Genomic DNA, 102,911 nt, shown 5'->3' with positions numbered 1-102,911 from the left:
AGAGATGCCCTCTCAAAAAAAAAAAAAAAAAGAGCTCCGCCCAGGGCTCTAGGCACAACAGGGTGGCACGGCTGCAAGGCTGCAGGAGAGCAGAGGACAGAGACCCAGAGGATGGCTGTGTGGGATGACTGTGCAGAGAGGCCCAGAGGACAGCTGTGTGGGTGGAGAGGCCCAGAGGAAGAGACTGGCTTGCTGCTTGCAGACTCGCTCTGAGTGAATGGGATTTTAGTGACTGACCTGGAAATAAAGTTGGGTATAACCCTTTCACCCCGAGAACATTTTGCTTTCATTTTCTTTGGTCACACTGAATCCATAGCAAACTTGCTCAGGGCTGAAACCCATTGGCAAGACATTATGACTCAGAATTACTAACTCCCACCCCTAGGATCCTGGATAACCCTGTGGGATCAGAAATGTGCAATAGTTTGGGTGCCTGAGATGGAATAAACCTTTGGTTTCCTTCATAGATAGTTTGGTGTATTTGAAATATCCATCCTGTAGCCCAGATGATAGCCTTAGCTCTGCCCTTGGCCTTGTTTATATACAACTTAGCCCTTTGTTTCCTGGGAGAAATAGGTTTCTTATTTTTTTTCACTTTGCTTTCAGAGTTCCCAATGCTTCATTACAAAACCCTCTATTCTTCCTTTGCCTTCTACTTTATTCTTTCTTTGCTGTTCCTAGCACCTAGTTCTCTTGTTTTTCCTAGTTATTTCCAACAGGAATGATTCACGTGTCACACAAATTAGAACTGAATATTTTGTGGCTGCTAAAAAGACATTCAGCAGTTAATCCATTGGTATATTTCCCCAGGACAATATGTGGTCTACAGGCATTCTCTTGGTGTGTGTGTGTGTGTGTGTGTGTGTGTGTGCAGGTCTGTGGGTCAAACAGTGAAAACCAGAGGTTGGAAGCCACAAGACCAACAGGAACAGATTTGTGGTTGTGGTTGAGAAGCAGCAGAAGATGAGAGGAGAAAGCCCCGTTAGTTTGGCTAGTTGGAAAGTATGAAGTTTAGTGTAAATTTCTACGAAGTCAAAGTCAGGGTTTAAAGAATGTGATGATTTGCTATCCCTTGGTGGAAAAACTCACTGTTTAAGTAAGAGCTAACAGTTAGTAAGCATTTGTTGTGCCAGGCACTAGGAGCTTTATATAAATGCATCTCACTCAATCTTGACACTTCCTTGAATAGCGCCTTTATTAACCCCTATTCTGCACAACTAGGAAGCAGAGAAGCTGAGAATTAAACTTGTCTATGTGTCTCTAGAGTCTGAGTACTTGACCATCACATGCTAATGGCACAAAACTCATGTTCAGGAGTTACTCTCAGAGCAGTGGGGACAGGATGGCATTTAGTCTATCATCCCTTTTCCTTAAATCTCATGATTGGGAGAAGGCAAGTGGGGTTAGCACTGCAGTCAGGTCCAGGCATATATTGCTGGCTAGCAAACTATTCTAAAACTTTCCATTTTATAGTATCTCATTCTCTTGTGGTTCAGGAATGTAAGCAGGGCACAGCTGGGCACTTGAACTCCTAGTAGCTTTGACTTAGATCACTCCATGGCATTCAGCTGGTGTGTGGGCTGGTCTAAAGGCTCCAAGATGTCTTCAACTGCATGTCTACTACCTGGCAGGGATTTCTGGAAGGTGGCTTTCAGTTGAGACTGTGGTGGTCTCAGAGTGGTTGGACTTCTTATATGGCTGCTTGGGGCTCCCAGAGACAGCATCCAAAGACACAGAAATCAGGAGCCTCCATCCTCTTAAATCCTGGCCCCAGAGTTTGCAGAGCATCACTTCTATAGCATTCTCAGGCTTATTGAAAGAATAGTTCACTCTCACTAACTCTAGTCTATGCATCCACTTATTGTCCACCTCCAGGTTCCTGCCCCCTTCTCCCCTGATCATCCAAAACTTCCTCCCTGAAGTTACCAAGAACCTCTTCACCAAATTCAAAGATTTTTCTCCCCTTCACTTTACATAACTTCTCTGAAACAGCTGACTTTGGCAATCCTTTCTTTATTAAAAGTCTCTTCTCAGTTATTCACAATAGCTTCTCTTCCTCTACCTTGCTTTTGAGTGTTGGTGGACCTCAAGGCTCAGTTTTTTGGGCTCTTGCCTTATCCTCTGCCAGTGGTTCTCTACCAGTGGTGATTATGCTTGTGACACTGGGCCATGTCCAGAGACAGCGTTGGTCATCACAGCTGAAGTGCTACTGGCATCTAGCATGCAGAAGCCAGAGGTGTCGCTAAACATCCTGCAGTCACGGTACACCCCTCAGTACAAAGAACTATCCAGTCCTAAATGCCAATAGTGTTGAGATTCTGAAACTTCCCCTTCTTGGGGATCTATCTCTACAAAGGGGCTCCTTCTTGGTGAATAGCACAGTGTAATGGAAGGGTAAGGGCTTTACAGTCAATGGACTAACTCTCCTAAAGTGGAGATCCAAAGATTTGTTTTGTGGCATTGTCTTGATGACCATATCAGATAATCTATATAAAATACCAACTACACAGTAGATTCTTAAATGTTAACCCTTCCCTTCAAATCATGTGATATAGCTCATGTCCCCCTCAAATCTGGGCTTAGTTCACCATTTACTACTCAGGAAGTATCTGCTACATAATAAGAGTTGAATAAATAATTGCAGGAGGAAATATGAATAAACTCATCTTACCTCTTTAAGAGGTTGGGGGTCATGAGGGCTCTCTAGCCATAGGTGGTTTTCTTCATTCTGTCCTCATTGGACCTAAGATTTAGAGGTGAGTTTCATAACTCTAAATCTTTGCATTGTAACTCAGCCCCACCAGCATAATAACCAGTGAGGTTTTATGAGGCTGGGTCATTGGCTTGGCAGGCAAACCTCCAATTAGAGAGCGGCTGACTGCCCATAACATCAGGCAGTAAACATGGACAGCCTTGTTCTCTTGTGGTTACAGGAAAAGCAGTAGATGAGAAGAATAAATTCAGAGTCCTACATGTTATCCCTTGGTTCCTAGTATGGATACTAACTGTGAAAGGAAAGCTTTACATATTTGGGGGTGTCTCTCCCTCCACTCTTTTGGTGCCTATGAAAAAGGCATCAACCTAACCTTTTTCTGAAATTCAAAGAAAGAATCTTGTGGTAGACAATCTTTTGGCATTTTATACAATACAATGCAAACCATTAACATTTAACATCTGTCTTTATGCCCCTGTCCCTCTCTCTGATTCTCTCTCCATGGTCATCATGTAAGCCTTCAGAAACACAAAGTTCATCATGCTTCATCCCCTAATTCCTATTAAATCTAGAATAAAAACAAAATTTATGCCATTTAATTTTGGCATAAAACCCCCCATGTAGTTAGGCGTCTTTTTTCTTTTTCTTCCTTCAGACTTCAACTCACTTCCCTGACTATGGCAAAGCCCTCTCACAGAGCTATGTATCTCTCCTCACAGTGCTTGGCAAAGATATACAGTCGTCCGTTTATTAGTGTCCTTCTTTGATTAGCATCAGTCTCTCTCTCAACTCTTTGCTCTATGAACAGCAGGAACTGTGTGCTTTCTAGCTTTACATCATATCCCTGGAACCTGACACATAACTGGTGCTCAGTAGATGCTTCTTAAATAAATTAATAATTAAGCAGAATAGATGATATCATTAGCAGACATCACTTTCCACTTCAGCCTAGCATCTAACCAAAACCCACTTTTGTTAAAATCTGTAACTACTACTTCTAAACTAAAGATGTGAGATAGAAATACAAGTTCATTGAAGAAGAAGATGATGATAGATAACATATAGGTAATACTAATATATAATTAAATAGTAGAATAATTTTACCCAACCTTAGTGTTTATTGAGTGTTTACTCTTTGCCAGGTATTATGCCAGTACCTGGAGAAAAATCATATGGAGCAAAATCAGACATGGTGCCTTTCATGCATTCTCACTCATTAGGTCAATTAATTAGGTACAATTATTTTCCTATCTTATAAATGAGGAGTTGTAGAGGTTAAGTACATTATTTATGATCATATAATAATAAATTGTTGATAGGGCATTTATTTGAATCCAGGGGTGACTCCAAAGTTGTTAACTATTAAGTTACATAATTTTGGAAGAAAAAAGATCAAGTTAGACTAGTGTATCAACCTAGAGGGTAATATCTATTGGCAAATGCTGCAGATACTCATGGATCCACCAGCATCACTATATGCCAGACACTGTTAGGTGCTGAATGTACATTTTCTCTAATCTTCAAAGCAATTCTACTGGAAGGTATTATTATCCTCACCATACAGGGGAGGCAACAAAGGCCCAGGGAGGAGGAAGAAGCTGGGAGGAGGGCAAAGGCAGGTGGGACACCTGAAAACTTTCCAGCTCCTATAGTCTCTACAATACAACTTTTAAATTGTATAATAAAGACAGGAAACCCTTTGATTCAGACTCAATAAACCCAGAATTTGTAAAATTGAGACACTGAATCATAGACTTTTACAATTGACAAAACCTGAGAGATCATCTAGTCTAAGCCCTTAGTGGGGCTTTTGAGTGAGCTAAACATTAAATAAATCTTAGGGAGCTCACAACTTTAATGTTATCCATATAATGTTATGATTTACAGGCCAATCACAACTTGCCATTTTAAAAGACCTACTCAATTTAAATGAATTAGTTACCAGTTGATCAGTTTATAACTACATTTGTATATAAGGAAAGTGTATATCTTCATAAATATTTTGCATTTGTGATAGTTCATGTAAAAGGACACTAATGGGGTTCTTCTTAGTGGAGGAATGAGATTTTAATTATTCCTAGAAGTCTCAGGAACTGAGGCACATGGCATATTACAGATTAGTAAAGCACATTCCCAAAATGAAATGAAAGTCCTCCTCCTTCCTTCCCTCCCTCCATCCCTTTCTCTCTCTCTCTCTCTCTCTCTCTCTCTCTCTCTCTCTCTCTCTCTCTCTCTCTCTCTCTCTCTCTCTCTCTCTCTCCTCTTTATTTCCCTTGCCACTGATGAATTCTCTTGTCTTGGACAAGTAAGGATAGATCATATTTTAAAGCTTTTATCCTCTGGTCATTCATAGGATCTAGAATGCTTCTGGCTCCCCAGGCCATTCAAAAGGAATAACTTTGGGTAGAAAAGATGACATTATTGGTGAAGTTGAAGGCTCACCTGAATTTACTTTAATGGGGAACTCCTACTCTCCAGAGGGAAATGTCTGCAAAGATATCACTGGGAGCTCAGAGGAAAATATTATGTTCTAACCTTTTAAAAATTAATCCAACTATTAGCAGGGATCCCAACTGTATTTCATTCAAGCCATAATCTGAAAGGTATGATTCAACCGAGACAAATGTAGTGTCACAGGCAAATGTCATGCCATAGATTTACCTACCAACAGGACATTGGCATGGTTCAGGTCAGAGGTTAATTAAAGACATCGAAAGGTCACTCTGTGATTAGGTGAAAGCAGAGTTTTAATAGGGCATTAGTCCGACCCACACTGACAGAAGATTTATGCCAGCCACAATGACACGCCACGAATCCTGCTGATAACGAGAGCCTCAATATTGGATTGAACAGAATGATGAATGGAGCACATATCTCCTCACACTTCTCATTAGAAGCTCTTTCACTCCTGGTGGCACTTAGCAGCATTTATTTACTGGGGTTTGAAGGTGTGGGACAGCAGAACAGTCTATCTAATACTTTTAAATGTAGACCTGTGATATAAAAATGAAACAAGAGATAAGATTAGGTCTTTGAATAATTGCTCAGCTTTTCTTCCAAGATTCTATTCACTAGTACTAACATTATTTTTCCCCCCTCATGATCTTCTAGTGTGTGAGTAGTTCAAGAAAATTAATTGTCTGAGGCAGAAGGTCAGAGGGAAAAAAATTACTGATAAGCATTAAACATGCTATAAAATAACAGCTTGCCACATTTTGCCTTCCACAGCCCTCAGTGTGTGAACAAAACATAATATAAAGAAAAGGATATACACATTTCCCCCATACTATATTTAGGATTGCTTAAATGCTGTTCTTATTTAGATTCAGTGAGGTAAAGGATCTAGAAAGAAAGCCAAATAAATGAAAAATAAATAAAAATAAAACAACTTATAATATTGCTCAGCTGAAAGCAAAATGTAAAAGAAACTAAAGCTGTGATGAATAACGTTTACTTTTCCACAAAACTCGTCTTCAATGTGTTATATATTTATCAAACCACTAGAGTGTAAATTCCACAAATAAGTCCTTTCATCTCTCAACAGGTAGACATCAGGAAAATTGTAACTACAGACAATTGTTAGTATTATGAAAAGGCTACTTGCTATAGATTCACACATATCTGCTGCTGCAATTTCACAATAGAAAAATCAGACTCTCTCTAATTGGGCCACCAACCAGGCCAGAGCAGGGGAAGATCACATCACATCTAACTCCAAGTCAGTCTTCACATTTATACAGAAACAAACATGAGTCAGCCCGAAAGGAAGTGGTGGAGCTGGAGACCCTCTACTGGAGAGTTCTGACAGTGTCTCCTTTCCTTTTTCAAGGCAGTTATATTCATGGACAGACAACAAATTGTAGGTAGGCTTACCCAAACCAGTAATTCAGCTCAGCACATACAACTACTTGGAGCCATGAGAATGCAGATATGTGTGTGTCATCCATGACACAACACTGGGCCCCCGTCCTGGCACTGAGCAATTAAACAAGCACTTTGAGTGACTAATTTCATCCTCTTTGAGTGTATAAAAATTGCTAATAATGTGGAGTTCTTTGCTGGCTTTTGAAAAGAGGCTATTTTCATCACTTTTAGCTTAGGATTTCCATTTGCCCTGACAAGTGTTAGCCAGAGAAGTGTTCTGAATAGGTCATATGAACATACAAAGAGCTTCTCCCCGCCCCCCAGTCTGATCCATCAGAAGCTCATTTATGTAAACAACCTCCAGTACCAAAACAGGTCTGGGACCATAGGTCTCAGACAGGCCATACATTCCACCAAGTGTCCATTATGAAGATCAGCATGATGGCCATCAGAGAACTGTATTGACCAGTTTTTCTCCAGCCCACATTCTGTCTGCAAGTACTCACAGAGCCCTTCAGTAGAGTGTGTATGTGTGTGTGTATGTGTATGCATGCATACGTATGTGTGTGCTTTGCAAGTGTGTGGTGTAGTATAACCAGTACAAAGTAGATGGGGAAAGTATTAAGGTCATGTAATTTGCATATAGAAAGTGTAATGTTTTCCAGGCTGCTAGGAAGAAATATATGACTGCTGCTTTGAGGTTCATTTTACTTTGGGAGAAAATTCATTGATGTAAATAGCCTGTGCCCACTTCCCACCATAAATACTAGACTGATGGGGTATGAAAACAGCATGATTGTTTACTCTCTCCTTTGGTTGCCAGAAACTTACCTTATGGAGAATTTGGGTAAACTGTGTTCTTTCAAAACAAAATCAGTTTAAAAAATCCATCAATTAGCTAATGTTTATTGATATTTCTGAACTACTTGGTACAAAGGATTCAAAAATAGTATAAATCATAGACCCTGCCTTCAGTGGGCTTAAAAACTAATTGTGAAGACATACAAACATCAAAATATGAGTCCCAACATGAAACAAGGCTGCATCCAATAAATAGGAAATAAATGGTATAGACCCGAATTTGACAAATTTTTCTGTAAAGGACAAATAATAATTATATTAAACTTGCATGTTGTATGGTCTCTGGCTCAACTACTCAGTTCTGCTCTTATAGAGAGAAAGCAGCTGTAGACAGTACATATATGAATGAGCATGGCTGGTTTCAATAAAATTACATTTACAAAAACAGATGGCAGGCTGTATTTGGACAGAGGACTATGCTTTACCAACCTCTGGTGTAGACATTAAGTGGTGTGGGTATGCAGAGAAATGAGGGAGTGTTACAGTGGGTGGAAAGGGGAGTCTTCATGCAGTAGTAGGAGATTGAACAATAGGTAGGAATTAGGAAGGAATTGATATTCTTGGTGGGAGCACAGTGTAACAAAAGCTATGTGTAATATGAAGGCTCTGGATGGGGTTGCATGGCAGTAAAAATAGAAAAAAAACAGGCTTCTCCATGAAAGCATCCCAAGAGGAAATGACATTTCCCCTTCTGACAAGAAACTGTGGAGGGATTAAATCCACAAATTAGGTTCTGAGACGCATGTTCCTAAAACCATGGAGCCCCATCTAGGCACATTTGCCCATTCACCAGACTATTTTTCTAGCCTGTCTCTTTCTGCAGGATTGGTATTTCAGGCCCCAGGATACAGAGATATCAGCCCACAGGAAGAACAACATCTGTTGTGTGCATATTTGGAAGAGCTTCTTTGCGATGCTTTCTCTGTGTTGTCAAGAACTGCATGCCAGTCCATATGGCTGAGGTAGTTCTGAATGTTTGTGTCTCTGATGACAGGAGCTTCAAGTTTAAACTGAACCCTAAATCAAAAGGGTGGCATTTAAAAAATATATTAATTGTAATACCAGTGTGGCCAGATGATTACAGAAAAAGAAGGTTCTGTGGTGAAAACTCTGCTTCCTCCTGGAAAATTGAAGGACATGAGAAGGGCTGTTGCAAAGAAATCTGTTTAACTTGTATAACCATAAAGTTCCCAAACATTTAACCACAGAACCTTTTACCATCAATCTATGAATATTTCATGGACCCCATTTTGGAAATCAGTGCTGTAGGGAAACAGATGTGGAAATTAATATTGCTAACGGTTACTAGTTGTCACTTCAAGATAACATGAAAGACAAGTGTGGGGGATGAGAGATTTACAAACTCAAAAGACTTGAGGGATGTTAAGTATAGGGTGGAACTGAGCCTTCTTATTTAGTGTAGCTATTTAAAATTTACCCATCACAACCTACCCCCAGTATTGCAATTTCAGGGGAACAGGAGTATTAAAATACTGAGGCAGGATAGCATAAAATGGGGAGCAGGGTATTTAAACTATGTTCTTTTTCCTTCTTCTTGTTGATGTTAAACTTCTGGCTCTATTCCCTTTTTCCATGTCCTTCTGGAGCCTTTGTTTGACTGAAAGCATGACAATGATTGTCATCCTGAGCTATTCTTGGCTGGCAGAACTGAGCTTAGAGGGAAAACAAATGTATGATTAGCAAGTATATAAACATCCCCATCCAGGCCTAACTCCTCTCCTCTTTGAGGGGAGAAAGAACTGTGCAGAGGAGCGAAGCAACCAAGAACTCCGTTGCAGTATCTGGAGACTTCACTGGGAAATTCTGTGAGATGTGCTGCAAACAAGTCAGACATTACAATCTAATTAAACATGATCCTATGTTGAAGGGGCTCTAGTTAGCATTTCATCGCATTCTTTTTTCTCCTGTGTGCTTCTGGGACATACTAATTTTTATACACCACACTGCTATCTAGTTCTGTCAGTTCATCCATTTAGTAAGTATTTATTAAGGACCTACGATATTACAAGGACTAGCAAATCAATGAAGAACACGACACAACCCCTGCCTTTGAGAGGTTGATAGTCAAGATGTGAAGACACAGAGCTAATAAATGCAGTCAAGTGTTATAGATGCTATGCTAGTTATCTGCATAGGGATAGCGGAATTTAAGGGAAGCAGTTGTCAGTTCTGCTTGAAATGCCAGAAAAAGTTTCATGCAGGTAATGGCCTTAGAATCGAATCTTGAAAAATGAGCAAGTTACCAGACAAATAGTCATTGGCACCCTCCAGTAATATTTCACTGGCAAATTCCATGTGCATTCAGGTGATTAGCAAATCTCTAAACCCATCCCAGCTCTATACCACCTCACAGTTGAGAATATAGAATCATCAGGGATCTTCAAAGTAGAGTGTATGAACCCAGGGTGGAGAATGTTTAAAATGTTCCACTAGAGTAGGAAAAGAACATACTAGATCTTTAAAAATGTCATTTCATCCTTTTGAAATTTCTATTTTTGAGTTTTTTAAATGAATACCATTATACATGTTTATAATAAATAAACAAATATACATATACTGGAAGTGCATGGCACAATTTTTTAAAATTAAGGGGTATATCAAAAAGCTTTGCAGACCTTTGTTAATTATCTATGAAATGATTACAAATATCTTAGGTTTGTCTTCTGTGTTTATTAGACTATTTCTTAGACTTTTCTTAGACATGAATTATTTTTTCTTTTAGTAGTAGTAATACCCTATTTTACTGTTTGCAATAGTAACTCAGTTAACTTTTGTAAGAACCCTAATGGGATTGAGTAGCAGTCTCGGTTTGTGGTTGAAAAGCTGAGGAGCACAGAAGTTTAGTAATTTTTTCCAGATTAGAAGTAGCACAACCAGGGTTGGAATTAGGTGGAGTCTGACTTAAATACCAATGTGTTAAACAATTAACAACTGCCTTTTCAAAGTCAATGAAAATAAATTACTAATGTGCTTTCTTTATTTTGTTGGGGATGTTAGAAAATAAAGTATTCATAGCTTTTCACGCTGTCATTTTTCCATGAAACTGTGTATGCCTGTGAACAAAAGTGAACTCTATGCTTATTAGATTCATTCCTAAAACTTTTATAATTGCATTTGATTTTTAAAAATATATCTCTTCTTTAATCTAGAATGAATTATACATCTCTGATAATTTATCATGAATAGAAAACATTCATTTAGTGCTTACTATATATCAGATACTGAAAAAAAAATCTTTCCACATAACAGCAAAGCCTCCAGTTAAGTTACTACTCAGTGTAATAGCTAGTAAGTGATGAAGCCAAACTTGTAATCTGGGCAGCCCGACTTTGGTTTTGGAACCCATACAGTTAACCATTAGGCTATATTCCCACCCCATAAAAGGGTATAAAGTTGAACAAGAATGTTCACTGCAGTGTTGTTTGGATGCAACTGGAAACAACCTAAATGTCCATCAATAATGTTCATCATTGTATTACATTCTCTGTGGTACATTCAGGTGGAATGGAATACTACACATACTATGTAGCCAATAAAAATGCTAATCTGCATTGGTTTCCTATGGCTGCCATAACAAATTACCACAAATCTAGTGGCTCAAAACAATAGGAATTTATTCTCTGTTCTGGAGGTCTAAGGTCCAAAATCAAGGCACTGGCAGGATCAGACTCCCCCTGGAGGCTTAGGGGAGAATTCCTGCCTGCTCCAGCTTCCTGTATCTGCAAGTGCTCCCTGGTTTTTAGCAGCACCACTCCAATCTCAGGGCCCTTTCTTGTCTCTCGGTGTCCAAATCTCCCCCTCCTTTCCCTTATAAGGACACCAGTCTTTGGATTTAGGGCCTACCCTAAATCCAGTATGATTTCATCTTGAGACCTTTTAACTAATTAAAATTTCACCAAATCGGTCTACCCTAAATCCAGTATGATTTCATCTTGAGACTTTTTAACTAATTAAAATTTCACCAAATCCTATTTCCTAGTAAGGTCACATTCTGAGGTTCTGGATGGACATGAATTTTGGAGGCACTGCTCAACTCACTATACTAATGTAAACTTATATTAATTGATATGCAAAATGAGGTATTAAGTACAAAATCCATTAAAAGCTGTATGTGTAGAGAGAAATGATTTCATTTTTACAAGCAAGTGTATGTTAACATGCATATACACATATGCATAGAAAAATGATTAGAAGAGTATAGACCAAAATGTTCATATTGATTATCTCTGTGTAATAGGATTAGGGTGATTTTTGCTTTTCTCTTTATTATTTTTCATGGAGTCTGAATGTTATGCTGTTAAAAAAAATCAGAAAAATAATTTATAATCTTTTTTTGACAAATGTGTATTTGACTCAAAATTTTCCATACACGTTAATGACAGAGTATGAGACCCTATTGGGTTATACTTCTGATGCTTACAAAAAAATCACTTGGAGGAAATTTTTAGAGAAGATTTTGGTTTTTATTTGCAAAGAAAAACACTTCATCAGTGCTGCCCACATTCCTAACCTCAAGTCCTTTGTCACTGCCCCAACTCCCATCATGAACTACAAAAAGTCTCTAAAACCATTTTTTTTCCAAATTCAAACTATGCATGTGCCACATGCATTTTTATTTTCTTCTTTCTTTCTTGTTTTCTTTTTTAAAATTTATTTTTATTAAGGTATGATTGATATACACTCTTATAAAGGTTTCACATGATAAAACAATGTGGTTACTACATTCACCCATATTAAGTCCCCACCCGTACCCCAATGAGTCACTGTCCATCAGTGAAGCAAGATGCCACAGATCCACTATGTGCCTTCTCTGTGCTACACTGTTCTCCCCGTGATCCCCCACACCACGTGTACTAAACATAATACCCCTCAATCCCCTTATCCCTCCCTCCGCACCTGCCCTCCCATACCCCTCCCCTCCCTTGGGTAACCACTAGTTCATTCTTGGAGTCTCTGAGTTGGCTGCTATTTTGTTCCTTCAGTTTTGCTTCATTGTTATACTCCACAAATGAGGGAAATCATTTGACATTTGTCTTTCTCTCTGGCTTATTTCATTGAGCATAATACCCTCCAGCTCCATCCATTTTGTTGCAAATGGTAGGATTTGTTTCTTTCTTATGGCCCAATAGTATTCCATTGTGTATATGTACCACCTCTTCTTTATCCATTCATCTATTGATGGACACTTAGATTGCTCCCATATCTTGGCTATTGTAAAAAGTGCTGTGATAAACATATGGGTGCATATGTCTTTTTGAATCTTTGGGTTGTATTCTTTGGGTAAATTCCAAGGAGTGGGATTCCCGGGACAAATGGTATTTCTATTTTTAGTTTTTTGAGGAACCTCCATATTGCTTTCCACAATGGTTGAACTAGCTTACATTCCCACCAGCAGAGTAGGAGGGTTCCCCTTTCTCCGCATCCTTGCCAGCATTTGTTGTTCTTAGTCTTTTCAATACTGGCCATCCTTACTGGTGTGAGGTGATATCTCATTGTGGTTTTAATTTGCATTTCCCTGATGATTAGTGATGTGAAGCATCTTTTCATGTGTCTGTTGGCCATCTGAATTTCTTCTTTGGAGAATTGTCTCTTCAAATGCATTGCCCATTTGTTAATCGGGTTATTTGCTTTTTGGGTGTTGAGGCGTCTAAGTTCTTTATATATTTTGGATGTTAACCCCTTGTCGGATATGTCATTTACAAATACATTCTCCAATACTGTAGGATGCCTTTTTGTTCTGTTTATGGTGTCCTTTGCCATACAGAAACTTTTTAGTTTGATGTAGTCCCAGGAGTTCATTTTTGTCTTTGTTTCCCTTGCTCAAGGAGATGCGTTCAGAAAGAAGCTGCTCATGCTTATATTCAGGAGATATTTGCCTGTGTTGTCTTCTAAGAGTTTTATGGTTTCATGACTGACATTCAAGTCTTTAATCCATTTTGAGTTTACTTTTGTGTATGGAGTTAAACAATAATCCAGTTTCATTCTCTTCCATGTAGCTGTCCAGTTTTGCCAACACCAGCTGTTGAAGAGGCTGTCATTTCCCCATTGTATATCCATGACTCCTTTATCATAAATATTAATTGACCATATATGGTTGGTTTATATCAGCGCTCTCTAGTTTGTTCCATTGGTCTATGGGATTGTTCTTGTGTGAGTACCAAATTGTCTTGATTACTGTGGCTTTGTAGTAGAGCTTGAAGTTGGGGAGCATAATGCCCCCAGCTTTACTCTTCCTTCTCAGAATTTCTTTGGCTATTCAAGGTCTTTTGTGGTTCCATATGAATTTTAAAATGATTTTCTCTAGTTACTTGAATAATGCTATTGGTATTTATTAGGAATTGCATTGAATCTATAGATTGCTTTAGGCAGGATGGCCATTTTGACAATATTAATTCTTCCTATCCATAAGCATGGGATGTGTTTCCATTTATTGGTAGCTTCTTTAATTCCTCTTAAGAGTGTCTTGTAGTTTTCTGGGTATAGGTCTTTCACTTCCTTGGTTAGGTTTATTCCTAGGTATTTTTTTCTTTTTGATGCAACTGTGAATGGAATTGTTTTACTGATTTCTCTGTCTGCTAGTTCATTTGGCATTTCTGTGACAGAAATGTCACAGATTTCTGTGTATTACTTTTGTATCCTGCAATGTTGCTGAATTCAGATATTATATCTAGTAGTTTTGGAGTGGAGTCTTTGGGGTTTTTTATGTACAATACCATGTCATCTGCAAACAGGCACAGTTTAACTTCTTCCTTGCCAATCTGGATGCCTTGTATTTCTTTGTGTTGTCTGATTGCTGTGGCTAGAACCTCTAGTACTATGTTGAATAGAAATGGGTAAAGTGGACATCCTTGTCTTGTTCCTGATTTTAAAGGAAAAGCTTTCAGCTTCTCATTGTTAAGTATAATGTTGGCTGTGGGTTTGTCATATACAGACTTTATTATGGTGAGGTACTTGCTCTCTATACCCATTTTGTTGAGAGTTTTTATAATGAATGGATGTTGAATTTCATTGAATGCTTTTTCAGCATCTATAGAGATGATCATGTGGTTTTTGTCCTTCTTTTTGTTGATGTGGTGGATGATGTTGATGGATTTTCGAATGTTGTACCATCCTTGCATCTCTGGAATAAATCTTACTTGATCTTGATGAATGATCTTTTTGATGTATTTTTGAATTCGGTTTGCTACTATTTTGTTGAGTATTTTTGCATCTATGTTCATCAGGGATATTGGTCTGTAATTTTCTTTTTTTGTGGTGGCTTTGCCTGGTTTTGGTATTAGGGTGATGCTGGCCTCAAACAATGAGTTTGGAAGTATTCCCTCTTCTTCAACTCTTTGGAAAACTTTAAGGAGGATGGGTATTCAGTTTTCACTAAATGTTTGATAAAATTCAGCGGTGAAGCCATCTGGTCCAGGAGTTTAGTTCTTAGGTAGTTTTTTGATTGCCAGTTCAATTTCGTTGCTGGTAATTGGTCTGTTCAGATTGTCTGTTTCTTCCTTGGTCAGCCTTGGAAGGTTGTATTTTTCTAGAAAGTTGTCCATTTCTTCTAGGTTATCCAGTTTGTTAGCATATAATTTTTCATGGTATTCTCTAATAATTCTTTGTATTTCTGTGGTGTCCATAGTGATTTTTCCTTTCTCATTCCTGATTCTGTTTATGTGTGTAGACTCTCTTTTTTTCTTGATAAGTCTGGCTAGGGGTTTATCTATTTTGTTTATTTACTTGAAGAACCAGCTCTTGCTTTCATTGATTCTTTCTATTGTTTTATTCTTCTTGATTTTATTTATTAATGCTCTAATCTTTATTATGTACCTCCTTCTACTGACTTTGGGCCTCATTTGTTGTTCTTTTTCTAGTTTCATTAATTGTGAGTTTAGACTGCTTATATGGGACTGTTCTTTCCTGAGGTAGGCCTGTATTGCAATATACTTTCCTCTTAGCACAGCCTTGGCTGCATCCCACAGATTTGCGGTGTTGAATTATTGTTGTCATTTGTATCCATATATTGCTTGATCTCTGTTTTTACTTGGTCATTGATCCATTGGTTGTTTAGGAGCATGTTGTTAAGCCTCCATGTGTTTGTGGGATTTTTCATTTTCTTTACGCAATTTATTTCTAGTTTCATACCTTTGTGGTCTGAGAAACTGGTTGGTACAATTTCAATCTTTTTGAATTCACTGAGGCTCATTTTGTGGCCTAGTATATGATCTATTCTTGAAAATATTCCATGTGTACTTGAGAATAATGTGTATTCTGCTGCTTTTGGGTATAGAGTTCTGTAGATGTCTGTTAGGTTCATATGTTCAAATGTGCTGTTCAGTGCCTCTGTGTCCTTACTTATTTTCTGTCTGGTGGATCTGTCCTTCAGAGTGAGTGGAGTGTTGAAGTCTCCTAGAATGAATGCATTGCATTCTATTTCCCCTTTTAATTCAGTTAGTATTTGTTTCACACATGTAGATGCTCCTGAGTTGGGAGCATAGATATTTATAATTGTTATATCTTCTTGTTGGATTGACCCCTTTATCATTATGTAATGTCCTTCTTTGTCTCTCAGGACTTTCTTTGTTTTGAAGTCTATTTTGTCTGATACAAGTACTGCAACACCTGCTTTTTTCTCTCTATTAGTTGCATGAAATGTCTTTTTCCATTCCTTCACTTTTAGTCTTTGTATGTCTTTGGGTTTAAAGTGAGTCTCTTGTAGGCAGCATATAGATGGGTCTTGTTTTTTATCCATTCAGTGACTCCATGTCTTTTGATTGGTGCATTCAGTCCATTTACATTTAGGGTGATTATCAATAGGTATGTACTTATTGCCATTGCAGACTTTAGATTTGTGGTTACCAAAGGTCTAAACCCATTTTTTTACCTCCTAGTTATGGTCATACATCTTTTTTCCTACATAGGATCTTCAGATATTAGGCAAACTGTTTTAGAAATGTTTTACAGTGGGAATCAATATACCTTTAAATTTTCCAGTGCAAAATCTCATCTTCCAATATTGTGACTCAAGGAAGAGATAGTGTCACACTTCATTGTCTTCTCATATTGTGGTAACCTATCTCTGAATGCTAAGAAAACATGTGGTCATCTAAGAGGCTAATTTCCCTAAGTAAAGGTACCTTTTTAAAATAAACATTTAGTTCTCATAAATGTCTAATGTTTTACAAGAAATTGAATGTTTTTCCCATTATATACGTTTTTTATTTGCAGCAAATCTGCTGTTTTCCTTGCCATGCTAGTGGTTTGTATGTTATCATCAGCTACTTTGGTGAGATTGTTCCTCTACTTGCTATTTCTGCAGTCAGGGAATCCCTTGGGATGGTCACACTGTATTTTGTCATCACCTTTGTAATTTAGTCTCATGAAAAATAAATTGAGAATAATGTTGACAATATTAACAAATCCACATACTCACATTTACTGTGAGGTCCCTACCAGGCACATCTCTCTTAGGGCACAAACTGGGCTTTCTTCCTTCTTGTACCCCCATACCTAGTACCTTGGCCCATAATACTTGCTAGATGAGCTTGCTTAAAGGCTTTCAAGACTCTCAACCTCCTATCAGCCTCATGAGGCTGAAACTCAGAAGAGTCTTTCCCATCGGAGATGGGCAGGGACAGTGTCTGGCAGAGCTGGGGGAGAAGAGGGCTGGCAGATTCTTTTTACCCTATTTCTGAGTATGCAGATTGGTCTCTGGGATGCAAGGCATGCAGGTTCCTTGGACCTCAGCTCTGGGCACATTAGCTTCTAGGCTGTGACTTAGGGATGCAAGATGATAGCAACTGGGCACATTAGCTTCTAGGCTGTGACTTAGGGATGCAAGATGATGAGTAACAGGAGGAGGAGTTTCTCCAGTGAATATGAAAAGGATTAAAGACCAAGGATATGTTGCCACCACCCTATCCATCCCCCCTCAGTCTTCATCCAGCAAAGCACATGGGACAACCACTTCTCTTACTCCATGTCTCCAGTTCTTGCTGTGCATCCTCTCTAGATGAACACGCTGTGGGGCCCGTGGCACCAGCAAAACCAACACACGTACCCCTAGACAATGTCCAAGAACCCCACAAACCTCTGGGAGGACTGTTGTAATTGACTATATTCTTTGTGAAAGTGTGATGAGTCCAAATGGACTCAGCATTTCTGGAAAGCAGGCACAAACACTGGATCCCATTTGTTTTCCTGCAGAGACTAGGGAGTCCTGAGGAACTTTGGTTTACACAGTGGGAGCAGCTGCTGCTACACTAATAGGGGTAATTCCTTCAGCAGAGGTAGTAAGGCAGAATCTCAAGTGTAGAATTAGTGCTCTATTCTTCTCCCTGACCACATCAAATACTGAGAGTGCCAGAGCTAGCTGAATGTTCATTTTGTGATTACTGGCATGACTGAACTTGGTATTGTTTTTTAGCAACTGTCTCTCAGAGAAAGGAGTTAAAATTGGTCAACAAGGAGTCTGGAGTCATTGGGTGGCTTGTCCAGAACAGCCCTCAAGGTACTATCAAGAGTAGAACACACCTTCCTGCTAAAAGAATAAAAAAGAAAAGAAAGCAGCTGTGTCAGCTGGGATGCTGAATAACTGAATAACATTCTGCATAGTTACTGGAGCAGGAAAGAAATGTCTGTGCTGTTTGCATCATTTCTTGCTCAAAAGAAGAGAAGCAAAAAAAGTCTGATAAAGACAGATGTAAAGTTTCTGTTTCAAGACTCCCAGTTGACACTGATAGATTCCTGTTTAAAAAAATTTTATCCAAAAATTAAAATAGTATTTTTTGCTGAAACAGCAAAATTAGGAGGGGAGAAAAGTAGCCTCAGATTTGTCAGAAATATCAATCTTCAAAATCCACTATCCAAAGACCTTGCACATCAATACTTGACTTGAATTACAGAGCTGGGTTGTACCTTCATTTACATGGTATTTCCCCAAGTAGCTAGATAATATCAATATCTCGCATTTGTATGACAATCGTCTTCCCAGATGGCTTCATTAAATTGTATGCTTTATGAGACCCACTTTCTGAAATGTGGTCATCTCTGAATGAGAACGACACTCCTGGGTAACTGGGGGCAAGGGAAAAATCATGTTTTGCATTTATGCTGTCGTTCTATCAGTGATCATAAAAATCTTCAGTTAGCAAGCATTTCCTGAGCATCTGCATGGGCAGAGTCTGAGACGAAGCTCTATGTGTAACATATGAAAGATTAAAAGGTGTGGTCCCAACCCTCTGATACCTCAGACTTTGTGAAGAACAATTTTTTTTTCTTTTTCACAAATGTGAAAACTTGTGGTCAAGAAAATTTTAGAGACTTGGTGAAGGTTATATGCTATATTTGTTCCAGAAATGGGAGTCCTCATTTTTCAGATTTGTGTATGAGTGGTTTTGGAAATAATACCTAAAAATGTTTCAAATAATTCAAAGATGTATTTCAGTGGAAAGGTGAAGGCTTTGGGTTTAGTTAAAGAAAAGACCAGTCTCAAAAAGGAAAATGAAGAAAGGTCCTAAATTGTCATTATCGATTCATAAATATTACTAAATATTTAGGACTGTGGAAATTGTGGTGAGGGGACCAAAGAATGTCAGGGTCCCAACTCAGAAGACCCTGGATGACTGAGGAAGTAAACCACTTGTTACATGTTGTGATTTCAAGGAAACAGGAAACCTCACTTATCTCTTGAATAAAGATTTAATTTGTTGGCTTATCTCTCTAGCTTGTAAGATCACAAGTACCCCTGGTAGAAGTAATACATTAAATCATACCCAGCACACTGTTTGGTATACAACAATCAATCTATAAGGATTATTCATTGTGTGGAAAGCAGAAAGGAAAGCCTATGTAACTGGGAAAAACTTGTCTTCTTTATAGTCCCTCTAAGGGAATGCACTGATGTATTAGTGTACTGTATACTGGAGGTATGTGGATATAAGACTATTATATATCTAAAATACCTACAAGGCCATACATTGTAGTAGAAATCCCAACTCTTAACACAGATCTGCTTGGGATTTGGGGTGAGTCACTTCACTTACATGAACCTTAGATGCCCCATCTGTTAAACATGGGGATAGACTAGATGATCTCTGAGACAATTTTCTATTATTCTATTACTTGTTATTCTATTTAGATGAGAATATGGGGTCATTTGCCAAGAAGTAGGGAAGTGATTGTCCTGATGCTTACTTAGCTTTGTTTAGAGAGAAGTCAATATTAAAGTCTTCAGATCTAGTAACCCTTTCATAATGTACTACTAGAGAATTTTCACCACATTAGTCTACTGATCAGAATATACTAGATTTTGTACTGTCAACCTCAAAGGACGTCAGTCAACTTCAGATGCATTTTTTATAATGGATGTTCATCTCTGTGCTAGATTTCCATATTATTTTTCTGTCCTAAGCAGGGATCTTCTTCAGAGATGTTGAGCTTGTGGTTCTCACAGTTGGTAATAAAACTTTAAAGTTTTCCATTAAAAATCAAACTTATCTACAAAAGAGTTAAAATTTCAAAATCTTTTCTCACAAAATGAAGGTGCTAGATTATATATTAAAATTCCAAGTGCTGTAAAAATTCCAAGTGCTGTAAGAATTTAGACAGAAAAAGATCATAATGGCATAAGAATTCAGGAAAAGCTTCAAAGTAGAAATGGGGCTTGAAGTTTAGCTTTGAGGAAATTTAAGGCTGGATTTGTTGGAGAAGGGAGCTTTCCAGTTACAAGAGCATCTTACAATGAGCAGGACTTCCAAAATGCGGGTGTAAGGATCGCTCTGGCCCAGGACAATTTTTTCACTGATCCACAACTACTAAGAAAAGGAAAGACCTATGTAGTAAGTCCATCTGGAAACTAAATGTAAGCAATTTAAAAGACTATCCTTTACTTTGAGACTGTCCTTCCTCTTTTTTAGTGTCAAATATCATTTTATGAAACAATAATCATCATGGACAGTGGCTGTTCTTATTTTGTGAAGTAATGGTGTCAGCTCTGTCCTCCATATGGTGGTCTCTCTCTTTCCCTTTGAAATTTTACTGGCCAATGAAATCCAAGGATCTGGACACCACCATTAGGTGAATATTACTAATGTGTGGCCTTTACTGCATCCCTCACCCTTGCAAGCCCAGAGATCAAGGACAGCTTCCAAGCAAGGAAAAGGACCACTGGCATTTTAGGATTTTATTTCCCTGTCCCTGTGTTACTGTCATGGCAGTAAATGCTGATCAGGCTTAGCCAGGAAGTTGATAGACTTAAGCTTAATATGCTGGACCTGGGACATGTCCCAGGTCTTTCAACTGTATAGCACCATAGCAAACATCATTGGCCTTGTGGACTTTTACTTTATTTGAGAGCTGTGTGCCACATTTGGAGCAGAATAGCTGCCAGACTGTTTACCAAAGTCCCTGCTTTGTATTGATTAAATAAGGGAACACTTTCACAGTCCTTCCTCAATCTGTTGTTGGGAGAAATTCAGATGTTTGGATTTTTACTTTAGTACAGGCACGTGGAGTTCCTTTCTCAGAGGTCAATCTGAGGTATTTAAAGTGCTCCTTGACTCCTCACACAGGGTGGGACCTTCCCTCTAAACCACCATGTAAACACTCATTTTTCTCTGGAGGAAACCAGGGTGGGGATACAATGTTATTTTATAAGACTTAATGGTTTTCTGTCCCTAAAGTTGCCCTGTGTCTTCTGGCCCCTTACTAAAGAGTATAGCGATATTTAGATGGTGACTGTGAAAAGACATAATGGGTTTTTAAAATTTTAATGGGCAAATTTTACACATGCTTTTATTAGCTCACTATCGTCTTTGAGCTGATATGGGGAAATTAAAAGATTTTAGAAACACTCGCTCTGATTTCATCTTTTTCAACTCAGAGATGGAAGAAGCTCAGGTCCGGATTAGGCAGTGACCAATTCAAGGTTACCCAGCCCGGTTAGCTGAAGCACAAGGACTGGAAGTTGACCAAGTGTTCTCTCTCCTACCTCCCTCCAATACCCCACTGGAATCGAAATCACTGCAATAGCCACTACGAACTGCTTAACAAGAAATATGTGGTGGTGGTCCTTTAAGCCTGTGCCAGGACGGTTTTCTGTTTTCCCTTCATCAGCACGGGAAGGCAAGGACATCGCACTGTCTCTAAGATTTCATGCTGAGTCCTGGATTCCCTTGGTTTTATATTTCTGATTCTTCCCTTGGTTTCCTGTAGGGCTTTATGATTTAATTTAATTTCTTATGGCTGGCTTTGGTACCCAGAAGAGTGGTAATTTGTCCTTTGAATTATTCACCCAAGGGAGTTAGTGCTCTTAGAAAACAAGGGGAGAGAACCTATAAGCTTCGTCCCCCCAGAAGGATACATGACACACAATGATACCTCACTCACTTGTTCTTGCTCCACAGTGCCTTATCTCCTCTGTTCAGCCCTGGTTCCTATAATACCTTGTATTTCTACAGAGCTTTTCACATTAACAAATAAAGCAATTTACAGAGTATTTACACTGACTAGTAACTAATTATACACCTGCAAGCACTGCAGTCATTCTGGACAAGTGGCATTCCTCTGAATTCAATTCTCTGTATGAAGGGGTCTTGGAGTTATTTGTGGGGAGAGACTTGGGGCAACATTCTTGGCTCTGACATTCAATTGTTGAATGTAAGGGCAGTTTATATGATCTAAGATGCATCACCTCTGGTCTTTGTAGCTCAGGCATGAACTAGGGGTTGGAAGGGCTACAAAAGAAGAGGAAGAGGAGGTGACTATAACCCTAACAATTTTACAAAATTGCTGATAAAAGCCAAGCAAAAACATATGCAACAACTCACAAAGAACACACGGTGTTGGAAAATCACCTGCCGGCATGTTTGCTACAGATAAACAGATGCTGTTTTGTGCATAGCTGGAGTACGGAATTGAGAGATTGTTGCAGTTCTCAGTTCAAAGATAGTAAGGATCAGAGATGAGTAATATTTAGAGTGCCTACGATGTGCTAAAGTCTCTATATGTATTTGTCATTTAATGTGTCATCCCCATTTATCACATAAAATTTACTAAGTTTTAAACACATAAAATAATGTTCTCCAGATTACACAGGTAACTAGTAGGTTGAGAGCCAGAATTAAAACCCAGGTCTGTCTATCAACCATGTCATTATATCTTCCTCTCCCTGAGAAAGGGGTGACAAGCAGTAACCAGAGGCAATTATCTAGGGTGTTAATGTTGAAGTGTGTTATGTAGACAGAAGAAGGAAAGAAGTGGTGGCCTTCCATTTATAGAGATGCTGAGAAAAGGCATGACATTTTCAAGGTTTAATTTTGGCAGTGGATAGGAAGCAAGGAAAGAGCTCTTGATAAATTCAAATAGAAAGTGGACAGTCATGTTCAAAGATAAAACAGCAAGGTTATCCTGTAAGTATATTAGAAGGGAGGTGTATGCAAAATGTTAAGTCAGCAAAAAGGATTTGCACACTTAAACAGAGAAGGAAGAACAAGTAAAAGATGCCTTTAGTTCGTGGTATTTGGGTTCTGTTTGCTGGGCTCTGCTAAATTGGTGATGTTTCAAAAACTTGCCTGCAAATTTTCTGACACTCCTCTCATTGGTTGTATGGCAGAAGTGACACCATGTGACATAAAGGCTATGCAGCTGCTATGTGTTTGGATATGTGTCAATGGATAACTAGAACACCTGGTGAGGACATCGGAGTATTGCACAAGAACCCAGGAGAATCACCTGAGGGAAAGAACCCATTTGCTGAGGAGGAGCTTATATATACCCTTGGGGGACCAAAGTTGGATAGCCAGAGGGTTAGGGCCCAAGAGAAAAATCCAAGTATGAGAAGTACCAGGTCTAAGGAGGGAAACAGAAGTGAAAGATAAAAATAAGTCATAGCATCTGACTGGACGTGTGTCAGACTGTGGAGTATAAGCATTCGGACTAGTTATGAACAATACAAATTTAAGTGGTTCCAGACTGAGGAGGTGAGTCATGCAAGGCATTTCTTCATAGGTGACCCAGACGTGTGCCCAAAGTTTAAGGAAGCTGATACTTAACAATGTTATTAAGAGAGAAGAGGAAAGTAGAACTACTGAACTGCTTTAATTCCTATGTTTCTACAGCTGAAAGATTGTCAGAGAGGGAAGGGCAGCATTAACATTAGTTTTTAAAAATATGGTAAAAAGAAAACACTGTAAGAAAGCTGTTCCAAGCGCATCTCAATCTCATGAGCTAGAACTGGATGAGGTGCATTTCTTGGACTGAAAGAACTTTGGGATAAAATAGAGGAACTTCTATCGAGAGTTGTAGAAGACACTTGAGAATTAGGGAAAAGTGAAAATACACAAACGTCTTATTCTCAGAACAGAGGTGAATATCCTGTGAACACCAGGAGAAAGGTTTGACATATGGGAAATCTGTTAGAACAAATCATTAAGGAGATGATTTGCAGCCCTCAGCAAAGGGGTAAGCATAAGTTAGTAAAGCTGAAGTGGTTAGCCTGAATTTCTATATGAATTTACCAATCTCTGATTATATGACTCTGAATATGAGCTGGGTGTATAATAAGCAAAGAGTTTCCTGAAAAATTGACTTTTGTCAATCAAATGGCAGCCTCTGTGTGAGGTGCTATACTCCCCAAAATGGTTCCTGAAGACTTGGAATAAGATTCTGATGGCATGATGGCATGCTGATGACACAAATCATTATGTTGAATTGTGGAATTTGTATGAAAAAGATCTTAATAGGTAGTAATTATGAACATGGCTTAAGGAGAAGAAATTCTGGGAAATCGTACACCCTTTTGTATAAGCATCCACCCCTCATCCTCAATGGAAAACATGGAAAAATCCAAACACCATCCAATTCTACTCACAACTATGAAAGAACAGGATACAGAAAATGTGGCTCATGCACATGGAAAGGATTTAAGAATTGTTTAAATTTAACAACTCAGTACAATGTAATAGTGGGATATGTCTGCCAAAAATGCTGCTGTTGCATTAAAAGCAGCATCCAAAACAAGGGGTGTGATGATGCAACTTTGGTGTTTGTTCTGGAAGGAATCCAATGGAGGGGATATTAACAAACTGTAGCGGGTCCAGAAGAAAGGAATCATTATGGTAAGGGGATGGGGAGCCTGTCATATGGAAAATACCTAAAGAAACTGGGTATATTTAGCCAAGACAAGAATATGTGGGACGCATGGAGTGAGAGGGAGATTTAACACTTTAAAGGCTGTCACATGGAATGGACTCAATGGGTGGGAGTCATAAACAAGCTGAGTACAGTTGGGCCTTAGGAAAAGCTTTTGTACCTGGAGCAATGCAAAGGTAAAAGCAGTTTCCTCCAGAGGCAAAGAATTCCCAATCCTGGAGACATTCAACATTTGTCAAGGAGAGTATTAGTGATGAATGATGATACCCACAAAACAACGGCCTTTTATGACTACTTTATCACACTTACTCCTTATGACAAGAAGTACTTTAATTATGAAGTACTGGAGAATCAGAGAAGGCAAGTAACTTGCCCAAGAATACCCAGCTGGAAGTAAAGAGCAAAGACTGGAATGCAACTTCTCCTCATTTTAAACAGTGTACATGCTTTTACTCTACTTCAGGCTTCCTCAAATAAAACTGAACTCTAGGAGAGGACACCACATCAATCTTTAAAATTACAGAAGAGCAATGGGATCTACTGGAGTTGGAGTATCTAATAAACTCTGGGGGAATCTTAAACATCACCAACTCTCCAGGCCATCACTGAGCTACTCATATTACTTTCCAATTTGGAATGTCTTTCCTACTGATGGTTCTGTCATACTTCAGTATGAAAAATAATTTTATAAATCTGAGATATGAAAAGTCTAAGGTCTTCTAATTATTAAACATTAATTCCTAGTCCTTAAAGAAGCAATGTTTCTCAAATCCCAAAGGAATTAAATGTAAGATCATTTCAAATAATTTCTTTATTTCTATGGAAAATTCTTTTGATGGTTTCTGTTTTTGGCAAATCTGAGTTCCACAAGAAGTCTAAATTGAAGCCCTTGAGTTTCTATGACTGTGTTTTATTTTTATGTCTATTATATCACCCAGCCTTATATTTATTTATTTTGGGAAATTTTAAACTATTATTCATTTGTGTCCTCCATTTGTTATAAGATGAAACCCTCTGCTTTTGTGAATACAGATACATATATAATTGGCAAATCAGAAGAAATTCTTTCCTCCTTTTCTCAGTCTCATAAAAACAATATAGTATATACTTTTAGACAACTGTGAGTCTAGCTTAAGTTCAATTTGAGATTAGAATACACACATTGCCTTTGGGAAGAGAATGAAATGCTACATAAGCCCCTTGTGTGTGGATTCAATTCGAATGAAGGAGTGTCGCAGAGCTGAAACAACGGAGTGGTGAATTAACAAGAGATCTCTTATAGTACACCTTGTTACATTTTTGGACCTCAAATTGAATGGACCCTTGTAATAATTAAAAGCTAGTGTCTCCTCTCTATTCTTGGTCTCTATAGTTGCCTCTCTGACAAATAGTTTTTACAGTCTGTAATCTTTCCAGTTGTCTTCTCACCCTCATGTTTTATACCTCAGTGACTCTTGTCTTCGAGGTGTGTTTTGCATTTGCTTACTCACCCATGGTGACCTTGTTTGGGCTTTGTTTAGTTTATTTGTTGCCTGATGATACATACCTAGACTTCCAGGGACCATTTGATTTTATATACATCCAATTTATTGCCTTTAGTCATCAGTGCTTCTTAACAGACCACAAAAGCACCCAGAAGGGTTATACCAAGGCCACCACTAAAAAGTGATTGCCCTTCACTCTGCCCCTGCTCACTGCCCTCCCCTCCCCGCCCTCCACTTTGGCCATGTTTTTGCAAAGCCAGAACTGATCTTACTAATCACAGATTGAAGCAATGCAAGAATTCAGATTAGTTCACCTGCTTGTAACTAGATTGATTTATAAGTACTTCCATCATATCCTTTTTTTTTCTTAGTCTGTTTGAACATGCTATAGAGTTTGCCACCAATTAAAAAATAAAATCAGGCTAAGGTCAGTAATTGCAGAAACCATTTAATAAGTTTATATTCAAGAAGACAAGCATCCCTATTATGAAATAACCTCACATTTGTAACTACCACTGGATAGTAGGTGATCTCAGTGTATTTTCAGTATAGAGCTATGAAATGATAAATAACTTGCATTGAATATTCTGGGCATATTATCAAGGAAATATATAAAAGTTTAATCTATAAATATATCAAGAATGATCTAGTATAGATAGTCTCAGAGTCTAAGTTAATAGAGTAGAAGAAAATTTCTTTTTACGTGATCTACAAGAGTAAAAGCATGGTCCTTAGATCACAGTGAACTCTGTATCTAAAAAAGAGCCTGGCTTAGCAATCAGAAATTCTGATTTTTATTTTGACCCACCTACTAGTAAACCTCGGGCAAGTCCTTCCTCTCTGTGAGCCTTCCCTGTGTACCTCACAGCACTGAGAAAGGATGTTAAGATCCTGGACTTAAAAAAGAGAGAAAGCCTCCTTTCCTGCCATGGTTGCCCCTTTCACTTCCAGCCTTAGCAATGAAGCTGTGTGTCTGCCAGGAGTCCACTGTGTTGCCAGTTGTGTCCTTATAATTACATAATGTAATACAAAATTCATAAATTGATGAAACAAAACCATGAAAAGGGTTTCTTTATTTTTTCTATGACAAATAAGTTAAAAGCTGTGGATACTTGGTTAAGGTGAGTGTTACTAAAGAAACTTCCAGAGGTATTACATGTGGGCTAGATAGGTGTAACAGACTGGAAAAACATTTAGAAGTGTATAGTCCACAGGCATTTTGGACCCCATCAGTCTAAGAGCATTTAAAAAAAATTAAATACATGAAGTTTTGGATTTACTGAGGTGGAACAAATTTGAAATTTGGAGTGCAAATTTGCCTGAGGATCAGCTTGGATCTACAGATCCACACGTACTTAGTTTTTATGATTTTATTTCCCTCTGCTCTGCTCATTACCCCTGTGGGTGGGGAGTGGTGTTACTTAGTTACCTTCAAGTCAAACATGCTATCCTTTGGATGTCCTTCCTTTTAAATTTGAAGTCCACTTGTTTGAAAAGTCTGCCAAAAAATAATTTCAGTTATTTCCAATCAGCAAAATATGTCAGGGCAAGAGTGGCTTTCTTGCTCTGTTTACTACTTTTGTTACAGAAAATACTGGAAAACCTGGACTGGATCACTGATGGAAGAACCAAGCAGCACTCGAGGTCTTGGAGTGTTGAGGTTTTATTCTTACACCAGTGGGCTCAGAGGGGAGTAATCTCCCAAGGTCTGAGCCCTGAGAACAAGCAAGGGGAGCAATTTATATTATTTTGATATGTGGCATTTCAGCATGTGCAGCGCAAAAGAGGAGCCCGGAGGAGGAGGGGAGGAGGGAGCTGGGAGGGCTTTGCCAACTGGAAGAAAAAAGCAGTTTGCCACCTTGACAGCTGTGTTGAATATTTTCCTTATCACTTTAGGGTCCTACTTTCCCTTAAGTTTTGGCCTGGTAATCCCTCTTTATCTTCTCAGCTCTTCCATGATTCTTAAAATATATTCCAACAAATACTTTTGTTTGATTTCAGCAGGGGGGTTTTTCTTTATAACCTGGCCCACATCACATGCTAGAGACTTACTATAGGCCACCTACTTATGATTCTTGCTGAGAAACCAAACTGTCTTTTGAAATTGGCAGTTTCCTCTGGAAGAGGTTCCTGCCAGATCTTAAAGTTTAGAATGCCATAACTCAAACGTCTTCCTAAAGTAAAACTAAAACCACTGGGCTCCTTTGCACTACATAACTCTGTCTGTAACATAGTAAAAGAACTTATAAATTTTAGGTGGACAAATTGCTGGCAGGTAATGATTTCATTTTACCTTTATTTCCAGATTTTTTTTACCTGCCTGGTCAGCATTTTGAGAATGCAAAATTTATATTAATCATCTAACACAGTGCTTTCCAGTAAAATTTCACGTGATAATAAAGATGTTCTATAATCTTCACTGTCCACATGGGGCTATTGCACACTTGATATGTGGCTAGTGTAACTGAAAAACTGAATTTTTTATTTATTTTAATCAATTTAAATAGCTGCACTTGGCTGGTATCTGCTATACTGGACAGAGCAGGGCCTAAAACAAATTTATCATAGTTTAGGATAAATACTGGTGTGAAATTTGGTAACAGAAGTCTCATTGACATGAAATTGGTAGGCCTGAATGGGAGCTCTCAGACCCACCCCTCCTGATCAGTTGCAGACCCCACAGGAAGGAAGAGACAGACACCTTAAGCTCATGTTATTCTGATTACTTTACACCCAGAAGGAGGAATGAAGAGTTTCTGTGGCCCTCAGCAACATCTACAGCCCAGCCAATGAGACTGTTACAACTCAGTCAATGACCAAGCACTACACATGGAACTCCCACTTTCTTCCAATGGACTTTTTGCTTAGAACAGTACTCCAACTCTTCCCCCTTTCTTCTATAAATGAGCCTCCTCTTCTTTGTTCTCTCTCACTTACCTGTGGTTTTCCTGTGGCTTCTTCACCTGAGTTGTAATTTTCTGCAGTTCCTGAATATACCCATTATGCTAGAAAAATAAAATTAAAGAAAAATAGCTTATTTTTAAGGTAAGCATTGGGAATATAAGCAGGTTTCATAAGAATACTTTTGTGAACATGGTGCTCTCTCCAGAGGATATGTAATTCATAAAAACAAAACAGCACCGATTATCGATATAAAAGAAACAACAAATACACCAAAATATGAATTAACTCAACAAGTATTTATTGGGTTTATATGAAAGAGGCACCACACTAGGCCCTGAAAAGTGTGCCATATGCCTGATAATGCAGATGATGATTGATAGATCACAGTTTTATAAACAGTTTTCACTATAAAATACAGCTTCCTAACTTCAAATTCCCTAAGTATATTAGACAGGAAATGTTTATTTGACAATATGGAAACAATCAATTATTAGCTCTGTGAGATGCTCTGAAGGGGGAAAAAACCAAATGTTCTATGGGTAAATTGTGTCCTGGCATATTAATGGGTTTCAGAATTCCATAATGAATATGTTTGATTTTTTTATAAACCAATTCTTACCAAATACAAGCACAGAACCATGCTTTTTTTCACTCAGAAACTACCTGTTAATATTAGTTCAATGGAATACATTGTAGGAACTGGAGATTTATGCTAACAAATTTTACAAGGCATAAATAATAAAAAATACCAGATAGTTTTTTTGGAAATGGCTTTTGCAAATCTTTAGGGAGTATGAATATATTTTTGATAGTGCATAGTTTCTCTGGAGAACTTTAAAATGCTGTGATTTTAATCACAGGATAACCTTCAGATATTGATAGAAGCATGCTCTGGATCATGTTGACAAACACATTCTAACAGAGTATTGCTACATGAGTTCTCTTAAGAGAAGTTGTTTTACACTGATTCAAAAATAAAGGTAGATTTAAATTATCATTTGCTCCAAATGAAAGCCAAAATACATTCCCAGTGTAGAAATAAAGGTTTAACATGAGACATGGTGAGAGAATTGAGCAATCACATGGCACACAGTATTAAAAACATTTTATCTCAAAATAATCCATTCTGTAGCAATTATTTCAAAACATATTGAAATTTTTCAATTTCACAAAAATACTTTTCACATCACCAGTTTGAAGCTTACTTATTTATATGCTTTTGTTCATATTTATTTTTGCAAATGTTTTGGATTACAGATGTGTAAGAGCTTAAGTAATAATTTTCTATCTAGTTTTATGTTTGAACACTGTAATTTTGGTAGGTTTCAGTAATATGATCAAAATAACTGAAGTAAAAAATAGGGGTACATAAAAATTATGTGTGGAAAAACTGTTGTAGGATATTTCTATTACATTTCTGAATGCATTAAATAGCATTCTTAAATATTTAGCCAATATTTAAAATTGGCTTGCATTCCTTGGCTATGCATCATCTGTTAAATTTGCTGTGTGGCCAGGGAAAGTCTGGAAAGTATTAAAGACTCATCACAGATGATCATGAGTTGACTGTATTTAATATTACTGCAGATAAAAATAACTTTATTGAAATTTTCAAATATGGCAATGTTGGGTTTGGAGGATTTTTTTTCTCATGATCTCTATTGTCTTTTAAAAACTTTCATACACATGCAATGTATACTTTCAACTACTAATAATAAGTCAATGATTCCAGATCTTAATTTCTAGACCCAATTGCTTACCTCAATTCCAGATGCATGTTTCCTGTGCTTTTCTAGACATTTCTACCTGCATGCTCAACAAATACTTCAAGCTCATTCAACCCTAAATTCAGTTCTTGTATTCTTGCTCTAGATCAATGCTGTTATTTCAACTTTCTCAAACTCAAAACTCTGAAGTCATCTTCCACTTTCTTTTCCTCACCCTCTCATCAGTGTTCACCAATTCCTGCTGATTCTTTGTACCCTTGCCACTGACTTACACAATCTTTCAGCTGATGATTGCAATAGCTGCCTACCCAGAATTCCTGTTTCCAGTTACCTTCCATGCCAAGCTAGCTTGAAATAGGAAGAACATAACAGAGTTGTCAGTTGACTTGTTTCTGCTTACATGAGCTGGCCTAGCTTCATTTACTGAAACTTCTGCTTTTTACCAGGCCATGAACTTATTGAAAGCAATGGCTCTGTCTTGTTTACCTTCATGTCTCAGTGTTTAACAAAATTCTTAGCACACAACTGGCATGTGCTACATGTTGTCAAATGTTGACAAGGTACCAGTGAATGGCTAAGAGCACAGATTTTGGAATAAAGCATATCTAGGTTTCATTTCTGCCTTCTCTGACATTTACTTAGTTGCTAAGTGAACCTGGATAAGTTAACTTCAAGACAGTATTCTTACCATTGGCCACACATTAGGATTATGCAAGGAACTCATTAAAAAGGTCAAGATCCTCTCTTCAGCCCAGTTAAATCAGAATACATGGAGGGTGGGCTCAAATACAAGAAATTTTAATAGATCCCCAGGTGATCCTAATATTCAAGCAGAATTGAGACTGACTCCTCTTAATCTTTATTCCTCATCTACTAGAGTTATCATTTTAAAGGGGCCTTGAGCATGTGAAATGAAATGAAACTTAGCATAATGCCTGGCACATAGTAAGTACTCCATCATGAGGTCAATACATAAACTCCATTTTCAACCTTCTTCCTTCTCAGAGGGTGGTGTCCCCAGCTACTCTGCCCTCCTTCAAGATTTTCTAGCTTTGTTGCCTTCACACATGCTCTTCACCCTGCTCTTAGCTAATCCCTCTCAATCTTCAAATCACTGGTCACACATAGTCCCAGGTATTCCTCTTTATTCTCCATCACAGTATAGAGATGTTAATTTTCTTTGTAGCACTTGTCTCAATCTGAAATTATATATTAATTTAACTATCTACTCTGTGTTCCCTCAACTAGACCAAAGCTTCAGAAGAGGAGGTTGTCTTCTTTGCTTTCTCCTGAGGTCCAGGGCTAAGAGCCTTGGATGTGCTAGATGTTCAGGTGATAGTTGTTGACAGCACGAATAGAACTGATAATTAATGGATTACAGGATGTCCTGTAATCTCAAAAAGGCAAACTTCTGGATTTTCCATGTCTTTCAAATATATTTATTTTGCCATGTCAAAATACCACAACAAAAAACCAAAATAAAACCTGAAAAATTAGGATTGTCTTGGGTTCTAGCTACTAATTAGGAAAATAAATTACAATACATTTTTTTCCAGATGTTTTTAATTTAGATTAAGCTTCCAAATCCAAGGTTCTTAAAGGTTTACTGAAGGCTTGGTCATCAACACTTGGACAATAACTGTTAGTCTAACAATATCTCACTTCAACAAGGCAAGTAACTTTTATGTTTGTATTAGGTAAGTAAAGAGTTATTTTCTAGTTTACCTTTTGCCTCATTCAGTTGGGAGACCAAACATGTAAGGTTAATGGGAAAAACTTTTCTTTGAAGTCATAGATTTAGCAAATCATCAATATTTTTGCTTATGAGAAGGATTTTAGAAATAATCTAAATATTACGTCAACTTCAAAGTAACCCAAGTTATTCTGATTTCTCAAAGTTCTCAATCAATTTATATTCTGGTATCAATTAATTTGAGATTTTAATGTTTCTGTGACATAAACAAAAATTTAAATTCATGAGCTTGATGTTCATATCTCATATGTCTCACCATATATCCTTACACACTCCAGGCTCTACAAACTGTTTTATGTTTTCTTACTCTGAGCTGCCACCAGATGCACAGCTTAATCATACCTGCCTACTTATCTTCAATGCCTACTAAAAAGACTAAGACTACATCCTCTGTGATAACTGTCCTCAAACCTAATTATAAGAGGGCAATGGCTCTTTGTATTTCTCCTAAGGATTTTGTATTCTGCCTGGTACTGCAGGAGGAATGACTGCTTTGGATATAAAAACCCTACCAACTGGTGCCATATGGTTCTTGCTTTTTAAGATCTTATCCCTTCTCACAATCAATAAATATTTAAACTAAAATAAATGCCTCTCTAGGCTAAAATGTTCCATGAAGATTTTCTTAAAGGCAATTTCCAAGTGTCTGAAAAAGCTGGATCAGGGAGACATGAGATAGGTGAATAGTAGTCATGTTGCTTTACAGACAGCCTTAATGTCATGACATTTTGAAGTTACTGTCCCTTCTGCCTAGAAAAGAGTACCTCTTCTCTACTCTTTACTGTTTTCTTAATTCCACATCTGTTTGGTATAATCTTCCCAGATTTTTTTTTATCGATAATGTAAAAATCTACAGGAGAGAAACTTAAGAGCTATAGGAGACATTAGAGAAACAAGAAAGGTTATATAAAAACTTGTCAGGAAACATTTTTTTTGAAAATTAAATTTCTGTTTCAATTTTGGAAATAAATGCACTGATAAAAAGTCAGAAACACAAAAATCCATCTCATTGTAAACATTTAGTGAAGACCTAATACCCATTCTCCTTAAAGTTTTCCAAAGAGTTGAAGAAGAGGGAATACTCCCAAACTCATTCATTCTACAAAGCCAGCATCACTCTGATATCAAATCAGGCAAAAATACCACAAAAAAAAAGAAAATTACAAACCAATAACACTGATGAACATAGGTGCAAAAATACTCAACAAAATATTAGCAAACAAAATTCAAAATACATCAAAAAGATCATCCATCATGATCAAGCAGGATTTATTCCAGGGATGCAAGGATGGTACAACATTTGAAAATCCATCAACATCATCCACCACATCAACAAAAAGGACAAAAACCACATGACCATCTCCATAGATGCTGAAAAAGCATTCAACAAAATTCAACATCCATTCATGATAAAAACTCTCAACAAAATGGGTATAGAGGGCAAGTATGTCAACATAATAACAGCCATATATGACAAACCCACAGCCAACATTATACTTAGCAGTGAGAAGCTGAAAGCTTTTCCTTTAAGATTGGGAACAAGACAAGGATGCCCACTCTCCCCACTTTTATTCAACATAGTTCTGGAGGTTCTAGCCATTGCTATCAGACAACACAAAGAAATAAAAGGCATCCAGATTGGCAAGGAAGAAGTTAAACTGTCCCTGTTTGCAGATGACATGATATTGTACATAAAAAACCCTAAAGAATCCACTCGAAAACTACTAGATCTAATATCTGAATTCAGCAAAGTTGCAGGAATACACAGAAATTTGTGGTATTCCTATACACTAATGATGAACTAGCAGAAAGAAATCAGGAACACAATTGCATTCACAATTACATCAAAAAGAATAAAGTAGCTAGAAATAAACCTAACCAAGGAAGTGAAAGACCTACACTCAGAAAACTACAAGACACTCATGAGAGAAATTAAAGAAGATACGGATAAATGCAAACACATCCCATGCTCATGGATAGGAAGAATTAATATTGTCAAAATGGCCATCCTGCCTAAAGCAATCCCTATCAAAATACCAATGGTATTCTTCAATAAACTAGAGCAAATAGTTCTAAAATTCTTATGGAACCTAAAAATACCCCAAATAGCCAAAGCAATCCTCAGAAAGAAGAGTAAAGCTGGGGGGATTACACTCCCCAACTTCAAACTGTACTACAAAGCCACTAATCAAGACAATTTGGTCCTGGCAGAAGAACAGACCCACAGACCAATGGAACAGATGAAAGAGTCCAGATATAAACCCAACCATATATGGTCAATTAATATATCCTAAAGGAGACATGGATATTCAGTGGGGAAATAACAGCCTCTTCAACAACTAGTGCTGGCAAAACTGGACAGCTACATGCAAGGGAATGAAACTGGATTATTGTCTAACCCCATACACAAAAGTAAATTCAAAATGAATCAAAGACCTGAATGTAAGTCATGAAACCATAAAACTCTTAGCAGAAAATACAGGCAAAAATCTGTTGAATATAAACATGAGCAATTTTTTTCTGAACGCATCTCCTCGGGCAAGGGAAACACAATAAAAATGAACAAATGGGACTAGATCATGCTAAAAAGCTTCTGTACAGCAAAGGACACCATCAACATAACAAAAAGGCATCCTACACTATGGGAGAATGGGAGAATGTATTTGTAAATGACATCTGACAAGAGGTTAACATCCAAAATATATAAAGAACTCACATGCCTCAATACCCCAAAAGCAAATCACCCTATTCAAAAATGGGCAGAGGATATGAACAGACACTTATCCAAAGAAGAAATTCAGATGGCCAACAGGCACATGAAAAGATGCTCCACATCACTAATTATCAGGGAAATGCATATTAAAAGCACAATAGATATCACCTCATACCAGTTAGGATGGCCAACATAGAAAAGACTAGGAACAACAAATGCTGGCGAGAATGCAGAAAAAGGGGAACCCTCCTACACTGGTGGGAATGTAAACTTGTTCAACCATTGTGGAAAGCAGTATGGAGGTTCTTCAAAAAACTAAAAATAGAAATACCATTTGACCCAGGAATTCCACTTCTAGAAATTTACCCTAAGAAAACAGGATCCCAGTTTCAAAAAGACATATGCACCCCTATGTTTATCACAGCACTATTTACAATAGCCAAGAAATGGAAGCAACCTAAGTGTCTGGCAGTAGATGAATGGATAAAGAAGAGGTGGTACATATACACAATGGAATATTATTCAGCCATAAGAAGAAAACAAATCCTACCATTCACAACAACATGAATGGAGCTAGAGGGTATTATGCTGTGAAATAAGCCAGGCAGAGAAAGACAAGTACCAAATGATTTCACTCATCTGTGGAGCAAAAGAACAAAGCAAAAACTGAAGGAACAAAACAGCAGCAGACTCACAGAACCCAAGAATGAACTAATAGTTGCCAAAGGGAAAGGGACTGGGGAGGGTGTGTGGGAGGGGAGGGATAAGGGGAATAAGGAGCGTTACGATTAGCACAAATAACGTGGGATGGGGGGTACGGGGAAGGCAGTGTAGCGCAGAGAAGACAAGTAGTGATTCTATAGCATCTTACTATGCTGGTGGACAGTGACTGTAATGGGGTATGTGGTGGGGACTTGATAATGGGGGAATCTAGTAACCACAGTGTTGTTCATGTGATTGTACATTAATGATACCAAAAAAAAAGCAATGTTAATAATCTGATGAGGTCCATGAGGGAATTCAAAAACAATAAAAGCTCTTAGCAGAAAACAAAAAAATCCATCTCATCGTTTACCAGTTAGACGTTTTTTTGTAAAAAAAAAAAAAAAAGTAGTTTCACTGCCACTCCTCTACAAAGCTCTTAAGCAATTACTCTTGGCCTAAACTTAATATAAAATTCTTCTCAAGACCACTGTAACCTGACCACATTCATATTATAGAACTACCTCTGGACCAATAAGGGATTATTAGGCTCTTACTGTTTCTACTTTGCTGTAAACCTCTCAAGCTCTTCCTAAGAAAACAACTGTCTCCAAACTGTTAGTTGGTTAACTCGCGTAACGATTACTGAAGAAAAGTTCATAAAATGCTGTGGGATGGAGATCACAGAAATATAAATTACGCTCTCATAATTCAGTAAGGAAGGAAAAGGTAAAAAAGTAAGCAAAAGCAACTATGTTTTCTACCTTTATCTTGCATCTACCTACCACTTCAGCATTTTATTAAAAATAAAAATAATAATAAAGGGAGAAATGTGGGATCCACATATAAATCAAGTATAAAAATCAAACGAATATTCATATTTGACCTAATTGTTAAAGTTCATAATGCGTGATCAAAACCGAAAGTTTCTGTGATGACTGCCCTTTTACTGTTCACCATGTAAGAACTTATTCACTATGTAAGAATTGGTTCACCATGGAAGAACTTGTTCGTTATGCTTCAGAAGATTGGAGACTGATGAGAATTAGGCTTGAGATGGATTAATGATTGTGCATTGAGCATTGACTCCCCTATACAGAATTTTATTGTTGTTAACAACCATTTGATCAATAAATATGAGATGCCCTCTCAAAAAAAAGAACACATTCAGATGTACATATATTCTGTTGTATGTAGAAGGAAATTAAAGACACAAATCCTTTAAATGTCAAAAAAAGTAGGCAAAAGCACAGTACTGACAGCCAGGGATCCTTGGCGTGATAATTAGGTGGCCTGTGCCCTGGAGCCTTCAACGCGCCCCTGCGCAGACGGACACAACGAGCGCCGCGCCTCCCAGAGTGTGCGTGCGTCAGCGCACGGTTCCCCTACACCGCCTGCAGGGTCTGGGCACTCGTCACAACCCACGAGTGCCTGGTCAGCAAACAACAGCTGATCTGGCCACCTCCCACTACCTCGACACTCCGCGCCTACAGTCAGCAGGTAAGTCCACGGAGACCGGAAGTCCTTTTGCCCCGTCTCGTGCGCCTAACAACTAGCGCCGGTGGGAACCGGAAGCTTCTCTGCCCCGATCGCCGGAGCGCGTTCGCGTCGGCAGCGCAGGCGCAGTGGAGCTTGGGTGGAGCTGTGGAAGGGGAGGAGGAAGAGGCGGGAGCCGGGAGGCGGGGGCCGGTCCCAGAAGATGGCGGAGGTGGGGGTGAGTTGGGGGGTCACTCGACAAAGCCCGGGTGACTTGGTGCAGAGGGAAGCGGCCTGACGAGGTGATTGCCCTCGGGAAGAGGAACTTGTGTTTTGCAGCTTGGGAATCCTGTTCGCAAGTGCGGGTAGCCAGGACTATAGATGGGGCCTGAAGGGCGAGGGCGCTCCCCTTGGCTAGGAAGGGTCAACGAGGTCCTGAAGGGGACATCAGGGTCCGGGAGAGGTCGTAGGAGTGGCCGAGGCTATCCGGCCCGTGGAAGAGTGTCCGAGCCGAGAGAAGGCTGGAGAACTGCGGGAGAGGTGACCCCCGAGACCTGATGGGGCTGGAGGTTGGCGGGCTGTCAAGCATAGAGCTGTCAGGACTTGAGAGGTTTGTAGCTAGAGAGACTCAGGTTTGGGAGGGAGATGGATTCAAAAAGGTAGGTATTGTAATAAGTTTAGAATCCTCACAAAGGTATGTTGACATTAGGTGAGGAGTGGTACTTTTGGCATATTGGATTGGAATTGGAAGCCTTAGATGTGTGGATAAAGTTAAAGAGAACTCTAGCCAGGACCTAGAAGTCAGTTGGTGATTGATAGTTCCTGGGTTTTTAGGGTCAGTGAGAGTTGGCAATCTGGAAAAGGAAAGCAGTGTGGATGCGGCAGGCTGAATGAAGGGTGCTAAACTTAAGTGATAATGACCCATGTTTAGTTAGGGTTGGGAAAAAAGTCATTAAAGTATGGTGTTAGTTAGATAGTCTAGGAAAATATACCACGAAGAGCTCTCTATTTTGTAAGATTGCTGAGGAGATGCTTTAAGAAGGAATGGGTAAACTTGGCAGCTGGGCCATTGAAACTGGCCTGGATCAATACTGCACTGGAGCTGAGGATTGCTGGGGAAGACATGCCCCAGTCCTGGGTGCAGGGAGACTGAAGGCAGCCAAGCAGTGGCTAAAGTGTGTTTTCCAACTTTGGGTTTGGTCCTGATAGTGAACCACTGAGTGAAAATGAATGAAGGGATGCCTCACTCCTAGGGCTTCAAAGAAAAAAATGATCCGTGTGCTCTTCCTGTTTTCCCCCTTTCATTATTTATTTGGACATTGTGTTGAGTGGTATGTTTTGCCATAGTTCTCAGTACATATATGCTCTAAAGTGGCCAAGCAGTGAATCATGTACATTTGGGAAAAAAGATGGATTCTTTTTAAACTGACAGCTGTTGCATTTATTATGGTCTGGTCAACTGAAAAGTAAAGGGTGAAATGCAGTTTTATTAATCAGAAAATTATTCCCAAGTGACAGAGTTACCTTTTGGGACTGAGATTTGCATTTAAAACTAGTAACAGGAGGTAAATAAATGCTGCTTGCTTAATGGTTTCTGTGTTTGGGTTTTTATGCTAAGAGGAGAGATGAGTTGTAGTGTATTCAAGGCAAATATGTTTTTCTTTCAAGAAGTCTTTAGTGTTCATAGCCTGTGTTTCAAATTTATGTGCTTTTATTTAAGGAGAGTTAAACTTTGGCATCGATTTAAATGTGTTTTTCCTAAGATTAATGCTTATTCTATTTTGAGAATGCCACTCTAATTAAGAGAGCATATGACAAAAAATATGTCAGGTAGTAATTTAATTTTATTAATATTTAGTAGCCTATCTGATCTAAGTGCCTGAAAAGACAGGGTAATCTGAGGGAGCAAAATACTTCTGTGACTGCTAATCATTGGAAGATGAATGATCTTGTTTGTTTTTAGAGGGTGTTGCATTTGTTAAAATACAACTGGTTCTTAAGGTTCTAGGAGATTTTTTTGTTATTTTCAAATGCTTATTGCCTGAAAGTTGTTTTCAGTGGCAGACATAAACTTTGATTTTCATCCACAAAGCCCAGTATCACTTATTAATCTAAAAGTAATAATAGCATCCCACTAACAGGCAGTCAGATGCCAGGAATAATGTTTTTCCAGTTTTGAACATTTGTTATTGATCTATCCAAATTATTTGAATGATTTTTTCTTTTTGTTCTGTAACATGTTTATAGGTCAGAGCTCAAGGAAGAAATTTTCATTGACTGGAAGTTTTTTCTTTACCAGTTTTTAAAAAACATTATTTTGGTCTTAAAAGTACCAATGGTATCAACATGACTTTAAAAACTGTTTCTTGTGCGGCACTTAAATTTTTTTTGTATGGTGCTTGTAGATGGAGCAACGTGGTGAAAGGGAAAGAACCGTATGTTGTAACAATGCTATGATCACAGAAGATTACTTAACCTATTTCATTTTATAAAATGGGAACCAAAACACCTGCCTACTCACCAGGATTATTATTGAGGATCTATTGAGATACTTTCCTTTAAATGGTATCTTCATAATGGAGACTTCTTCCCTGATCAGCAGATTATTTCTCCAGTAATCTAAATTTTTCAAACAGATTTTAAAAAATTTTGAAGAATCAAAGTTATCACAGATGTAAGAGTCCTAACTAAAGGTATGGGTACACTTTGTTTTAGAAAATAATATCAATACATAATAAGAACACTCAACTTTAAAATAAATTAGGAATGCTTAGTCCAGGAGCTTTTACTTTAAAATAACTCACTCCCCTAATGTGTGACTAATATAAACATGATTTTTTAGGAACTTAATCGTTACATGATAGGGAATGAATGGTCTTGTGGAATTTCTACACCTTGGGATGAGTCTGCTCATTTTTCAGGAGTTCGGTTAACCTTTGTGGTAGGAGATCTTGTACTATACAATATCTTGTTGCTTCACTTGACCACTTTAAGTCTCATTCACTTTGCCATTAAAATAAGAGAATTGTTAGATTGCCGATTCTTAACTTGCTTTGAATCATGGGCTTTTTGAGTCCTTGATGTAAACTGTGGAACTCTGTTTCCAGAAAAATGCACATATGTACAACTTCTTTGATTTTGTTTAGCATCAGATTCACATACCTCCTGGAACAGTTGATTTCCCAATTCCCTTTATTTTCTTAAGTTTTAGGATACTCTGATTCTAAATCATTTTAACTTGTATTTTCTCCTCCAGTAATTATATACTATTGTATTATTTTATAGTAATAAAATTAGCTTTTTGTAATTTTAAAATACTGTTTTTAAAAAAATCTCATTGAAGTAAACATCAAATGAGTGTTGTATTATTTTTAAAGGAAACTTCTGGGGTGAAGTAGGAAACTATAAACATGCACTTCCAGGAAAGGTTGGATAAACAGCTGTGGCTGAGTAACATAACTAAACAGTTTAGAAAGTGTCTAACAGCCTTGAAATAGAATGAAGAAGTGTCTGTAGCTATCAGTGGCTTTCTTTGGGAGGGCATTGCCTCTCTGGGGGCATCTGGAATATGGAGGGATATTTTTGGTGGTCTCAAATGGGGAAGGGGTATGTGCTGGCATTTAGTGGGCACAAGCCAGAAGTGCTAAATGTTTTGCAGTGCTTAGGGAAGTTCCAGTGCTTAGGGAAACCACACAGATTGCCCTGCCTAAAGTGCCAGCACCCTCTGACAAACACTGGTGAGTGAGTGTGAGATGGGGCCTAGCACACTGAAACAGCTTTTTAAAACTGAAGTAATTTTGCATTTTGAAAACATTCAGCATAAAATACCCTTTGCCATTAATTGCCTTTTGGAAAAAATTGAAACAAACAAACAATTTGGGTTACTTAAATGTATATATACTCTCTGTCCTCTAATAGCTGTTTTAACAGAAGGGGGGTGGCTGCTGTGTCTACTGGAAATTTGGGAAGTGAAGAGTCAACAGCTGACCACATACAGTATGTAAGTTGGCCAAATGATCCTTTTTTAAAAAAACATCTTTTTATACCTTGATCTAGGACTTCTAGAGAAAATTTCCAGGTGTTTGTATATTTATTCTCATGGCCTTTGCGCTATTGTATAGTTGCCTACTTATATTGACATTAGTACCTTGAGAATATTCAGTTGAGATTCTTCTCTAAGTCTACCCATCTTATCAGTAACCAAATCCCCTTTGACACTCCCATGTGCCAAAAAGGAAGTCTGAGGAGTTGGGCTGAATGGGGCTGAAGGTGTAGAGGGATGACCATGGGTGTTGGAATCAGTCAGAGCTAAGGTAAAATGCCAGTTCTAATACTGCATGTCATGTGACCTCAAGCAGTTTGCTAAATCTCTTTGACTTAGTAGCTTCATTTTTAAAATGAGGATGATAACACTTACCTTTAGGATTGTTTTGAAGAATAGAGCTACTCTTTGGCCTGGAGTAGTTGCTCCCTAAGTGGGTACTATATCAGTAGTCATGATGATGATGATGACAATTCTGTAACTACTGAACACCTTGTTAAAAGTGGCCAGAACACATGATATGCTAATGTGCTGGATACCACAGCAAGGAATAGTTTACAAGACTAGGTCCGGAGGAATGTTTTCTAGGGCATTTTCAGATGCTATTCAGAATATATTTTTGTAAGAAACCCCTGTAATGTGTACTATTTTCTCTAGTTCTCTTAAGCTGTAGAGCTCAATTGTACAGTTGACTAAGTAGGTTTGTAAGGACTAACTTGAAGACAGAATTACACCCTCTGTGTTGGGCACAGAGCTTTGGGTGTGGCAGAGGCTCAGTGAAAAAATATGTTGTCTATCACATGAAACTGATAGGCTCTGAAGGTTACAAGTACTTTGAAATATTCTCATTTTCATATTGATTATTTCTAACATTAGCTCACATATACCCCCATTTATACATGAATTTTTTTCCAAATGTTCATTTGTAAGGTAGTTTGAAACTTAGAAACTCAGAGGAAATCTATTTTTAATGATGATCAAGTGCTAGGTTTGCCTTTCAAAAGGCCTGCTTAACCTCATATGGTTTGATTCAAAAAGTTAACCCAATTTAATTAAAGAAATATAAATATGTAGAGTGCCCACTGTGGGCTAGGGAAGCACCTTTCTGGGTATGCACAGTGTAGACTTGGTAGTGAATAAGACCTACGTAAAAAGTTTATGTATAGTCCAAATATGAATTATATTTAAATTTTTATGAAATTTAAAATAAACTACTTTGAGATTCAAAGGAAATACCATTTATGTACTGACACATGATGATGCTCAAGATATATTATTGCTGAGTGAGCTAAAAGTAAGTTATAAAAATACCTGTATAGTATTTTCCTATTTAAAAAAATTTTAGAAAACATGTAACAGTTAGGGAGGCTGAACATTATGGTGAGAATAAGGACTTGGAGCCAGACTGCATATATTTGACCCAGCTTGACCTCTTACTAGAGGTGTAAACTTTGTTAAGCTACTTAACATTTCTTTGCTTTTTGCCTCACCTATGAAATAGACATAACCACACTTACTTTTAGGGTTATTGTGGTAATTACATGCGTTCCCATACATTGGATGGTTATAGCAGCTCATAAAAATACTTAAATGTTATTGGTCTTAGATACATGGAAAAGAAAGATCTCTTTGGTTAGAGGAGTGAACAAATACCAAGACTGACTATACCAGCACATTTCTAGGTTGTAGGGAGTCAGGAACTTGCAGATAAAACTCCTTAGAATCTAGCCATTAGGTTATCTTCATTTTCTTGACTGCGTGTCTTCTGCTTCCTCCTGTAGCTTTCTCACAATGGTTCCCATGATTGCAACAATGGCAGACTGGGTCCAGGCGGGGTGGGACACAGGGCTGGTTCTGGTGAGAGCAGGTCCGGTCTGCTTTCTGTACTTGGTGTATATGTAGGTGAGTGGCTGGTTGCCTGTTTTTTGTAAGACACTTTTGTGCAGTAATTCAAATATATAAGCATTAAACATTAAAGCAGGTCATTTTGTTCCCCTACGGAGGTCATCCTCATGAGCAAGTCATGTTTTATTGTACAGAGTACATTTCCAGTCAGAATATGATGATTTTCTGCCAAGTGTAAGTTACTTATTCTGTAAAGTATAATGATTTCTGCCAAAATCTCCTTGTGCACCTGTTGTAACTCGTGGGCTTAGAGATTTAGGTAGAAAGTGAAACCTGAATTTTGATTTTTCAGATTCAGTGCAGGTGTCTCAGAGAACCTGTTCGGCTTTTCTCTGAGGTGGAACAAGCTGTTTTTATGATTATTCTAACCTTTTGTCTTTTAGTCCCTTATTCTGTCCTGGCAGATATTTAGGAGTAGTATATTTTATTTTTCAATACATTAGGCATATAAGAATGCCTTTTAAGCTACTTATTCAGTAAATAACTGATTTAAATAAATACATAAGCTTGTCATTTAATTTTTGTCCTTTTAAATTAATTTGAATTGAAATCAGAAAAAATATGTATTTATTAGATAAACATTGATTTCTTTTTTCCTATCTCTTGCAGGATTTCTGGTAGATCCTATTTTAGGATGAGATGTGGTACTGTTGAAATGCCAGTCTGCTTTGATTCACAGACAGTTGGCTTTTCAGCTGGGAAGCCTTTTTTTCTTCTTTCTTGTCTTTTTTATTTGCCAGCTCACTGAACTTATGAAATCATGGCAGAAGGAGAGACAGAGTCACCTGGGCCCAAAAAGCATGGCCCCTATATTTCATCTGTCACTAGCCAGAGTGTGAACTTGATGATTCGAGGAGTAGTGCTGTTTTTTATTGGAGTATTTCTTGCATTAGTGTTAAATTTACTTCAGATTCAGAGAAATGTGACCCTCTTCCCACCAGATGTGATCGCCAGCATTTTCTCTTCAGCATGGTGGGTACCCCCGTGCTGTGGCACCGCTTCAGGTACGTGTAGGTTCTTTCTGTAATGCTTAAAAAGGAAATACTGTAAATGAGTGTGGATGTTGTCTGAATAGTACTTTAAAAAGGCCCAGCTATATTGAGGTATAATTTAAATATAAAACAATGGACTTGTTTTCAATGAACAGTTTGGTGTGTTTAGACAAATGCATACGGTCCACTGCACCGTCCAGTGGTGGCACTTGCCCTTCTTCACCTGCAGTTCTCTGTTCTTCTGCAGCTCGCTCCCCACCCTCAGCCTCAGGCCACCACTGATCTTTCGGTCATTACATTATTTTTGCCTGTTCTAGAATGTAAAAGAAGTGGAAGTATAGAGTAGCTGCTCTTTTGTATCTGATTTCTATCTGGCCTATGAACTTTAAAAAAATTTAATCCTTTAATAGCAACCATAAGTCCCTTAGGGATGAGGCTTACAACCTCTTAAGTTTGTCCTTTCTTCAACCCATTTCATGTAAGTCTGATTTTAAGTTATTTTTATGATGATCATCATCATTGTTTGACTTTAAGGGTTTGATATGTGTTATAGTCTTATTTTTGAAGTAAATTAAAGTTGAAGGATAGAATAGTTTTATTCAAGTTTAAAAAGCTTCATTTTATTTTTTAAATTTTTTTGTACATGCTTTTTTCCTTAGTATCTTATTTTTAGATGAACCTTAGGAATGATAAATACAGAAAAAGATGAATAAAGTAAATTCTCTTTGCTCAAAATCATTATCCTGTTAGCTACTTTAGATCTTTTTTGGTAAACAGTGTGTAATGGATAAAGTGAAACATTTCAGAATGCCTCATTGATGCTGAGCTTCCATGATGGATAGCTCTTTAACTTTTTCTAATCATGGAGACCAATAGATACAATAAAGTAATAGAAGGAAGCCATAATTATGTAGCAAAAAACAATTCTGATTGAGGGAGAAAATCGCTTTTCAGAATGTCCATTTGGTGTCTCTTATAATATAATGTAGATCCTTCTTAACTTACATCCTAGAGCTGGAGGTTGAAGGGTGAGGAATTGTGAGATGTTTTGGAATAACCTTGTGACACCTACTGGACAATTACATCATCCCATTGCATGAATGGAAGGGCATGTTGTAAGGTTTTGGTGTGGTTATATATTGTTGTCTCTATTACAGTATTCTCGCTGAAAGAAAAAGAGCACAGGTGAAGTACAAAGAGAAGAAAACACAAATTACTTTTTATCATTCTCGTTGTATCTGCTTAGTCCTCATGTATTTTCCTTTCTTTCATTTAAATTCAAAAGAGAAAAATAGAGTTTTCCTGACATCTTTCTCTAGTTCTTTGTTTATTTTTTCTTATGGTATAACTGCTACATGGCTACTAATTGAGCTTTTTGGGGGTTCAGAGAACATGTCTTTGCAGGATAGACACAAGGAAGGCCAGGGGAGGGAGCTATTACTTATTGAATGTCTAGACACATTCCTTAACCCCAGGGATCTAGGACAAACTTAGGAGTGAGATGTTTGGCATTGTGCCTTTTTTTGTGGGGATTAGAAAACTGAGATGAAGATCCAGAGTCCCAGAGCCAGTGAGGGTGCAGTTAGGTCCAGTATCACATGCTGGGGAAGGGGGAAGAGGAGCTGCTCACATGGTCCTCTACTCAGGCTGCCTCTTTTGAAGCCTGAAGACTGTCAGGCTTGGGTGGATAAACTGGTGTGTGTGTGTTGCACTTTCTGGACTGAGGCAGGAGAACTTAACTGAGGTTTCATTGTTACCTCCATTTTGGAGATGAACTGGCTGCTTCTGTCTCTCATGTGGGCACTTCTGCCACAAACTCCTATTTAGGAAGGAAAAGTCCAGATCTCACTTTGTCCCTGCTTACTTTCCTTACCTCAACCACTAGATTTGTCACTGTCACAAATTTAATCTTAAACCTTTTCATTTGGGGGAGTTATATTTACATTTCTTAAGTGTTTCTTCCAAAAGCAATGCTTTCCATGAGGTACAGGGCAGCGAAAGTCAAGGCATAAGGAAATCTAGATTCCAGTTAACTCTGCTACTGATATTGTTGGGTAGGTCACCGTGTTTAATACTTGAAGGTGAAGATACCAGATTTGTGAAAGTTGCCAAAGGTGAAAAATGGATTCTTGTATAATTGCTGCAGTGCACCCCTCCCTTCCCCCAGTTTCAAGGAAAATGTCAAGGATAAGACAAAGTAAATGTTACAAGACACTTGGAGTGCACAGGTTTGCATGTAGGGTAGAATGTATGTTTTTATTTATGTATGTTAGTATACATTTTCAAAGTGCATTAGGCTCTTAACCATCTTAAGTCAGAAAAACTCATAATTGTCCTTTGATTATCTTGTCTGACTAATATTCATAGATTGAGCAGCTACCCTCAGAAGGTCTCTAGAATCACCACTTTCTGCATGTAAACAGAGCGGCCCTTGGTTATTTGCTACCCTCTCTGTGACACACAGTGCTGGAAAATTTGCTAGTGGTGCTTCTGGAGGGACAACTTAGTAGAGAACTCTGGTGAATTTCTTTTGATTTAATTTTCCTTTTCTTAGTTCCCTATTTTTAGTTTAATTAATAGCTGGTGTTTCAAGCTAATTAGCTTCTTTATGTGTTCAGTGCATTACAATTGGAGTCAGAAACTTCTTGAATGTTATTGAGAGCCACAAAGGAATGTTTCTAAAGAATAAATAGGAAGAAAAAAAGACAACTATCATTGTGTGGGTAAAATAACTAGAGAAGTTGACTCAAAAATCACAACTAACCAGATTGTGTCCATACCTAAGAAACTAATGTCTAATTTAAAGAGAACAAACAAATCTTTCCTGTTTAGCCATGCAGCCAGTTAGATAATTCCTGGAGAGCCTTGCAAGACTCCTTCCTCTCTCACCTCCCTCATCTGGTTTCCAAGTTTAAATCTTTCTTCTATCTCTTTCTTGGTCCAGGCCCTCAACCATTCTGCTTGCAATTTTTAGTCTTTTCTTTTCCTGCCTCTGATTTTGTACCAACTCCCACTGTAGCCACCCTAGCCTGTCTCCCCTGTCATGTGTTATACACTCACTGCTGTAAGACTCATTGCTTCTGTCTTTGGTACAAACACAATGGCATCATTCCCCTGATACCTCTGTGTCTACAGGGTAAAGTCTGTGATATGGTCGTTGCCCACTTTCATTTTCCTCAGTCTTTCTGGATCCTGCTGCTCTCTTTTGGTCTATAAAGTTTACAGCTTCTAGGAAATACAAGGTATTTTCCATTGTCCATGCTTTTTTTCAAGACCTTCCCTTTGATTAGAAGGCTATTTCCACATGACTTACCTGCTCAACACTCCTGTCTCAAGGGGCACCTCTTCTGTGAAGTTTTCCTCATGTGGGAAAAGCATCCTGCTTCCCTCAGCAGTGCCAGAATAAGACTGGGTCCCCACTGGGCCCTGGCAGTGCTATCTCTGACTTCTCACTGTATTTAATTGTTTCTGTGGTCACTGTGGGACTGAGATCATGTCTTACTCTTTTTTCTTTTTGAATTTCTAGTAAATGTCAAGAACTAGACACATTGGATGCTGAAGTATTTGTTGAATGAAACATTGCCTATCCTGTAGTAGTTTTCATAAAAGTGTATCTCATTCAATGGTTTTGTTTTCTCAGTCCCTTTTCCTTGCAAAATGTTTAGCTTAACTGCTCCTTTTAGTGCCTCACTACATTAAACACACTACTACAGAACAGTGATGACTTAATATTGATGTTTTACAAATTTCTTTTGTTTTTGGCTTGGTTGGCGATAGCTAGTCACTGGGAAATTGCTTAAATCTATCTCAAGAAATGTGATTTTACATTAGAGAACCATCTGATTATGCAGGTCTGTGTTTGCAAAGGATTTTTACACAGGGATGATTTTAAGAATCTCTTGTTAAAATAAGAAAGTGGAGAAAGAGGCAAGAAGCTCAACATACTTCTGCTGAGCTCTCAGAGTGTAGTCTCCCCATACTGTAGATACTGCTATCAGACTCTGCCATACCTTTATTTAAAGGAGAGAAAGAAGACATTTAATAGGAAGCGACAAGCTTCCTCGAATTCCCCCTCTTGGTGAGCAACAGAGAACCATGCATACTCAGTGGATTTGATTTTTATTGGCAAATCCCAAGGTTGGCAGCATGGCAGTTTAAATTCCTTTTTGTGTTTTGCTTTCTTTCTTCAGTTGTCTCTTCTTTGTGAAGTTGCCGTCATATGCATAAAAATATAGTCAATTTTACTTATTTATATCTTTGCCACACACATGTCAGTATTCTCTGTGTGATAACTTTTCACCTATGGCATCAGTGCTGAGGAAAATTGACTTGGAATGCCTGATCTTAGTTCATTTTACTCAGCCACAGGCAAACGGAGAGGAGAGCAAGTGAGCAAGAGTGAGGGGTGACATGTGAGCTATTAGGTGCTGATCCCTTAAGAAAAAAAAAAAAGGTAATACTCGTATAGATATATTTCAAGTGTTAGGCATGCTAGCTGATGTTTTAATTTTGTGAAGATCTGGAAATGCTGTCAGTTAATCTCATAGGATTTTAGGGCAGAGTCTTTTAAATAGGAATATCATGTGACACTATAAAATTTACTAATAGTTGTTGGAGCTCTGCATTGTTGAAATTTATTGTTAATCTCTTGATGGTATGTGAGCCGTCTATACTTAGCAAAAGCCTGATTCTAAAGAGTGCTTTCAGATTTGAATTAGAAAATGCGTACGTGATTGCAGCAGCTCACCACTGGCTAGAAGAGTTGCCTCCTTTTAATGCTGCTCCATTGATCTGCTAGGCTGTGAGTTTTGATATTAATTAATTTCTCTTTTTCCTTGAAGATTGAATGCATCATTTGTGCGATATAGCTAGCCAATACCAGGCAAAGCAGGGTTTCTGATCCCCAGGCACTTAGATTTTGGTACAATAATTTCATGATACATCAGAGGTAGTACTGGACATTTTAAACATGCTTCTCAACTGATGTGACGGTAGTATCTTTATTACTAAATGGCAGCATAACAATTATGTTTTTAAAAAGATTAGCAAATCAAAGCTGCCTAGCTATTTCCTGTTAAATTTAACCTGTAAAGAAAGTACATTTTCTTTATATCCTTTTGAAGAATGTTTTCATTCATTAAGTGGTCTTTTTAAAATGACCAGCACCATTTAAAATCCTCTCCCACTAAATGAACAAAATGTTGAGGTTGGACAAATTATTTAAGTTAAAAACTGAATATTTTGAGTCTCAATCAGAAACATTTTACATATAGTTATTCATAACTGATTAGATAGTTAGCATTAAAAATGTTCTTTTCAAAACTAAGAAATGTACTAAAATTATTTCTTATCTTTTAATAGTGAATTTAAATTTTAACTGAAAATTGACAGTCCTTACAGACTGTTTCTTTCCTTTTTTTCTATTTGCGGAATGAGTCTTACATGTAGATTTATGCTGCAAGTTTCCCTGTTTTGACAATATGGGCTGGAGTCTCATGAGAAGGCCAGAGTGGGAGGGTCAGGACAGGGCACTAGAGGCAGGAGCCTAAGACAAGCTAGAGGGACGAGGGTAATCTATATGAAAGGACAGCCATAGCCATCTGAACACGTGTAGGATGAGCTTGTTGTATATGGTTTATGCTTCCGTCTTTTCTCTAGATTTGCAGTATTTAATAGCATGTTTATCGTTATACGCTTGAGAGCACATTGCTTAACTGCCAACTGGTTTGATGGTTTTCAAGTCTCAGAGACACAAGTAGTATAAAAGAAGTATAATTTATCCAGCCCTATCTGCTAAATTGTGACTCATACACTGAAGTAGTATCTTGTTTGTTATAATTTAGAATGCTGGTATATTCATTTACAGTGCTTTCTTCAGTGGTATTATCCTCACTTTTTTTTGAGTTTGGGGTGGTAAGTTTAAAATACCAGCAACTGATATTAAGTAACTTGAACTTTTTTAAAGAATCTTTCAAATGATTATGGTGTAGTGACTCTTTCAGGTTAAGTTTTGCTAGTATAGCACTGGAGATGACTTCATTTTTTTCTTTCTTTTCCCCCACAGCGGTGATTGGGTTATTATACCCCTGCATTGACAGGCATCTAGGAGAACCACATAAATTTAAAAGAGAGTGGTCCAGTGTAATGCGGTGCGTAGCCGTCTTTGTTGGTATAAATCATGCCAGTGCTGTATCCTTTCTGCTGTAATGAAATGCGTAATAACAAAGCAGCTTCCAACAAACCAAAGGTTAAACAGTCCCTTGCAACTTCAGTCTTGTCAAATTGTGATATGCCCACTTAGGCATAAAAAGAATTTGTGCCGTATTGTTAAATCATCACAGTAGCAACTATGCAATTACAGTGTGGGGTGCAGCCTTTCATTTAAATCCCTATTTTTTGATATCACTTAGAAACTTTGCATGTTTAAAGAATTTATGTTTATCCTAATTGGTTTACTTAATTACTTCCATATAGTTTCCCTATCTCTGGGATTGAAACAGGTACATTTTCAAAGGATTTCTTTCTTCATTTAATTGCCAATAAGGACATGTGGTGGCTTCAGGTGCTGGTTTTTTCTTTTGTTTTTAATTTAAAGAACCTATAATTTTTTTTAAAAGCAGTTTTACTGGTTTTAGTCAACACCAGCAAACCATGTAAATGTTCTTAAAGGCAATATAAGTAGAAATATCTTAGACCTTGGTCATGAAGAACTTATTTTCCTAGGGCAGCTAATGTTGTACCTGTTTACCCTTACACATCTTATTTTACATTGACTCTTGATGAAGTTAATTTATCTAGTCAAGATAGAACTCAGTTAATATCAAATTCCAGTCTACACAGGAATGTTTATTGCTTAGAAAAATCAGAGCTCATAACTTTTTCTTTAGAGTTCCAGGTATCATGTCTGCTAAAAAGTAAGAAAAGCATTTCCAGAAAGCTTACCCATGGACTATAGGTTTTTGCTAAGTCAGGCCTGAACAAGGGCTGACCTTGAAGGAGTGGCCCACAATAGCCCTCAGATGCTGAGAGGTTAGCAAGCATAGGGGAGGGGGATAAACTGGGTGCTCAAGGAGCTGGAGATGATATTGTATGCATTTACTGAATTTCTCTCTTCTCTGTGGTTGGCAGCATGACCACTTAGTTTGGTGAGCTATGTAGTCTCCCCTGGGGAGCTGGATATAGAGCCAAGATGTGGCCTTTGGGACATAGATAATGCCCTTTTAATGATACTTGAAATTAATTCCTTTAGTGTAATCCTCTAGCAAAGAAATGAGAAAATTGAATTTGTAAAGCTTCATTTTGCCTAGAGATTTTGAAGTAGAAAAGGGCTGTACATTTGTGAATAGATGCTTAAGTAGGTGATGGAAATAAAATATCACTTGAGCAAAGTGTCCTATACCAGAAAGTCTCAGGCACCAAAATAACTTGGCAGGTTGCAAGATAATGTTCACTTCAAGGCTTTATCCTCAACAAATTAAAACTAGAACAGTTGACATAATAGAAAGGGATACTGTGTCCTTGGTACTCTTGTTTCTGAACTGCATTATTATAAAATATGTCTGTCAGTAAATCATATAGAGAATGTAGTGTTCTGTTAAATAGCTGTCAGCTCCTCTATTTTCAAGTTCCTGTATGATTCTCAAGTAATTCTGACCCTGTTTGAGAAGTAATATTAGTTTGCTTTTTTACCAAAAGTGTGCTCCTTTAGCAGTACCTGTACTCTGAGGCTTCTGGTTATATTTTTAGCAAAAAAAGCATTTCTCAAATAATGAGTCTGATCTTATAATTGGGAATGTATAGCAGTACTAATTTTTTTTTAAGTAATAGGTTGGTAGGATCTATTAATGATGTATCATGCCCTCTCTGTAACTTTAGTAAATATCAGAGACAGTTTTTAATTCTACTGAGTCTCATATGTCATATTAAAAGACTGCACCCTAGAATAAACCATCATTTCCCTCTCAACAGTGATGTCTCTTGTTTTAGAAAACTTAGCAGGTGATATTGTTATACATGTTTTAAGATGACTCTTTAACACTTATATCAGAAAGTGGATTTTGATAACAACATACAGTTGTCTCTCACACTGGCTGCACTATCCATTGGACTGTGGTGGACCTTTGATAGATCTAGAAGTGGTTTTGGCCTTGGCGTAGGAATTGCTTTCTTGGCAACCTTGGTCACTCAACTGCTAGTCTATAATGGTGTTTATCAGTAAGTATTCTTTTTGTGCTTGTTTGCTAAAATAAGTAAGGAATAATTGAATTGTGAATTGAGATTTGTAAATTGGATTAGCCACTTTATAGAGTCATTTATTTCCATTACAATTATCTTATAAGTATCATTGTGCTTACTCTGGGTTTTTGAAAATGTTTTTGTTATTCTAGGTATACATCTCCAGATTTTCTCTATGTTCGTTCTTGGTTACCATGTATATTTTTTGCTGGAGGCATAACAATGGGAAACATTGGCCGACAACTGGCAATGGTAAGCTAATGCTTATTTAATCTATTGTGAGATGTAAGGACCAGTTTTCTCCAAATGACAATCCTTTAAGGGAAAACATTTTGAAGATAGCATTCTTTGATTTCTCTTTTGCAATTCCATTGAATTAAATCATTTGGAAGAATTTAATCACAAGTGTATTACAAGTTGAAGGAACCACAGGATAGAAAAGCTAAAATGTGCTATGAATAGGGCAATGTGACTTATCCTCCAGTTTTTCTTTTACTCATCTGTAGGATTCTACTCTATCAAAGAGGGATAATTTTAAAAGTGAAAAGAAGCATTACTAATAACTACTTTGCTACAATATATATAAATTAGGACTATCTCTAGCAAGTCAAGATGTTTAATCATTTTAATTAAGAAGGAAAAAGACATGGTTAATAATTCCAGTCACAGATGGGTAGATGGCAGGGATCAGGGGGTGACATTCAGGGGCCACAGCAGGTTTATAAGTAAGTGTTGTCACTTTTACCATCTTAGCCAGCTAGGAAAATCGAATGGTTTATGCTGCTATCATTTTGATAATCTAGTCACCCAATTATCCTAAGCCTTTGGTTTCCTTTATTTTGAATTGTGCGTATACATTTTATAGATATCCTTTTAAAATATTGTTTTGACCAGAAAACTTTTGCTAACACAATAATTTTTTTTCCTTTCAATTGTAAAGTGATTTTTTTTTAAAGTTATCTGAATTCACTAGATCAGTCCTGTCCTTAAGTTCATGACCTGTCCTTCCTGATTTGCCTCATTGAGCACTCAAAGAAACCCATTTTGCTTCCTTTCATAGTCTAGGATTGCTTTTTACTGTTATGCTGTTATCATTTGCTTAATGCAAAAACTTCATCTTTTTCTTGATTTTAGGTCTTTTACTTTTAGAATCTGAATTTTCTTCTTCTCTATCATTGTGTCATTTCATCCTAACTGTAGCTCTCAGATTCTCTGAGGAATAAGTGGGCATATATTAATAAAATATTAATGTTAATAGCTTTTTAGATTATATAGAAATTATTATGCAAAATTAATTTGCTAACCTTTTAACCTTTTAATTTTTACAGTATGAATGTAAAGTTATTGCAGAAAAATCTCATCAGGAATGAAGATGGCAAAAATATATGTTTTGTACAGAAAAACAAGATGAAAAGGGCATGTAAATGATAGATAGATCAACAAAATTTCAGACTATAAAATTGCCAGGATGCAGTTTTCCCCTTGCTTGGTGTGTATATATATATATATATATATACACACATGCATATACATATGTATATGCATATACATATATATGCACATATATATATGCATATACATAACCATAAATACACACATTACTGCAATCTGTGATTGCTTCATCTGTAAATCAGTTATAAACCTTTATGTATTTGACTTAAATAACTGTAAAATATATATGCACTGCATTAAAAAACATTGATTAATAGATGCAATTTTAAAATTAATTTTTAAACATACCATATACAGTGCTACAATGTTGATGTGCCAAAATATTCTGTTATTCTCATGCAGAGTGTAAGAATGCTTTGAACAGTTTGTTTATAAACTTGGTGAAATAAAGTAAGAGGAAAGCCAAAAAAAAAAAAAGTAAATGGAAAGCTAGTATATTCTCTTTTGCTTGCTGTTGTGCCTGTTTGTTTTCTAATCATAGCAGTATGAGTTATGGATGCCCTACTATGTGGTTAGTTTCTGTTTTAATGTAGTCTGAGTGAGAGCTTTGGATGTTTTAATTTATGAAGACAATGAATTTCCATAGAACATTTTTAAACCTGCATTCCTGAAGAGAGTTCAAACAGTAATTTTCTGTTTTGACAGACTGTACTTGAGGTAAAGTGATGGGTAGAAGAGGTTATCAGTGTTAAATTGTTTTGAGTCTAAATCTGTAAGACTATCTGTAATTGTAAGTCAAGACCATTAGGGAATTCAAATAAATAAATATGTTATAGAAATACAATATGACTTCAGTGCCACAAAGTGTTAAGAGATTAACTATCATTTGCAGTACAGTATCTCACTGCTTTTGTACATGGAACACATAAGAAACCCCAAACAGATCAAAAAATTAAGTTTCTAATTCTCTGAGGTTCTATAAGCTATTGGGTTCCACAAGGCAGACCTTGTTAGCTGAGCTGGGTCACATGACTGTCAGTGGAGCACCATCTGGGGAATGGATTGCTACATAATCCTGTTTAAGCATGTACTGAGATGGTATACTGTTCATGTTAAAGACCTTGATACCAGTTGTGTGTGTATCTTTCCAACAACTAGAGCTATTTAAGTATCATTTAGGCATATTCTTAGGTAATTATTTTTTCTCAATTTTTATTTTTGAATTTGATGGCAGTTGTCTAACATAAGAGTGAATCTGCTGACTTTGGGTATGTGTGAGTTGGTGTGCATCTGTGTTAAATTGTGTGAAAGAATGTATATGTATATATGTATATGTATGTGCCCATGCTTTCTTAATACATCAACTGGATATTTTTTAAAATTTTTGGTTTTAAAGCCACTGCTGTCAGACTGAGATCTTGTATGCCAAACTTCAATCTTCTTTTACATTTTAAGGCCAAAAGTATGAAAATCCTAAGAGGATTTCATATTGAATATATGTACACAATCTTAACTATAATGGTGGTAAACATACTACCATAATTTATTATTCTATCTTCCAGATATTATTATTCATTTAAAACAAATAGGGTATATTTTTAGAACCAAATTTTTAAGCACTGTAAATCTTTGGTAAGTTAAAAAGTATATGATATGTTTACTTGAAAATAGCTGTTAAAAGCAAGATGTATTAAATATACAATTATCATCTTGGTTATGAGTCTTTTTTCTTCCTTGTGGTAAATCTTAGATGAAAGTACTGAGGATTAATTTTTAAAAGTTAATATGTGTGGTTGAATTCATTAAGAAATAATGAAAGGAAACTAAGTTTAGTAAACAGATATTGAATGATTGTCATTTTGGAGTTCTTAAATTGTTTTTGGATCATGTAGGAAACAAAAAAAGGTATTTATGGCAAAATATAAAACTTCTGATTTTTTAATAAGTTGTGTAAAGTTATTCTGTCTGTTTGCAATGAAAGGAAGTGGTAAACATCTTTTAACCTAGCTGTATTGTCAGTGTTTCTTTGCATTTACTATTTAAAGTTACAGAAATTGAACAGTTGAAAACTGAGACTAAATTCTACAAAGCACAAGAAAACAAAATTTTAACTGGGCAGAACACTGTGAACACATCTGTTGGAAAGTGTATTTGTTGGCACTGAACTATTTTACCTTCATTAAGGTCACTGGAACCTCTCAGTGGTGCATGCATTTATATATCCTATATTTTCAAGATGGAATCCAGACTTGGTCAATATCATTAAATACCTCTCTAATCTTTGTAGCTTACTTACCTACATAATGAAGTCTATTCTTTGTAAGGTAATTTAATGTGAATAGTAGAGTCCTAGCTTTGTGTGTCTGAGAAAGTCTGTTTCATTTTTCAAACTGAACCTTAAAAATTCCAGGTTCAGTTTCCCCCTACTGCCATCACTTTGAAGATTTTTAACTCATTGTTTTCTGTCACCTAATCTTGAAGAGGACAAGTCTGCTATTCATGTAATTTCCTTTGCAGACTGTCTTTTCTCTCCTGGAGCTTTTACATGATTTTCTCTTTATCCTCAAAGTTATTTGGTTTCACTTTGACGTGTTTAGTTTTAGATTTGTTTTTATTTTTCTTGCTTGGTATTCACTTTCAGTTTGTGAGTTCATGTCTTCAATTCTGGAAATATTTTAAATCTGGCTGCATATTCGAATCATATGGGGACTTGCACAAGTATGCAGATACCTGGCTCTGACCCTCAGAGACTAATATCATTGGTCTGGGGTGTGCTCTGAGCATTAGGGTTTTTATAAGTTCCCTAGGGTGAGGGGCATCTGGTAGAGATGAGTCATAAGCAGTTGGATATTTGAGTCTGGATTATTGGATGCAAATGGGGGAACCATCAGCATATAGCAGCAATAAATGAAGTATGGGAGTGGGTGAGATCACCTGGGGAGCAGGTTATAGTGAAAAAGGCATTTGAGCCATACTGGCATATTGGCAGAGATGCTGGTGAAGGAGGGAAAGGAGGTAGACAGGGTATGCTCAGAAGTAGGAGGGAAAACAAAAGAGTGATGTGGAGGAAGCCAAGGCAGGGAGTTTCAGGCAGAGGGTAACTGGTAATATGAAGTAGGAATAATTAACCTTGGAGACAGAGGAGATGCTAACTGATTGTTTTATGTTGAAAAAAGCTATGTCTAACCTACTTTATCTTCTTGTTAAAAGTATTCCAATATATACTAATAGTTGACAAAATATATTTGAGAAAAGCCTGAACTAAGTCATTTATTTTGAGTAGGAGCAGGAAGCAGCTAAAGAACTTTGAAAAAATGTGAAGATGTGGACAACATCTGTGAAGAACAGGAACTGACTAGGGATGAAGAAAGGATTTCCAGACAGTTTTGAGATCATCAAGGACCCTGGTGAAGCTAGAGACTAGATATTTACAGTGGAGCCAACTGAAATGATTGTGCCATGTCTGTGGGCTCAGTAGCTCAGGAGTTCAGGCCAACTGTGATGGAGTAGATTGACTCTAGTTGGGAATTAATTGCTATACTTGGAAAAGTTCATAGAGGCTCCTGAAAGATGAGGTTTACCATGGGATCCGAGCAAATTGGGGAAGAAGTTGAACCAGCAGACTGACCTGACAGCATGAGAGAATACGGTGAGGTAAAAGGCCTGCGTATCTTCAGGAGGTTAAAAATTCTTTTAAATAGGCTTGGAGTTTGCAGTCGGAGAGGAATTTAGTAGAGTATTTCCATATCTTGAGGTCCAGGGTTTGGTCTGAAGAACTGTGTTTACATAGTTCACCAAAGTAGGTGGAAAAGAACTGCAGTGGAGTGGAGATTCAAGGCCTGGGTTACCAGCTGTTACCCGGACCAATCTCAGAGGTCAGGTGAAAGGAAGGGTCTTATCTGTAGTCCTCGTGACCATTTGAGTGCAATGCTTATCCAAATGCCTTGACTGTATTGGGATTTTAATTAGAGTTCCATTTCCCCCTTTTTAAAATTTGTTTGTGGGTTTTTTTCATTGTCCTAGGTGTACTGAAATTTCATAGAAATGATCCTTTTTCTATTAATCCGGTTCAGACACCATCTCTAATTTGGGACAATATTTTTCTGTTTTTGCTCTTATTATTCCTTTGTACACTTTATTCTTTTTTTCTAAAATTCCTTTTTAAGAGATCTTTGACCTTTTCCTTCTGTTTTGTGTATATCCCTTAGCTTTTATCTGTTGTGCTACATTCTGGAAGAATTACCTGGATCTTCCAGCTCTGTGAGTTGCTCTTCATCTGTATCAATTCAGGGTTCAGCCCATTGAGCCCTTGCTTTTTTAGTTTTAGCAATCACAGTTTTAATTTCCAAGATCTCTTTGTGTGTATAAAAGTGTGTTGTCATTCTTGTATATTCTGAGGACATTAATTACTTGTCTGAAGTCCTAAACTCTTCTAAAGAGCCATTGCAGGGAAGGGCAAGGTAAGCCTGTAGCAGCCTGTGTCTGACTGTGAATACTCCCTGGTTTGCCTTGGGTGTGTGGCCATGCCTCTGTAAACTTGGTCCTCACTCTTACTGCTTGCATCTGGGGGCAGATACTATGTTGTCTCTGCCCAGTCCAAGGTGGGCTAGTAGAAGTGTGGAGGACTCGCCCAGATGACTGCCTCCACTATAGCCTGCTTGCATCAGGTCAGTTGCCCTTGGTAGTTTCATGTCCAAGTATCAGCCACCTCTAAGTCCTCTTTCTTAATGCTTTGAGCTTTGGTTTCTCTTCATCTATCTTCTCTCAATTTTTTTCTTGTTTTGAGGGATTCCTTGTTTTATGGTCCATGGAGGATACTTCTTATTTGACAGTAAAGTTATGGATTCCTTGACTTAAAAAAATATATCTTTTTGTTGCTATTTTTATGAATTTGGGATAGGACCAAGAAGCTATAGCTCGATTAGACTGCTGTCATGATTCAACCTTCTCCACTACTTATTTGTACCATAAAATCATGCCATCAGTTTGATCATTTGTGTTTACATTTCAAAAACTCAATTCACTTGGGATCTGAGATAAATAGGTGAAGTCAGTGTTTTCTTAACTTGGTCTCAATAAAATTGGGGTATGGAGACTTTTTTTCCCCTCAAAATACATTTAGTTCATTGAGTTCATTGAGCCAGGAAGTGTAAGTATACAACTATTTGTTCCTTTATGCCTCCCTTCTTTTATCACCAATGAAATCTATGAAACCTGTCATCTTTCTCTGTGATTTACAAGACACACTTTTCCAGGGTATGTCAACTGTTCTGAAGACAATGTTGTTAAGTATGAGATTTGGCAGATCAGATAGAAAATGATGTACCTGGGAAAGAATGGGCTATTGATGAGCCTCTTGTCAAAATGGATTGCCATATACGGGCAATTTTTCCTTTTCACTATTGCTGCTTCTGTGAGGATTTTTGTGAACGGGGCAGTTTTGATTCCAAATTAAAATTGTGCACTGGTGCAACTGAGGCTTATTTTGCTTCTTCACCTCAGGATATTTAGCTGCTAGTTGTTTGTGGCTTCCCTAGAGGTGGGCTTTAAAAGTAATGAGCACTTAGGGAGCAGATTGCCATTAAAAACAATCCTTTTTGTTAAAATAATCCTTGTTTTAATTGCCATTAAAAACACTAAGTTCACTCCACACCACTGTGTTTCTAAGATTATTCCATTTGCGAGTATTCGTTTCTTTTTAGAAATACTTTTTGAGGAAAATTGTACAGAATGTGATCATGACCAATTCATTGTGATGAGTGAGTGAGTAGACAAAGGAAAGAAAACCCAAGTGCTGAATCTGTTTTAGAAAACAAGTTCCTAAAATGCATTCCCTGGGAAATTCTGCCATTGAATGAAATTCATTTCTCTTCCCTTTATAGTCATCACATGTCATTCCTAGATCTTCTGGGAATGTCTACTTAACCACAGTACAAGAGTGGCAGTTCTGTTTTGAAACAATTCTTTCTGCTTCTACAAAAGCTTGAGATTTTCCAGCAAGACATTACAGAAAGACAAAGTGCTACCCCACCATCTTAGGCTCAGCTGGATGCAGCTGCTGTGCTTAGTGTCTACACACGTGGCTTGGGAAGCCTGCAGACTGACAAATTGAAGATGAAGCTTAAAGATATTTGTAAAGACAGATCTCGGATTTTCTATGCCTCAAACCTAATGTGTGTCAGTCTATACCCTTCCAAGAGAAAGCAGGTCAGTGTACGTTGTTGAAGCAGATATTTCTAGAATATATGTAAAATTCATAGTAAATGTGAGTCAGGTTCAGCTTTTTTCTAGAAAAATTAAGTTAGTGATCTTTAAATGTTTAAGGGGATTAGTTCTGGTCCTTTGGCCCCAACTAATTGCAAGGGAGCTGGGATGTGTAATCCACCCCTGAGGGATAAGAGAACCAAATATAGGCAATGTCCACTGCAGTTGGTATAAAGCATTTTGTAGTGTTTCCTTCCATTAGAATATTTTCCTTCCTAAGTGATTCATAGTGAACACAACTTAAAAAAAAAACAAAAACAAAACGTTTTTTGCTGGTAAAATTAAAATTATAGTCTTTAAAACATACATAAACTTTATATCTAAGTCCTGGAATGGTGGGAAAGAAGGAAGGAGTTCACTTTTGTCTTTTCCTCTCATGTAAAATAAGTAGTGAGGGGGAGGGAGTTAATCAAGTGTTGCCTTTATGCCTCCTGTAAACATCCCCACCACAGCTCTCCAAATATTGACCCCATTATAGCTGCCAACAGCAACATTTTTCTGAAAGGCAGAACTGGGTTTCAAACTCTGCTCTAACTTCACTCCAGTGACCAAGGATTCTCCTTGTCACCACAGTACTGTCTCTGTAAGTCTCTGCAAGTGGTTTTGCACATGCATTTCCAGCAGATTGCTAAGACTATCACTTAGAGTATGTTACTCGGCACCATACGAATTGTTGATGTGAATGCAACCTTGATTTCAGACATATGTTCTGTTCATTATGTTCCTCCACTCTGGAGTTTGGGTCCTGTAGAAAGTTAACATAATAAGTAATCTTAGAAAGTCCAGTGACCTCAGCCTTCGGTGAAGGCCTAGACTTGGACCACATGAGTCTCTTGATAATAGATTGTCTATTGCAACCTCCACAGTCCCATATGAGAATCTGACAGAATAGAAAGGAGATAACATTTTTTTAAGCAGGTTTTGACTAATAACTTTTTAAAAAGTCTAGTTTTAGAGAAGTCAGTGAGTTTTTGTTCTGGGTGGTATAGTTTTGGATGGGCCCTGTATTATGTAAGTCCTGGCCTTGTGGGATCCATGCAAATGGCCTATGTAGATGGTAAGTTCTGTAAGAGAACAGCATGTTAACATGCTGGTCAGGAAAGGCCTCTGAGAGGTGGGGACATAGGTATTGATGAGTTTAGAGGAAGGGTCCAACTCAGCTTGAGGTGGGAGGGCATTTTTCCTTGGTGTGGGATGGACAGTAAAACAAGATAGGCAGACAGGGGATAGTCTCTGAAGTACTCTGAATCCGAAGTCCAGTCTGGAAATAGTGAAGATTGCAGGTGGAAGAAGTAGTGGAAGGTAGGACTTAAAATACAGTGATTGGCTTCCCTTTGGGATTTAAGTGACCCCTATAAAGTGGACAAGCAGAGTGTGCTTCTGTTAGGCAGGGTCCACAGCTGCCCAGGGGGTTGCTTTTAGGAGGCATACAAGTTGAGACTGGCCCCCCTCTACCACAGTTGATAGCATTCCCGTTATTAATCAATCAAACATTGCTATCAGACTTTTCTTGAAAAAGAATGTTCTGAGGTGATCAAGGTGTGGCCATGAGGTCTGGGAAGCTTCAGGGAAGAGTCAGCCTTGGGAATCAAACAATCCAGCTTGAGCAAGGGAGAGTTACTTACAGGCCAGGACTCTGGGCAGTTCCCCAGGCTTTTAAACTTCAGTTTTCTCATCTGTAAACTCAGATACACGACCATCTTACTTTCAGGACTGTGAACATTAAATGCAGTATTAGGTAAGCAGGTGTCCAAATAAACCTTAATGCCTTTCCTTTTTGCTCTTGTTTAGTCACTTCAACAAATGGGTCCTGAGCCAGCACACAGGATTTCCTTTTCATTAGGCTACTTCCCTAGGTTACTGTCAAAGTGAAGGGAAGCATATGCCCGAATCCGCTATGCCCACTGACCACCTACCCCAGCTTCACTCATCAGGTTAGTTATAGGGACCAGATATCCTAAGGAAGTAGAACAGAAAACTGGCTAGTTGTTACTGTACTGAGGACTGTTGGGCTAGAAGTTGGGTCAGGTTTGGCTGGCGTGTTACCCCGGTAGGGAAGCTCAGATGAGGTGCCACAGATGGTGTGAGGACACCAGAGGAAGGAAGGGGGTGGGAAGTGGAGATAGGTTTTGTCAGCATTTCATTTTTGCCTAGGGATAATAGCTCTCTCCTCGTACTTTACAGTGTCACCTCAGTGAGAGTGTAGTTTCCCAAAGAAGTTACATTTTAATTAGCCATAAGGAACTGGTTTCTTATGTAGCAGTCCTTTCTCCAGGCCTCATCATTTCGGATTGCTTTTGCCCAGGTCTGCCGCTTGCCTGCTTCTTTTCATGCGTATCAGAAGGGAACCACCAAGCAGCCTGGAAATCCTCTCACCAGACCTCAGGATATTAATTGTCGAGTTCTCTCCCACGGTTACACAAGTGCTGAAAAAGTGGTTCTCTTTCAACAGTGTCCTGTCAAAATGCCAGGCACAGTTTGTTTTTGACATTTGCTGCTGCTGTTAAATAATAGTCTTGCTTCTGTCATAGCTAATGTTGACTTGAAGGCATTTGAAGGGCATTTCTCAACTCCAGCCTTAACTGTGAGACCTGTGTCTTGACATATTTTTCTTACTTGCCCAGGGCAACTGGATATAAGGGTTCCGACCTTTGCTTTTCTAAGCTCAAGAAAATTTCAAATGGGCAGGCACCACTTAAAACTTTAGGTCTAATTGTACTGAATGCATGCATTCACAGACATAAATGCAGGCACACAAACAAGCTGGAGTCTGACATTTTGCCATTCTAAGAATACCATTTGAACCAATTAAATAGTATCCCTTTTTAGGACCCCTTAAATCCTGGCTGTTCTGCCTTGGTAAATCTTTATCTGTTAGAATGTCTTACTTAATTAAAGATCTCTTTAAAATCAACAAGCAGTTTTACTGTTGCTGTATTTGCAGTGGAGCAAGTCCCCGGTCACCGCCCAGCTAACAGTGTGCACTGTGTGTGCTATCTGTCCAAGAGAATCTGGGCTCTTCACATGTAGCACTTTCTTCTCTTACTATGTCCATAAGAATTTAATTTATGATCATTTTTCCCACTTCTTCTGAATTTTTCCTCCAGTTTTTTATAGATGAACATGTAGAGACCTTCTAATAGGATCGTAATTTCTGAAATGTTCACTGTTTATGAGGTAATAGAGGGGAGAGTAAGAAAAAAATTGGGCAGAGCAAGAATTCTATGGAATGGTGTAGGAGTTGGCATCAATTGTACATGAATAGGCCAAGAAATGTGCAGTTGGTTTCAAAATCAGTACCAAAGGGGTAGTTAATTAGACAATTTTGTGTTGTGCTTTCAGAAAAATAGAAGTTTACCAGTCATTAGGATTTCCAAAAAGTAAGACAACTTGGCTTTGGAGCACTGTACATTGAGCAGTAGACTGTAAACCTAACATATGTTCCATCAGACCCTGCAACATCCTTTTCTTTGACTATCCTTCTGTCTCAAAATTTATCCTCAAATTTTGAGAAATAATTATTAGAGGTTTCTAAAATTACAAAATCTTAGCATGTAAATTATTGTACTGTCACCTCTCACTCTCTCCTTCACTTTGAGGCTAATATTTGTTTGAGAGACTAGTTTTAGATGGCAGCAGTTTTTCTTCTTCTATGAAGAATTTGGATTTATTTAAAATCAACATGTAATTATCCCATGATGATTCATATATATCACATAGCCACTTAACTGAGTTATAAGATTCACAGAGGAGAGTGAAGGGACCCTAAAATTCATGTAGGACAGTCCAATCTTCTCATTTCACAAATACAAAGCAAAACTCATTGAATCGGGGCTTGTTCTAGGTCATACAGCCAATTAGTGGCAGCATGAAACTTTCTAGTAGCTTTAAGAGGGTGTAACATTTTAATTCATGAAAAATGTAGATTTAATTTTGTAACTGGTAGATTTATAGCAATGTTGACAACTGGTAGGAAATGGGCATGCATGAATTATGAATGTTTTTATTATGCAGGGCAATTATTTGTTACCTTAAGTAATAGCTGGTAAATAACACTATTAATTATATGCTTTACATATACCACCTCACTTAATTACCCCATTAATATAGTGAGTTAAAGATTATTATCTATGAAGAAACAAGGTTAGTCCTTTATATGTGCAGAAATAGTGGCTTACAGAGGTCATACATACCCTGCCAACATGGCACAAGTGGACTCTGCAGCTGGGGATGGAGCCCAAGTCTTCATTCTTCCCAGGATGCATCTCTCTGTGATGTCAACACAGGAATAGGGTTGGTGGGATTTGGTTTACTCCTATGAAATGTTAAATGTAGAACTTAAGCATATGTGTAAAAATCATGCATGCCCTTGCCCTTTCCTAAACAAATTTAATTTTTAATTGGAACAATAAACAACTTCACTGGACAATTCTTGGCTAAGAAATGAGTTCTGAGCCTGAGATTTATCATTTGGTGATGAAGTTATATGTCTTGAAAGAAGAGGTGTGGGGAAAGATTATTTGCATCATGACTTATAAAGTGGAGGCATTTTTAAATCAAAGAATTGTGTTAAATATTTTCATATAAAGAAATAGGATGTAAAACACTTCTTACCAGGTATGTTTTTCATTTATGACTTAAATATGAATCTCCAAGCCACTCGGTTTGCAATTTCAAAATTAAAGTTGGCACACCAAAAAAGAAAAGTGTTAAATATTGTTGGTCTGTCCACAAAAGAATAATAACAAAATAGACCCATCATTTTCTAAGTTTCCACTGGACTTGTATAGGAAACAACATGACAAGCATTATGAAGTTCGAAGTGATTTCTGCATAAGCCCTTATATTTTGACTTTCATGACCTTAATGAAGACAGGACAGAAAAAATACAATTAGGCTAATTGTCAGATCAGGACTCTAATTAATGCATATAAATGCAAGAGGTTCATATTTTCTCTCCCTTTGCCCCACCTTTAGCTCTGAAAAGGCTAGTCCTACGTGCCACATGAGATACCACTCCTTCCTGAACACTCCCTCCTAACCAGGCCAGTCAGGAAACTAGAGCTGCAAGGTCATGGAAGGAGTGGGGTTGGCTCAGTGGGACTCCATGGCTGAGCCCTAAATCATCTGGGACTTTGGGGTTATGCATGAAAGAACACCTGATTCAAAATGACTTCAATAGGAAAGAAAGTTATTGGTTCATGAAACTGAAAAGCAGGATTGGTTTCACATATGCTGGGATTCAGCTTTCAAAAAGTGTCATCCGTACTTAGCTTCTTTCCATCCCTCCATCCTTTCTGCTGTGTTGCCATTAGTCCTGGGCTTCACAGAGGCAGCTGGCAGTCCCAGCCTCCGGTCCTCTCCCATTCACATCCTGCTTCTCAGGAACCTAGGAGGACTCCTCACACCGGCTCAGGTCAGGCCAGGTGGCTATTGCCAAACAGTCCCATGGCTGGCTTTCCACAGAGAAAATGGGATCTGATGACAAAATAAGGGGAAATGTAAAAAACAGGTGTCCTATATCCAAACCGTAAAGTCATAATGTGGAAGCTGCAAAATCAAGAGAAATGAACAATTGACAATGAGGAAAGGGAAATGAAAACCATCTGGTCTTCCTACTTCCCATGAAACATTCCCTTCCAAGAAACTCTTTAAAAAGGATTTAAACTGAATGGTTTTCTGTTCTGTGTAACTAAATGACCATGACTACGACAGTTTGCTAGTGTTCCCTTTACCCATTAAGATGATTCTAGGTAATATGTAAGGTACAGTGTAGACAACCTACAAATAACTCATGTCCCTCAATGGGAAGAGAAGACTGGCCACCAAACAGATCATCCAAAGATTATTTGGAGCAATTAGATTTATGGTTTGAACTAAATGATCTTGGAGGCTTCCATGATCCCTGAAGATCTAAGGTTGTCTGCTTCTCAAAAACCACTCTATGCAGTTTCATGCAAAACTCACCTTTTCTCAACCCTTTCCCTACTTTTATGAGGTATGTGTTAATTTATAACTTAAACTTGAAACAAGTAAAGTTCCCTGTTCAACCTTCTCCCTTGGTGTAACAGAGGAGGCTCCTGATAACCTATGTGGTAAAGCATGAATTGGTCACACTCACCTTTAAACAGGGTGATCTTTTGCAAATAAGAGCATTCAGGTCAGTGACTGGCAACACCATTGAAGCAGTTCTCTAGAATCTGAACTAAACCATTTCAGTCTCTTATTTAAAATGAAAACTGGGAAAGGAGAGCCTACAACCTGTCTGAGAAACCCATCCTAGAGTTTTAGGTGTTCTCATCTTCATTTGGCATTTACCAGATACTAGATTAGAAGGCTTATGAGATCAATGTGCTCTTTAAGATGATAGGGTTATATTTTGTTTAATTTCTGCTTCAGGTCTTTAAGTAGGCAGCTTGTGGGATTACCTTTGGACACATCTTCTCACAACATCATGGTTCGAGAGAAGGACCACCTTTCCTGTTCTTCTGCTTCACAGAGATTCTGTACAATTAGAGGACAGGTTTCCTGGGCTTGTTGATCCACCTTACTACTCAACACAGACGAATCCAAGTGGAATACCAGGAGCTCCAGTATTGGAATCAAGTTTCCCAGCCTGTGTCTGTGCAAGCTCTGTGTATGGAGTAATACCTTCAGTCATTTGGCTTAGGTCCCTGCCATAGCTAGCTAAACAACTTTGATTTTTGGCAAGCCAAATAATTCCATTGGGATGGGATGTCTTTACAATTTCAAAATGAGATCCTCTTATCTTTCCAAAACCATTATGTCCTTTCTTAGTAAAGTTGATACACTGGGTCAGTCTCCCCCCACATGTCATAAACTCCTTTCTCTTTTCATAATTACTGGAGTAAGTTTGGAATAATATGGAAAAAAAATGCTGCCATCTGAAGCCAAGCTTTGTAGGGAGGTGTTAGATAACTCTTGGCAACAGAGGAAAGCTCTGAAAGCTGGACTTGGAGATAAATACAAGAAATTCACCCCTTTATGGCTGCTTTTTAATAATGATCCTTTTCCCTGAGGGTTGATTAGTTTTCTTTTTCATTGGCAATCATTAGTTCTTACCTGTCCTGGGAAAGTGACTATTTCCAAGCCTGACACTCACAATCCATAAAGAATGAAGGTCATGTGCATGGGAATTAGAGAGGACAGGAGATGCCTATTAAAAATACAAGCTGTGACGTCTAGAAGGATTTATCCCTTGTCAAATTTTAGGTTTCTGTTGTTTTATATGTTAATCATATTAAAAGTGAATTTATTCCATAGCTGAGTGATTCATTCAGGAATCAAAAAGTAAACATTGTAGAGGTTGCATTAGAGTAAAACATTTTTGCATCTACTATGGGGTTAGCCCTGCAGCCCTGTGAGGTGAGACAGGCAAGGGTTGCTATTAAATGGATTAGCTCATATCACCCAGCAAATTACACCCTCTTTCAATATCACTAAATGCTGCTTTTATGCATACAAGGAGCAGTGGCTTGTGGTGGGAAGGCTCTGGAGGAAGAGCCATATATCAGGGAGCTAGTTTGGGATCTGCTAGTAGCTGGCTGGCTGATTCAACAACTTCAAGTCTCTGTTTCTTCCCCTATAAAATGAAGCCACTGGAAGAGCTGGTCTCTAAAAGAGGCAACGGAGCATATTATCTAAGGTTGGGGCCCTGCAGATCTGCCATCACTAGCAGTTTATATTTGGGAAGGTATTTTACCTCTGCTTGCCTTGTTTTTTAATGCAAAAAATAGGAATATTATGAGTTTGGGTGAGCATTAAATAACCTAAGTCATACAGAGAGCCTAGAAGAGCACTTGGCTCATAGTAAATGCTCAAATGTAGTTATTTGCAACATCACCATCTAAAATCCCTCCAAGCCACAAATAGGACCTTGTCCTACATGCTATGTAGATATAAAACAGGAATGAATCTTCCAACCTGATCTGTGAACCAAAATCCAAGTATGAAAAAATCAGAAAACAATGCAAAATTACCTGATTAAATGAAGATTGATTTTTCCTCCTTTCAACTGATACCAATAAATATTAGAAAATAAAGGCCTTGATGAATTTTTGGGACCCTTTTCTTTATGGTAAGAGTGATTTTTGATTGGAGATGCTCTAACAGGCATCTCCAACAGATCTTATGATTTCTCCACACCCCACTTCCCCGCCCCAGAACTGGGTCCTCCAAGCCTTTCCACATCTCAGTAAACAGCAGATGAACTGGACCAAAAATGAATAAGGATACAGAAGACCTAAGCAACATAATCTTAAAGGAAGATGTGATGAGTATAATCAAACTATGTACCCTGAAGGGAGAGAATATATTTTTACTTTGAGTGCCCATGAGGAGCCACAGTAATTGAACATATCATTGACAAAGGGAAGCACAATAAATTTCAGAAGGCAGAGATAATGTAGACCTCATTTTCTGTTCAAAATGCAGTAAAATTAAAAATTAATAAAAAAATCAGAATTTTAAAGAAGTTGTCACTTAAACAACTTTTGGGTTAAAGGACAAGTGTAAGTCCAAACCGCAGAATTTCTAAAAACCAATGACAATGAAAATACTACATTTAGGGTCAGAATCTAGAAGATGGAATGAAAGCGGTATTCACAGGAAGTGTGTCATAGCCTAAAATATCAATAAAAAAGGATGCAATAGAAGGAATAAAAATTAACTCAAAAAGTTAGAAAAAAGAAAATAAACCAAAGAAAAGCACAAGAAGTAAGATAAAAATAAAAACACTTTTAAAGAGTCAGATAAAGGGAGAAAGCAAAGTAAATAAGTGAATACCTGGATCCTTGGGGCAAAATCAGTAAAATAGATAAGCTTTCTTGGATATCAAGGAAGAAAGAACAAATGCAAAATACAACCAATTATAAAAAAGTAATGCAGAGAGCAAGGATATTTCAAAAACATTTTGGCACAACTTTATGTATACAAATTTGCAAATTGGAAAGAAAAGGATACTTCTCCAGGAGAATATAATTTATGGAAACCAAATTCTAGAATGTCTAAATAGATCAGTTTTCACAGCAGAAATTAGACAAAATGATAAAGGAGTTAATTTTTAAAAAGCACCTGTTCTAGAAGTTTTCCAGGCAAATTTAACAAAACCTTTAAAGTATGGATGATTCCAACACTATTTAAACTGTTTCAGAGTATACACAGAGGACAACTTCCAAATTCTTTTTATCCAGCAAGGATAACATTGATAACAAAGTATGTACAAAAAAAGTAATGATAAATGAATCTCACATATGAATATTGATGCATAAATCTTACATAAAATATTAGCAATCAAAATGCTGCAGCATACTAAAAGAATGATACTTCATGACCAAGTGCAGCTTTTTCTAGAAATGAAAAGACAGTTCATCAAAGTAGATCTCAGAAGAAAAATCATAAGATCATCTCTATAGATACTGAAGGTGCATTTTACAAAATTCTGCACATACTTGCATTTACATAAGGAAGCACTGGAAGGAAAGATAAGATACTAATGAAAGTGGTGAATCATGGGAGCAGAAAGCAGGGCTATGAAATGGGGTAGATACTAGCATGGGTGGGACAAGGTTCTCAGTGTATATCTTTTTATATCATTTTCATTTTGAGCCATGTAATTTTACCCGTTCAATAATTAACATCCTCCATAAATGCTAACATGATTGACCTACCATTGTACGCTATGCCAGGAATGTTGAACTATGTTCTTGTTGACAAATTAAGCTTCAAGTGAATCACAGACAAAATCCAACACAATGTTACAGAATTATAGGTCATAATGACTTAAAATAAAGACCAAATGTGCTGCTCACATCCCTTCTAGAAGACCTCTCTTTGCTCCATCTTGACTGTAGGGTATAGGCTAATCTTGTATTTGCTGTAGCACAAACAGCCCTACTCATGGACCCCATAAACTGTGTATTGTCCCAAGCTCAGGCCAAGAAAGTTTTCTCAAGTTTTCAGAGAAGAGTTGGCATCTGCAAGACAAAGAGATTACAAGGTGACAGTGTGAGGGCAAGAGGCCTTTACTCAGCTGCCCAGCTACTCTTCCCAAAGGCTCTTCACGAAATCTCATATTTCAAGTCCCCTCTTCAGAGACAATTCAAGAATGAGCCCCTTCCATCTTCTCACTTGCTTTGCGGTATGGTTGGTCATGTTTGCCCTACACGTAGGGTCTAGCCCAGTGCTCGGTGCTCAGTAAACATTTGCCAAATGAACAAATGATTTATAAGTTGTGATCCTGAAGGAAGCTGGCCAGGAATTTTTGCATCATGTTCCCTTTATTTGGATACATCTCTATGGCCAATATGGAAAACCATCCAGGTGTATATTCTTTTCAGAAAGAGCTTATTGGCATTGCATAAGGATGGGCCTGGCTACCAGTGCACCAGACTGGTCCTGGGAATGGTAATTCCCTGACCTGAGTCCAATTAGCCCTGTGTACTTGCTCTGCCACCTCTCCACCCTCTGCTTCCCACACACAGACACTCCTCCCTCACAAATCTTAGCAAGGATATCAAGGAAGTTCCTTAGATACAAAGACATTTTAAAGAATTGTCTAAAGGCTCTACCTTGGTAAGTAGTACACATACTTCCCATTGTTTTGATTATTTACTGTGTGATCTTCAGATGCTCACTTAACTTCTCAAAGCCTTAGTTTTTCTCTCTGAAGAAAAGAAATGTCATTTTACTATGTTTATTGGCCATATTTATAAGACTTCTTTACAGCACACCTGGTACCTAACAGATGCTCAATAAATGGGAGCTGAGCCAGGTGCTCTTGTTATTGGTGATGGCAATGGAGTGTCTATGCGTTCATTTATCAATCTCAGCACATTACCAATTCTAATGGGCAGACCCTCCTCCTCTATCCTCTTGTATCTATGGGAGCAGTAATGAGTAGACAAATATACTGAGTAATTAAATAGTATGAAATGAGGGAGCAGTGAAATGTGAAATCTTGGGGAATCAAGACTGGGGAAAAACAATGCTGAAAACAAGGACTTTTTGAATCACAAGGAAAAGCATCTTTTAGGTGTCTAAACCTGGGTTGAAGTACCCAGAATTCTTTTGGAAATAAACTCTTAGGGCCTAACCCAAATCCTTCACTCTTCAACTTCCTTGGGCTCTTGGACTACCACTTGTTTGTCTTACTAGGTCAGTTTCTCTTGGCTCTGCTTCCTATGCCCTTTCTTAAATGTGGGTGCTTTTCAGCTTTCCTCTTCAGGACCCGGTGCATGTCACCCTGACCCACCGAACCATCTGGGCCATGGCCCAGAAGTCTCCCTTGATTCCTCTTCCTCTTTCACTTTCATCAATTGCTATATCTTAACAGTTCTCAAACTTTTCATCCCAACTGGCATACTCTACTTTCAGACACCAATAATAGCAGCTGGATTTCTGTGTTGGCCCCCAACTGTTGCTCTGAGCTATGGCCATGTCCTCTCTCCCAATTTGTCTGTCAAACTGCGATCAGTGAGCCTTTTGGAGCAGATCTCTACTGCCCTTGAAAGACAGTTGGGCTCCTTAGCATTCTCCCCAAGGCGTTTGGGGACCTACCTTCTGCCCACCTACCTCTCCAACCAGATCTGCTCCCTCCCATTTCTCTCTGTCCCTCTCACTGAAGGACAGAAGCTCTGCTCACACCCCTCAGGGGTTTTGTTTATATGCCCTGCTTGCTGGGCACACCTTTCCCGCCTCTTAGCCAGTACTCAGCTCAGGAGCCATCTCCTCTAAGAAGCCTTTGCTGACAACTACCCCTGTCCCTCACTCAACTTTTGTTCACAGTATTTACAGCCTTATATTATGGTTACCTCTTAACTTCCCACCACACTGTATGGGGTAGTGGTGCAGTGTGGCTACTCTGGAGCCAGCTTATTAGGGTTCACATTGAGGTGCTACCGCCCCATCAGCTGTGGGGCCCCTCACAGCTTAACCCCTCTGTGCTTGGGTTTCCCCATCTCAGAGTGAGGATAATCATGACACCTACTTCTCAGGTCACTGTGAGGATGAAATGAGCTAATACATGTAGAGTGCTGGGGGCAGAGAATGGCACATAACAAGCCCTGCATGAGTGTGAATTGCTATTATTAGACTGTGATCACTTTGATGGCACACTCTGTTTTATTTGTCTCTGAATCCTCATTTCTAGCTTAGCCTGAGCACTGAATGAATGACTAACAATAATAGCACTAACCATGATGATGATAAGAACAGTGCATGTCTCATAGGTAGCACTTTATATAGCCTATAAAATGTTTTCATATGCTATTTCACTCTCATTTCCTCCTCAGTACACTGTTTTCAGATACCTCCGATTATCCCCATTTCACAGGTAAAGATACTAAGGTTCAGACAACACTGGACTTGCCCAATTTGTTGGAGAAGGAAACAGTAGAGATGTATTTAGACTAGTCATTCTGACTTCAGTACTTATGTTTTTGGAATCTGAGGATTTTAATCATTGAGATTTGCCAAGAATCTTCTTTCCCTGGAAGTGTGTTTTCCAGATTTTGTCTGGCAAGTTCCCACTTGTACTTCAACTCCCAACTTCAAAGGCACTGCTCCCGGGTCACTGACACTTACATGCTGCCTCGACTGTGTGATCTGTGCCACTAAGTGATCTTTCTGTCTTTCTCCCATTTTCTGATGTCTCCACTACTCTGTGAGCTCTTGGCCAGGACCATTTATGGTTCATCTCGGTATTTGACACGGAGCTGGCAGGTGGAGCTGTAGGACCAAATCTAAGATTCGTTTCCTTCAGCATGTGATATTCACAAAGTGCCATATCATGTGGATTGTCGGCAGAGGTGCACTGTATGCAGAGCTGGGGGAAGGCCAGGCCTCCTCCCTCCCACCTGGCTCCACCACTGAGGTTCCTGGGCATTATTCCTCAACTCTTTCCATTATTCCTGAACCCTTCTCCATTGTGAGGCCTCAGCTGCACCTCTGTTGGAAAGCTAGGCACAGCTCCTCCATCCCATTTTCTAGAACCCATCCTGACCTCAACCTCCATACAAAGTACAAAGATCCTCAGAGTCTGGGGTAGTTTCACTGTAGAGAGCAAAGAGCAGCTGCAGGTTTACAGTGCAACTTCTCCATCCCCAGCTTTCCAAAAAAAAAAAAAAAGAAACCTTGTCCTTCTTAAAGTCTTCCAACCCCTCTTTGAAACTTCATGGTTAAGTGTATACTCCAAAACTCTATGATACCTGTTGCTGTTAGGCAAAAACAATGCCTTATATTCAAAATATTGATTTATTCTCCTCAAAGTCTGGTTCTCCATGGACTATGAGTCTCGGTGACCTAAGCCAGGAGCTGCTCACCCCATACAATCATGAGGATAATGTATGGTGAGGATTGGACCACTAGCAAGGCATCAGTCCTTTCCTGCTATGGTTAGAGCATGTTAGCAACTGATACTGGTGTTAAGAATTCAGTTTCCAGGGCTATCCAATGTGAAAGAACAGATCATTTTAAGCAGTTTTGGAAATCTGTTCACTAGCCTTTTTGAGCTTTGATATCTTCATCTATAACATGAAGAGTCTGTTAATATTTGCAGAGTAATTGTAGAAATAAAATGGTACATGGATATGGTAATTGCCCTCAAGAAACCTCTTTTCAGCCAAATCCAGGAGCTAAGTCTTTGGCTGTTCAGGTATGATTGGGGTCTACAGTAGATTACATTAATGATCCAATTCTTTCCTCTCACTAAATACATGCCTTTTGTCATGCATGTGTGCAGTGCTTTCCCACTCCAACTCTGGACGCAACTTTGTGACTTATTTTGACCAATAGAATAAGGCAGAAAAGGTAGTGTACTAGTTCTGAGACTAGACTTGAAGAGTTCTTACATATTCCTTCCATTTTTCCTCTTGTACTGCTTCCATTGTTAAGAGGGCATGCCTGACCTAAGCCACTGATTCCAGAGGAGGATAGGAAGCCCATGGAAAAGAGCTGAATCACTTCAGCCAGGCTAGCCTACATTAGCCAACAACTAGACCAGCTGAGGTCCCAGCTGAGAGCAAAAAAGCTGTCTGGCCAATACAAGTCTGGATCATCGCTAGGCCCAAAAGACATGTGGAAAATAAGTGTTTATTTTCTGGCTTCTAAGGTTTTGTGTTTTTTGTTATACAACAATAGCTGTGTGATACCTGATATCATATGTTTTATCCTTGGAAGGATAATGATCATTATAATGAGAACCCACAGACTGGTTGAGGCATGAGTGGACCAGAAGACCCAGAAGGCCATGAAGAGTCCCTCACAACTATGTTTCTAGGTTTGGCTCCCCTTGAGATCTTGCCTGTATATAGCTTCAGATAAGCTTTATGACTGGAGAGGTTTTCTTACGTGATAAATGGCAGTAGAAAGGGAGTACATACATAAAGAGTCCCTTTTTTATCTCAACAAATTACCTCCTGCCTTGATACAACCAGTCAGGACTTTTCTTGTCTCTGTTCTTTCCTTCCCTATCCTTCTTTGTTATTTGCATGTGGAGGACTATTACACAGTCAGTATTAAACATTGGTGTTAACTTTGTTACACCAATTTGAGATTGAATAATTCTCTTATCCAAATATACACGTATTATATCTCACTTTTCATTCAGGAGAAATTATTGTAAAGTTAAAAGTTAAAAGCATATGAAATTTCTGCTTCAATTAGTTACTGTTTTTCTTTGAAGTTTTATGAAATATTCTGAGTGGAATTGTGATATGTCTCAGTCTTTGTTTACATAGTTCTCCCTTTGTTTATGCATTCCTCTGTAATGCTCTTCATAGGGCTTAGTTTGTAAGCCACGCTCATATTATTGTTCTCTTTCTATTTCACTACTAGCTCCCTAACTCCACGAGTTTGGCCTTCAGTTAACCTGGATATTAGCCTGGCCTGGCTAGTTGCTGAGTGACCTTAATTAAAATGCCTAAACTCTGTGAACTTCTGTTACCTAATAATCAATGGGAGTAAGAAGTATTAAACCCATAAGACTGTTGTATCAACTATTATAACAGATATAAAACATCTGTTACCTAATAATCAATGGGAGTAAGAAGTATTAAACCCATAAGACTGTTGTATCAACTATTATAACAGATATAAAACATCTGTGCTGGAACATAGTCACACCAAAGAAATATTAGTTTCCTCATTCCCATTGGAAATTTCCAATGGAAATTTTTTAGTATGAGGAAGAGAATGAAAAAATATTGAAGAAAAGTAAATAGAGCCTAAGGGACATATGGGATACCATTAAGATGACAAACATACTCATTGTGGGAGTCCCAGAAGGAGAAGAAAGAGAGAGAGAGAGAGAGAGAGAGAGAGAGAGAGAGAGAGAGAGAGAGAGAGAAAAGAAAAGGAAGGAAGGAAGAAGGAAGGAAGGGAAGGAGGGAGGGAGGAAGTAAGGAGGGAGGGAAGGAGGGAAGAAGAATATTTGAATAAAATTGGCTAGAAACTCTCCAAATTTGATATAAGAAATGAATATAAATATTTAAGAAGCTCAACACACTCCAAGTAAAATGAACTTAAGGAGACACATTTTAAGCAAACTTTCTAAAAACAAAGACAAGAGAATCTTGAAAGCAGCAAGAGAGAAGTGACTCATCACATGCAAGGGATCCTGATAGGATTACTAGGTTTTTCATTAGAAACTTTGCATGCCAGAAGGCAATGGGCTGATATATTCAAAAGTGCTGAAATTCTTGGCAACAGGTATCCTATCATATCCAGCAAAATTACCCTTCAAAAATGAGGAAGAATTCAGAAATTTCCATTTAAAAAAAGCTAAAGAAATTTTCTTACCACTGGAACTTCCCTTCAAGAAATGCTCAAGGAAATCCTGCTGTGTGAAATGCAAGGACACCAGAAATTAACTTGAAGCTATATGTAGAAATAAAAATCTCAATAGAGGTAAATACATGGGTAATTATAAAACCTAGTATTATTGAAACAATAGCTTACAATTCCACCTTTTGTTTTCTACATGAGATAAGAGGCTATTTACATGTAAAAAGTTACTAGTCTGAAAGCTAGTATTATTATAACTTTGGCCTTTACCTCCATATTTTGTTTTCTACATAATTTAACATTCTAATGTATTTAGAAGAATTATTAGTTTATGTTTTGGGGCACACAATGTATAAGGATGTATAAGCACACAACTGAAAGGGGGAGGGGACAGAGCTGTAAAGGAGTAGAGTTCTTGTATGTTGAACTTAAACTGATAAAATTCAAATTAAGGTGTTATAACTAGGGTTTTAAGGGATATCCCTGTGGTAACAATAAAAACAATAAACAATATCTACAGAATATACAGAAAAGGAAAAGGTGAAAGGAATTTAAACATTTCACTATAAAATAAACTAAACAAAAGAAGTGAGTAATAAAGGAAATAAGGGATAAAAAAGCAGTAAAGCATATAGAAAAATTACACAGGTTCTTCCTTATCAGCAATTACATTAAATGTATATGGTTCAAACTCTGTCAAAAGACAGAAATTAACAGAATAGATAAAAGCACATGATCCAATTCTGTACTCTCTACAAGCTTATTATTTTGGATCTAAAGACACAAATAGGTTGAAAGTGAAATGATGGAAAATGATATTTCAATCAAATAGTAACTCAAAGAGAATAGCAGTAGCTATACTAATATCAGTAAAGATAGATTTTTAAATCAAAAAAGATTACAAGAGACAAAGAAGGACATTATGTATTAATAAAAGGTTCAATAAAGAAGGAAGACATAATAATAAACATTTATGTGCCTAACCACCATCAGAATATATGAAGCAAAAGCTTACAGAGTTAAAGGGAGAAATAGGCAGTTCTGCATTAATAGTTGAAGACTTGAATACCCCACTGCCAACATTGGATAGAACAACCAAACAGAAGATAATTAAGAAAACAGAAGAATTAACACAATAAACCAAGTATATATAACAGACATGCAGAACATGTCTACCTAACAACAATAGTATACATATTCTTCTGAAGTGCACATGGGACATTTTTCAAGGACATTATATGATAGGTAGCAAATTCAGTCTTTATAGATTAGAAAGATATCAAACAAAGCATCTTCTCTAATCACAGTGGGATGAAGTTAGAATGCAGTAATATTAAAAAAACTGAAAAATTCACAGAATTATACAAATTAAGCAATACACTCTTAAACAACAATGAGAAGAAATCACAAGGAAAATTAGAAAATATTTAGAGATGAATGAAAATGAAAATACAACATGCTAAAGCTTATGGGACACCACAAAAGCACTGCTAAGAGGGAAATTTATATATATAAATAGTTACATTAAAAACAAGAAATATATCAAATCAATGACCTAACTTTACAACTTAAAGAACTAGCAAAATAACAAACTAAATTCAAAGCTAACAGAATGAAGGAAATAATAAAAATTTGAGCAGAGATGAATAGAGAAGCAAAAAATAATAGAGGAAACCAACAAAGCCAAAAATTGGTTCTTTGGAAAGATCCAGAAAGTTCATAAACTTGCAGCTAGATAGACTAAGAAAAAAAAGAGAGAAGACTCAATTTACTAATATCAGAAATGGAAGTGGGGATATTAAAACTCATTCTTTAGAAGTAAAAAGGATTACAAGAGGACACTATGAATAATACTATTCCAACAAATTGGAAAAATCTAGATGAAATGGACAAATTCCTAGAAACACAAAATCTACAAAGGCTAAATCACAAAGAAAGGGAAATTTGAATAGATCTATAACCAGCAAGAAGATTGAATCAATAATAAAAAATCTTCCAACAAAGGAAAGTCCTGAATCTCATGGTTTCACTGGTGAATTCTACCAAACATTTAAAGAAGAATTAATATTAATTTTTCTCAAACTTTTCCAATGTTGAAGAGAAGGCAATATTCCCTAACCCATTCTGTGAAGTCAGCATAACCTTAACACCAAAGTCAGACAAAAACACTGAAAGAAAAGAAAATTGGGGACCAATATCCATTATGAACATTGGTACAAAAATCCTCAACAAAATACCTGTAAATCAAATTCAGCAGCATATTGAAAAGATTACATACCATGACCAAGTGTGATTTATTCCTGCAATGCAAGGATGGTTCAACAAACAAAAAATGTAATACATCAATCAATGTAATATGTCATATCAACAAAAAATAGGAAAGAAAAACACATGATAATCTTAATTGATACTGAAAAAGCACTTGGCAAAATTCAACATCCTTTTCTGATAAAAAAAAATACTCAATAGAATAGGAATGGAACTAAACTACCTCCACACTTTAAAAGCCATATATGAAAAACCCACAATGAGCATAATGCTCATTGGTGAGAGAGAACTCTTCCTGTAAGATCACAAATAAGGCAAGGATGCCTGCTTGTGCCCCTTCTCTCTAACACAGAACTAGTTCTAGTTAGAGCAATTAGGCAAGAAAAAGTAATAAAATGCAACCAAATTGGAAAGGATTAAGTAAAATTATCTCTCTGTTCACAGATAGTATGATCTTATGTGAAGAAAACCCTAAAGATTCCACCAAAATAACTGTTACTAATAAATAAACTTAGCAAAATAGCAAGATCAAAAAAAAGAGAGGAAATTTTAAGTAAAAGAAAACTAGTGTTCTTTGCATTAAGGAGATAATGCCAAAAATAAAAAGCATAATGAAAATTATTAAATTCTGACCGATGTTGTTCACTGAAGGCTCTGAGTCTAAAGCCAACTTGTTCCTTATTGAAAAGGGTAATTAGAAATAGAGTGGTATGCTGACCATCAAACTAACACCAGACTAAGATTTTATCTTTGGCTTAATCAGAACTGAAAAGGGAATTGTTTTCTCACTATATGATTCAATGTTCTTTAATATTTTCCATGATGCCTATGGTGAGATAAGGTTAATTGGCAAGTGCTTCCTGAAGGGGTAGACCATGGAGCCAACTTAAGGCAGGCAACAAGGATGGGATGTGATGGGAAAAGGAGAGGAGAGATGCTCAGGAATGACATGTCTAGAGCTTGGACATTGGAAAGTTTCCACTGGGGAATTAGGTCCTGAGGAACATAACTTGATAAGGGCAGGAGGCACTTAGAGGCATCTCAAAAAAGAATCTCTAATATGGCAAAAGATTTGAAAGCTAGGTCTAGTAAAGAAAGCAGAGGGAAATGTGCTAGTAAATTGCTTAGGTCATAATAGCCTGTAAATTAAGATAGAATAAGTGAGGCAAAAGGTAGGAGTCCACCAGCCCTTTGGACTAGGATTTAGAAAAGCTGTCAGTGATCTGCAAGATTTCTTGCTGCCTAAGCAAATACATGCAGTAACTTAGAGATTCCAAGCTCATATTTCTGCATTTGCCAGGTAGGTCATAGAACAACTAAGGTATGGGTATAAGATAACAGGAAATGGAGGGATTTGGATAGAACCCACACCGCATTTAAAGGCACTCAAATTGAGTTCAAACAAAACACTGGGTGTGTCAGACAAAATGTGTCTGAGAGTTCTCCACATTGTTGGACTCTGTCTTGAATTATTTCTACATGTTCCCACCTCCTTGAGACACTACTCAAGATTCAAATCTCAAGATAGTATTAGACATGCACAAAAGAGATTTATTGGGGGAAATGCCTGTAAAGGAAAAGGGGCAGGAATCGAGGAGGCAGGCAGAGTCTTCAAACTGAGGTACAAGTCTCACACCTTTGAAATAAGGCAGGGAGAGTGGGTAGCAAAATGTCAGGCTGTAGAGAAGTCCTAAGAAATTCCCAGGCCAATGAAGAATCTTCATATCAAAAACGTTTTTAAAGGAGTCTTATGTCTGCAGGAATGGGCCTGCATTAATAACTACTGCCACAGTCAGTCTTTGGTGGGGAACAGTCCAGGGGAAGTGTGGTATGAACACAAGGGTACATCAGAATGAGAGCAGCTGGAGCTGCCAGTCAACTCTGCTCCCCAAAGAGATCTGCATGGAGCTTTTGACATCCACCTCATTGGTTGGGGGATCTGCTAGGTCTCTCAGCCACCACTCAGCTTTCTGTGTTGGGCAGAAGGAAACCAAACTTCTTATCTACTCTGGGATCCCCTCCCCAGATAAGGAGGGTGATTGGATCTTGGAAGTCCCCAAATGATACATATCTACTAAAAAAAAAAAGAACTTGGTGTAAAGAGTTTTAACTCTTCCCAATATATAAAAAAAGTTTCTTAGCCAAAAGAGTTTGGAAAACACCTATTCTGGAACAAAGTTAAACTAATTTCCAGGATTTCTCACAGCTATTACTAGGCTGATATATATCTTGAGTCTTCAAGGGAATGAAACAGTATGTAGAGTTTGTCAGATGTTTTGGCCATCTACTGCTCCTCCACCCCCACATTTTGTTATGTTTTTTACAGAGTTATCTTATGAAATATGCTTTTAGAAATGCTAAATATACTGTGTATCTCCTGTGTGTTCCTCCAAATCCACTCCCCATCTTTCTCCACGTTGCTCTGTGCCCAAGAGGCTGACCCGCATGGACAGTGGTCTCCTTGCCCTTTATCAACTTTGTCCAGGTAGAACTTTGGGATAGCAGACATATTGTCTCTCTGTGCCATCCAGTATGGGAGCCACTAGGCACATGTGGCTAATGAGCACTCAAAGTGTGACTAGTATGACTAAGGTCCTGAATTTTCCATTTTTATTAATTTAAATAGCTACACATGCCTAGTGTCTCTTGTGCTAGGCAGTACAGCTCTAGCTTCTGACTGGGTTTGACCAGTGGCAGCACCAGCAGGAAGAATAAAGAGTTACTGATTTCCTTGGCCTTGTCCTTGTGTGGTCATCATGTATTGGCTGTATTTTCCACCAAAGGCCCCCGCTCTTATCGGGCAGTCCTAGATTCTGACACCAACTCCAATATGTGGAGTTTTTCTCCACACCAAGTTGTTCTCCAACAGCCAGCTGAATCATTCTACAATTCAACTGAATTCTGACTATCTAACTGGAGATAGTATCAGATCCTACAAGTTAAGTCTTAGGAGACTGCCCCCACACCCCCACTTCAGATGCTGACTGAAAATGCAACTTGTCACTTTTGCTTTCGACACACTGGCTATAGATCGGAGGTTCCAACAATGGCTTCCTTTGCTTGATAATTTGGTAGAGTGGCTCATAGAACCCAGAGAAACATTTTACTTACTAGATGATCAGTTTATTACAAAAGGTCATAGCTCAAGAGCAGCATATGGAAGGGCAAAGTATGGGGAAGGGTCCAGAGTTTCCATACTCTCTCCAAGGGTGCCACTCTTTCCACACCTCCACTAGTTCACCCATCCTGTTGGGTTTTATGGAGGCTTCATTTTAATTATCTTCCTTCTTCCTGCCCCTGAAGCAGTCCGACAGTGGTACTGCCTGACAGCATTCCCTTCAGGACTTCCCAACTCCATTTTCAGTGAATCTTCCTTTATTTTCATACTACATTTGCATTGTTTTCTATTTAGGCCATGACTATTTTGTACAAATTTTATTTCCTCAAGTTTTGATTATTTTTCCCTATAGGGAGAAAAGGCACACATATTCTTACTATATTCCAAATATCATCCATTTCTGTAGTCATTTTATTAATTTCTTAGACTCCTTTTCATTATTCTTTAAGACAACCTTCTTGGAATGCAATGACTTCTTCGAATTGCTGTTAAATTTGTAGTTGACTTACTACCGAGGGTCTTATTTTCATTAGAATCTTGGTTAGCTCTACAATTTTCTATATTCTGTAGTTCTGCTTTTCTTGGTGTAGCTCTGAGAGTAAGGGAGTTCTCCTCCCGGAACAAATTCTAATATGAATCCGCTGAAACCAAAATAAGGAAAGGAAAAGGGCAGGTTGGGAGAAACTGTTTTTTTGCTCACATCTTGCTCAAACTCGCCATCCATTCCGTCCGGCCGTGGTGCGCGTGCTCCCCAAGTCCTTTCTCCCCGGTCCTGCCAGCAAAACCAGCTCCAAGCTCCGTTCCTCCGCAGCCACAGCGCCTCCCCTTCTGGGAGGAACTTCACGGTCGGATCCTTGGTGACTGGTAGACGCCACACCAGTTATGTAGGAGGAACAGAGGGGAGGCGACAATGGCCATTTTATCCCCACCCCTTCCCCGGATGGACCCGAGGCTCTGAAACAATCATTAGGATGTAGACTCAGGCCAGGCGGGAGATTGGGGACATTCTGCCTCTTTACCCCACACTTAGTTTTGCCCGCTCCCCGCTCTCCACTCTCTTTTTTGAAGGTAAAACCTTTAGAGAATGTATGAGGAAGACAACATATTCTGAGCGCTTGAATGTCTGAAAATGATATTCTCTTTTTCTCATTCTTAAGCTAGACATAGAACTTTAAGTCCACAATAATTGTACGCTTGATACTTTACAGTATCTATTCTCATGTCCTCTAGTATTCTTCATTGCTGATGAGAAGTCTGACCCATTTTGATTTAAACCCCCTTATATTTTTTTCCCTGTGCAATCTCAGGTATGCTATCCTGGGTGACTAGATGTTTTACTATGTATGTCAAGAAGGGCTTGGTATTATTTTAATTAATTCTGATCAATATTTGTGTTTCTGTTTAATAATTCTTTGGCATTATATTTTATTGTTTCTTTGATAATTTTTGTTCTTAATGTCTCTCCTATTCCCTTTAAATATTTTTTCATATTTATGGGTCAACTCAGTTTTAAGAATGAGGAATAGAAATGCTGTTGGTCCTTCTGTATGGAAGCAGGTCATATCAACTTGGAAACTCTAGGGTATTCTTGAACAAAAAGGCCTTATTTTGGGGTGTCAATACCCACATCAACTGTCCTGGTCCTCCCCAAGCAAAATAATTTCTTCAGAGGGAAAATGTGCTTTCTTGGGGGCTGGGGTTAAGCCTGGAGTCCTGCCTAGAAGACACCCTTCCTACCTCGTCCTGACAGTCACCCACCTCACATACTTCAGGCTATGGGTACCTCCCCTCAGGTTTATCTGCTGATGCACTGGCATTCTGCCATATGCCTTGTCGTCTTGAAATCTGTCAAATTTTCTTCTTCAGAAATGGCTCTGCTTCTATTCTCTTAGCTATTATTGATTTTATCATTAGTAAAAATCCTTTCAAAAGGTTCTTAGAGTAGAGGAAAAGCAAATTCTCAGACTTGGTTCACCATTTTGAAATAGAAGCCTCTGAAGTATCAGTTGGGCAATCCACGGTCTGCCCTCTGAGAGCGTTACTTAAGGCTTGGACTGTGATGTCTTTAAAACTCCCCTTAGAATCACTTTATTTAAAAAAAAACAAAAAAAAACCCTCAGTATTTTATGAAAAGGAAAAAAGATGAAGACATCTTCTCAGATGGAAGTTTTGTTATCTGCAGACAAAACAACTGTTGTTTATCTGAGGTTTTTCTTTGCAGGGTTGTATTGCAGGTGACACAGTAGGTCTTCAATAAACATCTGTTGAACAAATACATGAGTGAATGAATAAACAAATGATGACTAATAACCCACTAATTAAAAAAAAACAGTATAAGAAAGTGGATCATATACATGCTTAAAGAATAAATGGAATGGTTTCATACATTTGTATATTCTATTTTTGATACATTTCTCTTAGAGGTATAGATAGTAAGGCAAATAGGTTACTTTTTTAATGAATGGAAGTGAATGTACACATTTCAATAATGTTGACTTTTAAAACAGTTTTCTTTCTAGTTATACACTTTTTCTGAGGGTACTGATGAACGTTTTTGAAGGCTCTGAAACTTCCCTTCGAACTTAGGCACTTTTTACTTTATTTGTTTCTTCAGTGGGTATAAGACTTTAGTCTTTGAGTGCTTATTTTATTTTTTAAAATAGCGATATACTAACCTTAATATATTCTTTAGATGAGAATGAATGATACATTATTTTTGTGTTCAAAACCATGTGATAAGGCAGATCTCAAATGGTATTGTGAGCTGATTATAAACAAAACCCCAAAAGAAGAGGCCCTTTTATGTTTATTTTGTGAGCAATAGTAGGAGATTCTGAAGAAGTGTGCCTTTTCCCAAGGTGTCAACTATAAAGAAGATGACATGTCAATGTACAAAATGGACTCACTGCCTCATAATCATTGTCTTCTTTGCTGTTTATGATGGTAGCTGTTATTAATGTTATTAATGTTATTACATAGGTGCCCGCTATGTAAAGCTAAAACTTCATACATGTGATTCAATGTATTGCCTATTCTTACAGATGAGGAAATTACAACTCTGAAATTAAATAAAATGTCCAAGATATTCGGCTGGGAAATAGCAGAAACTAAAGTACAATTTCACGTCAGTCAACCTCAGTGCTGAGTTCTTTCAGTCCACCATCCTAGTTGGACAAGTATTTCTTTCTTGCATGTATAAGGAAATTAAGCCAGTTGGCCAGAGTGATGGACAAGGAGATTCAGCTCCTGGATTCCGCCCAGCAGTCTCTCCATAGCTCTCTCCTCCTTACCTTTGTTTGGCAAAATACTTCTAAGGCCAAAGGTGGTCTCCCCAGCCAATGTCTGTGTGGCAAGGCACAGCTCCCATGCATGCTCCTGAGTGGGGGATCAGAGTGAGTCTTCAGCGTGCCTACATCCTACACCGTATTCCCATACATGCCAGCCTTTTGCAGGAAGGTGAGAGGTAGGGAGTGCCAGGGCTGTGTTTGTTCAGAAGGTGGCTAGTTGTCTAGTAGTCTGGCCTCTCTCTGTGGTTACAATCCTGTTCTAAACAGCGATTTGTTAAGCCCTGACTCTAGTTTTCATTTCTTTGCCTCCTGAATTAGACCTGCCTTCCAACTGAGGCCCAGTTGAGACAAATTCTCTTGGGCTTTTCCTCTTTCTGGGGATTTGGGCATTCCTTTGGGGTTGTTAAAACTTTAGGCAAGTGGGATATGGAAGCAGAATCTTCTCCCATCAGCTATGCATTGACCATCAAAGATTGGTTAAACCAGTCTAGTTCCTGAAAGGTAAGGCACATGATTATACCTAAGGACAAATTCGATCAAGGACCAGAATAAGAGGTCAGCAAAATGGTCCCAGACATTTCTGAACACAGTGTATGGGTTGGGATGTGGTGGAGTGTGTATGTTGATGGCTGTAAATTAGAGAACTTGAGGACTCAGACCAGCAAATAAATGCTAACCAGACTCCTGGTTGTGTTCAGTCAGTCATTCCTACATCCAGTGCCCTGTGAGACCCAGGAAACTGGAAGCTGGAGGGCATGGCTACCACCTGACATTACTGCAGAATGTTCTGGCACCTCAGCCCTTGGGCATTGGAACATGTACTTCAAAACCCTGCTTGTGAACTCAAGCTCTTCATAAACTGACCTGTTTGCTTCCCATTGGTTCCAGAAGAGAGTTGAGGCGATCTGTGTATGACTACATACTTATTCTGCACACTGAGGATAGTGATGGCCCAGAAAGGGGTTAAGCCAATTAGTCCTGTCAAATGTCCAAGAAAGTTCAAACTACCTATTCAGTGCCCAGCTAAGCATTCAGTAAAAGTTGAATACATATCTCTTTTGGAGGTGGGGGAATGTAAATCTATATAAATATTAAAATATATCTATGGTTTCCTGTGGTCAGAAAGTACCTAAAGGGACTATGGATAAGTTATAGCTTTGTAGATTTCCCTACTGGGCTATGGATCTATTTTTTTTTTCCCCAGGGAATAACATTCCTGCTCCCTAACTCAGCAGAAGATCTCATTTAGGCTGTGTTCTTCCATAAAAGGTCTGCTTACTTGAGCTGTGGGTATCTTGAGTGTGGTTATCATTTGGACTGTGTTTCTCTCTCACTACATCCAAAAGGCCCTTTTCTCTGGGTACTTTATAAAGACAAGAGAATTATTGGGCTGAAATGAACCAAACCCATATCCAAACTGTCCAAATGAACCAAACTATCCAAGAGGAAACTTGGATAGTTTGCTAACAATGAGTCTGAGATGAGTATGTGTGCAGTAACCAGAGGCACATGTAACGCAGAAGGGGCAGGGGAAGTGCCTGTGTGCCTCACTAGATCCTGCAGAATGCTTAGTGTGCCTTTATGGAATTTTCTCCTACATCCCACATGGATCCAGGTCAGTTCACCATGGACTGGTCACATCCTTCTATAGAAATGAACATACGGACTGCATAGGGTTCTCACCCTGGTTGAGATCAGTACTGAGACTGTACCATGGCCAGCTGTGATCCAGAACTGTAGCTGTGATTGCTTCAATTAGTCTGGGCGGAAGGAGCAACTTCTGTAACTGCAGTTGCCTACTGCAGCTGTGTAGAGTTGAGCTGTGCAGGGCCTGCTGCAGGAAGATTGTATAAACTTCCTTAACTTTTGACAGGAACAACTTTTGTGTTGAGCACCACCAACAATCTTCCACCATTACTGGAAAAAAAAATTTTTTTTTTTCTGGGGACTTCTGTATTTCGTTGCTTAATGTGACCTGTGGCTACAACCATTCTTTGGTGCCAAATCCTTTTGTGATTGGACTATTTGGACTCAGCATTTTGTGCCCAATCATAAATGAATGCCTTGGTTGAAATTATTTCCACATTATTGTTCAAATGTTGGCATTATTGCATTGTGTAATATGTTCTTAGCCTCTTCCTAGCTTCTAGTGGTTGCTGGAAATTCTTGGAATTCCTTGGCTTGGAGCTGAATCACTGTAAGTTCTGCCTGTCTTCACATGTCTGTCTTCTCTTTGTATGTGCCTGTATTCCTGTCTTCACATGGTCTTCTTATAAGGGCACCAGTCATTGGATGTAGGGCCCACCTTAATCCAATCTGACCTCATTTTAATGAATTACATCTGCAAAGGTGCTATTTCCAAATAAGGTCACATGTTGAGGTTCTGGACGGACATGAACTTGGTGGGGGACGCTAGTTAACCCAGTACATTTACAGATCCTTGGACTATGGATCCATAGTCCTTTTCCAGGCACTCCTGTCTGTGCTCCCTCACTTGGGGATTTTGCAAGAATAACATCCTGCAAAAGTACATACAATCGGAGTTCAGAATTTGAGTATAGTGACTGGGTTCTGTGCCTGGTACTGCTATAATTAGGTTACCTTTATTCCTTTATGAATCGTTAATTTTGAAAACTGCTGGTTCAGTCTGTAGCAACCAGTGATAGATTATCTTTATCCAGTCTGCATTACCATAAAAAAAATGCTGCTAAAGTACTAATTTATTGCTTCGTGACACAAATGGTGCATCTCACACAAACTCAGCTAATTTTAAGGATGATTTCTGGGCGGCTTAAAAAGGATTCTTCTGCCAGCTTTGGGAAAATGTTGCTTTAGATAGAGATTATTATTTTCTGTTTCAGGACAAATCCATGAATTTGGCCCATTCATGTTAGCTACAGTGAGATGATGCATCTCTTGTCCATAAAACTTGAATATTCTGGTGTCAGAAGTGATTTTTCTGAAGTTAACTTTTCCCATACTCTGAGTTATCAGTTTCTGTCGTGCTGGTGTGGATTTCAGTTGAGGTTTTATTACATTGCATTGGCAGCACATTATGTTTTTTACACATGGATTTGATTGAGAAATGAAACTGGAATAAGAATGAGGTAGTGGCAGCATCTGCTGCAAGACCCAACTATTGCTGTTGTCAATCAGCCTGATTGATTAAATATGGTGGTACACGTTTTTATTAAAATGAAATAACTTCTCTTGAGAAAGGAACATTATGCCAATAGATTATGACTCTCCTGAAGTGTGTGCCTGAGTAGATAGCTGGCATAAATAGGAGAGTTTATATTAGACCTGGCTGGTGTGTGTGTGTGTGTGTGTGTGTGTGAAGTAAGCCAGCATTTTGGAAGACTAAGCCCTGGGAAAGGGTCTGAGTTTGAAAGGGTCTGAGTTTGACTGGGTCCCCAGACACTGTCCCATCATTTGCTGATGTGTTGTGGTCCACTTGGTTTGATGGCATCCAGTATGACTCAGAAGTTCTTTGAAATAAGAGCAAACATCCTGGTCAACTGAAGTGCCAATTTACTCATTTTGCATTCAAACCCATTTTAGCTTTCTGTCATTTTATAAATCTGAAAAACTGGCATCCAAACAAAGACGAGAATGGAGATTCTTGAGAGTGAGAATGGATGGATTTTTCCATTGACTTGGATCCAGAGCCAGCAAACATCATCCCTGTCTGCAATACCCTGAAATATGGAAAAACCTCAAAGAGGAAGTGGTTGGGTATCAGATTATAAACCCAAAGAAATGAAACAGGAACTCAGGACTTTTCCCTGGAGGACAAAAGAATGATTTGATTGGTTCTGTTCAATTGTAACATTGGTGATTATTTTTGTTTTGCTGCAGTCACTGAGACCTCCTTAGGGTGGGGCTGGGTCTTCCTGTTTCTCTCTGGCTCAGGTCAGCCTAAATTCCAGGGAGCCTAAACAGGCCCCCAGCAAAATGACTCCTGTTGGAATCCGTTTGGGATGATAACCCAAAAGGCTTTGCATTTGTGTAAAACAACAAGGTTTCAGAAGACAGCTTTTCAGAAAAATAAGTGGGCAATAAGAAAAGAAAAACCTTTGGAGTAATTCCTTTAACACAGAGAATGCTTCTGCTGCAGGGCTTGTGTCAAGACTAATCTTGCAGGATTGAGATATTTTCAGCTGTATCCAATTTAAGTTTCAGCTTTTCCTCACAGAGGGATTGCTCCTGAAACAATCTTTCCAGTCTCTCCCCACCCCCATCTTCTAAAGCCTGTTTGTAGGTTTGGGGATTGCTAACAGATTTTAAGAACAAGAAATCTCTGAAAGCCAAAAACAGGAACACTTGAGAACTTGCTTTTTTAAACAAAAAATTTTGTCAAGGGGTGGTCTCCAGCTCTCAGTCAACTTTATTCTCTGGACTCGGCCATGAAGGATGAAAACCCTACAGAGATTTGCAGATTTAAACTTGGAGCTTCCTGTAGGAACCATAGACCTTTTTTTAGGGTACCACCTTCTCTTTTTCCCTGGTTTCTTCCTTGGCATCTTGGATCTTGTCAATGCCTAATCCATGAACAGAAGTAACCAAATGAATGTCAGGATCAAAATACCCTGACATATAGTCTAGAAACATGCAGCCATCCTGGGGGTCTGGCCAGTAGTCTGGAGTTTTGCTGTTGCTAGAGGTCAGGAACAGACAGGATATCAATGACCAGGTAAGCAGCACACATATGTAGGGTCAGGCAGACATGTACGCAAAAAGCAAGCCAAAGTTCAGAAGTCCTGGAAGGATGTAAGTGAGGGTCACATAACATCAGTCTGAACACTATTGTGACCTGATTCAGAGAGAGGAAGTCTAGTGATTCAGAGCATGTGGGTCAGTCTTATCTCTAATTCAGGTATGAATCCTTTGGAAAAATGGCTTAGTCTTTCAGTATATCACTTCCCCATCTGAAAAGTAGAGATTAAGCATATTTTTTGCAGAGTCATTGGGTAGATATGAAAAAATAAAATGTAATACTCTAAGTCTCTTGTCTGATACACAGTAAATGTTTAGTATGGTGTAGTGATTATGCTTTCTAGTTTCTAATGTGCCCCTTCAAAGGCAGAGAAGACATGCTCTGAGAGGAACTGAACCCACAGAGCAGGTACAAATGTGGACCAGACTGGCAGTGGAACATGTGAAGAAGAGATGGTCCATTTGGAACTAGCCCTGAGTAGGCCTGCACTCTTACAGCAAAAAACTGAGTGGACTTGCACTAGCTGTTTCCCCCCAACAATTGCGAGTAGTTTTGGAGTTTTAGCTGCCCTGGTTTTGTTACTGTTGTTGTTATTATGCTGTATCTTATTTAACTTTTGTTAAGGTATAGCATACTTATAGAAAAGTGCATAATCATAAGCAGACAACTCAATAAATTTCACAACTCGAGCACTCTCCTGTAAACGTTCTATTGTTGGTGGGTATTTGGGATGCTTCCAATTTTAGGTACAATACAAATAACATTTCTATGTATATTTTTGGACATGTCTTTTGTGGACCTGTGCACTCATTTCTCTTGAGTATACCCCTAATGATGGAATTACTGGGTAAGCTATAATAGGTACTGTCAGTTTTCTAAAGTGGTTGTACCAGTTTACTCTCTCCACTAATACATGCAAATTCTGGTTTCTCCATATCTTCCACATTACTTGGTATTAACTGTGCCATTTTAACCTTTCCCTTGAGCCTAGTATACTGCACTGTGGATATAAATTTTCATTTTCCAGTTGATAAATGAAGTTGGACACATCTTTTGATTGGAAGCCTGTAGCTCAGAGAAGCTAAATTTCTCTTCAAAGGTATACAACTAACAGGTGATTATAAATGACAGGTCTCATGGCACTTTGTATCAACATTGCATATCTAAACTGAAGTGTGGATACAGGTCATAGTAATTAGAACAGTGGACCCAGTGGTTCCTCATGCTCTTCTTTGCCTCTTTGCATCTTGAACAAGTTGCTCCATTTTGGGCACTACACTTTAAGAACGATGAGGATGAATGAAGGTATGTTAGAGGGAAGTGACCAGGTCAACAGTCAAACCAGTAAGGGGAACAGCAAGAGGAACTGGGATTGTTCAATTACAAGGACTTGAAGACAAAGAGGAAACAGAAAACTTGCCATTTAATTTATGGAGGCCTGACTTCTAAAAGGGGAGCAGACATGTTCTGTGGGACCGATGAGTCAGAATAAAACTGTAGGAATGAAGACTGCACCATGGCAAAGTTCAGCCCTTTGCTGTATCGCTCTTCCTTTTGGCTTATCCTGGTGTTGGTCTAGATGATCAGGTAGTCTTCCCTCAAAGTTTGTAAAATATTCTCATCTAATTTGCATAAATTGGTTTAATTCTGTAAATTGGGACACCTGGGAATAAAAATGGCACCTACTTCATAATGTCATCCTTCCTAACAGATATTCATGCACTCCTCCAAGCTGAAGGGCCCACACCTGAGTTTTTCACAAAGGACAGACATAGTTACTGATGAAAAATGATACATATTAAACAAAACCCAGTGAGGCCAGAACAGGCAAATAATCAAAAAAGGAAGACAGTTGAAGGAGACCTTTCATTATGGTTGGTGGCTTCAAGGTGAGTAGAAGATTCTGATGGCCAGGAGTAGGGCCAAGTTTCATGAGGCCAATGAAGTTTGTGAGGTCACCAAACAGTACAGGAAATAATTTGACTTCAAAGGAAGCAATGGCTAAGCAAGGGCTATTGGAAAGGAGCAGTCAAAGCAAGCCAGAAAAAGGAGGGAGAAGTGTCAAGAGAAAAGACAGGGAGGTGAGACCCTTGAGGAAGAGGGCCATAGGATGAAGGCAGTGTTAGTAGAAGGGATGGAGGAAGTTAGGGAACAAAGGATGGAAGTTATTTCAAAGGGTCTGTAAACCCATAAGTATATTAAATATTATCTTTATGCTTAATGTATAATGTCATATAAACATTTATGCTGATTTTGAAATATGCACAGATGTTATACTGATTTAAATATCTTTTTAAAAAGATACTGAACTTATAGTTGATTTTGACATATATTTTCTCAACTGGCAGATTCTAAAAGTATAGCTTCTCACGTGAAGGGAAAAGGGGATTTTAAAGATGTTATATTAAAAAGGTGTCTTATACTTGCAATCATTGGGAACCATTAGTCTGGAATATGTTTTTTGGAGTCAATCTACAAAAAACTGGAAATAGAGAGAATTAGTCAGGAAAAGATAGGTGAGTTCTGAAAGAGAATTTGGTTTATTCACACTTAGAACTGAAAGGAATCCAGAGAATTTATATTATACTTTCCCTTACTTTTGGCCAGGGTCAAACTTCAACCACTTTAGATAAATGACAGTCTGTCTTATACTATCTTTATTTGGATTTTTTTCCCAAATGGTTTTTAGTGGAAATCACTGCAATGGGTACCATGGGAAATACAAAGGAAAATAAATTGTGCTTCCTGTTTTCTGGAAACAGAAATACAGCTTCTTACTTGGATCCTTCATTTTGAAATCATATATCTCTTTCTACCAAGATTTCTTTACTGAATTTAATTTAACCTTTGAAAGACTATCATAGAATGGTCTCAGGATCCACATTTTCTTGCCTGGGGGATCACATACAAAAAGACACCTGCTACTCAAAAGATAGGAAGAGCAAGAGGCTATGTGCTCCCTGTAACCCATTTCATTACGGTCCACAGCACTATTCTAACACCTTTTGAGACAATGTACTAAGGATGCTAAAAGAACCTAGCTGTAGTCACAACTAGGAGAAAGACATTTTTCCTTCCTCCACCCACCTCAGCACACACATACCTTGCAAACTCTGCATTTGTAAAACAAGCTAATCAGTGCTGGAATAGGCAAGCAATCAAGCAAACAAAGACATTTTAAGGAAAGCTCCTATTTGCTCACTGACAGGACACGCATTAACTAAACTTAGCAACAGCTGCACTGGTGGGGAAATATTTTTCTTTGGGCTGTCAACAAGTTTTGATTCCCCCCCTCCATTCTCTCAGCATATATCTAGAAAACTTCCAATGTGATATCACTATTTCAGTAGTTAGCTAAATAGTTAGTGTAATAGAGGAAGAATTAGCTATCCCTTTCCAAGTAGAGGGTAGCAGCATATCCCTTTTCCAACTAGGCTGTGAACTCTGGATAAAGAAGCACTGCCATTCCCCCAAATAACATACATACCTAGAAAGAAAGAAATTTATCAAAGATAGTGACCTTTGAGCTGAGCTTTGAATAATGAAATCTGCCACACATTCCATCCCATCCAGTGCATTATTAGTAACTCAATACATTGTTACTGACTGATTGCAATGCACTCAAACTTGATATACACATATATATATTTAGCAGGAAAATAATGCTTTGCATGAAGGTTATTCAAGGTTCGTAGGAGGCTTAGAAACACTTCATAAAGATTAAACCAAGGAAGATGAGGAGTTAAATTGGCCTCAGAGGATCAAAAGGCCAGATATGTTGGGAGGGATCACAAAACTATTCAGGGGATTGGAGGGAGATGGAGGAAGAAGACTGTTGTTTGAGAACAATGAAGACTGAAGAGCACTGTGAAATTCAAAATAATTTATTCCAATGCTTACCAGATGCAGCAAAATATAAGATGGCCCTGACCTGCTAGGAATTCACAGTTTGATGGAGGAGATAAATTCAAAAGCACACAGATTAGAACATAGTGGAATAAGTGATAAAACAGAGCAGATATAATGTTTCACAAGCTTATGTAGAATGGCCACTAACTCTGTCCTTAGGTAAGGTTAGCCAGGCAGAGAAATGTGAAATGGTGTTCCTGGCAGAGAAAATTATGTGTGCATGAGAGAGTATGCTAAGTTAGTGCAGTGGTTCTTAACTATAACCACATAGTACAGCCAGCTGGGGGACTTTAGAAACAACCAATCAACTTTCACTTCTAGCTATTATTGAAGACCTTGCATGAAAATATATTTTCTAGTCAAGATAATCACAAATGTTCTATAAAAGGAAAAAGCAAACACCTCCTTGAAGGTATTGGAGAATAACCAAAGTACCCAAGCCTATGGAGCCAAGATTCTGGTGAAAAATCAAGTTCAGTATTTTCTAAGGCTTTTATTCTTAAAGTGTTTGCTGATTTATAAGCATAAAGAGGCTCTAAGACAGTACAGAAAGCAGTGAATCAGGGCTTTGGGTAGTCTCATGAGGCTATCAAGACAAAAATTGAAGCTTAGGACTACTAAGACAGATGGGACTTGGAAGACCAAGATGCAAGAAAAAAGAGAACCTCAGAGAAGTGAGCCCCATTTTCTGTCTTATTTTTACCTTGAGGCATTTGTGAATTTCTAAGTTGCATGGGCCAATATAAAAAAAACTAAAGCAATGCAGAACTTTCTGCAGTCTCACAGTGCTTGGGGCAGGGGACAATTATTGGAGTTCAGAACACAACCAAGAAGGGGGCCATATATATATGTTGATGTTTTAAATTAAGACCTATAAGGGATATACCATTAGACTTAAAGCAAACCTAAGGTATATCAGTGCTTATGAAAACAAAAATCAAGCTTTGAATTGTCTCAATTATTACTCAGACAAGGTGATCTTTTCTACTTTAACTGCCAGCCAGAAAAATTAAAGCCATCCAAATATCCTCTATAATTTATCATACATAATATCCAACATTCAATTACAAATCACTCAGCATACCAGGAGGCAAACAAGAAAGAGAAACAGATAATAGAAGCAGAACCACAGGAAATCCAGATATTAAATTTATTTGACAACTGTCTTTAACATGTCATATGTTTTTTTGCAATCATATGTGCAAAAAAAATGAATGAAAAGAGAAAAATTTAAACAGAGCTGGAATCTGTAAATAATAATTAAAAGGGATTTCTTGATTTGAAAAATACAATACCTGAAATAAACAGCTCAATAGATAAACAACAGAACAATAGATATATCAAGAGAAATAATTTGAAAACTTAAGTGTAGATTAGTTGAAAATATCAGAATGAACTACAAAGAAAAAAAAGGTTGGAAAATGCATTAAAAATGACATAAGATGCTTTAATTTGTCTGATGGTTCAAGTACAGTTGGAAAATATCCATCATATCATAGATAAATTTTCACAAATGCCTAGGGTGCCTAAATGGTTTTCTTGGCTTCACTGGAGATGGCTGGTAATTATAGATTTGCTTTGTTTATGTCACCGTATTCCTATTATGTTAATATGTGTGTGCAAATTAGTTAGTAGTTTAAAACCTATACATACTTAAGGTACTATACAAGAAGATATGTCAAAGAAATAATCAATCCTCCCAAGTTTCCTTCATATGCTACATCTATAGCTTTTCTTCTTCCTTCCTAATTACAAACTTTAAATAGAATTCGTGCCTCATATCGAATTTACCGAGTATCATAATTCCTCCAGGTGGTAAAGATACCTCGAGACAAGTGCTGGGCATAGAAGCCACAGGGCATAAATCTGCAAAGAAGTAAAAAGCTAACCTTTGCAAACAATATGGCTTCTCTCTCACTTACCAACTTTACATTTCCCTGTATGGCCCCGGAAGATGACTGGTTAGCCAGAGACGGGTAAGATTCCTCAAGGGAGGAACAACCTAAGACAGGCACAGTCGCAGGGGGGCCATCAGGTGAGAATTTGGGGATCAACAGAGGTGAGGCTCAGAACCTCACCCCCCCTGCTTTGAGAGAAATCTTCTGCATCCGTGGATGTCTTGCTGCCCTTGTCTAGCCTGGATTAATACTTAGTCCATAGGCACACACCTGATCATCTGATCATCTACATTTGCCTTCTTACAGCACTAAACTATGTTTTCTACCTTTATCTTGCATCTACCTACCACTTCAGCATTTTATTAAAAATAAAAATAATAATAATAATAGGAGAAATGTGGGATCAACATATAAATCAAGTACAAAAATCAAATGAATATTCATATTTGACCTGATGGTTTATAGGTCATATTGCATGATCAAAACCGAAAGTTTCTGTGATGACTGCCCTTGTACTGTTCACCATGTAAGAATTTATTCACTCTGTAAGAATTCGTTCACCATGTAAGAACTTGTTCGTTATGCTTCAGAAGATTGGAGACTGACGAGAATTAGGCTTGAGATGGATTAATGATTGTACATTGAGCATTGACCCCCCTATACTGAATTTTATTGTTGTTAACAACCATTTGATCAATAAATATGAGAGATGCCCTCTCAAAAAAAAAAAAAAAAAAAAGTTGTACACTTAAAAAAAAAAAAAAATAAAAATAAAAATAAAAATGACATAAGAGAATGTGGAACATAGTGAAAAGTTCTAACAACCAATTCAGAAAAGGAAGAGAGAGAGAATGGGATAAAAGCAATACTTGAAAAGATACTCTTTGAGAATTTTCTATAATAGAGGAAAATTACCTACTGACAGATTTAATAAACATGAACATGAAATAGAGTAAATATAAGGAAAACCATACCTGGGGACCTCACAAATTGCTTAAAATCAAAGACAAAGAGAAAAATCTTAAAACAGGCCATTTAAAAAAGATGCTTTAAATTCAAAGGAGCAGCAAAAAGACTTAAAATTGACTTATCAACAGAAATGCTGGAAGCAAAAATGACAATGGAATGACATATTTATAATGCTGAAAGAAAATATCTTCCATTTTTATATGTTATACCCAGCACAAGTATCCTTTGAAAATAAAGACAGAACAAAGGCTTTTTAGTAGTCAAAACTGACAGAATTTGCTACCATCTGACATATTAAGATGACTACTAAGAGGAGTTCTTTAGACAAATGAAAAATTTTCTCAGATGGAAGAGAAAAAATGCAAGAAGAGATGAATAATAGAACAAAAGATAAATGCATGTATAAATTAAATGAATATTTATTGTATGTATCAACAACCACAAGATCATGTCTTTGAGGTTTAAAAGTACATAGAATTAAAATGCATGAAAATTATTGCATAAAAGAAAAAATAAGAAAAAGTCAATGGATTAAAGAATTCTAAGGTTGTTGCATTATTTGGGAGATAATATCAATCCACAGTAGTCTTGAATAAATAAAAAATATGCAGTGTAGCCACCAAGGCACTGGCTCTGGAATTAGGGCTCCTGGGCAACTAGTGCCATCACCTGTCAATTTGCTAGAAATGAAATCTCTTGGGTTTCCTGCTTGATCTGCTGAAACAGAAAATTTGAGGTAAAACCCAGAAACCTACATTTTCAAAAGTCTCCTAGGTGTTTCTGATGCATGCTAAGTTTAAGAACCACTGCTTTAGAATAAATACTGAAAGAATAATAAAATAATTTATAACTAACAAGTTAATACTATTATAGGTGGAGAATAGAATAATAGAAATACTTTGTTAGTCCAAAAGCTAGGAAGGGGAAAAAAAGGCTGAGTGAAGAAATGGGACAACTAGAAAACCTATAATAAATTAGGTGGAGGATTTTTAAAGCAAATAGATCAGTAATTATTTTAAATATAAATGCATGAAATATTCCAGTTAAAAATGATGATTGTCCAAATGGCTGAAAAGTTAAAATTCAAGTAAATTTTACTTATAAAAGATAATTCTTAAATATAAGGATACAGATACTGAAAATAGAATGTTGAAAAAAGATATACAAGGAAACATTAACCAAAATAACTTGTGTAGCTTTTCTAATACAAAACAAATCAAATTTTAGGAGAAGAAGGAATTCTAGCAGTAAACAGGGACATTTCAAAATGCTAGAAGGGTCAACCTATGAGGAAGATATAGCAATTACAAATTTTAAATAGCAAAAAGAAACAGAATTTAGGGGAAAAAAATAGAAAATTCTACAAACAAGTATGAGATTTTAATACAGCTCTCTCAGTAACTGCTTAAGTAAATAGATAAAATGTGAGAATTAAAGAAAATTTGAACAACACAATCAACAAACCTCCTAACTGGCACCTAGAGAACTCTGCAACCTATTACTGCAGAATACATTTTTTTCTCAAGTGCTTATAAAATAATTACCAGATTAGACTATAAACTAAGCAATAAAGCAAATTTCAAGAAACATCAAAGGATTGATATATATGGAATAGAGTCTCTGACCACAGTGAAATTTAATGATAGGTAAATTAACTCCATGAATCAAAGAAGAAATCAAAATAAAGATCAGAAAATATTTTGAAGTGAATGAAAAAGATAAACTGCATCAGAACTTGTGGTATATAGCTAGAACTATGCTTAGAGATCAATTGGTCCTTAAAATGTATCTATTAAAAAGTAAGAAAGGATTAAAATCCATTATCTTAGTATCCATTTGTAAGAAGTTAAAAAAGGGACGGCAAATTCAGCCCAAATTAGTAGGAAGAAGCAATGATAAAAATAAGATGTGAAATTAATGAAATGACACATGCTTATTATAGAAAAGAATCAGTAATGCTGGAAACTGCTTATTTGAACTTACTAAAAGAATTGATAAAATCCTGGTAAAAATGATCAAGAAAAAAGCCACACAGCACCAATATGTAGATGGTATTAACATGAAGAAAGGAAGAATAAATCACTTTGGATCCTAGAGACATTGAAAAGTACTGATAAAACAAAGAAATTATGATTACAAATTTGAAAATTTAAATTGATAAATTTCTTGAAAAACACAATTTGCCAAAAAGAAAACACCAAAAATTCTAAATACTCCTGTATGTTTTAATGCATACATATTATTAATTACAGTTAAAACTATTTCAAATAACTTTAATATCTGGATTACCAAAAGTTTCCTTCTGTTGTCTATTTCTTTCTCTTGTTTTTTCTCCTGGCAAATAAAAATCTTTCCACAAAGAAAACTTCAAGCCCAAATAGTGTCAACAGTGAATTCTTCTTACCGTATAAAGATGAGATTAGATGAATCACTCACATATGCTTCCAGAGATTAAAAAAGAGAGAACAATTCCCAGTTCATTTTCTGAAGCCAGCCTAACCCTGATAACAACACCTGACAAGGGTGTACAAGGAAGGGAAGAGTAGGTCAGTCTTTCTCACTAACATAAACTGAAAAGAAAGACCTAAACAAAATTGAGTCTAGCCATATACAACTCATAGAATATATCATGACCAATGGGGCTTATGCTAGGAATTCAAGGTTAGTTTAACACTAGGGAGTCAATTATTATAATTAACTACATTAGGAAATTAAAGACCTAAATAAAGGAGGAAATATACCATGATCTTCTGAAGAGATGCAGATACACATCATAAAAACCGAACATTTGTTCATGATTAAAACTGTCATCCAAGTAAGATTAGTAAGGATCTTAACAGGTAAAGGGTATCTTTTATATGCTGAAATGTTGAAATGTTAGACAAGTATGCTCGCTATTGTTATTCAGATTGTCATGATTATGTATTTAAACTATCCAAAAGAATATATAGATGAATTGTTAGAATGAAAAACCCAATCCAGCTAAGACACTGGATACAAGAGCAACATAAAAATTAATAGTTTCTATATATCATTCATAAATAATACAAAATAAAAATAAAAAAAGAAAAGAAAGTTTTAAAAATGATGCACTGTCCAGTAGATTAAAATTACTCAATACGTAACATTGTATCTGCAGAAACAGCAAGACCTCCACACTTTAAATTACAAAAATATTTTTGAGGGAAATTAAAGAAGACCTAAATAAATGGGAAGCTACACAATGGTTGTGGATCAGAAGACTTAATTTTGTAAAGACATGCACTTACCCAAAACTGACTTGCGCAATTCCATTCAAAATCACAAGGATTTTTTACAAAATTGACAAGCTGATTTTAAAATATATATAACATGCTCTGCTCTGAGGGCAAGAATAGCTAAGACAGTCTGGAAGAAGAGTAAAGCTGGAAGACTTACACTGTATAAAGACTTATTCTAAACCTACAGTAAGTTAGGCAGACTGGGTACACAGGTATACAAACAGACCAGTGGAACATAATAAAGAATTCATAAATAGAACTACACATACCTGGTATTTGACTTGTGAAAAAGATGCCACTTCCATGCAGTAAAGAGGACAGTCTTGTTTTTAACTGGTTCTAGATTAATTGGTTATCTATTTGGAGAAAAAATAATGAACTCCTACCTTACATCATATACAAAAAATTCTTTTAATATGGATTATAAATCCCAATATGGAAGGTAAACAATAAATATTCTAGAAAATAGCATAGGAGAAAATATCAACTTGGATGGCAAATATTTTTAAAAACAGATGCAAAATCACAGCAAAATGATTGATAAATTGGACTTTGTTGAAATTATGGAAATTAAGAACTCAAAGACACCAAAAAAGAGTGGACAGAGCATGAAAGAAGATACTTGCAATTATATAGCCAACAGAAATCTTTTGTGCAGAGAACATAGAAAGCTCTCCTATAAATCAATATGCAAAAACAGGCTACCACTTCACTAAAGAGTGAGTGGTCCAAAAGAATAATAAATATATGAAAAGATCCACAAATTCATTAGTTATCAAGGAAACTATAATAATGTGATACAACTTCACAGTTATTGGAATGGTTACAATTTAAAAAGAAATTTGAAATACTAATTTTGGGGAATGTTGAGCAAATGGAACTTCTGCATACTCTTGGTGGGAATGTTAGTACAGATTTTTGGAAAACACTTTGCATTATCTATTAAGAGTAAACAAACATATATCCTATGATTCAGGAATTTTATTACTCAGTAGGCATATGCAAACATGTGGGTACCAAAAGAAATGTCAAGACAGTTTGTAGCAACATTATTCATACATAATATCCATGAATATATTAACCCAAATGTCAGCAAACAGTAGAATGGATAAATAAATAATATATTCACACAGTAGAATCCCATATAGGAGTGGGAATGAACATATTACAGTTATCACAAAAGCATGGATACATCTCACAAAAAGATTATTGAGTGAAAGAAGTCAGGTATCAGAGAATATATCCTACATGATTCCATTTGTATGTAGCTCAAAAACTACATACAAATCTATGGTAATTAAAGAACAGTTTTTCCCTGGCGCAAAATGATTTAGAAGAGGAGCAAAATGATTTAGAAGAGGCACAAAAGAGACCTCGGGGTGCTAGTAATATTCTGTGTCCTGATGTGGGAGTAACACAGAGGTGCAGAGATGTTTACTTTAGGGTTGGCAGACCTGAGCTTGAATCTGGCTTTGTGGGGGTGAAACTCCAACAAATAACTTTTCCAAAATCTCAGTTTCTTCATTAGTAAAGTCAGTTAATAAGACCTAGTAGGATAAGTGAAATGGCATAGGAAAGCTCCCAGTTCAGGGCCTGACCCTACTAGATGCTCTACAGTTCATAGTTCCTTTCGCCTCACTTTGTGGTTGTATTTGCACTGCCTGACCAAGTTAGGCAAGATACCACCCCCATTCCCTCTTCCTCCCTATTGCCCACATACATCAGTGAGGCATTCTTAATGGAAGGATTTAGCCTGCAATGGGGTGGGCAGACATCTATGCAATAGGGATGCAGCCAGTGGCTATTAAACAAAGTACGAATATCTAACTGGACTGAGGCTCAAAGCTCAACTTTATTGGTCTGGGCTGCAGTTGTATGGACACCACACATTCCTCAAGTGTTAGGGATCTTTTCTCATTCCAACTCTGTTGGTGAGGGAAGCAGATAGATGTCTGTCACTTACTTCATGCAGTCTCTTGGAGTAAGAGATGAAGCAATGATGTGTAGGGCATTCTGTGTATTTGGCTGAATCCCAGTCTGCAGGATTAGATTTTTACCTCCCTAGTCTCTCTCTGCAATTCCTTTTGGATCAAGTGTCCTCAGCTTCCTGTCCTAAACTGCTGGAGGGTGTCAGACAGCTGTGAAACATCTGCCACTGCATTCCACCTTCATTAGAGAGGTGGACAAAATGATATATGTGTGAATTTTTCCAATAGTGTGTGTTCTACACACTTGTATAAAATTTCATTTGCAAGGCCCTCTTTGGAGTCTTGGGGATGAATGGCCTATCATTATTACAGTGAGACCCTCATATTGCTCTGGCAGATATAATGTTTCCCAGGCATATAACGTTTTTCACTTAAAGAGGCAACCTAGAGCACATTCCAGCCTGGAAGATTTTTCTGTCTGGGTGGTGGTTTCCTCCTCAAAGTCCTTGGGAAAATATTGTCACATTTTTTTTTTTTTACCAGAATGATTGACTTCCTGGAAAAGAGCATATAGAGCTCTTGTAAAGATTTAACTTTTATGAGTTCTCAAATTCTTACCGGAAAAAATTGATCATTACTCAGATCGACTCTGTGGGGTGTCAAACCCCAGTGTGAAGCTGAAGCCAGGACCAAGGGTGCTGAGTGCCTGTTTGGTGGTGCTGGGGGTGTGTGGCAGGCTGTGGAGCTCAGGGCTAGAGTGAAGAACAGGTCTCTAGTAGACTCGGTTGGAATTTTGGCTCCATCTCTTCTTGTGTGTCCTTGAGCATTTAATCTCATCTTTGCAAGCAGGACCACAATTTCTCATCTGCAGGATCAAATAAGATAGTGTACATAAGTGGTTTCCAACTGGGACCATTTTGACCCCCCAGGGGATATTCAGCAGTGTTTGAAGGCAGTCTTGGTGGTCACAACTGAGGGGAGTGGTATGTGCTACTGGTGTCTAGTGGATAGAGTCCAGGTGTACTTCTAAATAACCAACAATACACAGGATAGGCCCCCACAACGAGGAGTGTGAATTGTGCCAAGGCTGGGTGAGCGGGGCTGCCTGGACAGAGCTGTCACTTAGCTGACCTGCCGTCCCTCTCCTCTTTACTTTGATCTGTGATTTCTTCTCTAACATTCTCCCTGCTGAGAACCCTGCAATTTTAGACTTTTCTCAGTTAGTCCATTCTCTTCTTTTCCATAGTGCTTATTTTAGATGTTGTCATGGCTGTCAGACCTCATATCCCACAAGCTCCTTCCTCTCATTCTTAGCAGATGACAGACTTACAGAGAAAATACATTTGATGAGAGTTCATTAAACTTTCTATTCCCAAACCCACTAACCTACCTTATCTGTACCTCTGAGGCATATACTGCTATTTCCAACCTAAAGCCACCCCCTTTCTTCTTTGCTGTTGGAATGTCAATTCTGTTTGAGTGGTAATGCCTTCATCTCAGGGAAGTAGGTCCAGACTTGGTCTGGGGATGACTCTCAAGTCCCAATTTTAGGTAATATGATGTATAAAGAAGTCT

The 102,911-nt window shown here is 37.8% G+C and overlaps 1 protein-coding gene and 1 long non-coding RNA gene across 13 annotated transcripts; one reads left to right on the top strand and one right to left on the bottom strand.

Annotated features, from left to right (window-relative positions):
- Positions 1–5,480: 5,480 nt before the first annotated feature.
- LOC140850472 (uncharacterized) lies at positions 5,481–43,177 on the bottom strand. 2 transcript variants are annotated; one of them, XR_012133362.1, is made up of 5 exons: positions 43,062–43,177; positions 39,873–39,970; positions 29,014–29,081; positions 27,506–27,574; positions 5,481–5,706 (listed from the first exon to the last, which is right to left on the bottom strand). It is a non-coding gene; the product is annotated as an uncharacterized lncRNA (long non-coding RNA). The 2 variants fall into 2 exon arrangements; XR_012133363.1 differs by lacking the exon at positions 43,062–43,177 and adding an exon at positions 41,769–41,882.
- On the top strand, positions 37,507–67,185 carry INSIG2 (insulin induced gene 2). 11 transcript variants are annotated; one of them, XR_012133361.1, is made up of 7 exons: positions 37,518–37,589; positions 43,908–44,302; positions 50,355–50,479; positions 52,338–52,504; positions 52,678–52,777; positions 59,800–60,124; positions 62,487–66,517. XR_012133361.1 is itself a non-coding variant. In XM_017658727.3 (7 exons), the coding sequence occupies exons 3-7, from the start codon at positions 44,059–44,061 to the stop codon at positions 59,902–59,904; spliced, it is 741 nt and encodes a 246-aa protein (XP_017514216.1). In that variant the 5' UTR covers positions 37,708–40,044; positions 41,270–41,351; positions 44,039–44,058; the 3' UTR covers positions 59,905–66,533. The 11 variants fall into 11 exon arrangements, 10 of the variants coding, with proteins under 10 accessions (XP_017514217.1, XP_036856967.1, XP_017514210.1 ...); XM_017658727.3 differs by lacking the exon at positions 37,518–37,589 and adding exons at positions 37,708–40,044; positions 41,270–41,351 and having other exon boundaries at positions 44,039–44,302; positions 59,800–66,533; XM_017658728.3 differs by having other exon boundaries at positions 37,507–37,589; positions 44,039–44,302; positions 59,800–66,533.
- Positions 67,186–102,911: the final 35,726 nt, after the last annotated feature.

Source organism: Manis javanica, chromosome 7 (assembly GCF_040802235.1).
Source record: "Manis javanica isolate MJ-LG chromosome 7, MJ_LKY, whole genome shotgun sequence".
Classification (NCBI taxonomy): Eukaryota; Metazoa; Chordata; class Mammalia; order Pholidota; family Manidae; genus Manis; species Manis javanica.
The sequence above is the reverse complement of the archived record's forward strand: the minus strand, read 5'-3'. Positions and strand labels throughout refer to the sequence as shown.

Excerpts from the sequence above, each read along its gene's own strand:
- INSIG2 (XM_017658728.3), top strand. The coding sequence starts at position 44,059 with ATGGCAGAAGGAGAGACAGAGTCACCTGGGCCCAAAAAGCATGGCCCC. Across the intron at positions 44,303-50,354 it reads GTGCTGTGGCACCGCTTCAG|CGGTGATTGGGTTATTATAC; the intron begins GTACGTGTAGGT and ends TTTCCCCCACAG. Across the intron at positions 52,778-59,799 it reads TTGGCCGACAACTGGCAATG|TCATCACATGTCATTCCTAG; the intron begins GTAAGCTAATGC and ends TTCCCTTTATAG.